Source organism: Oncorhynchus clarkii, chromosome 31 (assembly GCF_045791955.1).
Source record: "Oncorhynchus clarkii lewisi isolate Uvic-CL-2024 chromosome 31, UVic_Ocla_1.0, whole genome shotgun sequence".
Classification (NCBI taxonomy): Eukaryota; Metazoa; Chordata; class Actinopteri; order Salmoniformes; family Salmonidae; genus Oncorhynchus; species Oncorhynchus clarkii.
The window spans coordinates 32,225,921-32,365,724 of record NC_092177.1 but is presented as its reverse complement, the minus strand read 5'-3'; the positions used below and the strand labels follow the sequence as shown (position 1 = coordinate 32,365,724).

Genomic DNA, 139,804 nt, shown 5'->3' with positions numbered 1-139,804 from the left:
CATCATGTTGCTCCCGTGGACACCGTGTTCCTCCCAGAACTAGCTGAACGTGTCAGGACCTAAAAGAGTCAACACCATTTTCCACTACAGAAGAGACTTCCTAACGTCATCACTTTCCACATATTACTCCTGAACACGCCTTCACACCTTTCATCTGAATGAATTGAACAGTTACAGCGAAAAACATGTCGACTCCTTTCAATCACAAAACCTCAACACCTGACACACCTTAATATTTCGAACTAAACTCAGCAGCTCACCAACTCTCCCTTGGAACTTGGACAGACCCAGTACAGACACAGGTAAAAACAACACTTCTAAAAACACCTCAACTCCTTCGTTTTTACTCTCAACTGTGTTTTACTCTGGACACCGAAACCAACTCTGAGACTACCCTTTCTACAGAAATGACCAAATCTAGGTAACTTCCAAACACACAACTGGTACACTTGACTTTGCATGTGTTTTAATGCTAAATGCAATGCAGTCTGGCCGAATGCCATTTTGATGCACAGGCATCTTCTGTAGAATGAGAATTTCACTGTGGATGATAAAGGTTATGATCACCTACAGCCAAAGCCCTCAGTCTTCTGTAGAATGAGAATTTTACTGTGGATGATAAAGGTTATGATCACCTACAGCCAAAGCCCTCAGTCTTCTGTTCAGGGAGCAGGGAGCAGTACCTGGCAGTAAGAACACTAGGAACACACTAGTGTGTAAGCCAGAACATTCTCACAGAGGAAATTATATTACATTAACACAGGATTCCTCATGATCTCTCTCTGTGTGTGTGTGTGTGTGTGTGTGTGTGTGTGTGTGTGTGTGTGTGTGTGTGTGTGTGTGTGTGTGTGTGTGTGTGTGCCTACACAGTTCTCCATTCTCTAAATCATGTTAGATTGATCTATCTTGATCTATCGTTTGATCGCGGATCTACATTTTAAACGTTGCACAATCTTATGACTGCCAGCTGTAAGACAATGTTTATGGGACTTGATATGAAGTTAAGGGTTGAGGTTTCGCTCATGGTTTCAAGTCTGGGGTCGGTTGGGATTGAAGATTGGGGTTACGGTTCAAAGTTTAAAGTCAGGGCACAGGGGCCAGTCTTCGTGGACTAGCAATCAGCTATATGTATGATGACTTTAGATCACATAGGACTGGATGGAAGGCTGTCCTGCGCTGGCTGGTTAGCATATTTACTGTCATCTGGCTAACATATACCAGACGGGCAGGGACCGAGGCACGGCGAAGCATAGGTCCATGCTATAATGGATTATACACATCTCAGACATATTCAACAGGATTTTCTATATTCTGTTCTGTTCTATTCTGTTATTTTCTATTCTGTTCTATTCTGTTAAATTATATTCTGTTTTATTCTGTTCAATTCTGTTCTATTCTGTTCAATTCTATTCTGTTCTATTCTGTTAAATTCTATTCTGTTCTATTCTGTTCAATTATTTTCTATTCTGTTCTGTTGTATTCTGTTCAATTCTGTTCTATTCTGTTCTATTCTGTTAAATTCTATTCTGTTGTATTCTGTTCAATTCTGTTCTATTCTGTTCAATTATTTTCTATTCTGTTCTGTTGTATTCTGTTCAATTCTGTTCTATTCTGTTCTATTCTGTTAAATTCTATTCTGTTGTATTCTGTTCAATTCTGTTCTATTCTGTTCAATTCTATTCTGTTCTATTCTGTTAAATTCTTTTCTATTCTGTTCTGTTGTATTCTGTTCCATTCTGTTCTATTCTGTTCTTTTCTGTTAAATTATATTCTGTTCTATTCTGTTTAATTATTTTCTATTCTGTTCTATTCTGTTCTATTCTGTTCTATTCTGTTCAATTCTATTCTGTTCTATTTTGTTCTGTTCTATTATATTCTGTTCAATTCTGTTCTATTCTGTTCTGTTCTATTCGGTTCTATTTGTTAAATTATATTCTGTTAATTCTGTTCTGTTCTATTATGTTCTATTCTGTTCTATTCTGTTCTATTCTGTTCTATCAGTCCTGAAATCCAAATTTAGTACCTGAGGAAAAGTCTATTTCATCATAAAATAAGGCAGGTTTTGTGCACGCACACACTCACACTCACGCACACAATGGTACCCTGGCTGGCTGGACAGTAACATGCGTATAGGCCGCAGGGAGGGAGGGGGAGGGGTAGCCAGGGTCAGGGTCGATGTTGTGTGCCTGCGTACAGTTAAGAGCACAGATTTATGTGCAGTCTGTACTTAATCAAACGTGCATTCCTTTGCTAACTCAACACACACACACACACATCACATATGCACACACATGGACACACGAACACACACACAAGGACCAATGCACCCATCTTTTGAAACCCATGTGCAGGGCCTTCAGAAAGTAATCATACCATTTGACTTATTCCACAGTTAGTTGTGTTACAGCCTGAATTCAAAATGGATTCAGCTGATTTGTGTCTCTCTCTCATCTACACACAGTACCCCATAATTGACACGGTGAAAACATGTTTTTAGAAATGTCAGCAAATTTATTGAAAATGAAATACAGAAATATCTCATTTACATAAGTATTCCCACCCCTTAGTCACTACATGTTCGAATTTTTGGCAGTGATTACAGCTGTGAGCCTTTTGGGGTAAGTCTCTAAGAGCTTTGCACACCTGGATTGTACAATATTTGCCTATTATTCTTTAAAATAATTATTTAAGCTCTGTCAAGTTGGTTGTTGATCATTGTTGGACAGCCATTTTCAAGTCTTGCCATAGATTTGAAATCAGATTTAAGTCAAAATTGTAACTCGGTCACTCAGGAACATTCACTGTCTTCTTGGTAAGCAACTACAGTGTAGATTTGGCCTTGTGTTTTAGTTATTGTCCTTAGTGTCTGGTGGAAAGCAGTCTGAACCAGGTATTCCTCTAGGATTTTGCATGTGCTTAGCTCCATTCCATTTCTATTTTATTTTTGGTCCTTAACAATTACAAGCATATCCATAACATGATGCAGCCACCACTATGCTTAAAAATATAAGGAGCAGTACTCCTTAATGTGGTGTATTGGATTTTCCACAAACATAACACTTTGCAATCAGGACAAAAAGTGACTTGCTTTGCCACATTTTTTGCAGTTTTACTTCAGTGCCTTACTGCAAACAGGATGCATGTTTGAAATATTTGCATTCTGTACAGGCTTCCTTCTTCTCACTTTGTCAATTAGGTTATTATTGTGGAGTAACTACAATGTTGGTGACCCATCCTCAGTTTTCTCCTGTCACAGCCATTAAACTCTGTCACTGCTTGAAAGTCACCATTGGCCTCATGGTGAAATCCCTGAACGGTTTCCTTCCTCTCCGGTGACTGAGTTAGGAAGGACTCCTGTATCTTTGTAGTGACTGGGTGTATTGATACACCATCCAAAGTGTAATTAATAACTTCACCGTGCTCAGAGCGATATTCAATGTCTGCCTTTTTTTTTTTTTTACCCATCAGCCAATAGGTGCTCTTCTTTGCGAGGCATTGGAAAACCTCCCTGGTCTTTGTGGTTGAATCTCTGTTTGAAATTCTCTGCTCGACTGAGGGGCCTTACCGATAATTGTGTGTGTGGCGTACAGAGATGAGGTAGTCATTCAAAAGTCATATTAAACACTATTATGCTAAGCAACTTATTATGGGATTTGCTAAGCACATGTTTACTCCTGAACTTATTTAAGCTTGCCATAGAAAACGGGTTGAATAATTATTGACTCGAGAGATTTCAGCATTTAATTTTGTATTAATTTGTAAAAGAAAAATTAAAACTTCATGAGGTATTGTGTGTAGCCCAGTGACAAAACACATCTACATGTAATCCATTTTAAATTCAGGCTGTAATACAACAAAATGTGGAAAAAGTCAAGGGATGTGGGGATTTTCTGAAGGCACTGTACATGTGCGTGGGCATGTGCACACACTCACACACATATGTTGACGCACACACACACACACACACACACACACACACACACTCTCCCCATCTCTTATCCCTGGAGATATCTTCTTGGGGTTCATATTGAAATTCTACTTGATCTACTTGGCATGGAATGCTCCCTAGATTGACAAAGAACATCAATGACAGAAAAACAAAGGGGAAATAAAGAGAGGAAGAAAATATACAATACTATTATTAGGTTTACAACAAAACCCTCACAATTTATTGCTTCCAACAAATATGTATTTCTCTCTTTTTCTCTCCATTTGTTTAGCAGGTTGACGTTTATTGTCATGAATCTTGCCCTGGAGGCAGACCTAAGCGATTTCTGATAGATGGGCCAGCTGCAAAGTCAAAATTGAAAACTCAAATTAGCTAGTTAGTCATAATTTAAGGTTAGGGTTAGCCATTATGGACTCTGCAGAAATATGTATTTCATATTTATGTATTCTTATTGGATTGTTGAATTTACAAATCAATTAGGTTGTTGCTGCCATGTTATGTGTTTGTCTTAGGTCGCTCTTTATGTAGTGTTGTGGTGTCTCTCTTGTCGTGATGTGTGTTTTGTCCTACATTTTTACTTTATTTATATATATATATATATATATATATATTTAATTCTTCCCAGTCTGATATTGATAAGCAAGCGGTAGGTGGCGTTCTGAAACACTATATTATATTTTCATATTTATAACATGTCCGAGTTGACTATGTACAGTACATGTCCTGATGTGCATATATAGGTGTACGCTACCTGTTAGATATTTGGGGCATCCTTTGATGTGCTTTTGACCGCTGGCTGGGTATTCCTTTATTTAAAAACTAGGCAATAGATTTACGAAGTATGATCACATCTGTTACACCAGCTTGCGACAGATTTCTCTGGCAAGATGCATGACAATAAAAGCCAACCTGCATGTGTTTATTCCCTCTCTTATTCTCCTTCCCAGAGAAATCTGCCTTTAATTGTTCTTACTGTTGCTTTTATTACACTCTGTTCGTTCTCAGTTTTACATCCACCATTAACGATCAATATTAGCTTCCTCTATTTCTCTTTCTTTCCTTCCATGCTCACTTATTGGTCCCTCTCGTTCTTTCCTTCTTTGAACCCTCAAACCTCCCTCTTCTATTTCAGCTCTCCTTTCTTCTATACCTAATTGCCTTCCTCTCTTTCTTTCTCTAATTTGCTTCCCTCATCCCTTCCATCTACCTCTTTGCATTCTTCCTTCCTTTTTTCAGAGTTTCAGACGTTCAGACTTCGGTTTCTAATTTACCTCCCCCTGCTCCGCCTAACTCCCCACCCCCGGCTTACTCTTAAAAAATAAATAAGCAAAAAAAAAAAAACATACAAGAGCCTTCCATTCAATTTATCCGGTCTGTCTCTGCTTTAGAAAATCAGAGAAGGGGAGAGGAGAGGAAGGAGGAGGGATGGGGGGTCCTGAAGGAGACAGTGAGAGACAGACAGACATAAAGAGAGGGAGGTAGAGAGAAACAGAGAGGAAGAGAGGGAGCAAAGGGACTTGGATAAGAGAGAGTATGGGAAAGGCAGAGAGAGAGAGAGAGAGAGAGAGAGAGAGAGAAAGAAAGAAAGAAAGAAAGAAAGAAAGAAAGAAAGAAAGAAAGAAAGAAAGAAAGAAAGAAAGAAAGAGAGAGAGAGAGAGAGAGAGAGAGAGAGAGAGAGAGAGAGAGAGAGATGGTAGGGGCGTTTGGTGAAGTGAGGGGCCATGTTAATTTGGGAAAAATGTAAACAGCATGTGTAACTGTTCAAAGCGTGACCAACTCATTTTATATCATTCCCCCTCTCCCTCGCTCTTTCCCTCTCTCTCTTTCCCTCTGGGTGCTGCTAACTCCTGTCAATAGGGAATCTGTACTGCATTAACCCTGCAACACCACTTTCTCCTTCTCTTACTCAATCTCTTTCTTTCTCTCGCTCTCTATTTTTATCTCTCCCTCTCTCTCACACAAAGAGTCAAGGATGGGGTTGAGTAAAGGATGTTAAGGGTCAATCTCTCTCTCTTTCATCCCTCTTTCCTTCTCTCTTTCTCTCTGCTTTCTCTTATATTCCTCTGTCTCGCTGCTCTAGATCCAGGCGTGGGTTTGAGCCATTGAAAAGAGTGGATATGCTCTGGTGTCACAGCGCACGGACACAAACACTGTTATCTAAAGCCCCGACACTAATTGACCCTTACAGCCATAATATGAAGTGTGTGTGTGTCAGAGAGGGAAAAAGGGAGGGAGAGAAAGAGAGAAAGAGAGAGAGCGAGAGATTATCTATTTCACTGGCTTTGGCAATATGTTTCCCATGCCAATAAAGACCCTTAAATTGGAATTGAAAGAGAGAGAGAGAGAGCAAGAGAGAGAGGGAAGGAAAGAGAGAGAGAGAGAGAGAAGGAAAGAGAGATGAAAGAGAGAGAGAGAGAAAGGTCAAAGGCAATATGTTTTGTTTTTTGAAGTTGTGGTTTATATTCTTTGTTTGCTCAAAGTATCTGAGACAACTTGAGTTTGTTTCAAGTGCAATAGTTATATAAGTGATATTGAATGAGTTGTATTTTAGTTATTTTAACCACTCTTTATTGAAGACCACCTGAAAGTGTGGGAGGGAGGGAGGGAGGGAGGGAGGGACAGAGAGAGAGAGAGAGAGAGAGAGAGAGAGAGAGAGAGAGAGAAAGAGAGAGAGAAAGAGAGAGGGGGGGTCTTCTTCAGCCTACTATTCTTTTGTTTTAATGCTTATAGCATCATTTCGGCACACAATGTTTCACCTCCCTTTCCATTTCCCCCTTTCACAGACATGGAACAGCAGCCGCACAAGCTGTCCCAAGAGGCAGGTGTGTGTGTGTGTGTGTTCTCACACCCTGACTAACGTGAATCATGTACTTTCTCATATCAGTGACAGCTAACTAGACAAGGGCTTTAGCTGCTCCTGACCCCTCTCAACCCAAGCCATTTTTTACAATGAAGGAAACTTTCCATTCACTCATGTACACACACACACACACACATACACACACTGAAACTCATTTCTACAAGCTTGTAAAAACGTACATTCAGATCAAATTGCCTCCTTAATGTCCTACACTGTAACTTCCATTTTAAATAGTACAAGGATGTTTTCTAAGCGAAAATTGTATATGTTTTGATAAAGATATGTCACGTATATAAAAGGGGCCTTTTTTATCACATTTTATCTCAGTATTTGTTCCAATTTTTTCTATCAAAATGTACAATGTGCCATTATAGCATTTCTTTGGAGGTCATTGTATTTTGTTTGTGATTTTCTGCAGACAAAAGTTAATATAATATACTACAATGATTCTGTATTCTCATGTAAATGTGTTATAAGTATTTGTTGTCGTGTGAATATGCGTGTTATTACACATTTCTATATTAGAGGAGGGATTTCTACACTTATCTAAAAATATTCACGATTCATATCTATTGAAATTGAATTAGAAGTTTGAGAAAAGTGGTGCAGGAAACGAAGTGCAAATTCCCATTGGTCATCGTGTTATTATTATCCAAAATATACAACTAACTGGGAACCTCAACTGTGAACAATCAAAAAATGATCAAATAACAGAAATGCCACTGGTATGCTTTGTAAAATATTAATTTGTGAAAGCCATCGGTTCAGGATATTCAAATATTAAATGTGCAATAATAATAACCATTACTATAATAATCATCATTATAATAAATGAATACACATTTTTATAAGAATGTTATTGTGGAAGATAATTTACACGTGATAATTTTTACTTGGACTTACCTTCAAAATGCATTTTAAATTTTCCCAATATCCTTTATTTCCTTTCGGCGCGCACTGATTAAATCAGCAAGACTTTCTCCAAAGGCTACTGGAGTAATTGCGTAATGATGAATTCGTATATCTTTTGTTGATTTAACCTTTTCAAAACTTTTCTCCATAAACTAACATTTTTCCTTGATTAGTCTAACTTGAAGTGCCTTCTCTTGAAAAGAAACATATTCTGAATCCTATGTCCATGAAAGGTCCATGGAACGTTACACCTTCTCTAATTAAACGTTTGTGAATTGATCAAAAACATCGCTAACGCCGAATTCTACCGGTGGGTCGCTGTTTATAAAAGCCGAGGTGTGCGCACCAAATCCGCCTGGCTGACTTTGACGGTCCGCAGACTTGACGGGTGTGTGGTCTGTGTGACAGACTGACTGACGGCGGAGGGTTTTTGTAAGGAGGGCGAAAGTTTTTCTGTCCCCCTCCTTTCCCCCTCCCATCCTTTTCCTCCTTTCTTTAGTTATTCTCCTGGTGATTCACCAAGTTGACGCATCGGCTAAATTTGAAGGAGTCGTTGGAAGCAAGAGACTCGAACTTGTCACAACTAATTTCTATCTCTGTGATTCTTTCTTTTCATCAACATATTGTTATTTCATTCGTTCCATGCTTCATCAGGATATTTGTACACGTTAGCCTATGTCAATGGCATATAGGCTTACCTCAGCGAATTAAAACAGTCTATTTGAATTGAAGTTGAGTGAATGGGCTCTATGAATAGAGCCTGATGCGTTTGTATGTGTGTGGTCATTGTGTATTTAGGTGTGCGTGTGTTAGCCTATGTGAATGTTTGCCTGCTCCACTCCTAACTTTCTCCTTTGTGTTACATTCATTCAATTGGCATTAGCTTTATTGACAGTTAGATTAGTCTGATCTCCTTCTCTCACCTCCACCTGTCAGTCAACATGTGCCATTGTGTACCCATAGTGTGGTTTGCGTTTGATGTGTGTGTGTGTGTGTGTGTGTGTGTGTGTGTGTGTGTGTGTGTGTGTGTGTGTGTGTGTGTGTGTGTGTGTGTGTGTGTGTGTGTGTGTGTGTGTGTGTGTGTGTGAGAGAGAGAGAGAGAGAGAGAGAGAGAGAGAGAGAGAGAGAGAGAGAGAGAGAGAAAGAGAGACAGGCTATGTGCACACTGCCCACAACTTGAGGTGGAAACTGAGCTGCACTTCCTGACCTCATGCCAATTGTATGACCATATTAGAGACACATATATCCCTCAAATTACACAGACACACAAATAATTAGAAAACAAATCAATTTTTGATATACTCCCATATCTATTGGGTGTATTACCACAGTGTGCAAACACAGCATCAATATGTGTGACCTGTTGCCACAAGAAAAGGGAAACTAGGGATTTTTTTAAACATTTGATTTAGATTGTACTTTAACTAGGCAAGTCAGTTCTCTCTCTTGAACAAATTATATTTTACAATGACGGCCTACGCCGGTCAATGCTGGGCCAATTGTGCCCTACCCTATGGAACTCCCAAGCACAGCCAGTTGTGATACAGCCTGGAATCAAACCAGGGTGTCTGTTGTGACACCTCTAGCACCAAGATGCAGTGCCTTACACCACTGCGCCACTCAAGAGCCCAGGAACAATGAACAAACCCCATTGTAAATACAACCTATATTTATGTTGATTTATTTTCCCTTTGGTACATAATCTGACATTTGAAATGTGAGTGTAAAGTTTACTGTTAATTTTATATTGTTAATTTAACTTTTGTTTATGATCTATTTCACTTGCTTTGGCAATGTACACATATGTTGCCCATGCGAATAAAGTCCTTAAATTGAAATTGAATCGAGAGAGAGACAGAGAGAGAAGGATATGTTAAATCTAACAATTTCAAAACTAATATTGAATTATTGTCAAAACATTGATGAGGGTCTGCTCATAGTAGTAGTCATGGTATGTTGATATTGGAACAAGGCAACAGGATTTTACAAAGCTTTGACAGGATTTCAGTAACCTATTAGCGTAATTCCTGTGCCAAAGTGGTACAGTAGGCTATATTGGACAGGACCGGTGGGGAGTCTTGCAGTTTCATCACCATCCATCGTCACAAATCAGCAATTCAATTGGAGAACCTCTCACGCATCTTAAAACAACAGGCTGCTGCGTGCACCCCTTAGTGGAGGTGAGCAGTTACTGCATGCAGTTCTGACAACCATGAGAGGTTTATTTGAATTTCCTAACAGGAGACAAGTAAGGCCAAGCTTCATGACTAAAATCATTCGCATGAAACAATTCTCATCTATTTGTTGGCCAAGTTGTTAATGTGAGTGTCAGACGAAAGACCTACACGAGTCGGCAGAACACCTTTGAAAAGTGTTACTTTCTGGAAAGTAGAACGAAACGGAAGTAAATTCTAAGGTAGTAGGGATTATTTCCGGTGACGTCGGCTCTTGGGCTGATGCTTCACGCGGGAAACAGCGAGGTCTCCTCATCACGTTGACAGTAAGACATCAAGTTTGTTCGTTTTTATTCAGGGACGAATGTAGCGGATTCTAAGTAGCTGGGTAGACAACCAAACAGATGAGACCAGTAACATTGGCCTAGCTACTATTGACCCATTGGAGTCAAATAGTTAGCGAAGAAACGCCACATAATCACTAGCCGGCTAACGTTAACATGCTAGCCACACTGGCATCCATTTACTAGCCACATCGCTACGAATGGCCAGCCAACTATGGTAGCTAAATAGCTAGTATCGGCATGTTCTTGCCACAAAGAAAGCGGCTAGCTACAATTAGCATATTGTTGTAAATTCAATACTAAGCTTTTATACCCGTATTGAGTTGTCACTTGAAGCTAAACTTAGCTAGCTAAATATTTGCATGGTTGTTGTTATTAGCTAGCTAGCCTAAACTACATGTTTTGGTTTAACGCCAAGTTAGCTCTATAGTAAATGAAATGTCAACAGACTCACATGTTCACTCTCAAAGGAATTAGCTTGCTACCTAGCTAGTTAGCTGTTACAACTTGGGGTCCTCTGCAAACATTGCTAACTAGTTGTTTGACATTGTTTTATTCTGTGTACTCAGTTGAACACCACTTCTCGTGGAGGCAGAGATGGGAGACACGCTTGAGTTCAACGAGATCTACCAGGAATCCAAGGGGTCCTGGGTCAGTAGCTAGTTTACCTTATCATGCCATCTACCATCAGTGTCTTAACTAACCAGGTCCCGAGAGCCCCATGCCGTGTAGGCTTTTGTTGTAGCCCAGTACTTAGATGAATCAGGTGTTAGTCCTGTCTAGGATGAAAGTAGAACACATGCCTGTGGGTTTCCAGGATCAGAATTGAAGTACACATGGGTAGCGTGTATATTAAGGTTGTCATGATACCGGTATCAGATACTAGGAACGAAGCAAACAAAACATGAAGCAGACTTAATTTCTTATTTTGGCACCCAGTCACATTTAGTTTATTTGCAAGCTATAGCACACAATATTTGACAAAGGTAGAAGGACCATAGAGTGAAGTCTTTGCTTTGTGGTGCTTGGAAAATCTGGTAGTGTAAATCAGTGGTTCCCAAAAGGCGGGGTGCTTGGGGGTCATCCTCCCGCCTAATTCGGTTGTGCATCGTCAGTTCCTCTGGTCCTGTTAGTCATTGCACACCATATATATATATATATCTCTATCTCTTGTTATAAATGTCCAGATCAACTAGCCCATGTCAGCTAATGTTAGTTTTTTTTAATCCCTAATGCTGGAAGGAACCGTGTTGTTGTAATTGGTGTACAAATAAATGACCACAAACTGGAACCAACTGTAACTCAACATCTAGCTACTATCAAGTTTGGCTATAACAATAGCCTAAGTGTATTTATGTGTGAGCGGTGACTCCCCGCAGAACGACGGTCGTCTGAGGTTCAGTAAGCAGAATGTGGTGTATAAGAGCAGTAAGACGGGGAAGGTGGATAACATCCCGGCAGCAGAGCTGTCCCAGGCCACGTGGAGGCGTGTGTGCCTGGGACACGGCATCAAGCTGGCCACCAGCACCGGACATGTCTACAAATATGACGGCTTCAGAGACACGGTGAGGCGGTGGTGTGTGTGTGTGTGTGTGTGTGTGTGTGTGTGTGTGTGTGTGTGTGTGTGTGTGTGTGTGTGTGTGTGAATGACTGAGAGAATTTGTTTGAAAAATGTTTGTGAATGTCTGTGTGCTGTGATGGTGTGTTTCTTCGTGAGAGTTCTGTGGGCAGTTGTCGGGTGAACCTTTAGATACATTTCTTAATCTGTTCCTTAGGTTGTGTGCCTGGTCGAGTGAGTGCAAGAGTGGATGTGTGTCTCTGTGTGTGAGTGCAAGAGTGGATGTGTGTGAGTGCGCGTGTATGTGTGTATAATCTAGCCTTACCAGTGCTGCTGGAAAGGGAGAGAAGGAAGGCTGGTCTCCTGAGGTTAATCAGTGTGTATTTGAAAATGGTTTCTTCTGACTGTGGCGGTTCAGACAATGATGTCATTGTTTATTATCCTGCACACTGTCACTGGTGAGGAATTCAAACATAGGCTGGCTGCTCCACTAACCTGTCAGTTTGATGTGTTCACCTTCTATATCATGTTCCACTGGTTAAACCCCCCTCAGCCCCACTCCCCATGCATTCTCAATGCTTTGAATGTCTGTTTTCAAAAAGTAATGATCATTTATTTGATTTAGGAGTGGTGAAGTGCCCTGGCGAGTTTTGAAATCCACGTATCACGAGCCATCTGTTTGCTAACTTGGTACTACTTGTGAAGCGCGCCGCTCTGCAACGGCGTTTGCTTTGTGTTGATCAGGACTCGACTGTGTTAGCCATAACTGGGTTGTATTCACTAGGCACAACGCGGAAACAAAGCCGGGGCCAACACGGGGAGGGACGATCTTGTCCAATGAGAAGGGCTTGTTTTCCTTTTCTGTTGCAAAATACTTTTCTACGGTGTCTGCTGATGCATAGCACCCTGGTGATCCTATGGCAGCATCATATTAGTTTTTTCTTATTTAACTAGGCAAGTCAGTTAAGAACAAATTCTCATTTACAATAACTGAGTTCCCCGGGCCTAACCCGAACAACGCCGGGACAATTGTGAGCCTCCCTAGTTAGGGGGAGAGGAAGAGGGGTGGTGGAATGGAACAACTATGGGGTGGAGGATTGGGACTGTTTGGTGTTTTGTGCATATGCATATATTGATTGTGTGGATAGTGGATGGGAAGGCTGAGATGAGTGTTACTATGGTTGTGTGAGTGTGAGGTAAGCAACCGGACTCTGCCAAAATTGTAATGAGAGACTGCGCTCTTAATACAGGGGCTGATGAGGACAGCAGGAAAACACACACACACTGATATGTTTGTCTTTACACAGTTACAGGCCAGTCATTATATACACACACACACACACACACAGATTTATATCCAGTATATAGTCTGAAATGGAAACACACTTAGATCTGTATACATGTCCTGTCACATACAAACACAATGCCTTCATACATCTTCACAAACACATGCACAGATGCTGTCAACACACTGATCTGATATTCTATACACACACACACAGCTTGGCGTATAGTCTCTCTTTCGCTGTCCAACGCGCACACACACACACACACACAGACTGTGGGCTCTCACACACTCTAATAACCCAACAGACAAGCTGATACCCAGGTGCATAAACTCTCTTTCCCACACACTCTTTTTCCTCTCTCACGCACACACACACACACACACACACTGTCCTTCACACACATGTGGAAGTGATTGAGGTGTGTGTGTGCCCCAGCTCTAATCGGGCCTGCAGGATAAATAAACAGGCTGATTGTAAGCGGCGGAGAGGGAGGGAGCGGACGGATTACATTCACCTCCAGCATCCCAGGGGGCCAAGGGGCCATAATTGAGCTTTGATGAATTAGACCCCTCATCAAGGGGGAGGAAGGGAGAGGGAGGAAAGGGGGTGTGCTTTTTAGTTTTTCAGACTGGTGGGGCATTAAGGATTTAACTGAGAACATCTTTCTCCTCAATTTTTCCTCTTTCACGTTCTCTCTTCCTCCTCCCTCTCTTCCCCCGCCACACATCTCCTCTCCCCCCGCCACACATCTCCTCTCCCCCCGCCACACATCTCCTCTCCCCCCGCCACACATCTCCTCTCCCCCCGCCACACATCTCCTCTCCCCCCGCCACACATCTCCTCTCCCCCCGCCACACATCTCCTCTCCCCCCGCCACACATCTCCTCTCCCCCGCCACACATCTCCTCCTCTCCCCCGCCACACATCTCCTCCTCTCCCCCGCCACACATCTCCTCCTCTCCCCCGCCACACATCTCCTCCTCTCCCCCGCCACACATCTCCTCCTCTCCCCCCCGCCACACATCTCCTCCTCTCCCCCCCGCCACACATCTCCTCCTCTCCCCCCCGCCACACATCTCCTCCTCTCCCCCCCGCCACACATCTCCTCCTCTCCCCCCCGCCACACATCTCCTCCTCTCCCCCCCCGCCACACATCTCCTCCTCTCCCCCCCCGCCACACATCTCCTCCTCTCCCCCCCCGCCACACATCTCCTCCTCTCCCCCCCCCGCCACACATCTCCTCCTCTCCCCCCCGCCACACATCTCCTCCTCTCCCCCCCGCCACACATCTCCTCCTCTCCCCCCCGCCACACATCTCCTCCTCTCCCCCCCGCCACACATCTCCTCCTCTCCCCCCCGCCACACATCTCCTCCTCTCCCCCCCGCCACACATCTCCTCCTCTCCCCCCCGCCACACATCTCCTCCTCTCCCCCCCGCCACACATCTCCTCCTCTCCCCCCCGCCACACATCTCCTCCTCTCCCCCCCGCCACACATCTCCTCCTCTCCCCCCCGCCACACATCTCCTCCTCTCCCCCCGCCACACATCATCTCCTCCTCCTCTCCCCCCTACACACATCATCTCCTCCTCCTCTCCCCCCTCCACACATCTCCTCCTCCTCTCCCCCCTCCACACATCTCCTCCTCCTCTCCCCCCTCCACACATCTCCTCCTCCTCTCCCCCCTCCACACATCTCCTCCTCCTCTCCCCCCTCCACACATCTCCCTCTCCAGGATTATGAGAGGATCTCGGAGTTCTTCAAGGCCAACTACAAGGTGGAGCTGACAGAGAAGGACATGTGTGTGAAGGGCTGGAACTGGGGCACTGCTAAATTTTCTGGTAAACAACACCCTCTTAAACTCTAAAAGCCCGTCACACAACACCAACAGAGGATCTAATATAGTTTCCTCTTGGATGTTTTCACAACCAGATTTTTAATCTCTCTTGAAGCGTTCATTGTAGCATTTCTCCAGCTATGTTGAGGTGCATTGTGGGAGCTGTAGTCTTTAACACCCCCCCGCCCTCCGCAGGTCCATTGTTGTCGTTTGACGTGAATGACAGCTCCGTGTTTGAGATCCCCCTGGCCAGCGTGTCCCAGTGTGCCACCGGGAAGAACGAGGTGACGCTGGAGTTCCACCAGAACGATGACGCTGAGGTCTCTCTCATGGAGGTCCGTTTCTACGTCCCCCCCGGCCCCGCAGACGAGGGGGCAGACCCCGTGGAGGTAAACCACGCTCTACTGCCGGACCTGTACCAGGGAGGAGCACTAACTGGTTGAATGGTGGTCATCAGTGCCTTACTGGCTTTACCCCAGCAGATGGCGCTGCCACTACAGCTGTTCTGTACTCAGAAACAGTTGTTTTCACAGCAACATCAATGATGCAGTGATTGATGTTATTCCTGCTTAAACCCTCCCTTCCTTCCTGTCAGGCGTTTGCCGCGAATGTGCTGTCTAAGGCCGATGTGATCCAGGCTACAGGAGATGCTGTGTGTGTCTTCAAAGAGCTGCAGTGCCTCACACCCAGGGGCAGGTACTGTGACATCAGCACCATGAACCACTATTCATCAGTATTAGCAGTCATTACTTTATATAACGTTACTCTACGTTTATCAGATTGATCCGCAAATTGTTCACCTGGCTTGATACGTTCCCCCTTCCAAATAATAACGACCACGGACAAGTAGAGCTGAGCGATTTAATGCTTTTTGAAGTCTGTTTGTTTGATTATAAACAATAATCACGGTTTTGTTTTTTTATTTAAGAAAACATTATTTTTTTAAATGCATTATGAATTAAGGACACTACAATGATTTTAATGGAAATTCCAAAGCCAAAAATAGTGAACATTCAATTGCCAAAACTAAAATTTCACCTTGCCTCTGATCAGATCCACATTGCATAGACATCAATAGAAAAATAGGAAATTACTATGAAATACAATATTTCAGTTGTGTTTATTACTTCGTTTTTATTCGATGACTTTATCATTTCTCATTCCTTGAAGTCCTCCTCTCTTCTCTGCTCAGCCAGGAGCAGTCAGCCAGCCAGGCCATCTAACATTGTTCTCCCCCATACTGTACTGTCTTTAGTCATGCTACTAGTTGGTCAAAGTAGATAAGATATAACTTCCTCAACCGTCTCTGTCTCTCTTCATTGTGTTGTGTACATTCCTCTCTCATATGGCCTGTGTATATGGAACATATCGTAGCAGGTATCGTAACGTGTATCTGTCCAGAGATCTGAATCTAATGAAGAAATGCTCATGTCTCCGCCCTCACAATGGGAGTCGTTGTCCCAAAGGCGACAAGGCAGGCGACAAGCTTAGGTCCAAAACGCATTGGGATTATTTTAGGACCGATTCTGGTGAGAGTGAAACCAATCGCTTCACCTCTTCCTCTCTCATCTGTCTCTGTCCGAGACCGAAAAAACGGGCGCTATGGGTTATGGTCTTTGTAGTGTATTACCACATTTCTGTGCCGAACTAGATTAAATATTTGCTTAAGGAAAATGAAACCTCCTTCAGCCCAGAGTCCCATACAGTTCTTGAATTGATTTCTCTCGTGAATGATTTGATTTCTCTAGAGAAACGGCGAGTTGGACCCCCCCCCCCCAAAAAAAAAAACTTAATGGAATTCAAGCAAATTAACCAACGTCGGTCAATTAGTTGTTTAATAACCGCCCAAAAAACAAAATATCACTTGGTCACTCAGCACTACCACTACAAGACAAACACCTACTTTGATCAAAGGTCTTTCTCTCTTTCTTGCCCTCGTTCACCGACTTTCTTCTCTCTCTCTCTTTGTGTGTCAGGTATGATATCCTCATCTACCCCGCCTTCCTCCACCTCCATGGTAAGACGTTTGACTACAAGATCCCCTACACCACCGTGCTGCGTCTCTTCCTGCTTCCACACAAGGATCAGAGACAGATGTTCTTTGTGGTAAGTGTTGTGTGTGTTTGATTGAGGTGAGTGCTTGACAGTCGACTGTGGACTGTGTTCAGTTGTGTTGGGCACCAAACACACGCGGACAATGCAGTGTGAATGCCGTCGTGCTCACGTCAAACGCCGTGTCAGCCTCTTCAATTCATAACCATTCCCTCCCTCCGTCTACAGATCAGTCTGGACCCGCCCATCAAGCAGGGGCAGACCCGTTACCACTTCCTCATCCTGCTCTTCTCTAAGGAGGAGGAGCTCCGCCTCACCCTCAACATGAGCGAGTGAGTGGGAGAAATAAACGACAGCAGCTCGACAGCACATGGAAGAGGAACAATTAACTTGCTTTGTCGGGTGGTGAGAATCCCTTAATCCGATTTCTGTTTCTCTCCCCCTCTCTCTTTTGTGCCCCTCCCCCTTCCCTTCTTTCTCCCTCTACCATCCCTCCTCTCCCCCTCTCTCTCCCTCTTTTCCCGTAGGGAGGAGGTGGAGAAGCGTTATGAAGGGAAGCTCAGTAAGAACATGTCAGGTTCTCTCTATGAGATGGTCAGCAGGGTGATGAAGGCTCTGGTCAACAGGAAGATCACCGTGCCCGGAAACTTCCAGGGGTAAAAAACAACACACAAAAAACGCTCGCTTGCGGAATCACTCGTAAAACACACACCAATGTTCCTCCTCTCCCTAGAGCTCAAACTCAAACCCCGCGGTGCTTCCAACGGTTCCTCTTTTCTACGGACCTCATTATAGACCCATGTTATCATAAAGCACTTTGTCGTGCGTTTTGGTAATTGAGTCTCCCTCCCCTGTAGGAACACCCCAGGGGCCCAGTGTATAACGTGTTCCTACAAGGCACAGTCCGGTTTGCTCTACCCGCTGGAGAGGGGTTTCATCTACGTGCATAAGCCGCCCGTCCACCTGCGCTTCGAGGAGATCTCCTGTGTCAACTTCGCCAGAGGCACCACCACCACGCGCTCCTTCGACTTCGAGGTGGAGACCAAGCAGGGGAACCAGTTCACCTTCAGCAGCATCGAGAGGTACGGCGGGGGACTTGGGAACGGACACACGACCGCGTGTAGACTCTTTGCCTGACGAATGGTTTCTGTTTTTGTTTTTTTGTTTCCCTCTGTCCATCATAGGGAGGAGTACGGGAAGCTGTTTGACTTTGTCAACGCCAAGAAACTCAACATCAAGAATAGAGGATTCAAGGAGGTAACCTTTAGGAGATGTTTACTGTGGTGGAAGTACATTCGACTCTCGTCCGAGATGCGTTTGAGAAATATTGACGGATTTTGCTCTTTTCTTGTGTGTCTGTTGTGTACTCCTGAAGAAGAAGGTTGGTATGGTTACGGGGTTTCGGGAGGGTTGTCTTGGTTTTTTTGGTTTGTAGTGGTTACTGCTCGCATGGTGGGCAGGGGGGCGTGTCTGTGTTGGATGGGGGAAGAGGAGGGTGCTACCATTCTAATCATGGTGATTGGTTGCTGTGAATGGCCATAAATGATTTACTAATCGGTTTATGATTATGCTGAGACGCCGAGAGATGTGTGTGTGTGAAAAGGAGTGTGTGTGTGTGTGGTTGGTTGCCTGCGTTGTCTTGACTAATGTATTGCCTGAGGTGTTGCAGTGTGTTAACTGAAAGACGAAACACGTCCTCTAAACCAAATACAGGAAATCCTGATTTTTCACCCATAATGTTCTCTGGTAATATAAACAGAGCCAGCTCTGTCCGTCAACGGGCCACTTCGTTCCCCTGGGTGGGAGTTGCCATGGTAACAAAGCGACTACCCTGGGGTCACCCGAATGGTCAAGAACTACAAATGATTCTGTCCTCCACTTCCTCTTGTTTGTCTAGCTTCTAAACTTTTCACCTAGGGAGAATCTCAATTGCGCTTCCTTGATTCTTTGCGTCCTCTCTCTTCGCCTCCTCAAAAACTCTTGGATTTCGAGGTCTGCGCGGAGGGACCTCTGACCTCATCCAGGGGAGAATGACTGCCCCCTCCCTCATTGAAGCCGTGGAGTTCAAGGCTGACCGTGGTACTGCAGGCATTGTTTGCAGAAAACACGATCCCCCATGACATCTTCGTGGTCAATCTTCTTCACCAATCATGGTGCCAAATACATCAGATGTATGTCCTTGAGTCATTATTTTAAAATCCCACACAGAAGAAGTTAAAATGATAATTGAGTAGATAATGGCAGACTGCAGTACCCTGGTTGGCCTTCAACTGGAGTAACTCAGTGAGAGGGGGCAGCACTGAGCTAGCCTGCAATGTCACTTCCTGGAGTAGCTCAAACTGCGCATGTTATGTCTCCATGAGACGCCCATCTTAACCCACTTCAGTTGGCTTCAGTGCGCTATTGAGTCTTCCCATAAGAATGAATGGTGTCACGTAATCGATGGCTTTTTAAATTCATATATACAGTCATTGTTCTCATCCAATGGGATTTGAGAGGGAGGCGAAGAGAGAGGATGCGAGGAATCAACGAAATGCAATTGAGAACCTTCCCTGGTCTCACTTTATCCTAGGAGTAGTCCTAAAGGTAAGGAGGTAAGAAAAGGAAGCCATTTTAAAGTGTTGGAACACAGCCCCTGTAACTTAACCTGCAGTCCATAGGAAGAGATAGAGATGCAGGGCCTTGCTGGGGCAGCATGGGTAGTGTAGTCTGACTCTGCTACCCCCCCAACAGGGCATGAAGAGTAAGAACAACGAGTACAGTGACTCCGATGAAGACCAGCACGATGCCTACCTGGAGAGGATGAAGGCTGAGGGCAAGATCAGAGAGGAGGGAGACGGCAGCAACGACTCCGATGAAGACACCGGTGAGTGACGACTCCCACAGCCAATCAGGTCCTTGGTACTAAGAGATCTTAGGAATGTATTGCTGTTGGCTGTTGTATGGCTGTTGTGAGAGATTTCAATTTCCAACAGAGCAACCATGTTAGTGATCTTTTTTCTCTCCTCTTTACTAGATGAGTCTTTCAACCCTGGGGAGGAGAGTGATGTTGCTGAGGAGTGAGTTTTTACCCCTTCATCCATTGCCCACTTCAGTTCCTCTCTCTCTCTCTCTCTCTCTAACAGTTTTTCTCTCTCTCTCTCTCTCTCTCACAGTATTTCTCTCTCTCACAGTATTTCTCTCTCTCACAGTATTTCTCTCTCTAACAGTATTTTTCTCTCTCACAGTATTTCTCTCTCTCTCACACAGTATTTCTCTCTCTCTCTAACAGTATTTCTCTCTCTCTCTCTCTCTCTCTCTCAGGTATGACAGTAACGCCTCAGAGAGTGAAAGTGGCAGCGGAGGTGATGGCAGCGATGACGAGGGAAAGAAGAAGACTGCAAAGAAGGCCAAAGTAGTGAAGGAGAGGAAGCCACGCAAAGAGGTGAGAGGGAGGAAGAAAGAAAGGGGAGGAGCAAGGGGAATGGGGGCGGAGTGAGTCGTGAACAGTGAAATGTATGTTTATTGTATCGGAGATAAATATACTTTCGTATTGGCTCCTGGAGGCACCTAAATAGTTTGTATTTATGCACATGTGATATGTGTGTGTGCTCATGTTTCTCTCTCCCCCCCTCTCTCTGTCTTTTAGAAGAAGCAGAAGGACACCAACGCCCCCAAGAGGCCGATGAGTTCCTACATGCTGTGGCTCAACTCCAGCCGCGAGCACATCAAGTCGGAAAACCCCGGAATCTCAATCACAGAGATCTCCAAGAAGGCCGGAGAGATGTGGAAACAGATAGGGAAGGACGACAAAGAGGTGAGGGGGGGGGGGGGGGGGGCTTTATCTGCTCTCCTCATGTCTTTTTGTTCCTCTGTTCTGCTCTTCTCTCTTCATCCCTCTCTTTCTCCTGTTTGGGGGGGGGGGTAATTTAAATGTCCTCCACTTAAAGACATTTTATTAAGGAACTATTTATTGCATTTTAAATGTAGTAGCTGCTTGAATAAAACAATGTTTTTAATGGTGAGTGAGCGTTGCGCCTGGTCAAGTTTTTTTGGTTGCATCTCATCTCAGCTGTTGGTTGGGTGCCCTCCACTGGGCTCCATGGGCATTTTGAATAAAATAATTGTCACCCTAGCTAACTGTATTTAAACCGTTGTTTAGGAAAACAGATTGGTAACAAAGGGTCTCTCTCTGCTAGGGGTGGGACAGGAAAGCAGAGGAGGCTAAGAAGAACTATGAGAAAGCCATGAAGGAATACAGAGAGAACGGTGGAGGCTCCTCTACACCCTCCAAGAAGTACGAGACCACACACACACACACACCAGGGGAGGCTGGTGGGAGGAGCTGTAGGAGGACGGACTCCTTGTCATAACTGGAATGGAATAAATGGAACGGTTTGAAACATACGGAAACCACCTGTTTTACGCCATTCCGTTGACTCCATTCCAGCCGTGACAATGAGTCCGTCCTCCTATAGCTCCTCCCACCAGCCTCTGACACACAATCACCCATGAACATCAGATACGCACGCGACCAGGTACACTTACAAGCGCTCAAAACACACACTGGGAAACTTGCTTTTAACATGCGCACAAACGTCCGCCCATCTTTGACCATACATGTCCCTTTTCCGTTTCTCCACCAGGGAGAGCAAGAAGGCAGGAGGCAAGAAGGAGGACAAGGCAGGAGGCAAGAAGAGGAAGTCCGACGGAGGAGAGGAAGAAAAGGAGCAAGGAGGGAACGACAGTTTTAAGAGCCGAGAGTTTATCTCCAGCGAGGAGAGTTCGTCTGAGGGCGAACGGAAGGCCAAGAAAGCCAAAGGCAAACCCAAGGGCAAGGTACTGCACCATCACCATGGCAGCAATGGGAATAACTTTATTTGTGTAGCCATTTCCATGGATTATGATCAAAGCGTTAATTAAAATGAAATTGCGGAATTATCATAGTGACGACTCTTTCTCTCTCTCGCTCTCTCAGGAGTCTGAGGAAGAGGAGGAAGTGGTGACCACGCCCCCCAGCTCTGAGGAGGATTCTGACTAAGGAGAGGGAGAGGGGCCTCGCTGGAGCTTCTGATGACATCAGAACGAACAGGGAACATTTGGACAAGTTTACACAGTGACAGGTGCACAAAGACATGCAGATTGATTCAACGCTCTCACACACACACACACTAAGCGTTACATGGACCAATAACTTGTACTCTGTCTGTATGTCCAACACATTCTTAGAAAGTGAATTATTATGTACTACATTACCCATGATTCTACTGGGTTCTATTCTATTCGCCCCATGGGGATGGTTGTAGTTTAAAAGCACTGAGACATGCAGGGGTCTTCAGTCTTGAGTTTGTTTCTTGTTGCTTGTCCTTTTGACCTGTTTAGAGAAATGACGAACAGCAATTCTGTACTTTTCTTACATTTTCATTTCCATGTCATGTTTGTTTCTTTGTTTTCAGACAGAATTAATAAATCTTTTGTAATAAAATCTTTGATTGTTTGTAGGAGCTTGAGGAAAGGAAGTCCTCAAGGAAATTAAATTATTTAGGAGGCGATAGGACAAAGCACAGGAAGCCATTTAGGAGTACTGGAATGGGGCCATGAATATCTTTAATGGGTAGAGGAGATGTCGGTTTAACCCCCTTGAGACAGGTCTCCTGTTCATATTATAAACCGTGAAAAGACCCTCAGGAACACAAACTCACACACACCTAGAATATGTAGTTGAACTAAAATATAAAGTAAAGTGTTGGTTTCATGAGCTGAAATATAAGATCCAAGAAATGTTCCATATGCACAAAAAGCTTTTCTCAATGTTTTGCACAAGTTTGTTTGTTTGCCCAGACTAATTGATTTATCTTACAGGTGTAGCATATCGAGAAGCTGATTAAGCAGCATGGTCATTACACAGGTGCACCTTGTGCTGGGGACAATAAAAGGGCACACTAAAATGTGCAGTTCTGACACACAACACAATGCACACAGATGGCTCAAGTTTTGAGGGAGTGTGCCATTGTCATGCAGACTGCAGGAATGTCCACCAGAGCTGTTGCCAGAAAATGTCACGTTAATTTATCCACCATAAACCACCTACAACGTCGATTTAGAGAACTTGTAAGTACATCCAACAGGCTTCACAACAGCAGACCACGTATAACCACGTCAGCCCAGGACCTCCACATCCGGCTTCTTCACCTGTGGGATCGTCTGAGACCAGCCACCAGGACAGTTGATGAAACTGAGGAGATTTTCTGTCTGCAATAAAGCCCTTTTGTTGGGGGAAAACTAATTCTGATTGGCTGGGCCTGCTCCCCAGTGGGTGGGCCTATGCCCTCCCATACCCATCCATGCCTGCAGCCCTGCCAATTCATGTGAAATCCATAGATTAAGGCCTACAAGTTTATTTAAATTGACTGATTTCCTTTATATGAACTGTAACTCAGTAAAATTGTTGCATGATGGAACACTACACAGGGGCAGATAAGGATAGCATCAACACTTATTTTGTACCCAAGTATGCACTCTTCCTTTCTAACACAGTTTTTGTGTTTTCAAAAATGTAGAAGCGTTTTCAGACCATGAATGCGTTCATCAAAACTATTCTACCGTCAAATTTGAGCCCGACTGCTTGCAAAAAGACGAACGCAACCGTACTTATCGCTCGAATCCAAGCAGACAACTGGGTTGGTCTGTCTTTTAAAAAAATCCTAGTAGATCAATACATTTTCTTTGCAGTCATTAAATCATGTTGATCAAAATTGGAAGTATAGCTTTTCAAAGGTGCATAATTATGGGCAATTACTCTCCTTTAATGCATAATTCACCAAACAATGTCAAATCAAGTACATTGTATATACAAATGTATGTGAACACCCCTTCAACTTAGTGGATTCGGTTATTTCATCCTCACCCGTTGCGGACAGTTGTATAAAATCGAGCACACAGCCATGCAATCTCCATAGACAAATATTGGCATCAGAATGGCCCTTACTGAAGAGCTCAGTGACTTTCAACATGGCACCGTCATAGGATGCCACCTTTCCCAACAAGTCAGTTTGTCAAATTTCTGCCCTGTTATTATGTTAAGTGGAAACGTCTAAGAGCAACAACGGCTCAGCCGCAAACGGGTAGGCCACACAAGCTCACAGAACAGGACCACTGAAGTGCGTCAAAATCGTCTGTCCTCAGTTGCAACACTCACTACCGAGTTTCAAACTGCCTCTGGAAGCAACGTCAACACAAGAACTGTTTGCCGGGAGCTTCATGAAATGGGTTTCCAGCCACAAAAAGCCTAAGATCACCATGCGCAATGCCAAGCATCGGTTGGAGTGTTGTAAAGCTCGCCGCCATTGGACTCCGGGGCAGTGGAAACATGTTATCTGGAGTGATAAATCAAGCTTCACAATCTGGCAGTCCGACGGACAAATTTGGGTTTCACGGATGCCAGGTGAACGCCACCTGACCAATGCACAGTGGCAACTGTAAAGTTTGGTGGAGGAGGAATAATGGTCCGGGGCTGTTTTTCATGGTTCGGGCTAGGCCCCTTCGTTCCAGTGAAGGGAAATCTTAACGCTACAGCACACAATGACAATCTAGACGATTCTGTGCTTCCAACTTTGAGGCAACATTTTGGGGAAGACCCTTTCCTGTTTCAGCATGACAATGCCCCCGTGCAAAAAGTGAGGCCCATACAGAAATGGTTTGTCGAGATCGGTGAAGAAGAACTTGACTGGCCTGCACAGAGCCCTGACCTCAACCCCATCGAACACCTTTGGGATGAATTGGAACGCTGACTGTGAGCCAGGCCTTATTGCCCAACATTAGTGCCCAATCTCACTAATGCTCTTGTGGCTGAATGGAAGCAAGTCCCTGCAGCATTGTTCCAACATCTAGTGGAAAGCCTTCCCAGAAGAGTGGAGGTTGTTAAAGAAGCAAAGGAAAGGGAAAGTGGGATACTTACTTAGTCAGTTATACAACTGAATGCATTCAACTGAAACGTGTCTGAATCAGAGAGGTGTGGAGGGCTGCCTTCATCGACGTGCAGGTGTCCACATACTTTTGGTCATGCAGTGTATTATTCCTGGTAAAAAATATACAAAATAAGCACGTGCAGAATTGAATTCCATCACAATCCAATTCCATGTATTCAATACAAAGGCTGGTTTGCTCATAGTTTTCTAGACCATTGCACAGAAACACGATCCACAATAGAAATAAGGAAAGGTGTACACAATGGAGGAACACAACTGATATGAATTTATAGGCCTCAATCAAATCACATTTTATGCACCGAATACAACAGGTGTAGACATTACCGTGAAATGTTTACTTATAAGCCCTTAACTAACAATGCAGGTTTTTTTTAACGAGTTTAAGAAAATATTTACTAAATAAACTCAAGTTAAAAAAAGTAACACAATAAAATAATAACAATGCTATATTAACAGGAGGTACCGGTATCGAGTCAATGTGCATGGGTACAAGTTAGACGAGGTAATTTGAGGTAATATGTACATGTAGGTAGGGGTGAAGTGACTGTGCATAGATAATAAACAGCGAGTAGCAGCAGCAGCGTAAAAAAAAATCCACATCGAATCAATGCTCTATAGAGGAAGGTCACAATGTCGAAGATGATGATTTAGGAGTAACGCATTTTCTGCATCTGCATGTCCACAATATTGTAAAAATGATATATCGTACACGGTATGACACTAACGGGGTGATTTAGAATTCCGTGCAGTAGTATTTACCGATTGCTGGAAACGTTGAACACAATTGCACACATTTCTCTTCTGTTGAGGACAATGCAGGGGCACAACTTTCACTGGGGATGAGGCTGACATGCCCCCCCCCACATTCTGAAATTGCGATTTTGTCCCCCCCCCCCACAGTTTTATCATTGGAATGTGATATAAAACCTGGTAACGGTGTGCTTTAGGACCATTTTTTTTAATGTATTTTTTTACCTTTATTTATACAGTTTTTTTTCTCATTGAGATAATATCTCTTTTCCAATAGAGACCTGGTCCAATAGCAGCAAAACCATGCGGACGCCTCTGGGCGGTCGGGTAGGCTGTTGGAGTGTTAATACAATTGGATAAAAAATATATATATACACTACCGGTCAAAAGTTTAAGAACACCTACTCATTATTTTTACTATTTTCTACATTGTAGAATAATAGTGAAGACATGAAAACTATGAAATTACCCTTTGCCTTGATGACAGCTTTGCACACTTGGCATTCTCTCAACCAGCTTCATGAGGTAGTCACCTGGAATGCATTTCAATTAACAGGTGTGCCTTCATTAAAGTTAATTTGTTGAATTTCTTTCTTAATGCGTTTAGGCCAATCAGTTGTGTTGTGACATGGTATGGGGGGGGGGGGTATATATAGAATAGAGCCCTATTTGGTAAAATACCAAGTCCTTATTATGGCAAGAACAGCTCAAATAAGCAAAGAGAAACGACATGAAGGTCAGTCAATACAGAGCATTTCTATAACTTTTAAAGTTTCTTCAAGTGCAGTCTCAAAAACCATCAAGCGCTATGATGAAAATTGGCTCTCATGAGGACCTCCACAGGATGGAAAATCCAGAGTTACCTCTGCTGCAGAGTGTAAGTTCATTAGAGTTACCAGCCTCAGAAATTGCAGCCCAAATAAATGCTTCCCAGAGTTCAAGTAACAGACATCTCAACATCTGTTCAGAGGAGACTGCGTGATTCAGGCCTCCATGGTCGAATTGCTGCAAAGAAGCCACGACTAAAGGACACCAATAAGAAGAAGAGACTTGCTTGGGCCAAGAAATACGAGCAATGGACAATAGACCGGTGGAAATTTGGTCTGGAGTCCAAATTTGAGATTTTTGGTTCCAACCGCCATGTCTTTGTGAGATGAGTTGTGGGTGAAAGGATGATCTCTGCATGTGTATTTCCCACCGTAAAGCATGGAGGAGGAGGTGTTATGGTGTGAGGGTGCTTTGCTGGTGACACTGTCTGTAATTTATTTAGAATTCAAGGCACACTTAACCAGCATGCCTACCACAGCATTCTGCAGCAATACGCCATCCCATCAGGTTTGGGTTTAGTGGGGCTATCATTTGTTTTTCAACAGGACAATGACCCAACACACCTTCAGGCTGTGTAAGGGCTATTTTACCAAGAAGGAGAGTGATGGAGTGCTGCATCAGATGACCTGGCCTCCACAATCCCCTGACCTCAACCAAATTGAGATGGTTTGGGATGAGTCGGAATGCAGAGTGAAGGAAAAGCAGCCAACAAGTGGTCAGCATATATGGTAACTCCTTCAAGACTGGAAAGCATTCCAGGTGAAGCTGGTTGAGAGAATGCCAAGAGTGTACAAGCTGTCATCAAGGCAAATGGTGACTATTTGAAGAATCTAAAATCTTAGATATTTTTCGACACTTTTTTACTACATGATTCCATATGTGTTATTTCATAGTTTTGATGTCTTCACTATTATTCTACAATGTAGAAAATAGTAAAAATAAAGAAAAACCCTTGAATGAGTAGGTGTTCTAAAAATGTTGACCGGTAGTGTATATATACAGTATAAATATATATTATGTCCCCCCCACTTCTAAAACCAAAGTTGCGCCCCTGATACACTGTGTTATACTCTGTGAACAGAATACGTAACACTGAGTTTTGTATTCACTGATGACATTTGTATTTCAAGTTTTGTAAAAGGTGGTCCAAGACACGTAAGTCAGGGACTTAGCCAAAACAAAAATGATCAGAAGTTCGGTAATTTGATCCTTGCCGTTCTGCTATTGATACGTTTTAACACAGATCATAAGATTGCTTCTCTTAATTGAGTTTGTTATAGAAAGTGTGGCATTAGTGGCTGTACTGAGAGAGATAATAGATATTACAGGAAGGGCTACAATGTTGTTCGGGTTGATGTGCCACGTAGATGAACATTTCCAGATGTATCATAATATTCAACGTTACTATAACATTATTATGTGGTCATCATAGTGGGAGGTAATAGTCTTCGCCTTCAGAACTAGAGAGAGAGACAGACCGGTCAGACGGCTGACTGAGCATGAGTGTGGGGTCAGAAGGTGAACACACTTATCGGAACCTCATCCTGGATGCAGAAAGTTGTTCAAACAAAGAGAGTAACCTTTAATGCTTTTCCTGCAGCTTCTACGTATGCATTGATCCAGTTTAACCAAGCAGGGGTCGTTTGTTTCAGAGTGAATTCTAATGTGAGTTGATGGCAGGGCAGGGTAGAGACAGTGGTTGTAGAGTGGGGTCAGAATAGTAAGGGTGGTTATTAAAATGGGCTGGGTGGGGTGGGCAAGGTGAGGGGGGTGGTTTTTAAAAGCGAGGGGTACCAGGATGATAGTGTGCGGTGCCGACCCAGAGGGATTCCCCTGTAAGACAGTGTCTCCTCTCCAAAATACCATGTTCATCAGAGATCCCGAAAATGACTACTCCTCCTTCCCTCAGGTCACGTATATATCTATAATTTCACTAATGTGAAGACATACTTTTGTGTCCGCGCGTGTACGTGCGTGTTTATCTGTCTACGCTGAGTCATTTCCTGTATGATGATCACTTGTGGTTTTCCCTTTCACAAAAATGTCATTAATGAGAGAGACCTCAGTCAATCCTATGTCATCGCTCTCTATTTCTGTCTCTCTGTCTCTCTCTCTCTCGTTCTGTCTCTCTCTTTCTGTCTCTCTCTGTCTCTCTCTCTGTCTCACTCTCTTTCTGTCTCTGTCTCTGTCTCTCTCTTGCTCTCTCTCGCTCTGTCTCTCTCTCTTTCTGTCTCTCTCTGTCTCTCTGTCTCTGTCTCACTTCTCTTTCTGTCTCTCTTTTTCTGTCTTTCTCTCTCTCTTGCTGTTGCTCTCTCGGTCTCTCTCTCTCTCTTGTTGTTGCTCTCTCGGTCTCTCTCTGTCTTACTCATATCACGAGCACACCCCTTACTAAGTCTCTGCTTTATCATGTATGTCTGGGATGTACTGTATATAGATTTCACAGAACCATGCCATTTCCTGAAACGTGATAACATTGCCTTGGCATGTGCACTCAGAGCTCATATAATCGTATTGTTAATGTATTAATTGTGTTTGTTACTTGCATTGTACTACTGTAATTGGCCACAGACGTAATGGAACCACTTAAGAAGTGAAGACATGACATCTTCCAGCTCGGTCTCTAGATATTATACACATGTACACAACACACACACACACACACACAGGCACACGTGCCGCAAACACTCTTACAACTGTTGAAATGCTTACATTAGCACACTTCGTGTGTATGCCACTAAGCGGGATTATAATAGCCATTATCATTACACCCTTAATAGTATGAGAGACCTAGTTTGTATTGATCTCTCAAATGCATCTTACTGTGTGTTTACCGCTCTGCGGAGCACTGTTCACATGTCGTGGGGTTCCGTTGGAATTTCAACGTGTGTGTAGGTCGAAGGCGATTTGAGGTAAGCGTTTTGTGTTCACATGTAGTGAGACACTCGTGTCAGAAGTAAGAGGGGAGAACAGTTTTGATGGGAAAGGGAGGGACTCAAGGGGCGGTCGGGAGATAGGGATTTGTGGTGAGGAGAGAGAGAGAGAGAGAGAGAGAGAGAGAGGACGCGATGGAGGAATAGAGAGATAAAGAGTTTTTTTTATTTCCGCTTCTTCTTTTTTTTCATTTGCAGGAGAAAAGGGGAGGTCCAGCATGATTACCCAGCGAACCAGAGAGAGAGAGAGGGACAGGGTGTTACAGAGAGAGGTACTAAAGAGGGTGAGAAGCAGAAGGATCGACGACACACAGAGGGACATTTTTGTGAGACGTCTTCTCAGCAGCATTGTGTGGCAACTGAAGCAGTATTTACACACTTGTTGGGCTCTCACTCACCCACCTGGAGAAACTCTGATGCAAAATAGACTTGCAGCTGTTTCGCACGTAGACACACGCACGCACACACAACCCATCTCTCAGGATGTCTTTGCTGTGGGGCTTTATTACGGACTTCTTCACCTACGAGACAACCAAGTCTGTGGTGGTGAAGAGCTGGTCTGTTGGAATCATCAACCGCGTCGTACAACTGCTCATCATCATCTACTTCGTTTGGTCGGTACAACTTGTTTGTGTGCGTGTGTGTGTGTGTGTGTGTGTACGTGCGTGTGTGTGTATGATAATGTCGACCTCTCTTTGTCATCTTTCTTTCCCCCTTAATTCTTTCCTCTCCCAATGTATTGCTCCTGATTATTCTAGAACTATTGTTACTAATCGTCTTTCCTTACCCGCCCCCCTCCCTGTCATTCTCCATAACCTTTGCCTCCATCTGTCTTTCTTTCCTGTTTTGTCATTTAGGTGGGTCTTTGTACACGAAAAGGCATACCAGGTGAAAGACTCTGGCATCGAGTCTTCTGTCATGACTAAGGTGAAGGGCTTCGGTTACCATAACAACCGTGTGATGGATGTGGCGGACTATGTCGCCCCTACGCAGGTCTGTGACACCCAGACGCCTAACCGTGACCTCTTACCTTTGACCCTAAACTAAAACAACACAGAAGTTATACTGCAGTGCTAACATAGTTACTGTACACAACTTGTATATTATAACTGTACACTGTGTAATATACACTGAGTATACCTAACACTAGGACCGTCTTCCTAATATTGAGTTGCACCCCAGAACAGCCTCAATTCGTCGCAGGCATGGACTCTACAAGGTGTCAACCTTCCACAAGGATTGCTGGCCCATGTTGACTCCGATGCTTCCCACAGTTGTGTCAGGTTGACTGGATGGATGTCCTTCGGGTGGCGAACCAGTCTTGAAACACGCAAGAAACTGTTAAGGGTGAAAAACCCAGCAGCATTGCAGTTCTTGACACACTCAAACCGGTGTGCCTGGCAACTACTACCATATCCCGAGAGAAGGAAATTACTTATTTTGTCTTGCCCATTCACCCTCTGAATGGCGCACATACACAATCCATGTCTCACTTGTCTCAAGGCCTTAAAATCCTTTAACCGTTCTCCTCCCCTTCATCTACACTGATTGAAGTGGATTTAACAAGTGACATCAATAAGGGATCATAGCTTCCACCTGGATTTACCTGGTCAGTCTGTCTCCAGCCACCCAAGTCATAGACTGTGTTCTCTGCTACCGCACGGCAAGCGGTATCGGACCGCCAAGTCTAGGTCCTAGAGGCCTCTAAACAGTTTCTACCCCAAGGCCATAAGACTCCTGAACAGCTAATCAAAGGGCTACCCAGACCCCTCTTTTACACTGCCGCTACTCTCTGTTTATAATCTATGCATCGTCACTTTAACTCTACTTACATGTACATTTTACCTCAGTTACCTCGACTAACCGGTGCCCCCACATATTGACTCTGTACCGGTACCCCCTGTGTGTAGCCTCGCTTGTTATTTTACTGCTGCTGTTAAATTATTTGCTACTTTTATTTTCTATTTTCTGTTTTTTACTTAACACTTTATTATTATTTTTTACTTCTTAAAGCACTGTTGGTTAAGGGCTTGTAAGTAAGCATTTATGGGGCGGCAGGGTAGCCTAGTGGTTAGAGCGTTGGGCTAATAAGGCAAGTTCAAATCCCCGAGCTGACAAGGTACAAATCTGTTGTTCAGAACAACAGATTTGTACCTCTTTGGGATCTGTTTGTGTTTGTGAACAGAGCCCCAGGACCAGCTTGCTCTTCTTCAGGTTCATCTTTCTGTAGGTGATGGCTTTGTTATGGAAGGTTTGGGAATCACTTCCTTTTAGGTGGTTGTAGAATTGGTTAACTGCCTCCCTTTCCCCTGAGGGGCGGTCGGGAGAAATGGATTTGTACGTTAACTGCCTATTCAGTTAACTGCCTATTCAGGGGCAGAACAACAGATTTGTACCTTGTCAGCTCGGGGATTTGAACTTGCAACCTTCCGGTTATTAGCCCAACGCTCTAACCACTAGGCTGTTCCTAGGCCGTCATTGAAAATAAGAATTTGTTATTAAATGACTTGCCTAGTTAAATAAAGGTCAAATAAATACGATTTCACTGTAAGGTTGTTGTATTTGGCGCATGTGACAAATTCAATTTGATTTGTCATGGGAGGAGCATATGTTGATTAAACTTTATTAAAATGATTGCAATACACACACAAAAACTCTCCCAGACAGCCGAAGTGTGGTACAAGAAGTCTATAGATACTTGATATAATGTCATTGAGCATTTCACTGTGGTAATGTTAAACACTTAAAGGGAAGTGCTTGGTGTGAGGTGATGATGGGAAACTAAATGAAGTCCTTTGGTTGTGTAGAATAAGTGTCTGAGTGGTTCATCAGAGTACATTAGTTAGCATTAGCCCAAGAAACTGGTTAAGTAACATGGCAACAAAAAAAAACGAGTTGCTAATGATAGCAAGAACAACAAAAAAGATGGCGTTGGTTGAGGCTTTTAGATGGTAGGCCTGATAGGTTGACTTGATGACGTTTAGGCTAAAGTGCTGGTTTGTATATGTGCTGACAGGGTGCCGCAGTGTTCTGCATCATCACCAAGCTCATCGTCACGGAGGAACAATTCCAAGGCTTCTGCCCTGAGGTGAGTCCATTTCAGTCCAGTACACATGTACCGTGTTACCTACCTGCTCCAGTTCTCTATACCATGGTTTTAACAATACAACGTACTCTACTCTGCAAAGCCCTCGCCCGTACCATTAACAAGAGCTGAGGCATTTAATATTGGGTGGTGACAGAGCTGCTGGTCGAGGGCCAATGCTATTAACCCCTGTGTATCTGTTCTTTGTGTGTTCAGAGTGACGTGAAGTACGAGTGTGAAACAGATGAAGACTGTGACAAGCATTTAGGGAGCTTCCTTGGAAACGGCGAGTTTCAACTATTTCCTCTTCTTGTTTTCTCCACCATTCCCTTCCTGGGACTCTGTTGATCCTTCCTCCTCTCTCTCTCTCTCTCTCTCTCTCTCTCTCTCTCTCTCTCTCTCTCTCTCTCTCTCTCTCTCTCTCTCTCTCTCTCTCTCTCTCTCTCTCTCTCTCTCTCTCTCTCTCTCTCTCTCTCTCTCTCTCTCTCTCTCTCTCTCTCCTTTCTCTCTCTCTCTCACTCTCTCTCTCTCTCTCTTTTTCTCTCTCCTTCTCACTCTCTCTCTCTCCCTCAATTCAATTCAATTAAAGGGGCTTCATTGGCATGGGAAACATATGTTTACATTGCCACGGCAAGTGAAATATATAATAAACAAAAGTGAAATAAACAATAGAAATGAACAGTAAATATTACACTCACAGAAGTTCCAAAAGAATAAAGACTTTACAAAGGTTGTATTATGCATATATACAGTGTTGTAACGATGTGCAAATATTTAAATTACAAAAGGGAAAATAAATAAACAGAAATATAGGTTGTATTTACAATGGTGTTTGTTCTTCACTGGTTGCCCTTTTCTTGTAGCAACAGGTCACAAATATTGATGCTGTGATGGCACACTGTGGTATTTCACCCAGTAGATATGGGAGTTTATCAAAATCGGGTTTGTTTTCTAATTCTTTGTGGATCTGTGTAATCTGAGGGAAATATGTGTCTCTAATATGGTCATACATTTTGCAGGAGGTTAGGAAGTGAGGGCAGTTTACATCTCATTTTGTGGGCAGAGTGCACAGTGTCTTCTCTTGAGAGCCAGGTCTGCCTACGGCAGCCTTTCTCAATAGCAAGGCTATGCTCACTGAGTCTGTACATAGCCAAAGCTTTCCTTAAGTTTGGGTCAGTCACAGTGGTCAGGTATTCTGACACTGTGTACTCTCTGTTTAGTTCTAGTTTGCTCTGTTTTTTGTAAATTCTTTCCAATGTGTCAAGTAATTATCTTTTTGTTTTATCATGATTTGGTTGGGTCTAATTGTGTTGCTGTCCTGGGGCTCTGTGGGATCTGTTTGTGTTTGTGAACAGAGCCCCAGGACCAGCTTGCTTAGGGGACTCTTCTTCAGGTTCATCTTTCTGTAGGTGATGGCTTTGTTATGGAAGGTTTGGGAATCACTTCCTTTTAGGTGGTTGTAGAATTTAACGGCTTTATGCTGGATTTTGATAATTAGCGGGTTTCGGCCTTATTCTGCTCTGCATGCATTATTCTGTGTTTTACGTTGTACACAGAGGACGTTTTTGAAGAATTCTGTATGCAGAGTCTCAATTTGGTGTTTGTCCCATTTTGTGAATTCTTGGTTGATGAGCAGACCCCAGACCTCACAACCATAAAGGGCAATGGGCTCTATGACTGATTCAAGTATTTTTAGCCAGATCCTATTTGGTATATCGAATTTTATGTTCCTTTTGATGGCATAGAGGTCCTTCTTGCCTTATCTCTCAGATCGTTCACAGCTTTGTGGAAGTTACCTGTGGCGCTGATGTTTAGGCCAAGGTATGTATCGTTTTTGTGTGCTCTAGGGCAATGGTGTCTAGGTGGAATTTGTATTTGTGGTCCTGGCAACTGGACCTTTTTTGGAACACCATTATTTTTATCTTAATGAAATGTACTGTCAGGGCCAGCAAACAGTAGACATTTGACTTCAGATTCTAGTAGGGTTTTGCCGGGTGCTGCAGACTGTTCTAGTGTCCACGCCAATTCATTGATATATATGTTGAAGCGGGTGGGGCTTAAGCCGCATCCCTGTCTCAACCCACAGCCCCGTGGGAATAAATGTGTGCCTATTTTAACCCCACACTTGTTGTTTGTGTACATGGATTTCAGGGTGGCTGACAATTGAAGGGTGCTCAGTGGGCGTGAGATCCTCTGGGCTTGGGATTCTTCATTTGTCTGTCCCGCTGTGATGTCGACGTGGTCAGGGTCTGGGGTGGACTGTTCTGCTGTGGAGTCAAGACTTTTGTTGGGAGCTGAGTTGGGCTGTTCTGCTGGCTTCTCTGCAGGTGTGGCCACCTCTCTAGTGGGTTGTTCTCTGTCACATGCCACCCCCCTCACCCTCTCCTCCAGCAGTCTGATCCTCTCCTCTAGTGCTCTGTTCTTCTCCTGCTCCTGATTTTTCTCCTGTGGAAGTTGTCTCACCACAGTCCAGAGTGCAGATTTGTCTCTCTCCACCTCCAGCTCTCCGGGTCTGGTTGAGGGGGTGTGGTTTAGCTGGACAATTTTTTTGTGCTGACTAGAGTGTGTTCACCTGCTGTTCCAGCTTCACTTGCCTTACCTCCAGCTGGGTGAATGTATCCTTCATTTCAATGAGGGAGTAGTACTCTGTGCTGGGAGGTTGACTTTCCGCTTGGGGTTGCTCATCTGTGGGGTTGTATAACGAAGAGGTCTGGTCTGACCTGCTCAGGATGGGCGTATCTTTCTTGAGGGAGAGCTTCTCCTCCTGAGCTAATTCTTTGATTAGGTGAAAGTCCAGCTGAAACTGTTTGGGTTTTCCCTATACCAGTACTGTTCCAGACTTAGAGATTTATATTAGCTGACTCAGTCATCGTTGTCTAGTATGCCATGCCAGGGGATGGTCTGTGTGGGAGATTGCTGATGTTCTCATTGTTATAATAGTATAATAGTCAGTAAAAAGTGTCTCTTGATTTTCCGTAAGGAGCTTAATTTTGTTTGCCCTCGGTGTTGCGTGGTGCAGAACGCACCAACCTCTGGAGAGCCTTGCGGTTGTGGGCGGTGCTGTTGCCGTACCAGGCGGTGATACATCCCAACAGGATGCTCTCAACTGTGCATCTGTAAAAGTTTGTGAGGGTTTTAGGTGACAAGCCAAATGTATTCAGCCTCTTGAGGTTGAAGAGGCGCTGTAGCGCCTTCTTCATCACACTGTCTGTGTGGGTGGACCATTTCAGTTCGTCTGTAATGTGTAAGCCGAGGAACTTAAAACTTTCAACCTTTTCCACTGCTGTCCCATTGACGTGGATAGGGGAGTGCTCCCTCTGCTGTTTCTTGAAGTCCACGATCATCTCCTTTGTTTTGTTGACATTGCGTGAGAGGTTGTTTTGCTGACACTACACTCCGAGTGCCCTCACCTCCTCCCTGTAGGCTGTCTCGTTGTTGTTGGTAATCAAGCCTACTACTGTTGTGTCATCTGCAAACTTGATGATTGAGTTGGATGCGTGCATGGCCATGCAGTCATGGGTGAATAGGGAGTACAGGAGGGGGCTGAGCACGCACCCTTGTGGGGCCCCAGTGTTGAGGCGAAGTGTAGATGTTGTTACCTACCTTCACCACCCGGGTGCGGCCCATCAGGAAGTCCAGGACCCAATTGCACAGGGCGGGGTTGAGACCCAGGGCCTCAAGCTTAATGATGAGCTTTGGAGGGTACTCTAGCCTTTAGCTCGGTGCAGATGTTGCCTGTAATCCATGGCTTCTGGTTGGGATATGTACGTACGGTCACTGTGGGGACGACATCGTCAATGCACTTATTGATGAAGCCGGTGACTGAGGTGGTATACTCCTCAATGCCATTGGATGAATCCCAGAACATATTCCAGTCTGTGCTAGTAAAACAGTCCTGTAGCTCTCTCTCACTCACTCACTCAATCATGCTCTCTCTCTCTTTCTTTCTCTCTCTCTCTCTCTCTCTCTCCCTCTTTATCTCTCTCTCCTCCATAGGAATAATAACTGGTGCCTGTGTGAACTCCTCTGAAGGAGGCCGCTGTGAGATGGAGGGTTGGTGCCCTGCTGAGAATGACAAAGTCATAATGTAAGACCTCTCTTTCATTTTCTCTTTCTCTCTTTCTCTCTCTCGCTCTGTCTCATAAAGAAAGCTGCTTCATATAGACCACAATATTATGAACATATGATATGTCATGTTTACAACTTGTGCATCCCACCTACCTAAGTCCTTCTTCTCTGTCTCTTTTTTCTCCCTTACCCTTTCTCAGGCAACCAATGATGGAGGTCGAAAACTTCACCATCTTCATCAAGAACAGTATCCGCTTCCCTATGTTCAACGTCACCAGGTGAGTCCGACACACCTCTCATTCCTGGGGCTGTATTGGGGAATCAAATCAAATCAAATCAAATTGATTTATATAGCCCTTCATACATCAGCTGATATCTCAAAGTGCTGTACAGAAACCCAGCCTAAAACCCCAAACAGCAAGCAATGCAGGTGTAGAAGCACCTATCACTCAAATTTGTACCTTCTCTCTCCCACAGAGGGAACTTCCCGTCATCGCTGAATACAACTTATATCAGGAGCTGTACATATGACCCGGAGCACAACCGTCACTGTCCCATCTTCAAGGTGGGAGATGTGCTGCGCTATACTGGACAGAACTTCTCCACCATCGCTCAGACAGTGAGACTCATCTCCTCCCCTCTTCATCATCATCTCCTCTATCTCCATCTCTCTCCCCCGAAGGTCTCCCATCTTTCTTTTCTCTCCTCTCCCTCTCTCTTATATTCTGCTTTCTCAACCTCTCTCTTTCCCACTTCTCCCTCTCCATTTTATATATCTCCAGTCCCACCTGCTTGTCCCTACCTTTCCTCTTCCCCCTCCTCACCTATCTGTCCTTCTCTTCTTTTCCCTCCCTCTGTCTCCCTCTATCAGGGTGGAGAGATCGGGATCAATATTGAATGGGAGTGTAATCTGGATGAGTCAGAAGAAAGATGTGAACCACATTACTCCTTTACGCGACTTGATGGTGTGTTTCAGAAGAACGCCATCTCTCAGGGATACAACTTCAGGTACTGTAACCCCTTTCAGTTTAGTACTGTTCAAGAGACTCCCCGTCTTTCTTCCTCCTTCTCCCCGTCCTCTTTCTTTTCCCCTCTCCATCCTTCTTACCCCCCTCCTCCTCTCGTTTTATTTCTCTGTTCATTGACACGGTCTCCCCCTCTCTCACCATCCACAGATTTGCCAAATATTACAAAACGGAGAACAGTATAGAGAATCGGACGGACTTCCGCACTCTCCACAAGGCCTACGCCATTCGCTTTGACATCCTGGTCACTGGGCTTGTGAGTGTGGATTAGGGTGTGTGTGCGTGTACCTGTTATCTGTGTATTATAGGGGATTCATCTGTCTTTGTCCTTTCAGGCAGGGAAGTTCAACACAGTTCCTACTCTGATCAACCTGGTGGCAGCCTTTACCTCTGTGGGACTGGTAAGGCTTCTGTACTCAGACTGTATGCTTTAAAAGGAGGTCATGCAATACGTTTTGAATGTTACCTCCATCAACCCTAGAATCGAGGCAAGTATTTCAGGATTTGTTTAGGTCAACTTGTGTAACTGTCTTTGTTCTGATATGCTGCAGGGTACGGTCCTCTGTGATATCATCCTCCTGAACTTCCTGAAGGGGGCGGACCAATACAAGGCCAAGAAATTTGAAGAGGTTTTTTTTAAATTACTCAGATAAAAGCAATTTTTTTTTGTGTTATACTGTAAGTAATTTGTGTGTGGGAGAGAGAGGTGAAGAGCATCTCGAGACAGTCTTATTCTCTCTCTCTCTCTCTCTCCCTCTCTTCCTCTCCCTAGGTTTCTGAGTCACAGATACAGATATTACTCTCCCGAGAAAGTTGCAGCCAGCTGTCAAACAAAGCAGAGGAGAAGATTTCAGATGACTCGGGAGCTGTCTCCCTTTACCTGGACCAGCAGCTTTGAGTGACAGTCCACTTCAACCAATCGGCAGAGAGGATCCTCCACCACTTCCTTATTTTATTAGCAGCTGTTGATAAGTCCTATGTTGATGTGAGGGAAGGTAACGATTTAACGTCTGAGGAACTTTTAAAATGTTGTTTTGGGGCAAACTATTTCTGAACTCTACTGTAGCTTAAAATAACTTTATTAACAGTTACATCAATATACATAAAAGCTCTGCCCTGGTCCCATTGCTTTTGTACATATACTATGTAGTTCATATGTTACATTTACCTGACCTCATCCCTTTCTTCATCTCTGTCTTGCTCTCATAACCTCCATTTGTGATGTTCTATAACGATGGGGGGGGGGGGGGGGGGGGGGGGGGTTAAGGGGTATGAGAAGAGATGATGTGGTTCTATAATCATCTTGGACCCTCAAAAAACAACAGTAACCAGTAAATACATTTGTCGGAATTGACTGAGTCGCGCCTGCGGTATTTTGTGTGTGTCTGTATCTGATTCTATTGCAATACACACCCGATATACACACACACATGCACACATAAAAACACACCTCCCACCACGGACCCATCACAGCACCAATAGATCAGCTTAAGAGCGTCTTAAATAGGACACTTCAGGATTTTGGCCTTTATCTACGTACTTGTGTGTCAGATGAACTACTGGATACCATTTTAATGTCTCTGTGTCCAGTATGAAGGAAGTTAGAGGTCATTTTGTGAACCAATGCTAACTAGCGGTAGTGCAATGACTGGAACTAGCGGTAGTGCAATGACTGGAAGTCTAGGTGGACCAGGTGGACAGGGCTGGTCTGCCAGTTACATGGACGACAACCCAGGTTTCAGCGGGTGGAATAGTGGAAAACAATATCAAATATCATGGTACAGCTATATGGACACTCAATCATCATGGTACTTTTAATGGTAAGTTTACAAACATATATTATGATAAATTGAATTTAAAAACTTGTCTCATTATGGTAAATGGGGAAATAAGTATAGCCAGTTATATATAATTGTAATGGCTTAGCAGATAATAAGAAAAGACGATCAGTATTTACCTAGCTAAAAGAAAAGGAATAGAATATCTATTGTTTACAGGAAACTCATTCAACAATATTAGATGAAGTTATACTTCTCCTATGGGAAAAGAAACTCAAAATGGGTGACGATATTAATGAACAATAATTTTGATCCGAATGTGCCAATTGTCTGTTTGGCACAATTTGCACATTCGATCAAAAATATTGTTAATTAATATCGTTATTAGTGACCTAAGACAGGGAATTTTATTAGGATTAAATGTCAGGAATTGTGAAAAACTGAGTTTAAATGTATTTGGCTAAGGTGTATGTAAACTTCCGACATCAACTGTAATAATTAATTTAACCTACAAGCAAAACAAGACTCTATTATTATTATTGTGGGAGATTATAATAAGGTTTTAAACACCTCAATGAGATACAGTGAATTATAAGTGAAATAATCTGTCTGTAAACAATTGTTGGAAAAATTACTTGTGTCATGCACAAAGTAGATGTCCGAACTGACTTGCCAAAACTATAGTTTGTTAACAAAAAATTTGTGGAGTGGTTGAAAAACAGGTTTTAATGACTCCAACCTAAGTGTGTGTAAACTTCCGACTTCAACTGTATATATTTTAAATAATATCATATACATTTGAAGTCGGAAGTTTACATACACCTTAGTCAAATACATTTAAACTCAGTTTTTCACAATTCCTGACATTAAATCCTAGTAAAAAGTCCCCGTCTTGGGTCAGTTAGGATCACCACTTTATTTTAAGAATATGAAATGTCAGAATAATAGTAGAGAAAATTATTTATTTCAGCTTTTATTTCTTTCATCGTATTCCCAGTGGGTCAGAAGTTTACCTACACTCAATTAGTACTTAGTAGCATTGCTTTTAAATTGTTTAACTTGGGTCAAACGCTTTGGGTAGCCTTCCACAAGCTTCCCACAATAAGTTGAGTACATTTTGGGCCATTCCTCCTGACAGAGCTGGTGTAACTGAGTCAGGTTTGTAGGCCTCCTTGCTCGCACATGCTTTTTCACTTCTGCCCACAAATTTTCTATAGGATTGAGGTCAGGGCTTTGTGATTGCCACTCCAATACCTTGACTTTGTTGTCCTTAAGCCATTTTGCCACAACTTTGGAAGTATGCTTGGGGTCATTATCCATTTGGAAGACCCATTTGCAACCAAGCTTTAACTTCCTGACTGATGTCTTGAGATGTTGCTTCAATATATCTGCATAATTTTCCTACCTCATGATGCCATCTATTTTGTGAAGTGCAACAGTCCCTCTTGCAGCAAAGCACCCCCACAACATGATGCTGCCACCCCCGTGCTTCACGGTTGGGATGGTGTTCTTCGGCTTGCAAGCATTCCCTTTTTTCCTCCAAACATAACGATGGTCATTATGGCCAAACAGTTCTATTTTTGTTTCATCAGACCAGAGGACATTTCTCCAAAAAGTATGATCTTTGCCCCCATGTGCAGATGCAAACCGTAGTCTGGCTTTTTTTGTGGTGGTTTTGGAGCAGTGGATTCTTCCTTACTAAGTGGCCATTCAGGTTATGTCGATATAGGACTCGTTTTACTGTGGATATAGATACTTTGTACCTGTTTCCTTCAGCATCTTCACAGGGTCCTTTTCTGTTGTTCTGGGATTGATTTGCACTTTTTGCAACAAAGTACGTTCATCGCTAGGGGACAGAATGCGTCTCCTTCCTGAGCGGTATGACGGCAGCGTGGTCCCATGGTGATATTTATTTGGGCTGCAATCTGAGGTACAGTTAACGCTAATGAACTTATCCTCTTTAGTAAAGGTATCTCTGGGTCTTCCATTGCTGTGGCGGTCCTCATGAGAGCCAGTTTCATCATTGCGCTTGATGGTTTTTGTGACTGCACTTGAAGAAACTTTCAAAGTTCTTGAAATGTTTCGGATTAACTGACCTTCATGTCTTAAAGTAATGATGGACTGTTGTTTCTCTTTGCTTATTTGAGCTGTTCCTGCCCTAATATGGACTTGGTCTTTTACCAAATAGTGCTCTCTAGCTATATACAAAAATATAAACACGCAACAAGTGTTGGTCCCATGTTTCATGAGCTGAAATAAAAGATCCCAGAACTTTTCCATACGCACAAAAAGCTTATTTATCTCAAATGTTTTGCTATAATTTGTTACACAGGTTCATCTTGTGCTGGGGACAATTAAAGGTCACTCTAAAATGTGCAGTTTTGTCACACAACACAATGCCACAGATGTCTCAAGTTTTGACGGGATGTGCAATTGGAATGCTGACTGCAGGAATATCCACCAGAGCTGTTACCAGAAAATTGAATGTTAACTTCTCTGCCATAAGCCAACGTAGTTTTAGAGAATTTGTTAGTACGTCCAACCGGCCTCACAAAAGCAGACCATGTGTAACCACGCCAGACCAGGACCTCCAGATCCAGCTTCTTAACCTGTGGGATCGTCTGAGAACAGTCACCCGGACAGCTGACGAAATAGTGTAATAATGTAATAAAGCCCTTTTGTGGGGAAAAACTCATTTTGATTGGCCGTCCATGGCTGAGCCGCTGCCCAGTCATGTGAAATCCATAGATTAGGGAGTAATGAATTTATTTCAATTGACTGATTTCCTCATATGAACTGTAACTCAGTAAAATCTTTGACATTATAGCATGTTGCCTTAATATTTTTGTTCAGTAGACTTGTTACAACTTAGCATGTTACCTAACCCTTCCCCTAACCTAAAACGTAACCCTTTAACCTTACTCCTAACATTAACTCTAACCTTAACCCTAACCTAGCTAACATTAGCATTAGCCACTTAGCCACCATTAGAAACAACAATGGATGCCAGCAAAGCCACTACACAACAGAACACTAAACAATACATTGTTTGCACTGTAATGGTGACAAACGGTGCCCACAAACTGTTAGAGCCTATATAAAGCTGTCCCAACGGCAGAGTCCCAACACCTTACCTCTGCTACATCTGGCTCTCAGTGGAGCCTTGTCTGGCAGCGAAACAGTTCATTCAGCCTCATTTACCGCCTTTAAAAAAAACATAGCTGATATGGCTGACTTGCTTTAACTTGCTTGTGGTTTCTACTGACAATTGAGATGTACAAACTATGGCAAAAAGAGGACGACATGACTGCACGGCCAGGCACAGCTCCAACACCATCATTAAGTTTGCCGATGACACAACAGTGTGATCACCGACAACGACGAGACAGCCTAAAGGGAGGTCAGAGATCTGGCCATCTGGCCATTGCAAGGACAACAACCTCTCCCTCAACATAATCAAGACAAAGGAGATGATTGTGGACTACAGGAAAAGGAGGACCGAGCACGCCCCCATTCTCATCGACAGGGCTGAGGTGGAGCAGGTTGAGAGCATTGGTTGAGTTCCTTGGTGTCCACATCAACAACAAACTGGAATGGTCCAAACAGACCAATACAGTCGTGAAGAGGGCACGACAAAACCTAATCCCCCCTAGGAGACTGAAAAGATTTGGCATGGGTCGTCAGATCCTCAAAAGGTTCTACAGCTGCACCATCGAGAGCATCACTGCCTGGTATGGCAACTGCGTCAATGTGGAGGCTATGTACGGGGGGTACCAGTACAGAGTCAATGTGGAGGCTATGTACGGGGGGTACCAGTACAGAGTCAATGTGGAGGCTATGTACGGGGGGTACCAGTACAGAGTCAATGTGGAGGCTACCAGTACAGAGTCAATGTGGAGGCTATGTACGGGGGGTACCAGTACAGAGTCAATGTGGAGGCTATTTACGGGGGGTACCAGTACAGAGTCAATGTGGAGGCTATGTACGGGGGGTACCAGTACAGAGTCAATGTGGAGGCTATGTACGGGGGGTACCAGTACAGAGTCAATGTGGAGGCTATGTACGTACGGGGGGTACCAGTACAGAGTCAATGTGGAGGCTATATACAGGGGGTACCAGTACAGAGTCAATGTGGAGGCTATATACAGGGGGTACCAGTACAGAGTCAATGTGGAGGCTATATACAGGGTGTTACGGTACAGAGTCAATGTGGAGGCTATATACAGGGGGTACCAGTACAGAGTCAATGTGGAGGCTATATACGGGGGGTACCAGTACAGAGTCGATGTGGAGGCTATGAGGTTACAGAGTCAATGTGGAGGCTATGTACGGGGGGGGGGTACCAGTACAGAGTCAATGTGGAGACTATGTACGGGGGGTACCAGTACAGAGTCAATGTGGAGGCTATGTACGGGGTGAAACGGGAAAAGAGTCAATGTGGAGGCTATGTACGGGGGGTACCCGTACAGAGTCAATGTGGAGGCTATGTACGGGGGGGGGGGTACCAGTACAGAGTCAATGTGGAGACTATGTACGGGGGGTACCAGTACAGAGTCAATGTGGAGGCTATGTACGGGGGGTACCAGTACAGAGTCAATGTGGAGGCTATATACAGGGTGTTACGGTACAGAGTCAATGTGGAGGTTATATACAGGGGGTACCAGTACAGAGTCAATGTGGAGGCTATATACAGGGGCTACCAGTACAGAGTCAATGTGGAGGCTATATACAGGGTGTTACGGTACAGAGTCAATGTGGAGGCTATATACAGGGGGTACCAGTACAGAGTCAATGTGGAGGCTATATACGGGGGGTACCAGTACAGAGTCAATGTGGAGGCTATATACGAGGGGTACCAGTACAGAGTCAATGTGGAGGCTATATACAGGGGGTACCAGTACAGAGTCAATGTGGAGGCTATATACAGGGGGTACCAGTACAGAGTCAATGTGGAGGCTAAATACAGGGGGTACCAGTACAGAGTCAATGTGGAGGCTATATACAGGGGGTACCAGTACAGAGTCAATGTGGAGGCTATATACAGGGGGTACCAGTACAGAGTCAATGTGGAGGCTATATACAGGGGGTACCAGTACAGAGTCAATGTGGAGGCTATATACAGGGGGTACCAGTACAGAGTCAATGTGGAGGCTATATACAGGGGGTACCAGTACAGAGTCAATGAGGAGGCTATATACAGGGGGTACCAGTACAGAGTCAATGTGGAGGCTATATACAGGGGGTACCAGTACAGAGTCAATGTGGAGGCTATATACAGGGGGTACCAGTACAGAGTCAATGTGGAGGCTATTTACAGGGGGTACCAGTACAGAGTCAATGTGGAGGCTATGTACGGGGGGTACCAGTACAGAGTCAATGTGGAGGCTATATACAGGGGGTACCAGTACAGAGTCAATGTGGAGGCTATTTACAGGGGGTACCAGTACAGAGTCAATGTGGAGGCTATATACAGGGTGTACCTGTACAGAGTCAATGTGCGGGGGCACCGGTTAGTCGAGGTAATACGTACATGTAGGTAGAGGTAAAGTGACTATGCATAGGTAAAAAACAGAGAGCGTAAAAATGGGGGAGGGTGGGGACAATGGACACATATGAATATTAAGTTATTAGGATATTTTGTGTTTCCTGTGTATGACTAATTTGTGTGTGTATCTGTTTTTGTCTGCCTCGTGGTGTTAAGTGTAACAGACAGTGTTCTGGAGGTGAACTTCGTGCTCGCCACTCTCTGGCAACTCCAACCTCCGTCACCATAACATCAACAACACAAAACGGTAAATGAACATTAACTGTGAAACATTCAGAGCAGTCATACCTCTTTGTACAGGACCCTGCTCTTTACCCAGAATCCCCTCCTCTCTCCCCAGAGCTCGCTTGCCGCCAGCTCCTGACGACTCGACGAGTGACAACATCGACTCCTACCCCATCGCCATGGAGACCAGTGAATTAGCGGCTCCCTCCGGTACACCCGCAGCTCGGTCGGACCCCCTCGCCCAATCACAACCCAGCCACATGTAGCTTATCACAGTGCAAGGAAGAGGAGGAAGAGACAGAGGACACTGAAAGACCTCCCAGTAAAGTGGTGAGCTTTGTTGTTGAAGGGCTGAGTGGCACAACTGCTGGGTTCAAAATGTAAGACCAACCCCTCTCTCGCTCTCCCACTCAAATCGAATCAAATCTCTCCCTCTCTATCCCTGCTCTGTTCCGCTCCCTGTTTTTCGGGTCAGTCTGTCCCACTGATTCTCAACTGACCAATCAAAGGATCAAGAGCCAGGAAGTGCTGGCCAGCGACAGCGAGGATGATACCCCAGCAGCATCTCTGTGACATTGGGGTGTTGGAACAGGAGCACTGTGTGTTTGTGAGACTGTGTGTAAATCCATTTCACACCACTTATGGAATCCCTTTGAGGACAAATATTTAAAGAGATTCAGCCTTTTTATTGGACCATGATGATGACATCACCCCGGGGACTCCGGAGTTATGAGGAATTGAACAACTAGCACTTCCTGTTTATGTTGGCATGTCAATGATCAATGTACACAAGCCCTAGAATAAAACAAACACTATTTTCCTGAGTTAGAAAAAATAATTGCTTTATTTACATTCCAGAAAAGTCTACAATTGAAGGAAATGTTTTATGGGTCATTTTTGTGGTTTGTAAAATATTTTTAGATGTCGATTTCTTTCCTAGCTTTTTAAAAGTATGTCTCCATAGACGGAGTAGAGTTTCTTTTGGAACCAAATGTCTGTGAGCCGCTGTTTCCAGGGAGGGGGACATTGCTGTGTTGCACCTGAAAACTCTTCCCTCTCGTCTGAGGCTTCCTCCTCTCCCTCTTTCTCTCTTTCTCCTCTTTTTCCATCTCCTTCTCCCTCTTCTTCCGTAACTTCTCCTCCTCTTTCTCCCTCCTCTCCTGTTCCCTCCGTCTCCTCCTCCTCTCTCTGGAGCTCAGCTCCTCCTCTTCCTCCCCCCTGACCGTGCGCCCCTCACCTGTCCCGTCACTAAAGTCCTGGATCAGGATTTTGGGGACAGGGACTTTAGGTTCCCCTTTCTCCCTGCCCTGTTTGGGCTGCTCCCCTTTGAGCCTGCGGAAGAGACCAAATCGCCTGGGGGTGTCGGTTGGTCCTCTGCCTGGTTTGGACACAGTCTGAGGTGGGACAGTGCCTGGGATGCTCCCTGTGACATGTCGTGGTGATTCTGGGTGTTTTGGTACCTGAATTGGAGCTGTGGTGTTAGGTTGTGGTTGGTCGAACTGAATGAGGCCTGCATTTGATTGGCTAGAGTGTGTGAATGTGGGTTGTGATTGGTTGGGGTCGGTGAAGAGATCCTCAGAAAGCCTCCGAGTGAGCTTCCGTGAGCTGGAGGACTTGCAGTGCCGGAAGTCTCCGGAAGTGGTTGCCAAAGGTCCATCACGGGCCTGAGTCCTTTGGGAGGAGACGTCCGCGTGTGTGGATACTGGGTTGCCAGATCCAGCCTTTGAGTCTGCAGGAGGTGGAGACTCTCTCTTTTCACTCTTACTTTTGGACTTTGGGTTGCCAGGCATGAGAGGGAGGTCAGCTTTCAGTGATTCCCCCTGATGTGATGGTGGAAGGATGTCAGTTGAGGCTTCCTGAGAGGGAAATGTTAATGCTTCCTCTTCTTTCTCTCCTTCACTCTCTCTGACGTTCTGGGTCTCCTGATTTTCCTCTGGATGGATGGTGACTGGATCCTGGGGTTCTTCAGGAATCTTCTGGTCTTGGCCTGTTTGGTCTTGGCCTGTTTGGTCTTGGCCTGAGGTCAACTCTGGAGAAACCTGGCTCTGATTGTTTGGTGTTATCCTAGAGGGCTCTGTGTATTGTACCTCTATCTTTGATGCTGTCTCTGTGTGTGTCCGAATTTCATTTGGGGACGCTATGACCGCCTCTATCCCTGTGCTTGTGTCAGTGGTTTCCTCTATCCCTGTGTTTGTGTCAGTGGTTTTTTCTATCCCTGTGTCAGTGGCTTCCTCTGTCCCTGTGCTTGTGTCAGTGGCTTCCTCTGTCCCTGTGTTTGTGTCAGTGGTTTCCTCTGTCCCTGTGTTTGTGTCAGTGGTTTCCTCTGTCCCTGTGTTTGTGCCAGTGGTTTCCTCTGTCCCTGTGTTTGTGTCAGTGGTTTCCTCTGTCCCTGTGTTTGTGTCAGTGGTTTCCTCTGTCCCTGTGTTTGTGTCAGTGGCTTCCTCTATCCCTGCGTTTGTCCCAGTGGTTTCCTCTATCCCTGCGTTTATGCCAGTGGTTTCCTCTGTCCCTGTGTTTGTGCCAGTGGTTTCCTCTATCCCGGTGTCAGTGGTTTCATCTGTCCCTGTGTCAGTGGCTTCCTCTATCCCTGTGTCAGTGGCTTCCTCTGTCCCTGTGTCAGTGGCTTCCTCTATCCCTGTGTCAGTGGCTTCCTCTATCCCTGTGTCAGTAGTTTCCTCTGTGCGCGTCTCTGTCCCTGTCTCTGTCCCTACCTCTATCTCTGACTCTTTCTCTGTCTCTATGTGTGTATCAGCCTCCATCTGTGACCCCAAGTCTGCCTCTACTCTTATGTCTGCCTCTATGTGCATCGCTGACTCATTTTCTCCCTGTGTCTCTGTTTCTGTATGTGCCTCTTCCTCAGTTTCTACCTCTGTTTGTCTCTCTGCCTCAGATTCTTTGTCCGTGTGTGTCTCCATTGCTGCCCCTTTGTGTGACTGTGTCTCTGTACGTGCCTCTATCTCCTTGTTGGTATCAGTCTCTGTGTTCGTCTCTTTGTCTCTCTCTCTCAGTGACCCAATGTCTGTTTCTGCCTCTAAGTTTGTATCTGCCTCTTGTTGCGTGTCGGTCTCAGTGTCTGTCTCAGTGTCTGCATTAACATATGTTTGAGTCTCTGTTTTTGACCCCATATCTGTCTTTGTTCCTACACTTTTATCTGTGTGTTGTCCTTTCTGTACCTCAGCCTCCATTTCCTCCTCTGTCTTGGCTTCTGTGTGAATCTGGATCTCTGTCACTGTTTCCTCCTCTGTCTTGGCTTCTGTGTGAATCTGGATCTCTGTCACTGTTTCCTCCTCTGTCTTGGCTTCTGTGTGAATCTGGATCTCTGTAACTGTTTCCTCCTCTGTCTTGGCTTCTGTGTGAATCTGGATCTCTGTCACTGTTTCCTCCTCTGTCTTGGCTTCTGTGTGAATCTGGATCTCTGTCACTGTTTCCTCCTCTGTCTTGGCTTCTGTGTGAATCTGGATCTCTGTCACTGTTTCTTCCTCTGTCTTGGCTTCTGTGTGAATCTGGATCTCTGTCACTGTTTCCTCCTCTGTCTTGGCTTCTGCATGTGTCTCTGTCTCCTTGCGTTCCTCTGCCTCACCCTTTGTCTCTGTCACTATGTGCTCTGTGACGACACGTGCACTCTCTGTTGACTGTTTGCTCAGTACTTCCTGTGTTTCCATGGAGCCTTTACTGTGGTTAGTTTCCTGTGACTGGCTGTTGCTGTGCTGCTCAGAGGCCTGTGTCTCGCTGAAACCACCCTGCTCCTCCTCCTGGCCCTGTGAGGTGACGTGAGGGTCAGCCGTGAGCTCACGCTGCTGGGACGCTACTCCGGCTGAATCTGGGGTCATCTGGGTCTTTTGGGTTCTTTCCTGTTCTGATGGTTCTTTGTGTTCTAACGGTTCTCTCAGTTCCACTGGTTCCCTGTCCTCTGTAGCAGGAGGTGGAACACCCTGGGCCCTCACTGGACTACCATCCTTCTCACTTCCTCCCCCCAGATCCCCTCCCTCGCTTCTCTCCTCCCACACCTCCTTTGAAACCTTCCTCACCTCTCTGCCTCCCCCCTCCCACTCCCCTGTGTCTGTTTTGCTCCCTCTCTTCCACCTCTTGCGGAGGAGCGAGGGAGACAGAGAGAGGAGGGAGGGCGAGCGAATCGGTGGGATGGACAGGTTTCCTTTCGCCCTCTCCTTCCTGTTCCTCTCCTCCTCCCTCTCTCGAGCCCTCGCCCACGCCATCCGATATCCGTGGCAACGACCCCGGGGATCAAAAGTGGAGGCAGGCCGTTCCTTCCTCCACTTCTCCAGCTCTTTCTCCGTCTGCCTCGCCAGATCCTTACCCGAAAGAGGGACAGAACACACCTGGGTGGGGGTGAAAGGGCGATGGAAAGTTGGTAAAAGTGGGGTAACACAGGTGTGTATTGTACATGCATGGTAGGATAGTTCAAGTATAACCGGTGTACATGAGGCCAGGTGTCTGACCTCTCCGATGAAGGTATCGTCCTCCTGCTGCACCTGCTCCCTCACACCCCTCAGCCTCTCCAGAGTCTCCATTTGGCCCTCGCACTCCTCCCTCTGCTCCACCCGGCCCAGAGCCCTGCGCACCAACACAACCGCCACCTGGAACAACACACGCACTCCTGATGGAGAGGGATGGAGAGGGTGAGAACGACACACAGGATATGTGGGGAGTGAGAGGTGAGACTAACCAAACCCTTTGTTAGAAAGATACTTTCTTTAGGGTTCACGACAGACAGACAGACGGACGGACGGACGGACGGACGGACGGACGGACGGACGGACGGACGGACGGACGGACGGACGGACGGACGGACGAACGAAGAGGGGTCTCTGTATGTACTCTGTCATTCAGACAGACAAGATAGGGACAGAAGAGCAGGTGAATGGCCATAATATAAGTATAGATATACTGGATAACATATATGAATGAATAGATAGATGGATAGATTAATTCATTCATTCCCTCCTTCATTGACAGACCGTAGCAGAAGAACAGGTCCCAGACTCGGAGGAGGGTGTTGAATGGCAGGTGGCGTGTGAACAGGCACATCAGCCAATCGGTGGCGAACATCAGAGGCTCCACGCCGTGTCTCTGCAGATGCTTGTGGGTTGCGGGACATGTCTTCTTCAGCACCCAGGTCAGCATGGCCGCATCAAAGAGAACCCCCTCCTACAGACAACATTAGAGAGACAAGTGTCTGGAGAACTGCTATTCAGCTATGTTACAACAACCAAACCCTTTACTGATGAAAAACGTATTGATGTACAGTAACAGTCATAGGTTTGGACACACACTTATTTATACTATTTTCTACATAGAAGAATAATAGTGAAGACATAAAAATGATGAAATAACACATATGAAATCATGTAGTAACCAAAAAAAGCATTAAACAAATCAAAATATGTTTTAGATTTTAGATTCTTCAAAGTAGCCACCCTTTTTCTTGATGACAGATTTGCACACTCTTGGCATTCTCTCAACCATCTTTATCTGGAATGCTTTTGAGGTCAGGTGACTGTGGAGGCCAGGTCATCTGATGCAGCACTCCATCACTCTCCTTTATGGTCAAATAGCCCTTACACAGCCTGGAGGTGTGTTGGGTCATTGTCCTGTTGAAAAACAAATGATAGTCCCACCAGGTGCAAACCATGCTGGTTACGTGTGCCTTGAATTCTAAATAAATCAGAGACAGTGTCACCAGCAAAGCACCCCCACACCATCACACCTCCTCCATGCTTCACGGTGGGAACCACAAACGCGGAGATCATCCATTCACCTACTCTGTGTCTCACAAAGACACTTCGGTTGGAACAAAAAATCTCAAATTTCTCATCAGACCAAAGGACAGATTTCCACCGGTCTAATGTCCATTGCTCATATTTCTTGGCCCAAGCAAGTCTCTTCTTCTTATTGGGGTCCTTTAGAAGGTGTTTCTTTGCAGCAATTCAACCATGAAGGTCTGATTCACACAGTCTCCTCTGAACAATTGATGTTTAGATGTGTCTATTACTTGAACTCTGTGAAGCATTTATTTGGGCTACAATTTCTGAGGCTGGTAACTCTAATGAACTTATCCTTTGCAGCAGAGGTAACTCTGAGTCTTTCATTCTTGTGGCGGTCCTCATGAGAGGCAGCTTCATCATAGCACTTGAAGGTTTTTGCGACTGCACTTGAAGAAACTTTCAAAGTTCTTGAAATTTTCAGGATTGACTGACCTTCATGTCTTAAAGTAATGATGGACTGCCGTTTCTCTTTCCTTATTTGAGCTTTTCTTGCCATAATATGGACTTGGTATTTTACCAAATAGGACTATCTTCTGTATACCACCCCTACCTTGTCACAACACAACTGATTGGCTCAAACGCATTAACAAGGAAAGACATTTCACAGATGAACTTTTAACAAGGCACACCTGTTCATTGAAATGCATTCCAGGTGACTACCTCATGAAGCTGGTTGAGAGAATGTCAAGAGTGTGCAAAGCTGTCATCAAGGCGAATGGTGGCTACTTTGAAGAATCTCAAATATCAAATATATTTTGATTTGCTTAACACTTTTTTGGTTATTTCATAGTTTGGATGTCTTCACTATTATTCTACAATGTAGAAAATAGTAAAAAATAAATGAAATCCCTGGAATGAGTAGGTGTGTCCAAACGTTTGACTGGCACTGTACATATGCAGTTTTCACTCTGTGAGTACTCTTTGGATCACTAATTGACCATGAGCAGTAAGTAACATTATCTTACCAGAAGGGGGCTGTAGTAGTCAGGGAGGTACTGTTCACTAATCTGTACCAGGCACCAGAATGCCTCCTATAGGAGGGGAAAGCAAAGGTAGAGACGGAAGGTTATTACAGGCTGTGACAGAGAGAAAGCTCAAGCTTGCCACCTATCCAGTCCTTTCATGTTGTTCAGGTGGATGGATGGTGATCGTAACCAGGGGCGCAATTTCACTGGGGACTGCAGGGCGAGGGGGGGACATGTCCTACATTCTGAAATGGCATTTTTATCCCCCCTAATTTTATCATTGGAATGTGATACAAAACGAGGCAACGTGTGCTTTAGGACCATGGGACGCCTTCGAGCGTCCCCCCCCCCCCACTTCTAATACCAAAGTTGCGCCCCTGATTGTAACAGTACCTCAGTAGGCATGTTCATCAGCAGTACAGCTGCTACAGGTCCCTGGGCCTGACAGTATCCCTCGTCAGGCTTCAGCTGAGTAAAGGCCTTCAGCACGCGGAACAGACCACGCTGCCTACCCACACACACACACAACACAACACTCAGATCAACCAGAACACTGACGGGATAACACCAGACAATATTTATACAACACTACAAAAAAGAACGAGAGATGGAGAAAGATGTGTTGTATGTCATCATCGTTCCATAAATTGTACGGAGTATCATGAGGCTGTTTAACCCATGGCCATCTCTGGAGAGGAACATCTCATGGAAGGGGAACTGGCGGTCTAAGTCTCTCTCGATAACGTCCACACAGCTCTGTAGGGCAGGCCTGGAGTCCAGAGTCTGACAGAGGGAGAGAGATTTACCTGATAACTTTACTCTGCAATATTTGTATATTTACGGTAAGAATACCATAAAGGCCCAGTAAGAATTGTTTATTAGAACCTATCTATATAGTTGAGTTGTTTACTCTATCTTACCTGGTAGAGGTCCTTGTTGCGGTGCATTCTGTCTGTGGCGCCACACAGCAGTGGCCAACATTTAGCCCTGAGGGATGCTGGGATGCCTTTCTGACACTGCTCTTTGACCTGAGAGACCGGTGGAGAGTAAATGCCTGGGTCTGGTGTCCCAGGTTATATCAAAAATGCCAAGTACACACCTTGCTGGACTTCTTTAGTAAGACACGATCCCATTGGCTGATGATGTTGATCCACTTAGTCTCTCTCTGTCTAACGAGCTCAGGAGCAGGGCCTTCACTCCTGACACCAACATATCATAAGCAAAATAAGGTGATCACTTTAAGCATAGCTGTCATAATAACATTTTCAAGTCCATATCTTTCTAGGGCAGGTAACTAACTCCTCACTTTGACTCTCCTGTTTCTGAGGACCAAAGTCCTCTCTAAGGCAGCCAATTTACCAAAATGTACTGAGTTGAGTCAACTGCACCTTCATGTCTCGTCACAGAGAAAGAGAACACCGTAAAGATACACAGGAAACAGGAAAACCGCATGGTGGCGGTATGACTATCTCCATAGCAACGGGTCAGGATGTTCAAGGACACAGAGTGAGAGAGTGTAGGAGATGACTGTTAAGAGGATGTCTGTTATATTTGTGTTCGGTTATTAGCTGGGTTTATTCTATGAACTAAATAAAGAATGACTTACTTTTGTATCTATATATAAAAATAAAAAAAGTACTGTGACGCTGAACTGTGATCTTTCGTGCTACAACTGTTTCTTTGCATGAAGTTGCAAGTTATAGGATGAGTCTTTAGTGTCTTCTGTTCACCAGAAATGCATTATAGCTCAGTTTGTTTCTCTTATCATAACTAATCAATCCTTTAAAGGGCAGTGCAGTTAAAAAGGTGATTTTCCTGCTGTTGTTTTTTAGGATATTTCCACACAGATCAAAATAACACTGAAATTGTGTAAAAGCAACAAGTTGAAGTCGGAAGTTTACATACACCTTAGCCAAAGACATTTAAACTCAGTTTTTCACAATTCCTGACATTTAATCCTCACAAAAATGCCCTGTCTTAGGTCAGTTAGGATCACCACTTTATTTTGAGAATGTGAAATGTCAGAAGAATAGTAGAGAGAATGATTGATTTCAGATTGCATTTCTTTCATCACATTCCCAGTGGGTCAGAAGTTTACATACACTCAATTATATTTGGTAGCACTGCCTTTAAATTGTTTAACTTGCGTCAAACATTTTGGGAGCCTTCCACAAGCTTCCCCCAATAAGTTGGGTGAATTTTGGCCTATTCCTCTTGACAGAGCTGGTGTAACTGAGTCAGGCTTGTAAGGCCTCCTTGCTCGCACAAGCCTTTTCAGTTCTGCCCACAAATTTTCTATAGGATTGAGGTCAGGGCTTTGTGATGGCCACTCCAAGACCTTGACTTTGTTGTCCTTAAGCCAGTATGCTTGGGGTCATTGTCCATTTTAAAGACCCATTTGCAACCAAGCTTTAACTTCCTGACTGATGTCTTCAGATGTTGCTTCAATCGATCCACATAATTTTTCTTCCTCATGATGCCTTCTATTTTGTGAAGTTCACCAGTCCCTCTTGCAGCAAAGCACCCCCTCTTATTTGTATAAGAGCTTTTTGAAAAAAACACCTATAATTTCAGCCCGTTCAGGTGGGATGGAACTTTTGGCCATATCGTGATGTCACAATGTGATCTGATTATAATAGACCAATGACTGTTCATCTGGGTAAGGGGGTGGGCTCTAGACCATCCTATCCGCCAAGCATGGCTGTGTATGTAAATATCTTCAAATTTGTTTCCTAAAGCCTACATCTGTGGTCACCAACCGGTCGATCGCGTTCAACTGGTCAATCTTCAAGGCATTCCTAGTCGATCACCAAACATTTCTGTAGAAAAGCCCACAATAAAGTCTTGCACTCCTTTTATTATTATTTTGTACGGGTTGCACTGTTGATGGTAGGTACACTTGATTCAGAAGCCCTGGCAAAGGTAAATTGTTCCCATTTTAAACTATTTAATTTGCCCGAGGACCGGGAGATCTGTGGCTAAATAGAGTGTGCCTACTGCGCTGGCCAATCGGATAGCTCCAATCACAGTTACTACAGCTTCCACGACCCCCGGCCACAGTAAAGTTTGATACTAGCCTACATGAGATTTCACTACTTTTAAAACCGTGACCAGAGAGAGACAGTCAAAAAAATACAGCAAAGAGCTGCTTTTTAATGAGTGAGTTCATGCCTAAGTTTTTATTCAGCACTCTCAACACTGTTTTATTCAACACTATTACAAAACAGAAAACGTGCTTCTCCCTACTTCCACTTGAGCTGCAGCGGCAATGAATGAGTAACCAAGTGTCTTGATAGCCCTGCGTTTTTATTATTATCTGCAGCTCGTCGTGTCTTTTTTAATATCGAGGAATGTTTCACTTTCTCTGGTCATAGGAACAACATGAATTTGTGCATGAGGCAGTGCCACTCGAGTTTCGCCATCAGGTGGAAGACGGTGGGCCCTCTCTCTGGTCAGTCTCACCAGAGGAAAGGAAGGAGAGAGCAGGGACTGTGAGAGGTGGACTATTTGCTGCTCTCTCCATCCTTCCCTGAGCTGTGACTAATGCCGTGCTTAAAACATCTGGGAACTTGGAAATCTCCGACTTCTAACTTCAGTGTGTTCAAGACAACTGGGAAGTCGGAAACTCGGGCATCTTTCTTGAGCACTGACTTTCTGACCTGAAGATCACTGACGTCATGATTTGACCTAGTTTCTTTCCGAGTTCCCAGTTGTCCTGAAAGCACCATGACCATCAGATGCAGGTACCATCAGTCCATTATAATAAAAAAGCTAATTATTTAAATGTGTTTACATTTACTGCACAAACCTCATTCCTACACGACTGTCTTTGTTAGGTTAATGTTACATTTTTTAAGTCAAGGGAAATATTTTTTAGTTATTTTCGCTAAATAAACACACAGTGATTTATTAGACATACAGTGGTGATTTAAAAATAAAATTAGAAAGACTGTACATGGGCTTTGAGAGAGAGAGAGAGAGAGAGAGAGAGAGAGAGAGAGAGAGAGAGAGAGAGAGAGAGAAAATGTAAACCTTTACAGTGAAGAGTGAGAGAGAGAACAGAAACTGGTATTCAGTGCTGCTAAGCCAGAGACTGCTTCGTACTGACCCGGCAGTGGATCCATTCACCAGGATGAAGCCGAAGCGGTCTGTCTCTGTGGCTGGAGTTGGAACACTGACCTCTGACCCCCTGTCAGAACCAGAAATGTCCACTCCGCTGGGGGGCATCTGAGTCGGAGTGGACGCACTCAGCATCTTACTCTACTGAGAGAGGAGAGGTCCCAGTTTAAAAAATACTCATCACTTCTGTATTGATGGACCAGAGTGTGTCCGTTGTGTGTGTCTGTACTTTATGTGTGTTAGAGCTAAAGCAAGTATACTTATAAGAATACTTATCCTGTATATTAAAAAACTTAGATCAAACCTACAGCCTATTGTTACATAAATAAAGCAATTTAACACAATCTAGGCTTCATACATACAGTGTGGTGCTACAGAATCTATCCACAGCATCAACAGATTAAGTTGTTCAATTTGAAGCAGAGGTGAAGCCAAATCTGCTTCCTGCCTCGACACTAACTGTGACTGTTACCATATTCGGTAGTTATAAAGTAGCAATGGTGTAAAATCAAATACCTTTGAGTTCTCTCTCTCCTCTTTGATCACTGGGTGGAATGCTTGCTAGAGGGAAGTGTTTGGTTAGAACGAGATTGGAAAGAGAGAAACTTCCGCTATTCAGTCTTGCGCTCTCACAAACTCATATTGGGAAGTCATTATTGTGTGTGTGTATGTATATATATATATATATATATATATGTGTGTGTGTGTCAGTGGTGGCTGGTGGGAGGAGCTATAGGAGGAAGGGCTCATGGTAAAGGCTGGAATGGAATAAATGGAATGGTATCAAACAGATCAAACATATAGAAACCACACATTAATTCCTTTCAAGCCATTACAATGAGCCCTTCCTCCTATAGCTGCTCCCACCAGTCTCCACTGGTGTGTATGTCTGTGTCTAAATGACTGTGTATAATAGCATTGTAAAATAGGAGGGTGGTGTGATGAATAATACCATATTTTGATATGCACTGGATAGTAAGTGCATCGAACTTTGCCACATTCAAAATGGCGACTATGTCTACCCAGGTCTACAGTACACTGCTGTTTCACAAGCCTCGTCTGAGTTCCCCTCCTCTCGGAGCAACAGTGCAAGTGCATAGACCGTTGTCCCTTGCGTCTGTTATCACAGGTTGTGGGAGCAGGTATGTTTCACAATGTTTGATGCTGTTTTTTTAAACAAATATGTAATTTGACATGTTTATTTTGATTTTGAATCGGTATTCCTGCATTTTCAATTACAGTGCTTAGAATACTTGCGAAGTAAACGGTCCGGTCTGGACAGCGGTATTTAAGTGCGCAGCATGTAATTATTGTTGCCTGAACAGCTTCACCATCATATGGTCCAGACAGCTCGGATAGCCTACTGTCGATAGTGAGTTATTATTCAGAGTTTTAAATATAACCGTTTTTCCTCAAGGTTTATTTATCAAAACAGCCTAGTTAAAGTTATAAACTATTCGGGATTTACGAGAAACTGCACGCTTTGTCTTTCAACTTTCTTTGCTAGTGACAACGTCTTCCTACAGTTGTAGCCTATACATTGTACATGTTGGGGGGCTACAATTGTACGGTAGCCTGCAGTATTTATTTGTAAGGTCAGTGTGATTGGCTGTGAAAGTGCTTATGCATGGCGCCTTTGTGTGACCTGTGACGTCGCCGAAAAGCCAGATTGGGGATGGGAGATTAGGAAAGTGCAGGGTAAAGCAGCTGCCTGACAATCTGTTCACCACCTTACATACACTCTCGAAGAGGTTTGTGTTTAGGATGTGCTCACTGGAGGTCACGTAGGGGCAGAGAGAAAGGTTGTTTCTGCTGTTGGACATGTGGGATCAGGAATCCACAATTTTGCCTATTTGCCTCATTGACCAACTATTCAACAAATGGTCCATATCTCTCTCTCTCCAGTTTCTTCTTGCTTCGATGTCTACTGCAGTGCGTTTGCTTTACTGCCCCAGGCCAGGTAAGACTAGACACCTGTAAATCAAATTGCTATCATTGGGGGGGGGGGCTTACATGTGTCACTGTCTATTCTGTTTATTTGGTAGGCACCTTTGGAGTTATCAGCCCCGGTTTGGTTCGACACTTCAGCCTCAGTGTGCAGAGAGGGATGTACAGTAAGTAACACAAATGTTGATATTCAGTAGTACCCATAACAATGAATTTGATTTGGCTTCATAGCTGCCTCTCTCATCTCTTGTTCTCTTCTTTGTCCTCTCTTGTTCTCCTCTCGCTCTCATCTTGTTCTCCTTTCTCTGTGTGTGTGTGTGTGTGTGTATAGAGTATGTGAATGCCAAGGAACTTCCTCTTGATATGAGGTCCATCACAGACCGAGCTGCTCAGACTCTCCTGTGGACCGAGCTCTTCAGAGGTGACACACACCACTTGAATAACACAGTTTCTCTGGAGTCCCCCCCTCTAAAATAAAAATACAAATCAAAGTACAGACTCTACCGACCACTGTCCATGGTGCTGAAATTGTGACATGTCTATGCGGCTGCAAACATTGATAGGTTTTCTGGGGTGCCAGGGTTTAGCTTAGCTTTAGCTAATGGATTAATGTGTATTGGTAGGCCTATTTGGTCGGCATTTTCTCATGTTAAGCCTAACATTTCACAAAGCTATACACAGTGTCGCAATGCTGCTATTTTTAGACTGCTGGTTGGCAGCAATAATGCAATTAAAGTTGGACATTCAAACATTGCAGATTGTAAAATAAATGTTTGATGCAACAGCATACTAATCAGCTACCAATTAATTTTGGGGGGGAATATACAACTGTCCTGTATAGGTTACCAGAGCCTGCATGAGATGAGCCATCCTCACTCTCTCACCCAGCTTGGGTAAAAAGTTGTGCGTATAACAAGTCTATTAATACCAAATAATAGTCAGTCCACTCTCAAAACACTAGCTTATTAGGGTTTGTTTCATTATGCAGTGTACTATCTATAGCTATATACCGTATTTAGCTTTTTATAAAAATTCACATCAAATAGCCTAACAATGAGGAAAAAGTAGTTGTCTTGAGGATAAATTCAGCCACTATTTATTGTTGAACTGGGCAGATTTTGTCTGGCTAGTAGCCTACACGAATGGACTGCAATATTCAAGGTGAATTAAGAGACTCCCCTGGTGTCCTGAAGGCTTCCTTTTTTGTGTGCAAATGTTTTCGCCACGGGCTGTAGGTCCAGGTTGGGAGCCTGACTGTTTTCTATAGTGAGTATTACCAACCCAGACAGTCTTTCCTGAGACATTGTGCGTTATATGTCCATTGTGCTGCACACAATTTAAACGCAGTCTTGAATGATGCATGCCAAGATAGACCAGAGATAAGAGACAGTTGATATTGCAACCACACAACTCAAACGCTGGTTCACCATGTATGAACAAAAACGTAAACCGCTATCTTTTGTTCAAGCCCTCAAGAAGTGTTGTCTGTTAAAGACGATAATCTGTTTGCATCTGGCAATTTATCGTCTGTCCAGTATCCAAATGACCTGTCCCCAGGGCTTCCTGTAGGCGACAGTTAATCTCTTTCCTTAACGCGTTGAGGCTGGCAATTAAGAATGAGAGGCTCAATTGAAGATGTTACAAACTTGCTCATTTTGAAGCACAACTCCCTTCACAGTTTTCCTGACGTTGCTACATAAATATAGCTGTTTTTACCATCCCTGTAACTGTCGCTTCTGCAGAGATTTTTGTTTTCTAAACTAAAAACCACAAAGAACTACCTGAGTAAGCTCCCCCTCATTCACTTTTTTCAGCCACATTCCTGAAGCCCAAGAAACAAACGCTTAGCTTCCTAGTATATATGGAAAAGGTTTATGAATGACTTTTTGGAGGGTTACTGTCAAAATGATTTATTAAGTCAAATAAAATAGACATCGATGACAGACGAATGGGACCCCAGAGCTCGTGGGCCTTGCGGTACTCCAGTGATGCGCACACACACACACCTTAAGTAACATTTCTTTACCTGTCTTTCCCACACACTCCTCCAGGATTGGGGATGACTATGAGTTACCTATTCCGCGAGCCCGCTACCATCAACTACCCGTTTGAGAAGGGTCCCCTGTCTCCTCGTTTCCGTGGTGAACACGCTCTGCGCCGGTACCCCAATGGAGAGGAGCGCTGTATCGCCTGCAAGCTGTGTGAGGCTGTCTGCCCTGCCCAGGTGACCCATATACACCCACATAAACACACTGGTAAAGCACTACACTGCCCTCAATGCCCTGGCCACTATACTCACTAGTACTACAAACTACTGTATGTAGGCATATGCATCATTAATACCTGCTTGCCTTCGTAAAGTATTCAGACCCCTTGACTTTTTCCACATTGCAATAGGTTACAGCCTTATTCTAAAATTGATTACATAGTTTTTTTCCATCCATCAATTGACACACAATACCCCATAATGACAAAGCAAAAACAGATTTTTACTCATTTATAAAAATTAACTTAAATATCACATTTGCATAAGTATTAAGTATTAAGACCCTTTACTCAGTACTTTGTTGAAGCACCTTTGGCAGCGATTACAGCCTCAAGTCTTCTTGGGTATGATGCTACAAGTTTGGCACACCTGTATTTGGGGAGTTTCTCCCATTCCTCTCTGCAGATCCTCTCAAGCTCTGTCTGGTTGGATGGGGAGCGTCGCTGCACAGCTATTTTCAGTTCCCTCCAGAGATGTTTGATCGGGTTCAAGTCCGGGCTCTGGCTGGGCCACTCAAGGAAATTCAGAGACTTGTCCCGAAGCTACTCCTGTGTTGTTTTGGCTGTGTGCTTAGGGTTGTTGTCCTGTTGGAAAGTGAAACTTCGCCCCAATCTGAACTCCCGAGTGCTCTGGAGCAGGTTTTCATCGATCTTTCTGTACTTAGCTCCGTTCATCTGTGCCTCGAACCTGACTAGTCTCCCAGTCCCCGCCGCTCAAAAACATCCCCACAGCATGATGCTGCCACCACCATGCTTCACTGTAGGGATGGTGCCAGGGTTCCTCCAGACGTGACGCTTGGCATTCAGGCCAAATAGTTCAATCTTGGTTTCATCAGACCAGAGAATCTTGTTTCTCATGGTCTGAAAGTCTTTAGGTTCCTTTTGGCAAACTCCAAGCGGGCTGTCATCTGCCTTTTACTGAGAAGTGGCTTCAGTCTGGCAACTCTACCATAAAGGCCTGATTGGTGGAGTGTTGCAGAGATGGTTGTCCTTCTGGAAGGTTCTCCCATGTCCACAGAGGAACGCTAGAGTTCTGTCAGAGTGACCATCGGGTTCTTGGTCACCTCCCTGACCAAGGCTCTTCTACCCCAATTGCTCAGTTTGGCCGGGTGGCCAGCTCTAGGAATAGTCTTGGTGGTTCCAAACTTCTTCCATTTAAGAATGATGGAGGCCACTGTGTTCTTGGGACTCTTCAATGCTGCAGACATTTTTTAGTAACCTTCCTCAACGCAATCCTGTCTCGGAGTTCTACGGACAATTCCTTTGACCTCATGGCTTGGGTTTTGCTCTGACATGCACTGTCAACTGTGGGACCTTATGAAATCAATTGAATTTACCACAGGTGGACAGCAATCAAGTTGTAGAAACATCTTAAGGATGATCAATGGGAATAGGATGCACCTGAGCTTAATTTCGAGTGGCATATGTAAATAAGGTATTTATGTCTAAAAACCTGTTTTTACTTTGTCATTATGGGGTATTATGTGTAGATTGAGGATTTTCTATTTTTGTTCATCCATTTTAGAACAAGGCTGTAATGTAACAGAATGTGGAAAAAGTCAAGGGGTCTGAATACTTTCCGAAGTCACTGTATATACAAAAGTATGCGGACAACCCTTCAAATTAGTGTATTTGGCTATTTCAGCCACACCCGTTTCTGACAGGTGTAGAAAATCGAGCACACATGCATTCTCCATAGACAAACATTGGCAATAGAGCGGCATTACTGATGAGCTCAGTGACTTTCAATGTGGCACCGTCATAGGATGCCACCTTTCCAACAAGTCAGTTCGTCAAATTTCTGCCCTACTAGAGCTGCCCCGGTCAACTGTAAGTCCTGTTATTGTAACATGTGGAAACGTCAAGGAGCAACAATGGCTTAGCCGCGAAGTGGTAGACCTCACAGAACAGGATCGCTGAAGCGGGTAAAAATTGTCTGTCCTCGGTTGCAACACTCACTACCGAGTTCCAAACTGACTCTGGAAGCAACATCAGCACAAGAATTGTTCTTCTTATTCGATGGGGTTTAACAGCGGTTGGCATCCAATGTTAATGGTGCATTACCTCCACCAGCTGGACAGGGTATTGAATAAGAAACAAACAAAAAACATTCCTGGAAAGTGGAATACAACGACATACAAAAAACATCATACTTCTTCATTCACAGTCCACTTCAAAATACATCCCTACACAGCCTCAGGGGCCTGTGATGGGGTTACATTCACCGACGGGATTTCTTGCACTGCCTCGGCTATGAAATCGTGAAGACCCAAAAAACATTCAGCGGCATTCACAATGATTCCAATTTTCTTCGATTTCTCTGCTTGTGCTGTACAGTTTATGATCCTTGCAATAAATTCCACCAAGTCCACCTTTTTTTAACATGTGGCATTTCACTATCTCTCGGGTTGATGAGAAACATTCACTGGTCTTGGTGGCTCTTACTGCCATTGCTTCTTCCCTGCCACTTGTTCCTTCCAATATTCTCACCGCCGCCAGATAGGAGACATGCTGGACACGCCTTTCCCGTGCCACCTCATTCTCCTTCACCCTAACAGGGCATTCCAAGAATTCAGGCACACGTTCACCTCCACAGTTGCAGCATTTCCCTTCATCTGGCATACAATATTTTTTCCCTTCTGCACACACTTGACACATGACCAAATCTTTTATGTGTATGACACTGAAGGGGCTTGTGCACAGAAGCTCTTACAGGGTATACCATGAATCCTAACTTTAGATGTGAAGGGAGGGACTCTTCCTCAAAGAACAGTAGCATGGATGAAGTGAACTTCTTTTCTCCGTCCACCTCACCTCAATCGACGAGCACCAACCACTCCATCGATGTCTTCAGTTATATCCTCTGCATTTTTTTCTTGAGCCACCGCAGAAATATCCCCCTTGATAGGCTCCCTGCAACGAAAATCCATACAGGAAACATTCCAGTCCGATATCATTATGAGTCTTAAAACACGCTTGTTCTGCTCCGCAGACACACAAAAAATCAAAATAAGACCACGTCTTGTGACTCTCACTGACTCCACACTTTCTTCCAACACATTCCAGATGTTCCTGGGGATGTTACACGGATTTCCCAAGTATCATTGATCCAAAACCCTGACTCCGACCAAAGAAAATGTTTTCCTATTTTCCAACAGCTTTACTTCTTTTGTTTCCCTTTTTTTCTTTGTCACCGTAGCCCACTCATTCTCACTTTCTGTACTATTAGCTTCACTCGACTCACTAGCCATTTCAAACAAAACCTCAGTGTCCGCCATCTCCGTTCCACCGTTTCCCAAACTCAGTTCTGGGTGCACGTTTTGGTTCTTCCGGCCATATCTTTCTTTAGCTATCTATCTACATGTATGAACTTGGTTTATCGTTGATAAAACCACACAATAATTGTTTATCGGTAGCTCGATGAAATGGGTTTCCATGACCGAGCAGCTGCACACAAGCCTAAGATCACCATGTGCAATGCCAAGCATTGGCTAGAGTGGTGTTAAGCTTGCCGCCATTGGATTCTGGATCAGTGGAAACGCGTTCTCAGGAGTAATGAATCACGCTTCACCATCTGGCAGTCCGACAGACAAATCTGGGTTTGGTGGATGCCAGGAGAACGCCACCTGCATCAATGCATAGTGCCAACTGTAAAGTTTGGTGGAGGAGGAATAATGGTCTGGGCTTTTTTTCATGGTTCGGGCTAGGCCCCTTAGTTCCAGTGAAGGGAAATCTTAACACTACAGCATGCAATGACATTCAAGATGATCCTGTACTTCCAACTTTGTGGCAACAGTTTTGGGAAGGCTCTTCCCTGTTTCAGCATGACAATACCCCAGTGCAAAAAGTGAGGTCCATACAGAAATGGTTTGTCGAGATTGGTGTGGAAGAACTTGACTGGCCTGCACAGAGCCCTGACCTCAATCCCATCGAACACCTTTGGGAGGAATTGGAACGCCGACTGTGAGCCAGGCGTAATCACCCAATATCAATGCCCGACTTCACTAATGCACTTGTGGCTGAATAGAAGCAAGTCCCCGCAGCAATGTTCCATCAGCTAGTGGAAAGCCTTCCCAGAAGAGTGGAGGATGTTAAAGCAGCTAAGGGGGGACCAACTCCATATTTAATGCCCAGGATTTTGTAATGAGATGTTTGACGAGCAGGTGTCCACATACTTTTAGTCATGTAGTGTACCTGCAGTCCATAACACTATCCAGGGTATCGGTAACTTCATATACTTTACTATGCAATGGTACACCAACCAGGTAACCCCTACAGTTACCTCCCCCGGTAAGGTAATTGAATACCCACTGCACAGCTCATAGGGTACACACTGGTTGTGTCCGAATACCCATAGCAGCTTACTACATACTTAAACTGAATACTCATTTTCACGTTCGATCTAGTAGAATTCACTTGTCTTTTCCGACGCACGTGTTTGACAACAGCTGATAATCAGATAAATTGACGCGCTGTTCTACAATGAACAAATGGCGGGAGTCAACGTAATCGCGCATTAGATGACGCAATCTTGAGTACTGTTTTGGATATTTCACATATTATTACACTTTCTGTTTTTATATTATTTAGTACGACGGTATTGGTATTCGGACACTGACATAGTTTATTTCCCTCTGCCTGCTCATTCTGTCCTCTCTCTGCTGCCCCCTGTCTGCCCCAGGCCATTACCATTGAGGCTGAGACTCGTGCAGACGGCAGCAGAAGAACCACTCGCTACGACATTGACATGACCAAGTGCATCTACTGTGGCTTCTGCCAGGAGGCCTGCCCTGTTGATGCTATTGTGGAGGTGAACAGCTGGAAATCTCACACACTCACCGCTTGTCAAATTCTAGTGGCTTTGGTCATAAGAGAACAGAACTTTCATTTGCATATTCTCCAACTTCTGGTGTATTCTAGGGTTAAGGGTTTCTGGACTTATTTCACTTTTTCATGTCCTTCAGGGTCCAAACTTTGAGTTTGCTACGGAGACCCACGAGGAGTTGCTGTACAACAAAGAGAAGCTGCTGAACAATGGAGATCAGTGGGAGTCGGAGATTGCTGCCAACATACAGGCAGACTACCTCTATAGATAGACCATCATACTGGCACACCAACCACCATCATACTGGCTAACTACCTATACTATGCATGATGTAAACACTAAGACAATCCTATGTCAATTAATAATACACCAACTACGCAATAGATCATACTTTTAACATAGAGCCAGTCAAAGTCAAATAAACACGCACAAGTGTAAAAGCAAAAGCGCACACATTTGCATTAATCACTATTTGATTTAAGTGTATACCTCATGCAAATGTTGTCATATGAGATTTTGAATAAGCATTATAATAACTGTAGCTTATTTGTAAGAAGAAAATAAATTGTGTTCTGAAGGCCTCCTGTTTGTACTTTTTCATACTGATTTGGGCATGAAGTACATGTGTGATTGAATGAAGATTAGAAAGAGATGGGTTGGCATAGTTTGAATACAAATATTATAGCTTGCACTCTTCCATTGTCTAGAAATCATATGGCCAAATTGCAGAAGAAATTACTGGGGGGAAAAAGCAACCATGGCAACAACAAAAAAACATGCATGTTACATTTTACAAAACGTTCATAATTTGTTTTTAAACCACCATAACGCTTTACTACCTACGTGTATATCACTGAGAGTCGCAACGTTTTTAATATCTCAATTGTTGCAACAAAAACAGTTTTATCGCTGGCGTTGATCACGTGATATGAGCGGAAACGGACTCAGGTCGTAGCTGAATCTCCCGCGGACGCAGCCATTTACTCTTTTCCGCTTCGTTTCAACGCCGGGTGAGTCTGAACATTTTTCCTGATGTGATGCTAGTCTTAATTCAATTTGTAATCATTGTGAATCAAAATTGGGACAATCAGAGACACCAAAGTGCGTTATTGGTGTATTTATACCTTCAGTTAAGTAATTATTTTGGCAATAAGCGAAGTTGTTAGACAGTTTTATTGATTTCTAAGACCACGTTAGCTTTGTGAGTAGCTCCAGTAGCGAAATGCTAGCTAGCGTTAGATGGCAACTTTAATTTATTGTTTCGTTTATAGATTTGATTGAGGATGTTTCGTTATATTGTTATTGTCCATATTAAAGATCAGATTGTAGCAGTTTTGTGCAGGGTTAATTTGTTACATAACAGAACCATTACTTAGACTGTGAACTAGCCAGAGAACAGATTGTGCTGCACAGACATTGTTCCAGCCGAAACTAGAAAAGTGCGGCAGCCTGCTGAATGGCGCACTCAAACGCTAACTAGCTAACGTACGCGCTAGCTAGCCGTCCTCGGCGTTTAGACTGCATGCTGTGCTAGCTAGCCATCCTCGGCGTTTAGACTGCATGCTGTGCTAGCTAGCCATCCTCGGCGTTTAGACTGCATGCTGTGCTAACTAGCCATCCTCGGCGTTTAGACTGCATGCTGTGCTAGCTAGCCATCCTCGGCGTTTAGACTGCATGCTGTGCTAGCTAGCCATCCTCGGCGTTTAGACTGCATGCTGTGCTGGCTAGCTAACTAACGTGACATCACCCGAACTGATTAATATTATATTTAGAAGTCATAACTACAGGCCTGAATTTAGGTTATCGATCGGATTGTTTACACGTTGTAATGTCCTGATTTGTCAGATGTCCGGAAATATGCAAAGGTTTAGGAATAAGTTGCTAGTTGAATAAAACGCGCAGCTAGTTACCAAGGTTTCTTGTTGGTTAGCTTGGACGCGTGCTGCTATGTCGAATGGTTGTTTGGTTGTTGTAGTTCAGTGGTTCACAAACCGCTGTGGGGCGGGGGACCTAAATAAGAAAACATTTGTATAAAGGAACTCTGTCAGGCTTTAAAAATGCTTTTGAAAGTTGTAATAGTGCCGATTCGAAATTGGTTAGTGCATTGTCAGTTAATCTTGTCATTTTCGTCATTGCACACTTTAGAGCGCTATTTATAACTGTCCAGATCAAATAGCCCATGTCAGCTAAGGTTTCTTTATTTCGTTTTTTTAGCCCATGTATATTATAATTTGTCACTCAATGTCACATTAAACACGAGCAAATGTGTAGAATTGCAGAAAACAAAATTTAAACCAGCAAAATTCTCTCCAATAAGGGGTGTCAAAAGAAATGGACAGTGCGGAAAAAGTTTGGGAACCCCCTTTGCAAAACTACAATCTCAATAGCCACTACTAGTTAGTTAGTTGATCCAGCTAGCCAGCTAACTATACTAGCAGCTAACCATACCATCCGGTCTATGTTTTAGGAGAACATAAAAAACCCACGACACATTCCACAATGGCAGAGGGAGAGCCGCAGGTCCAGTTCAAGGTGAGGGTTTTTCCTTCTATCTCACACATGTACTGTTTATTTTGTTTTAGAACATGAAGCATGTCATGGATAACTAGCCCCTCCCCCCATGTGTTCCAACTTCTAACCTCTTACCCTCTCAGCTTGTGTTGGTTGGCGATGGAGGAACGGGAAAGACCACTTTCGTCAAAAGACATTTGACGGGAGAGTTTGAGAAGAAATATGTTGGTAAGTCACTCCCCATCAGCATGTAATTACTTACACCAACACACCCATTTATAGCGCGAACCCACCAACACATCCACATGTTTTAGGCCTTTGCACTCAGTCTGTAGTGGTAGAATGGTTTGTTGGAGTTTTAGTCATAAGAAAGAGGGGATACATGGAGGCACCAGATAAGTGTGCAGCAAGGGATTGACTCGGAATGAAACCAACAGCCACCGTTCCAGCACCAGCCTTGTAAACACCTGTTTCTAAACTCTCTTTCTCTTCTGCCCACTTCCTATTTTCTCTTCCTTATTTCTCGCTACCCCTCCTTGTCTCCCTCTCATCTGTCCCTTCTTTCGCCTGTCCTGATGGGTTTCTGTTCTTCTCTCCCCTTTCCCTTTTTCCAGCCACGCTGGGAGTGGAGGTGCACCCGCTGGTATTCCACACCAACAGAGGGGCCATCAAATATAATGTGTGGGACACAGCCGGGCAGGAGAAGTTTGGAGGGCTCCGAGATGGCTACTACATCCAAGGTATTGTATAAAAGTGCTTGTTTGCTTGGCCTGGAAGTTTTGCCAAGAGGAAAAACTCTGGGCCCTAGTTACTAAAAAGTAACTCCCTGCTCTACTGACATACTTGCCGACAGAGCTTTGCGGGGGGGCTGTCTAGTAGAGAATGACAAAGCTATTCTGGGTAAACTCTGCCCCCTCCAGTAAGGATGCTATGTTGACTAGATTCATGTTGTGACACTCCCTCTACATCCTTCTCTTGCTTTCTTTGCCTCTTCACTCTCTGAATCCCCTTCTGTACTTTCTTCCTCTGCTCTCTCTTTCCTCTCCTCCTTTCTGCTCTCCAGCCCAGTGCGCAATCATCATGTTTGACGTCACGTCCCGAGTCACCTACAAGAACGTACCCAACTGGCATCGTGATCTGGTGCGAGTCTGTGAGAACATTCCCATAGTCCTCTGTGGCAACAAGGTAGACATCAAAGACAGGAAAGTCAAAGCCAAGAGCATCGTATTCCATCGCAAGAAGAACCTCCAGGTACTAATTACACACTTTTTAATATTGTTGACTGGTGGTGTTGTACCAAGCCACCCCCTGTACCCGGGCTTTGAAATACTCCCCTCTGGGCACAGGTATAGGGCACCCCTCAGCAAGAAAAACAGAACTAGACAATAATTTGTGCCAGGCGTGATATCCCTCCTAAATAGTGTGGGCTAATGTTCCTATCTACTCAGTTAGGGCAGCAAGCCAGTCTTACCAATAAAACAATTTTTTAAATAGATTTATGCATGTATATTATGAGCGTTGTATTGAATGAATGCACTTATGAACGTTGTATTGTCAATTTTGTTTTGTATTTAAACACCACTTTAAACATGTGCATGACACTGCAACAAAACTTCCCCATGGGGACAATAAAGTCAGTAAGTATAGCAGTGTATCTGGGTTTCTGTGCAAACTGAGACTAGCCCTGATGAAAGAATGGGTAAATAAACATTTTACACCTTGTTCTCCACAGTTATGTTATAACCCTCTTCTCCCTCAGTACTACGACATCTCTGCCAAGAGTAATTACAACTTTGAGAAGCCCTTCCTGTGGCTAGCACGGAAGCTGATTGGAGACCCCAACCTGGAGTTCGTGGCCATGCCCGCTCTCGCCCCACCAGAGATCCTCATGGACCCCTCCCTCGCAGCGCAGTACGAGCATGACCTCAAAGTGAGTAGAACCGCACAGTGGCTCAGCATGGGTAGATGGACTGCGTCGAGACAGTCAAGTGTTATCGGTTTAAATTGGATCGGAAGGATCTGATCTTATCAGTGTCTTACCGTAGGAAATTAAATCAGAATGGCTAGATAATAACATGCATCAATGTTGCTGATTTGTAAATGGTGTATTGTCGTAACACTAACCGTTATTCACTTCTGGCTCCCCCTCTCCAGGTTGCATCAGAAACGGCGCTCCCAGATGAAGATGATGACCTTTAACCTGTTATGTATGTATGTATGCCCCCCCCCCCCCCCGTGTGTCAGGAAGTTGTTGGAGTTTGGCCCCTTTAAATGTAAAATCCCGTTGCAGATTTATTTTTATTTTGGAACTTTTTTCTGTTTCTGTTTTAAAACAGATAAAAATACAAACTTGGTAAAGTCGTGTGGTTCTCTAGTTTCATTGTAAGACACCCGCCCTAGTGTTGGCATGGTAATGTGCAACTCACCATCATCAAGCACCACCCTCTGCCCTTACCCGGCACACGCTTGGCTAAGGCCGACTGACCGGAAGCACTTGGGGGAATTAACTTTGAATAAAAACATTCTCAATACAACATGCATGTCTTTGATTCGTTGTTCTGACATGTCGTTGGGGGTAGAAGTTGAGCATTGTAGACTCAAATCTTTCCAGTAGCTGATTTATTACGCAGGGTTGGGGTGAATTTCAATTCAGGAAGTAAAACTGGAATTCAAATTTCCCTATGAGGAAAAGTTATTTTATTGTATTTTCTATAATTGAGTGGAAATGAAATGGGCTCTGACCCTGATACTCTGTATTGTGTGGTGTAACTTCTGAAGAAAACACCACCTACCCAGGTTCCTTTTTGATATGACTTAACAATATATTTCAATTATATATCTCCCAATGTCCTGGTGGGAATAACATGCATTTTTGCTTATCCAGTATGTGAGGGCATGTAGCTCACTGCAGATGTATTCCATTCTGTTTACTCAGGAGGACTTCATTGCAGACTCCTGGTGAGTCTTTAAACACCATGGTTTAATTAAGAGGTGCAACTACTTATTAAATATGGTCACAGATTTGAGGCTAATGTTATGTACTGAACAAAAATATAAACGCAACATGTAAATGTGTTGGTTTCATGCGCTGAAATTAAAGGTCGCATTTTCCATATGCTCAAAAAGCCTATTTCTCAAATTTTGTGAACAAATTTGTTTATGTACCTGTTACTGAGCGTTTCCCATTTGCCAAGATAATCCAGCCACCTGACCGGTGTGGCATGTAAAGAAGCTAATTAAACAGTGCTGTGGACAAAAGGCCACTAAAATGTGCAGTTATGATACAACACAATGCCACCGATGTCTCAAGTTTTGAGTGTGCAATTGAAATGTTAACTGCAGGAATGTCCACCAGAGCTGTTGCCAGATTATTGAATGTTCATTTCTCTACCATGAGCTGCCTCCGTCATTTTAGAGAACTTCGCAAAAGTCCAACCGCGTTTAACCACGCCAGCCCAGGACCTCCACATCCGGCTTCTTCACCTGGGGGATCGTCTGAGAGCAGCCAGTCGTACTGCTGACGAGACTGGAGTATTTCTATCTGTAATAAAGCCTTTTGTGGGGATAAACTCACTTGCCAAGTGGGTGGGCTTATGCTCTCCCAGGCCCACCTATGGCTGCGTCCCTGCCAAGTCATGTGAAATCCATAGATTAGTACCTAAAATATATTAGCCCTGGATTTCAGTACTCTACCCTGCACTTTAGAGACTACTGCCCGATGTACATAGTCACTTTAATAACGTTTACCTGCTGTCCTATATAACTAATGCTCCACACTTTTTGTGTTCATATACTGTCTATTCACACCATTATATTTATATTCTGGACTCAAACATTGCTTTTGTATTTTTTTTGTTAGGTATAACTGCAATGTTGGGGCAAAAAACAAGCATTTTGCTGCACCTGCGATAACATCTGCAAAATATGTGGTGACCAATAACATTTTATTTTAATTGCTGATGCTATGGGCTTTGAAGCCACCGGTAGGACATATTGGCGCTCACATATCATATAAAAGTATGTATTACATGCATTTCAAAAGCTTCAAAAATATTTTTTACAACGGTGTAGGAGTGCCAAGATGGTGGCTTCAACAAGGCGCCCCCAATCAGTACTCTAATGTCTATATAAATAATTTGTTGTGGCCTATTCCCCGCACTACGCTCTATTAGGTTGCAGTTTTGTCGGAAAAACCACCGGGTGTCAGCCTTGTTGCGTCTTAGAGAAATCAACATTCCCCGTACTGCAAGGCTCTGATTGTAGCCTCACTGATTGTGGACTCGTAACAGCCAGTGGTCCAATCAGAATGACGCGATACAGGATTTCAACAATTCTCAGCATTCACGAACGTTCCAGTCCTCAAATTCACTTTAATATGATTTGTGTTGATTATTGATTGGTTATGTCTGTGAATTGTTTAGTGTGTGTATTTTGAGGGAGAGAGTATGGTATTGTGCGCGAGGCTAGACGGCTACTTGCCCACTCTCATTCGTGGTGGTGCCATAATAAAACAATATAAAAGCTATCAAACTATCACTCACGGGCCACCCATAATAAACCCTTTCCTTATCCGCGCCACCCGCTCAAAAGCGATCTACCTAACGTATCACCCGGGGCAAACTACCTGCCCTCCAGGACACCTACAGCACCTGATGTCACAGGAAGACCAAACATATCATCAAGGACATCAACCACCTGAGTCACCGCCTGTTCACCCCGCTATCATCCAGCGGCGATGTCAGTACAGGTTAATCAAAGCTGAGACCGAGAGACTGAAAAATAGCTTCTATCTCAAGGCCATTAGACTGTTAAACAGCCGTCACTAGCCGGCTTCCACCCGCTAACGCACCTTCGTGGTTGCTGCCCTATATACATAGACTTGGAATCACTGGCCACTTTAATAATGTTTACATACTGCTTTACTCATCTCATATGCATATACAGTAGTATATTCTACAATATTTTAGTCAATATCACTCCGACATTGCTCAATCTAATATTTATATTTTTCTTAATTCCATTATTTTACTTTTCGATTAGTGTGTATTGTTGTGAACTGTTAGATACCACTGCGATTTTAACAGAGATAGATTACACATCTGTGTGACTGTAAATGAGTGAATGTAAGGTCCCACTAGAGGTGGGGCAGAATAGGCTATAAACATCGACCCTGTGTAGGCCTATTTACCAAACAAATGCATGCACATACCGGTGAGTAAATACGCAAAGACGTGGTGCACATTCCGATGCGTACAGGCTTTTTTCTACGAGAATATCCTAATGAACATCATATTGTCAATGTGGGTGTTTTCACTCTTGGTCCCTTTCAGACAATGTTTGTGAACTCAGTGAGGCTCCTTATATATATTTTTGGTCCAGTGTGAACACTCAAGCATTTCTAACTCCTCAAAAGAGTCCCCGAAGCAAACCGAACTGAAACCATCTCAAAAGGTGATCTGAGTTAGTTTCGCTTGGATTCCGTGATCTGGATCATTTTTAAGGTCAATGTGTACACAAAGCTCCCCAGGTTCAGTTGTCATTATTCCCGCACCACACACTAGACTACTGCAACACTGTTTTTTTTTTTTTTACCCCAGAATTCACTATTTTATTTTTTACTTAACCTTTATTTAACTAGGCAAGTCAGTTAAGAACAAATTCTTATTTACAGTGACGACCTACCAAAAGGCCTCCTGCGGGGACAGGGGCCTGGGATTAAAATAAATAAACACAACATAAATATAGGGCAAAACACACATCACAACAAGAGGGACAACACTAAATAAAGAGAGACCCAAGACAACAACATAGCAAGGCAGCGACACAACATGGTACAAATATTATTATTATTACTTTAAAGATGACTATATGTGAAAACACACTAAAGTTACATGAATTCCACTGAGAAGATACCTCCCCTTTATAGGACATGGTTGGCCAACACGCACAGGTAGGTATCACGCTGGTCTGGGCGTGGCCCCATACACGACAACTGGACAAGCAAGGAGCCTTTCGCGCATGCGTGAGCTCGAAAGTGCGTTTTATAACAATTACTTGTGGCGAGCGAGAGAAATTATGCAGGGTGTACACAATTTGTTTTAATCCCCAGACCGAAGAGGAAGAGATTTAGTTTCTCCCCTAGCGGCCATATTGTATGGACTATTGGTGGAAAAAGCAGTATTTCAGCAGCAAAAGTCATTTTAAGAAGAACCTTGCCATACTTTGGTTGGCGGTGGGATTCAGTTCAACAGCTAGCTGTCCAGCTGGTTGAGGGATTTCACAGATTGGGGATTGTGTTTTTAAGATATAGATTACTGTATTTATTTTTTAGCTTGTTTATTAACAGTCGTCAAGATGAAGGACCGATTGGAACAACTTAAAGCAGTAAGTGAGGTCTGGGAAGTGTGACAGGGGCACCTTTTCACTGAGCGAGACAAATGTTAGAACCTCCTGTGTGGGCCAGCATGCAAATTACAAGTGGTCTATGCAAGGAAGTGAATCATTCGACAAAATTATTTAACTTATTATTAGTGTTATTAGGCAGTTTACAAGCTATTCATCAGCCTATTTGAAACCCTATTTGGACTGCCGCTATTTGATTTCATTACATGGCTACATAATGAATTACTTTAATTACGATTGAAAAGATGCATGAGAGATGGAAAAGAGAATCGTTTCTGTTATGGTTTTATTTTTCATCAATTTGGATATTTATATTGAACTAAAATATAAACGCAAACGTGCAACAATTTCAAAGATTTTTACTGAGTTACAGTTAATATAAGGAAATCAGTTGATTTAAAATAAATAAATTAGTCCCTAATCTATGGATTTCACATGACTGGGCAGGGGTGCAGGGTGGGTGGGCCTGGAAGGGCATAGGTCCACCTACTTGGCAGCCAGGACCAGCCAATCAGAATACGTTTCCCCCCACAAAATTGCTTTATTAGACAGAAATACTCTGCAGTTGTGAGGCCGGTTGGACATACTGCCAAATTCTGTAAAACAATTTGAGGCTTATGGTAGAGAAGTGAACATTCAATTATCTGGCAACAGCTCTGGTGGACATTCCTGCCATCAGCATGCCAATTGCACGCTTCCTCAACTTGAGACATCTGTGGTGTTGTGAGACAACTGCACATTTTAGAGTGACCTTTTATTGTCCACAGCACAAGGTACGCCTTTGTGATCATGCTGCTTAATCAGCTTCTTGATATGCCACACCTGTCAGTTGAATGGATTATCTTGTCTAAGGGGAAATGGTCACTAACAGGGAAGTGTATGGAACATTTCTGGGATTTTTTATTTCAGCTCATGAAACAAACACAACATGTAAAGTATTGATGTTCTTGTTCAGTGTCATTGCCTGTGTCTCTCTTGGGGACATGTTGGTGTTTTGTGTGGCAGTCAGCGAGTGGGGGGTTGAGGTAACGGGATCACGGGTGTGTCAAGTGTGCACTGTGTCCTGGCGTGCTTCGGGTATTGGAGAATGTGGCATCACGTGGTCAATTGATTTCCAATTTGGGCTGACAGTTGTAGGCTTTCATTCCCACCATTTGTTTATAATCTCCTGTAATTAAGCTGCAGTTGTAATTGACACCTATACTAATTAACAATCAGTAGTGTAATGCAAGGCCTATAGTGGTGAGATTGGTGATTGTTCAACATCTCAGATCCCTTTCCACACTCTATTAGCCTAGAACTTGTATTGGTTATTTAGACATTAACCCACTCAATGTGAAAGTCTGTAGCCTAGTTTCTAACACAAAACAACCAGGATGTAAATTTGAAGTTGAAGAATGTCCGGTTAGCCTTTGGGTGAGGCGCTGCTGATCCACTCCAGCCGTGTCAGATTCTGTTACCATGGTCTTATTGGTGGACAAATATGTGCCATGTTTAGTTTGTCAAATGGTGCCCTGAGTCGTAATCTCCCAGGTACAATGGATTTCTACTGGAAGGGTAAGTAAAGTCAAAATGGTGTGGCAGTTTGTTTAGGGACGGCCATTTACATAAAACAAGACTGACGGGAGGCCTTGAACATCTGTAGGGTTCTCTCATCTGTTTTCCTTTTAATGTTTAACTTGGTGTGGCTGTATTGTTGTGCTCGGAGCATGAAAACGTCAGCTGACAGGTGCAGTAGACAGAACAGACTACAACAGGAAATGAGGGTGACAGTTTCCCTGGACACATATTATATTCAGTCTGGTCTTTGTAGTAACTCTACAGCTAGATCTCCATATAGATTGCCTTCTCTGTACAGCAGTCTGACTGTACTCTAAAGACATGTTCAGACATGCATCCCTCAGGTACACAGTGACACTCAAAGTGGTTGTCTTGTCTCCCGTAGTGTGGCCTTTATGCACTAGTCTCACTCCAGTGCAGTGTCGCCCTCAATCAGTCACAATATCCAGAGACTTATCTCTCGGGCTTCAGTCACAGTAGCCTTTGACAGCAAGGGTGCCTCTCTTACTTCAATCTCTTTCCAGACTATCCCTCTCTCTCCACAACCTGTCATTCTCTCTCTGTGGTGTAGTAAAATTCACATTGGGAATGGTTCAGCTCTCAGAGAGGAAATGCTGATCCCAAAACAGTTATTAGGGATAGTGTAATCTAATTGGAGCCCCTGTCCAACATAAGCATGATCTGTTTGTCTGTAAAGTCTTTCACGGCATTAATGTACTAGACTAGATCCAGGAAGAATATATGGTTGAGTTTAAGCATCGTAGCGGAAATACAATGTGAGGACCAATGAAACGGCTCCATTATGATGACCCTATAGATCAAGGACCAATCGAACGTATGTCTATAGACGAATGATCAGTGATGCAGTGCCGTTGTAAAGACTGTCTGTCTAGTTATTTACCCTGTTACAGGGGAAATATGCAACTAGGTGTACCTCGAGCTACATATGCAGAATCTGAAGCCTCTAATCACAAAGGCAGGTGGAGTTGTAAATCACAAGACCGGTTTGCTGTTTATGAGTCTGGTTGTGGAAGTTTCTTATAACCGATGACTAACGGGAGAAAGAGAGACACTCCCTCTTAACCTTGTGGTCTCGGTGTTAAACTGATGCACACGATACTCATCACAACCCTCTCTCTCTTTCTCACATTTTATTCCCTCTCTTCCTTGTTTATGCTGAATGAGAGCGACTAAGTGAGAAGACAGGAAGGAAACGAGTGCTTAGTCTTATCTCACTGCCGCAGCACTACCACTGTGTGAAAGAGAGAGAGAGACTGTTTGTGTGTGTTTTGACAAGGCATGCGAGTGTGGCAGTGTATAGTGCCAGTGTAAATCACAAGTGTGTCGATATACAGCTCTCTCTTGTTGTAAAAAAAATATATAAAAATAAAAAAAAGATCCTGGTGAACCTTTCCTTTCCAGTTTTATGATTTTAAAAACAGACTGTATTTGTTTTGTGTCCAACTTGTATGGGATGTGATTGACAGGGAAATTAACTGACTCTGAGACTTGTGAGAACTTAAGTGGCCCTGTCTTGTCTTGACTTAGACCAGGTCCCGGCTTCCCGATAGCGATTGAACTTACAGGCTGACTACACCGCTCGCGTGTGCGAGCATTGCAAAATACATTTAGAAATCTATGTTATTCAATTATTGCACCCACACTGCTCGTGTGCGCCAATGAGCGTCTGCGTTGCCAAGGGCTAAAATAGAAGTCAGTTCTATTTCTGACGCAGATCGCACTGCAAGTCCTGCCTCTCATATCTCCTCATTGGTTTATAGAAGCAGCTACCCACGTGCCATCTCCTCATTGGTTATACCCATGTGGGTGACTGAAAGACGAACGAGGTCAGTGGCAGTAATGCACCTAATTTATGAAAGTTGCCAATCGCCATATAAAGTGAAGAGGAGAAAAGGTCTGGAAGGAGGAGAGATGACTAGAAAAGATTTGGTTGACCGTTTTGTGTGGATTAATTGGCGGATTAGAGGACCTAGTTAGCTAAATGTTAGCTAAATTGCCATAAATATTTAATGCTTTTCGACCTGTCCCCAAATTTAATATAATTGGTTCAGAGTTTGTTTTGGTATTTTAACCTGCGTGTCGTGATCGCGTTTGATGTGGGGGGACAAAATACATTTATGCACAATGGCGCACGCACGCAGCTGGTTTGGGTTCCGTGTTAGGCTTACGAGTGTTTTTAAGGATGTATCTTTCTACAACGGCCGAAGATGTAACGTTTGTTTTTTTTCTCTCAACACAGCGCAGAGAGAATGGTTGCGAAGTGCGTTGTTGGAGAATGTGTCGATATTGATGGGATTGAAAGGGCGCTGTTCTCGGATCAGCTTTCTCCAGCTCAGATGGTTATAAACTGATTGCGTCTTAACTTTCTGGATTGTGCGGATCTCTTTTTCAAGTTTTCTATTGCACCTCGCCTGAACAGGTGTGCGTTTTTCTTTCGCCTCCATCCATATCTTAACATCAAAATTATGTTACAAGACTGAAGATGGATCAGTTCCTAGAGCGATATTACCACCTACAGTAGCAAATATTGAGGTGGCTTATTCAAACGCTTAACCAATAAAACTGAACTAAATCCCCTATTTGGCGCATTTTATGCTACACATGAAGTATATTGAGACCAATTGCAGACAGTAGCCTACAAGTAGCAAAACTGAACTCAACTACTTTTTATATTTTAATGGACCAGAAGGGTCTAATAATAATAATAATAATCACAGAGGTTGTCGAGGGTGCAACAGGTCAGCACCTCAGGAGTAAATTGGCTTTTCATAGCTGAGCATTCAGAGGTCGCGACACCAGGTGTGGTAGAGAGAGAGTGGGGGAGAGTCTAAAAAAGAGAAGGTCCGGGTCAAGGTAGCACGTCCGGTGAACAGGTCAGGGCTCCATAGCCGCAGGAAGAACAGTTGGAACTGGAGTAGCACCACAACCAGGTGGACTGGGGACAGCCAGGAGTCATCAGGCCAGGTAGTCCTGAGTCATTGTCCTAGGGAGGGAGCATACTTAAATTCATACAGGACACCAGATAAGGCCGGAGAATTACACCAAATATAATACTGACCCTAGCTCCCCCGGTATATAGACCAGGGGTTCTTGAACTTTTTAAGCCTGGGACCCAAATTAGAAAGTCTGTTTTCCTGGGACCCAAGTTTATGAAAACATGCAACTATATGTAAATATCGGAACATTTAATTGCTCTTATGCAAGCCTAAAACAAATGCAATATAGACATAACAAATATAATAATATAAATAGCTATTCATGTTTATTTTTGATCACACAAATGTAGAGCAGAAAACACATGCGCGCGCACACACAAACCTATTGAGGTGTGTGTGTGTGTGGTTGATGCTTCAACCAGCATGTCTATTCTGGGCCCAGTTTTTGATTGTGCAACCCTGAGGTCTTGCTCAGCATGGAGTCTGTTTCTGTATGCCAGAGTTGAGAGCCCTGACTCGCATAGGTATGTGGTGCCAAACTGGATCAGAACATCTACTGCTTTCTCAGCCAGGCAGAAGACCACTTCCTGCTGTAGATGAGCAACCCAGAACTGTGAGTGGGTTTGCCTCAAAAAGCATCTCGTTCCAATTAGTTTATTCTAGTTCAGATCATTTCTACAGTAAGATGTACTAATCTTTTTCATCTTCATATGTACTGTTACTTAGGGTTGTACACAACCAAAGCAAGCTAGCAAGCTACTGATAAACGTTAGCCATCTAGTTACAGTGGGGCAAAAAAGTATATAGTCAGCCACCAATTGTGAAAGGTCTCCCACTTAAAAAGATGAGGCCTGTAATTTTCATCATAGGTACACTTCAACTATGACAGACAAAATGAGAAAAAAAAAAATCCAGAAAATCACATGTATTTGCAAATTATGGTGGAAAATAAGTATTTGGTCAATAACAAAAGTTATATACCCTTTGTTGGCAATGACAGAGGTCAAACGTTTTCTGTAAGTCTTCACAAGGTTTTCACACACTGTTGCTGGTATTTTGGCCCATTCCTCCATGCAGATCTCCTCTAGAGCAGTGATGTTTTGGGGCTGTTGCTGGGCAACACAGACTTTCAACTCCCTCCAAAGATTTTCTATGGGGTTGAGATCTGGAGACTGGCTAGGCCACTCCAGGACCTTGAAATGCTTCTTACGAAGCCACTCCTTCGTTGCCCGGGCGGTGTGTTTGGGATCATTGTCATGCTGAAAGACCCAGCCATGTTTCATCTTCAATGCCCTTGCTGATGGAAGGAGGTTTTCAATCAATCTCACGATACATGGCCCCATTCATTCTTTCCTTTACACTGATCAGTCGTCCTGGTCCCTTTGCATAAAAAACAGCCCCAAAGCATGATGTTTCCACCCCCATGCCTCACAGTAGGTATGGTGTTCTTTGGATGCAACTCGGCATTCTTTGTCCTCCAAACACGACGAGTTGAGTTTTTACAAAAAAGTTATATTTTGGTTTCATCTGACCATATGACATTCTCCCAATCTTCTTCTGGATCATCCAAATGCTCTCTAGCAAACTTCAGACGGGCCTGGACATGTACTGGCTTAAGCAGGGGGACACGTCTGGCACTGCAGGATTTGAGTCCCTGGTGGCGTAGTGTGTTACTGATGGTAGGCTTTGTTACTTTGGTCCCAGCTCTCTGCAGGTCATTCACTAGGTCCCCCCGTGTGGTTCTGGGGTTTTTGCTCACCGTTCTTGTGATCATTTTGACCCGACATGGTGAGATCTTGCGTGGAGCCCCAGATCGAAGGAGATTATCAGTGGTCTTGTATATCTTCCATTTCCTAATAATTGCTCCCTCAGTTGATTTATTCAAACCAAGCTGCTTACCTATTGCAGATTCAGTCTTCCCAGCCTGGTGCAGGTCTACAATTTTGTTTCTGGTGTCCTTTGACAGCTCTTTGGTCTTGGCCATAGTGGAGTTTGGAGTGTGACTGTTTGAGGTTGTGGACAGGTGTCTTTTATACTGATAACAAGTTCAAACAGGTGCCATTTAATACAGGTAACGAGTGGAGGACAGAGGAGCCTCTTAAAGAAGAAGTTACAGGTCTGTGAGAGCCAGAAATCTTGCTTGTTTGTAGGTGACCAAATACTTATTTTCCACCATAATTTGCAAATAAATTCATAAAAAATCCTACAATGTGATTTTCTGGATTTTTTTTCTTCTCATTTTGTCTGTCATCGTTGAAGTGTACCTATGATGAAAATTACAGGCCTCATCTTTTTAAATGGGAGAACTTGCACAATTGGTGGCTGACTAAATACATTTTTGCCCCACTGTATATTAGCTGTGTACAAGGGAATTGTTTGAAAGAGAAGCTCACATCTACTACTATTTCTGCATATCATCTGTTATAAAACGACAACAATGTTAGCTGATTTACTTTTCCAGTGTTGAAGCACTGTTTCCTGAAGCATTCTTCCCTGTTCTGAAAGAACTCCCTGGGTTTACCGTCATGCTGTGGATGTTTGGTCAGGACGTGTCTTTTTTTAATTTGTTAGTTTTGAGACTCGTTACTAAGCACTTCCCCGCAAAAAAAGACATTGTGGGCGCTCCTTATTTCTCAAAGTTTGTATGAAACCAAGAGACGAGAAGAAACGCAATCGTGTTTCACCGTATTCGCGTTTCATGACAATTGTGCTCAGCCAGAACTTGTGGCTGGCTTGACTTATTTGATGGCGAGTGGGAATGACAAGTCATTGGCAGACAGCGCATCATCTACCGCTGAACAACAGCGTTGCAGCGTGTGGGTCGCGGAGTGATCTTCAAGAAAACTGCAGAAAAAAGATCTGGTGAACCGGCGAAGCACACGGGTATCTCCCTCCCACTCGTGCAGCTGCCAAACTGACACCACTGCTCAGCAGAGAGCGCAATGAGAGCACAGTTGCACTTGGCCAAATCAATTCCAGTAATGAATGAAATAATGATACATTTACTCTAACGCATCGCAACCCACCATTAACAGGTCTGCGACCCATACTTTAAGAAAGGCTGACATCGACTATTGCAGCATAGATACCGGAAGCTGAGACGGGGTGTTGGGGGACACTGCCCGTCTGACGATACCCCCAGGACAGGGCCAACCAGGCAGGATATAACCACAGTCCCCACACCACTAAAGGGATATCAACAGACCACCAACTTACTTCACTGAGACAAGGCTGAGTATAGCCCTCCCACCGCATGAGTCTGAGGGGGCGCAAAACCGGACATGAAAATCACGGCAGTGACTCAACCTACTTAAGTGACGCACCCCTCCTAGGGACGGTGTGGAAGAGCACTAGTAAGCCTGTGACTCAGAGGCAGAGAAATCCCAGTGGAGAGATGGGAGCCGGCCAGGCAGACAGCAAGGACAGTTCGTCGCTCCAGTGCCTTGTCATTCACCTTCGCACCTCTGGGCCAGACTACACTCAATCATAGGACCAACTGAAGAGATGAGTCTTCAATAAAGACTTAAAGGTCGAGACCGAGTCTGCATCTCTCACATGGATAGGCAGACCATTCCATAAAAATAGAGCTCTATAGGAGAAAGCCCTGCCTCCAGCTGTTTGCTTAGAAATTCTAGGGACAATAAGGAGGCCTGCGTCTTGTGACCGTAGCATACGTGTAGGTATGTACGGCAGGACCAAATTGAAAAGATGGATAGGAGCAGGCCCATGTAATGTTTGTAGGTTAGCAGTAAAACCTTGAAATCATCCCTAGCCTTAACAGGAAGCCTGTGTAGAGAGGCTAGCACTGGAGTAATATGATCAAATGTTTTTGGTTCTAGTAAAAGATTCTAACATCCGTGTTTAGCGCTAACTGAAGATAACTTTGTTTCTTTGGGACCTAGAACTAGCATCTCTGTTTTGTCTGAGTTTAAAAGTCAAACATTTTCCACCATCCACTTATGTCTGGCTTCCAGGCTAGGCAATTGTGGGGCTTCAGCATGTTTCATTGAAATTTACAGCTTTGTGTCATCCCATAGCAGTGAAAGTTAACATTGTGTTTCTGAATGATATATATATATATATATATAGTGAAAACAATAGTGGTCCTAAAACGGAACCTTGACGAACACCGACACTTACAATTGATTTCTCAAAGCACAAACCATCCACAGAGACGAACTGATATCTTTCTGACAGATATCTAAACCAGGCAAGAACTAGTCCGTGTAGACCAATTAGGGTTCCAATCTCTCCAAAATAATGTGGTGATCGATGGTGTCAAAAGCGGCACTATGGTCTAGGAGCACGAGGACCGATGCAGAGCCTTGGTCTGACGTCATTTACCACCTTCGAGTGCAGTCTCAGTACTATGATGGGGCCTAAAACAAGACTGAAGCGTTTTGTATTCATTTTTTTGTCATCGGGAAGGCAGTGAGTTGATGTGCAACAGCTTTTACATTTTCCTTTTGAGAGGAATGGGAGATTTGATATAGGCCAATTGTTTAGTTTTTTAAAACATTTTCCAGGTCGAGGTTTGGCTTTTTCAGGAGAGGCTTTATTGCTGCCACTTTTTTAGTGAGTTTGGTACACAGCCAGAGGATAGGGAGCCGTTTTATTATGTTCAGCATAGGTAGGCCAGGACGTAGCTCTTCCAGTAGTTTAGTTGGAGTTCAGCTGGAATGCTTAGAGGCCATGACTATTTTCGTGAATGTATCAAGATATAGGATTTAAAAACTTGAGTGTCTCCATTGGTCCTGGCAGTTCTGTGCACACTCGAAAATTGAGCTTTGGAGAAATACGCAGATTCAAAGAGGAGTCTGTAATTTTGCTTTCTAATGATCATAATCTTTTCATCTAAGGATTTCATGAATTCATCACTGATGAAGTAAAAGCCTTCCTGTCTTGGGGAATGCTGATTTTTAGTTAGCTTTACGACAGTATCAAAAATGCATTTTGTATTGTTCTTATTCTCATCAATTAGGTTGGAAAAATAGACTGAATGAGCAGCAGTGAGGGCTCTTTCGATATTGCACGCTACTGTCTCCAAGGTAGTCAGAAGACTTCCAGTTTGGTGGAGTGTAATTTCCATTCCAATTTTCTTGAAGCTTGCTTCAGCGCTCAGGTTTTTTTCTGTATACTGGAAGCTCATTTCTTGTGACAAATGTTTTTTTTTTGTTTTTAAGTGGTGCGACTGCATCTAGGATGTTACGCAAGGTTAAATGTAGACGCTCAGTCATATCGGCAGTCACAGAGAGACGGCTAAACCATGTGATTCTATGTTTAGCGGAGCTCTTCTGTGTATATAAATTGATGGCAAGAAAGCATAATGACACACTTAGCTATTCTACGAGTGATCTGAGGCAGGTGTTAGGTTACGAGTGTTTTTGAAGTGCAACATTAATCATGATGTTTTTGGGAAACAGCTCAGAGATTTAACAATGCCCCAAATATGGTTCTAACGATTAACTTAGACTTAATTTATTTTCTTGTTGTTTAGCAGATGCTCCTAGCCAGAGCGATTTACAGGAGAAATTAGGATTAAGTCCCTTGCTCAACTCGCGGTCATAAAGTACTACTGTGTGACATAACTGACGTTCACTCTACTAGTACAACAGTTAGTTGTAAAAGCAATAGCAAAGTTGACTCTAAAGGTAAAACTTAAGTCAAAGGATCTGGTCGAAGTAAAAGTTTTAATGAAGTGCTTCCTTCATGACAGGGTAGTCATGTCAAAATGCAAAGGCTAATAGCGCTAGAGGCTTAAATGGATGTTAGCCTTAGTGGCTAAGCCTTAGTGGCTAAAGAGCAAATGGCAACAAAAAAGCCTTGTGGCTAAAAGGCAAAAGTCTGTAGAGCCAAGGCCAATGGCAAGTGATGCGTCCTGAATCACAAGATTATATAGTCAAATTACGTTCATCATTAGACGTTAGTTGATATGAAACTGATGCAACTTTAAATTGAACAATAAAAACAGACTTCTTGTTCTGCTACTTTTACAATGGGGTAAATACATTTGAATGGAATCACTTTTTGACAGCACCCCTTTTTGAATTGAACGAAACCTTCTATACACATTTGCCCATTGTTGAAGTGCTCAGAAAGTTACGTTTTGACCTGAATGCCAAAATATTCAAGAGATAAAGGTGCTCGAAGTTGACCCATTTTGCAAACCCCAACTGACCATGACTGAGACATCCATGTTTTAATCACTGGAAAAGACAAACGGTTGATGTACACTACCATTCAAAAGTTCAGGGTCACTAAGAAATGTCCTTTTTTGAAAGAAAATCACTTTTTTTTTTTGTCCATTTAAAATAACATTGAATTGATCAGAAAATAGTGTTGACGTTGTAAATGACTGTTGTAGCTGGAAACGGCAAATTTTTTATGGAATATCTACATAGGCATACAGAGGCCCATTATCAGCGACCATCACTCCTGTGCTCCAATGGCACATTGTGTTAGCCTTTAAAATGATAAACTTGGATTAGCTAATTGATCATTAGAAAACCCTTTTGCAATTATGTTAGCACAGCTGAAAACTGTTGTGCTGATTAAAGAAGCAATGAAACTGGCCACCTTTCAGACTAGTTGAGTATCTGGAAATCAGCATTTGTGGGTTAGATTACAGGCTCAAAATGGCCAGAAACAAAGAACTTTCTTCTGAAACTTGTCAGTATATTCTTGTTCTGAGAAATGAAGGCTATTCCATGCAAGAAATTGCAAAGAAACTGAAGATCTCATACAACGCTGTGTACTACTCCCTTCACAGAACAGCACAAACTGTCTCTAATCAGAATAGAAAGAGTGGGAGGCCCCGGTGCACAACTAAGCAAGAGAACAAGTACATTAGAGTGTCTGTTTCTCAAACTAGACGCCTCACAAGTCCTCAACTGGCAGCTTCATTAAATAGTTACCCGCAAAACACCAGTCTCAATGTCAACAGTGAGGAGGTGACTCCGGGATTATGGCCTTCTAGGCAGAGTTCCTCTGTCCACTGTCTGTGTTCTTTTGCCAATCTGAATCTTTTCCTTTTTATTGGCCAGTCTGAGATATGGCTTTTTCTTTGCAACTCTACCTAGAAGGCCAGCATCCTGGAGTATAATAATAATAAAATAGTTTTATTGTTTTAAATGATATCTAACTCAATATTTTATATTTCCCAGTGATTAAGAAATGGATGTCTAATGGTATGGTGGGAGTATGCAAAATGGGTCAACTTTGAGCACTGTTGTGTCCTGAATGTTTTGGCATTTGGGTCAAAAAAAGTAACTTCCTGACCACTTCCATTGGCAAACATGAATGGAAAGTTTTTTTGTTTTAAATCAAAAAGGATGATGTCAAAAAGTGGAGGCTCCTCAGAGGAGGAAGGGGAAGACCATCCTACGCAGTGAATTTCAGGCTTTTTTTTTTCATTCAGTATTGTTGTAAATGTCATTATTTCAAATAAATTTTAAAAATCGGCCGATTAATCGGTATCTGATTTTTTTTGGTCCTCCCAATAATCGTTATCGGTGTTGAAAATCATAATCGGTCGACCTCAACTCTATACTCAATATATTCACGACACCAAATAACTGATTAAAACGCATTGTTTTGCAATGGTCTACAGTAACCTCAACAGCACCCTCTGGTGTATCACTTTGGTGTAGCCGGAGGACAGTTACTTTCTGTCCTCTGGGTACATTGACTTCAATACAAAAGCTTGGAGGCTCATGGTTCTTACCCCCTTCCATAGATTTACATAGTAATTATGACGACTTCCGGAGGACATCCTCCAATCTAATATCCTGTCCATCCAATCAAAGGATTAGAGAAGTAATCTAGTACTGAAAGCATACGTTACAGCCAGCTAGCACAGCAGTGCATAAAGTGTGGTAAGTAGTTGACTCAAAGAGAGAAAGAGAAAATAGTTGAAAAGTTTTGAACTAATTTGTTAATTTAAAAAAATGAAGGAGAAGCAGCAGAGAGGTAGGAAGGGGGGGCTTTTAGTTTACCTTTCGCTTACTTAACTAATGCAGCTAATTTTGTATACTCAACAACCAGAGAGGAATGCTAGCTAGCTGGCTATGGCTATCCAACACCGCAAGCACAGATACATTTTATTTTTGGCCACATACACACATTTATTGCGGGTGTAGTGAAATGCTTGTGTTCCTAGCTCCAACAGTGCAGTAGTATCTAAAAATCCACAACAATACATACATCTAAAAGAATGGAATTACGAAATATCTAAATATTAGGGAAAATAATTCTGGGCAAATGTAAGGAATGACACACAAAAAAACAAAATACTGGCAAATTGTTTAGGAGCTAGAAGCAGAGCTGCCATGTCTGTCGGCGCCATCTTTTTTTTGTTTTGAATTTTTACCCCTTTCTCCCCAATTTCGTGGTATACAATTGTTGTAGTAGCTACTATCTTGTCTCATCGCTGCACCTCCCGTACGGGCTCGGGAGAGATGAAGGTTGAAAGTCATGCGTCCTCCGATACACAACCCAACCAGCCGCACTGCTTCTTAACACAGCGCGCATCCAACCAGGAAGCCAGCCGCACCAATGTGTCGGAGGCTACACGTGCACCTGGCAACCTTGGTTAGCGCGCACTGCGCCCGGCCCGCCACAGGAGTCGCTGGTGCGCGATGAGACAAGGACATCCCTACCGACCAAGCCCTCCCTAACCCGGACGACGCTAGGCCAATTGTGCGTCGCCCCACGGACCTCCCGGTCGCGGCCGGTTAAGACAGAGCCTGGGCGCGAACCCAGGGACTCTGATGGCACAGCTGGCGCTGCAGTACAGCGCCCTTAACCCCTGCGCCACCCGGGAGGCCTGTCGGCGCCATCTTTACTGATAGAACAATGAGACCGATATTTCACTGGCTGTATAAATGTGAAGTATCCGTTTGGTGTTTCCACTTACTACCATATATGGTAGTGCGAGGAAGCCCATTGGCCGGCAGTGGGAGAAGATGAAAGGAGACATATTTTAGCTGACATTCTGCTAATTTTCTCATCGATGAAACATTTGATCTCAATACGATCTCTTGCGAACAAAGTGGACTAAGTTTTGTGGACTTTACCCTTTGCCAAAGTTTTTTAAAATGTAGTTGTTTAGAAGGAATGCAAAGGCGAATTGAGTTACTGCTCACGTGCACTTCAGAGTAGGCGTTCCCTAACGGAAATATGCAAATATTTACTAGAATGTGCCAATAGGATCTCGCTAGCTCGTGCGTGGCTTTGCCCGCCACCTTGCTTGTTCTACCCACTATGACTCATTATTTCCCATTTGAAATGATGTGCTGTGGTCTATATCTTTGAAAATCTTTGCTGCCGCTTTTCCAAGTCTAGGGAAGCTTTCAGTTTTATTAATTTATTAACTGCTAAACTGCTTGCTGTATACTGTACTACGTGATTGTACAAATGGATTGGTTTGTGGGTTTACTAACGCGTTAGTTCTAATTTGTTGACTATAGCGTTAATATGGTGACAACTGTCGGCTGTGAAGGTTATGGTGTGAAGGTTTGGCTTGGAGAGGTGTTTGCACCTGGTCACAGACAGCTGTTGTGTTGTGCATTCAAGTCCACAAGCAAATACAAAAGGTGAGAGGAGGAGAGCTTGTAGATGCAAGATGGAATTATACAACAAGCAAAGTGATGAGCCTAAACCTATCAATGTTACATTGAACTGGGTGAATGGAATGTGAATGACAGTCATCCAATATGCTGTAATAGAAATAAATCCATGCTCATAAAAAAAATCTTGACCAACACTGCCACTGAATTCAAATGTTTTTTTATAGTACAGAGATTGACATTCAGCAGTTAAGAAAGTTCAAGGTTGGATTGTCACAAGTTCCTGAGGCCTATAACTCTGTGTTCGGTCCGAACTTAAGTTGTTGGAGCGCTTACGCATGTTATAATTGTAAGCAGAGAAATGACATCTGGGTTGTCGTCTTTGGCCTTCGGATCGGCCCCCACGGAGAGGAAGGAAGAGGGGGGCGAATCTCTGCTCGCGCTCTCCTTTCCTGTAAAAGGATGGGGAAGCATTTGTTCTTATTTTATTCTCCCAAAACCCAGTTATATAATGCCCCAACTATTTTAGAGTGCTTGCTCTCTCTTTTCCTCCCCATCTCCCACTCGCCATCTATCTCTATTAGTCTATCCACCTACCTACCCACCCACCCTGGGATCCATAATTATTGGCACCCTTGATAAATATGAGCAAGAAAGACTGTATAAAATAAATAATAGAAAAACTGAGCTATATTGTATGCTTCATTTTTTGGGGAAATTCTATTATACTAACACAGTTGCTCAGAGAATGACATTGTACACATACAGTTGAAGTCGCAAGTTTACATAGTTAGGTTGGAGTCATTAACTCGTTTTTCAACCACTCCACAAATTATAGTTTTTCAAGTCGGTTAGGACATCTACTTTGTGTGTGACACAAGTTATGTTTCCAACAATTGTTTACATATTATTTCACTTATAATTCACTGTATCACAATTCCATTGGGTCAGAAGTTTACATGCACTAAGTAGACTGCCTTTAAACAGCTTGAAAAATTCCAGAAAATGATATTACTGCTTTAGAAGCTTCTGAGGCTAATTGAGTTGAGTCAATTGGAGGTGTACCTGTGGATGTATTTCAAGGCCTACCTTCAAACTCAGTACCTCCTTAGGCTTGACATAATGGGAAAATCAAAAGAAATCAGCCAAGACCTCAGGAAAAACAATTATATACCTCCACAAGTCCTCCACAAATGCCTGAAGGTACCACGTTCATCTGTACAAACAATAGTACGCAAGTATAAACACCATGGGACCACGCAGCCGCCATACCGCTCAGGAAGGAGACGCGTTCTGTCTCCTAGAGATGAACGTACTTTGGTGCGAAAAGTGCAAATCAATCCCAGATCAACAGCAAAGGACCTTGTGGAGATGCTGGAGGAAACAGGTACAAAAGCATCTATTAAACGAGTCCTATATCGACATAACCTGAAAGGCCACTCAGCAAGGAAGAAGCCACTGTTCCAAAACCGCCATAAAAAAGCCAGACTATGGTTTGCAACTGCACATGGGGACAAAGATCGTACTTTTTGGAGAAATGTCCTCTGGTCTGATGAAACAACAATAGATCTGTTTGGCCATAATGACCATCATATTGTTTGGAGGAAAAACAGGGAGGATTGCAAGCCGAAGAACAACATCCCAACCGTGAAGCACGGGGGTCATCATGTTGTGGGGGTGCTTTGCTGCAGGGAGGGACTTGTGCACTCAACAAAATAGATGGCATCATGAGGAAAGAAAATTGTGGATATACAGTGCCTTGCGAAAGTATTCGGCCCCCTTGAACTTTGCGACCTTTTGCCACATTTCAGGCTTCAAACATAAAGATATAAAACTGTATTTTTTTGTGAAGAATCAACAACAAGTGGGACACAATCATGAAGTGGAACGACATTTATTGGATATTTCAAACTTTTTTAACAAATCAAAAACTGAAAAATTGGGCGTGCAAAATTATTCAGCCCCCTTAAGTTAATACTTTGTAGCGCCACCTTTTGCTGCGATTACAGCTGTAAGTCGCTTGGGGTATGTCTCTATCAGTTTTGCACATCGAGAGACTGACATTTTTTCCCATTCCTCCTTGCAAAACAGCTCGAGCTCAGTGAGGTTGGATGGAGAGCATTTGTGAACAGCAGTTTTCAGTTCTTTCCACAGATTCTCGATTGGATTCAGGTCTGGACTTTGACTTGGCCATTCTAACACCTGGATATGTTTATTTTTGAACCATTCCATTGTAGATTTTGCTTTATGTTTTGGGTCATTGTCTTGTTGGAAGACAAATCTCCGTCCCAGTCTCAGGTCTTTTGCAGACTCCATCAGGTTTTCTTCCAGAATGGTCCTGTATTTGGCTCCATCCATCTTCCCATCAATTTTAACCATCTTCCCTGTCCCTGCTGAAGAAAAGCAGGCCCAAACCATGATGCTGCCACCACCATGTTTGACAGTGGGGATGGTGTGTTCAGCTGTGTTGCTTTTACGCCAAACATAATGTTTTGCATTGTTGCCAAAAAGTTCCATTTTGGTTTCATCTGACCAGAGCACCTTCCACATGTTTGGTGTGTCTCCCAGGTGGCTTGTGGCAAACTTTAAACAACACTTTTTATGGATATCTTTAAGAAATGGCTTTCTTCTTGCCACTCTTCCATTAAGGCCAGATTTGTGCAATATACGACTGATTGTTGTCCTATGGACAGAGTCTCCCACCTCAGCTGTAGATCGCTGCTGTTCATCCAGAGTGATCATGGGCCTCTTGGCTGCATCTCTGATCAGTCTTCTCCTTGTATGAGCTGAAAGTTTAGAGGGACGGCCAGGTCTTGGTAGATTTGCAGTGGTCTGATACTCCTTCCATTTCAATATTATCGCTTGCACAGTGCTCCTTGGGATGTTTAAAGCTTGGGAAATCTTTTTGTATCCAAATCCGGCTTTAAACTTCTTCACAACAGTATCTCGGACCTGCCTGGTGTGTTCCTTGTTCTTCATGATGCTCTCTGCGCTTTTAACGGACCTCTGAGACTATCACAGTGCAGGTGCATTTATACGGAGACTTGATTACACACAGGTGGATTGTATTTATCATCATTAGTCATTTAGGTCAACATTGGATCATTCAGAGATCCTCACTGAACTTCTGGAGAGAGTTTGCTGCACTGAAAGTAAAGGGGCTGAATAATTTTGCACGCCCAATTTTTCAGTTTTTGATTTGTTAAAAAAGTTTGAAATATCCAATAAATGTCGTTCCACTTCATGATTGTGTCCCACTTGTTGTTGATTCTTCACAAAAAAATACAGTTTTATATCTTTATGTTTGAAGCCTGAAATGTGGCAAAAGGTCGCAAAGTTCAAGGGGGGCGAATACTTTCGCAAGGCACTGTATTGAAGCAACATCTCAAGACATCAGTCAGGAAGTCAAAGCTTCGTTGCAAATGGGTCTTTAAAATGGACAATGACCCCAAGCATACTTCCAAAGTTGTGGCAAAATGGTTTAAGGACAACAAAGCCCTGACCTCCATCCTATAAAAAAAATTGTGGGCAGAACTGAAAAAGCGTGTGCGAGCAAGGAGGCCTTACAAACCTGACTCAGTTACACCAGCTCTGTCAGGGGAAATGGGCCAAAATTCACTCAACTTATTGTGGGAAGCTTGTGGAAGGCTACCTGAAGCGTTTGACCCAAGTTAAACAATTTAAAGGCAATGCTACCAAATACTAATTGACTGTATGTAAACTTCTGACCCACTGGGAATGTGATGAAAGAAATAAAAGCTGAAATGAATTATTCTCTACTATTATTCTGACATTTTACATTCTTAAAATAAAGTGGTGATCCTAATTGATTTAAGACAGTGCATTTTTACTTTGATTAAATGTCAGGAATTGTGAAACTGAGTTTAAATGTATTTTGCTAAGGTGTTTGTAAACTTCTGACTTCAACTGTTCCTAAGAGCCAGGTTTTTAATACTTGACACACTCCCCTTGCGACACTGAGCCTTTTAATAAAATGTTTTCTGAGATTGGAGACCACTTTCGGCGGAATCTTAGACCAGTGTTTCCCTATCCTGGTCCTTCAGTACCTCCAACAGTACATCATTTTTTAAAATTGTAACCCTGGACAAGCCCACCTGCTTAAGCTTGTCAACCAATCATAAAGCCCTCAATGAGCTGAATGAAGTGTGTTTGTCCAGGGCTTCAACAAAAATGTGTACTGTTGGAGGTACTCGAGGACCAGGGTTGGGAAATACTGTCTTAGACCATTCCTCCATACAGAATATTTCCAGGTCCTATCTTATCATTTTGTCTGAGCTTATGGACTGCTGCCTTCAATACAAACCATGTTTTTTTTCAATGAGGTTCAAGTCCAGAGACTGAGATGGACATTGCAAAATGTAGATTTTTTTGTTGTTGTTGTGGTCAACTAACCATTTCTTTGGATTTGTATTAGTGCTAAGGGTTATTGTCTTACTGGAAGGCTAAGTGTCAGCCTCCTGGCAGAGGCAACCAGGTTTTTGGCTATAATGTCCTGGTACGTGGTAGTTCATGATGCCGTTGACCTTAAGGCCTCAGGACCAGTGTAAATCAAAATTGGCCATTCCTGGTCTAGACTATCCTATCCGCCAATCAGGGCTGTGTATGTAAATATTTTTATATTTGTATCAATGCACCCACACAATCAGAATGAGCAGTTCAATGGCAAAAGGAAGCTCAAGAAAGAAATGATCAAATATATGGATTTGGAGTTAAATTGATAGCATTTAAAAATAAAAGATGGGGGCTTTAACCCTGTTCTGTGCCCAGCTGATGATATAGCCTTGTAGTAAGTCTGTTTACGTGTTTATTTAAGCAGGAGAGGTCAGCTAAGAACTGGTTCTGTTCACTCCTCAGCCCTGTCCTCGCCCTTCACAGTGTCAATATCTCCAAGCCTTGTGGTCTCTGTACTCATGACGTCAGTGTGTAGTGTGCATATACTGTGGATCCACTGTTTGAATACAGTACATACAGTACTGATATTGCCTTCTGCTTCTCCTCTTAGACATGTGACAATGACGATGAGGAAGTGGAAATTGCTATCGACAATGCAGCTTTTATGGATGACTTTTTCTCTCAGGTGAGTTCATTTTTCCCAAGTGTGTGTGTGTGTGTGTGTGTGTTTGACTGTGTGTGTGACTGTGTTTTTCTCTCTGTTTCAGATTGACGACATCAGGATCAGCATTGATAAGATTGATGAGAATGTGTCTGAAGTCAAGAAGCTCTACTCGGTCATCCTGTCTGCCCCCACATCAGACCAGAGTAAAACATACTGCCTCGGCTCCCTCCCTTCCCTCTGTCTTTGTTGCCTGTTACTGTCAGTGTGTTTTTTAAAATTTGTATTATTTGCGTTTTTTACTTCAGAAACACAGGATGACTTGGAGGCTGTCACCAACAACATCAAGAAGATGGCTAACAACGCCCGGAACAAACTCAAAAGTGAGTCCCTCACACATGATACGGCACAAACAGACTAAATGCTGATTGGTTAATACGGGTATGGGTGAGTACTGATGTTGATTGATTCTCAGCCATCGAGAGGGATCTGGCGTCTGAGGAAGAGGAGAGGATTTCAGCCGACATGCGGATACGCAAATCACAGGTCAGCCTCCGAAAGTTCTCATCGAACCCTTTACCTGACCCTGTGCCGAACCATCAATGTGACCATAGAAATGAATACCGAACCATTGGATTGTTACGGCTTGTGACCCTGTCCTGTCCTCCCAGCATGCAGTGCTGTCCAGGAAGTTTGTGGAAGTGATGACCAAGTACAATGAGGCCCAGGTGGACTTCAGGGAGAGGAGTAAAGGACGCATCCGGAGACAGCTAGAGATCAGTGAGTTACATTCTTAGTTTTATATACTCACAAATGGACCAAAATGTGTGTTATAATACTGAAATGATCCTCGTGTTTCTCAGCTGGAAAAGCCACGACAGATGAGGAGCTGGAAGAGATGTTAGAGGGGGGAAACTCTGCTGTCTTCACTTCAGGGGTAAGAAAGTGTGTGTGTGTGTGTGTGTGTGTGCGCGCGCGCGCGCGTGCGTGCATGCATGCCAACTAACCACCTCCTCTCTTTAGATCATGGACTCTGGGATCTCGAAGCAAGCTCTCAGTGAGATCGAGGCGCGACACAAAGACATTGTGCGTCTGGAGAGCAGCATCAAAGAGCTGCATGACATGTTCGTAGACATCGCCATGCTGGTGGAGAGCCAGGTACACGTCTCGTCCTCCGATCCGTCTATTCAGTCATTAATTGATTCCTCCATCCACTATTTCATATCTGCATTTTTAAACCCTACTGTCCTACTGTCTTTGTTTCTGTCTCGTTTGCTTCCTCGTTCCCTGTCTGTCATCTGTTTTTCCTTTCTCTTTTCCAGTACCCTCTTCCCTTTCTCCTTCCGCAGTGCTTTTTTCCTCTCTCCATGCTTTGGGACAGAAGTTCCCTGTGTGTGTGTCTATCCAACCATCCATCTGTCTCCCTCCCATCACTCATTCATCTTCAGTAGGAGTCTACATTCTCAGTAAGGGTCACATTTGATTCAACATCTTAGTAGCCTACAGTGGTCTGTGAATCACTAAAGTTGGAATCCACCCAACCCCATACGGTAGTCACCACACCACTACATATAATCTCTGTAACCACCTGTATCTCATTGGTTGTCCTATGCTTTCCGAGGGAAAGCCGTGCGCGAGGTAAGCGTCGTCTTTCTTTCTAATATAACCCTCTTTGTGACGTTTTTGTCTCTGATGTATTGTTAGCGTGCAAAGTTTTATTTGTTCTATATCTGTATACTCACTGTGTGTGTTTCAGGGTGACATAGTGAACAACATAGAGGTGCAAGTGTCTAAAGCTGTGGACCACATAGTGGTGGCCAAGACTGAGACCAAGAAAGCCATCCAGTACCAGAGCAAAGCACGCAAGGTACTGCACCCCGTCCATCAGCTAGAACCGCTATCTGCCTGAACCTAATCAACTGTGCTACTGTCCCTGTTTCTAATAAGCTTCTATGCGGTTAGCCCGAGCTGTGCTCTTAAGGAGCCTACCGTTATTCCTTATGGTCCAAGTACCTTACAGGTTATTTGCCGGGGTAGACTGGCTCTGGCAGCCAAAACAGCCAAATACTCCATCTAAAGAGGTATCGTTTCTTTATTGCGCCACAGTTCTAGAAACATAAACCCCTTTCATATCACACCAAAAATAATTTCACAGATGCAAAATATACACTACTGTTTTAACCTGCTTTAACACAGTTGCAGCCAACGGTATTTTTGCAGTCTTCCTCCGTTACAGGTTTTCAGAGCATGCCAGATAGCTAATTAGGACAGGTAGTCCCTCTGTCTTCTGTCCGTCTCTCTCTCCCTCTTCTCTTTCCATTCCTCTGCACGTCTCTTTCCTGCAATGTCCTGCCCTCTGCCAGGGTGTAATAATTGACAGAATTGAGAGCAACATGGACCAATCGGTGTGCTTCGTAGAGCGGGCGGTAGCTAACCCTAAGAAAGCCGCCAAGTTTCAGCAGGATGCCCGTCGTGTGAGTGGCTATAGAAACGCCCTTGTCCCGCCCCCTGGCCCCTGCTCCGTTGACCATTCTCTTTTGGCCTGACATCCTGGTTCCCAACGATCCCCATACTAAACCTTGAATCATCCTCCTCCAGATCTGGACCAATAGGAAAGAGGAGATGGATATATATATATATATATATATATACACTGTACACTTCTCTGGTCGTTCTCCATCTCGCTCTTTTGTATTTTCCACTTCCTTTCTAGCTGTATATAATCTCCTTCTTTCAACAGTAACTACAGTTTTATGTATTTCGTCCAGTTATTTATGATCACTTTATGTAACATTTAGCTCTGAGTCATGCATGTGTTTTTAGGCTGTTTGAAAAGAGATGTTGTCGCTTTGTCCAGGAATACGTGGTGAAAAGTAGACATGACCCTTTCTCTACATAGTGTTGATTGTAGTCAGGGCTTGATAATCATCTTTTCCACCCTACAGGGGAAAAAATGTGTTAATACTGGTTACTGCTGTTCGGGAGTGGTCACGATAGTGAACACCGATTTTTCTCAACAGAGAACATTTTGTAAAAGTGGTTAAACAGACACTTAATTGTTTCCCACAGAAAAGGGTGATCATATTGGTGATTCTGATTATCGTGCTCGCCATAGTGGCTCTGATTATTGGGTTGTCGGTGGGATTGAGTAAGAAGAATTGATGGAAGGTGTCTGAATAAGAGTTGTGTAAAGGGTGAGTAAAGCAGGGGGGGGGACTCTGGGGTGTCACAATGGGGTGCGGTGCGGTGCGGGTGGATCTGGAACTTTGGCTGTTTCCATTTTCCTTCGACTGTCTCTGGGTGCGTGGTGTGAAGGTATTTAAATGTTTAGGCGTTCATGCTCCTTGGCCTATTTATGAGGTGTGTTGGCGCTATCTCTGGGTGTACTGCATGTCTTATCTGAACTTCCTTCGAAGCATTTCACAAGTGCACTCGTTGCTTATGGTAAGGGTTATGGTCCATAGAAATAGCATTATGTATCTCTATGGCTGGGTCACTGGTTGGCACTGTGTGTGTCAGTCTCCCAATGGTGTCTTTGGGCTCTGTGTGAATGTGTGGGGTAGTATATGTGGGTCTATGTTTCTCATTGGGGTCTTTGGGCTGTGTAGTGTGGCCTGTTTGACTGTAAGTGATGACTCACTGTGTTATGATGGGCGGGAATGTCACTTGCTGTCAATCGCTGACTCGTATCAGCCAATAGAAGCTCTGCATCAAAGAGCCCCCGGTTGATCAGAATTGCCTGATGATTGACAGTGCATGATATTCCCGTCCATGTTCAGAGCTTCATTTCCCTTGGTAATTCTGTCTGTGTATCACCGCCACATTTATTACCGTAAGTACTGATGTATTTGTTCTCCCATGTTTGTTTTTTTCTCCCTCTCTGTAGAAGACAATCATTATAGCAGTGGTCTGTACTGTGGTTGCTGTCGTCATCCTCGCCGTCATCCTATCACAGACAGTAGGGTAATAGAGGGACCACGGCCCCCACCCACCCAACCATCTTCATAATCACTCCATTTTGCCCTCCTCCAGCTGTAATGGCAAAGAGGGGGATGTAGACTCAACCGATCACTTCCATTGCCCTGGGATCCTCCCCCTCTCTTACTGTATGTCTGACCAATAGAAAAAGGCCCAGCTGATGGGACTGGCTGGTGTCTTCCCTGAGGTGGCTGAGAGGATGAGCATCAGCTGGAAGAGAAACAAGAGGACCAAAACTGAGACTGTTTATGAGCCTCTGATAATGCCAATAAAAAGGGAATCTTAAGTAATGTATATCCTTACCCTCACACAACTAAATGGACACCATGCAACACTTCAATGACATTCTCTGAACTGCTTTCTATGTATCCAGTAATGTGATTGATCTTGATCCACACTGAAGGGAATCCATGACATGTCTCTCTCATTACAAAAAACCATTGACTTAATGTATCCCTGCCACCACCCGTGCCTTATTGTCTTGCCATGATGACCCTCCAAGCTGAAAGGTAGCCAGCCAGCCACAGCCTCCTCCAGCTCACAGAGGAACGTTGACCTCACCATATCACATGATATGTACTGAGGATGGAAACCAGTGGATTTCACTTCAATCTATGTTGAGCAATGTGCATGTGTTTGATGCCGCTTGAATAGTGTTTTTAAAACTCCTAAAGCACACGTAACCTCTAAGCATTTGGGTGAGATATGAGTCTAACATCTGATTTGCGCCTAAGCCTTTTTTTTTGTTGCTGTCTGTCCAATTTTAAATTAATTTCCATACCACAGACACGGTGGCCAATGGCAAGGCTTTAAATGAGACAAGATCTCAGTTACGTACTCATGTCCCCTCTCCTTCTCAAAACCCATTGGAGGAGAAGGTCCGTGGGAAGGGACCTCTGGCTTTCTCATCCAATGGGTTTTGAGGAGGGAGAGAGGACACGTGGAGTATGTAATTGAGGTCATCGCTGAGGGTCTGGATATTTCAAGACCGTTTTAAATGTAATAGAACTTCACTGTAGTATTATTGTGGATGCCAGAGATTTTAATGATGGAATAAAATGTTAAAAACAGATATTTTGGTTAAGACTGCTGGTGTTGTGGTTCATGCTGCGTTGTGCAATACTGAGTTGACAGACTTGGCACATCTGAATGATGGGTTACACAGTCAAACTATCCCACATTCAGTGTGAGTGAATCATTGACTGTAGGTGCACATTTTTCTCTGAACACCTATCACCATGAATAAATGTATCTGCTGTATTGGAATACAGTAGTTAACGAGTGGCAATGACAGCAGCACCTAGAGTCTGGTTTAAGGTACTGAAGTCAAGAGAATGTAAGTCTCTCACACACCCTCATTCTTTAATTCACTCAAACAGGCCTGTACTGACACGCACACACTCCCCGCTGACCCTGCTCTCTCCTGTTCACTTGGTTCTTCATTCCCTTTAACTGTCTTACGGGATGGTGGAGAAATAGGTTGTCTGTGCTTCCATTGGAGTTTGGATGAGACTCTTACAGTCCTTCGGTTTGAAGGGAAAATGTCTGATGATTTGCAAAATGATCTACGGATAGTATTCAGACCCCTTGACGTTTACGTTACAGCCACATTAAAATAAAATCCCCCATCAACACACAATACCCCAAAATGACAAAGCAAAAGTAGGTTTTTAGAAATTTTAGCAAATGTATTAATTTGTCACATTTACATATGTGTTGAAGCACCTTTGGCAGTGATTACAGCCTCGGGTCTTCTTGGGTATGACGCTACAAGCTTGGCACACCTGTATTTGGGGAGTTTCTCCCATTCTTCTATACAGATCTTCAAGCTCTGTCAGGTTGGTTGTGGAGTGTCACTGCACAGCAATGTTCAGATGTCACCAGAGATGTTTGATTGGGCTCTGGCTGGGCCACTCAAGGACATTCAGAGACTTGTCCCGAAGCCATTCCTGCGTTCTCTTGGCTGTGTGCTTTGGGTTAGTTGTCCTGTTGGAAGGTGAACCTTCGCCCTAGTCTGAGGTCCTGAGTCCTCTGGAGCGGTTTTTCATCAAGGATGGCTGTACTTTGCTCTGTTAATCTTTGCCTCCATCCAAACTAGTCTCTGCCGCTGAAAAACATTCCTACAGCATGATACTGCCGCCATCATGCTCCACCATAAGGATGGTGCCAGGCTTCTTCCAGACGTGACACTTGGCATTCAGGCCATAGAGTTCAATCTTGGTTTCATCAGACCAGAGAATCTTGTTTCTCATGATCTGAGAGTCTTTAGGTTCCTTTTGGCAAACTCCAAGCAGGCTGTTGGGCCTTTTACTGAGGAGTGGCTTCCGTCTGGCCACTCTACCATAAAGGCCTGATTGGTGGAGTGTTGCAGAGATGGTTGTCCTTCTGGAAGTGTTTCCCATCTCCACAGAGCTTTGTTAGAGTGACCATCGGGTTCTTAGTCACCTCCCTGACCAAGGCCCTTCTCCCCCGATTGCTCAGTTTGGCCAGGCAGCCAGCTCTAGGAAGAGCCTGGCTGGTTCCAAACATCTTCCATTTAAGAATGGAGGCCACTGGGTTCTTGGAGAGCTTCAATGCTGCAGAAATGTTTTGGTACCCTTCCCCAGATCTGTGCCTCGACACAATCCTGTCTCGGCACTCTACGGACAATCCCTTCATCCTCATGACTTGGTTTTTGCTCTGACATGCACTGTCAACTGTGGGATCTTTTTATATATTTTTTTTTTTTTTTTTTTTTTTTTGTTTTTGTTTTTTTTTACCTTTATTTAGCCAGGCAAGTCAGTTAAGAACAAATTCTTATTTTCAATGACGGCCTGGGAACAGTGGGTTAACTGCCTGTTCAGGGGCAGAACGACAGATTTGTACCTTGTCAGCTCGGGGGTTTGAACTCGCAACCTTCCGGTTACTAGTCCAACGCTCTAACCACTAGGCTACCCTGCCGCCCCATATAGACGGGGGTGTGCCTTTCCAAATCATGTCCAATCAATTGAATTTACCACAGGTAGACTCCAAGTTGTAGAGACATCTCAAGGATGATCAATGTAAACAGGATGCACCTGAGCTCAATTTCAAGTCTCATAGCAAAGGGTCTGAATACTTATGTAAATAAGGTATTTATGTCTAAACTGGTTTTGCTCTGTCATTATGGGGTTATTTTATTTGTATTATTTTTATTTTTATTTTTTTTAACTTTTATTTTCTTTTATTATTATTATTATTATTTATTTGTTTGAATTTTACCCCTTTTTCTCCCCAATTTCGTGGTATCCAATTGTTGTAGTAGCTACTATCTTGTCTTATTGCTACAACTCCCGTTCGGGCTCGGGAGAGACGAAGGCTGAATGTCATGCGTCCTCCGATACACAACCCAACCAGCAATGAGACAAGATAGTAGCTACTACAACAATTGGATACCACGAAATTGGGGAGAAAAAGGGGTCAAATTCAAAAAATATATAATAATAAAAAATATGAAAAAAGTACAAAAAAAAAAAAATAATAATAATAATACCCCATACCCCAGTTTAGACATAAATAGAGTGCCGAGACAGGATTCTTAACACAGCGCGCATCCAACCAGCCGCACCACCTGGCAACCTTGGCTAGCGCGCACTGCGCCCGGCCCGCCACAGGAGTCGCTGGTGCGCGATGAGACAAGGAGATCCCTATCCCTCCCTAACCCAGACGACGCTAGGCCAATTGTGCGTCGCCCCACGGACCTCCCGGTCGCGGCCGGTTACGACTCTGATGGCACAGCTGGCGCTGCAGTACAGCACCCTTAACCACTGCGCCACCCGGGAGGCCTATTATTTGTATTTTATATCGCCTTTCTTTAACCAGGTAGGCTAGTTGAGAACAAGTTCTCATTTACAACTGCGACCGGGCCAAGAAAAAGCAAAGCAGTGCGACACAAACAACACAGTTACACATGGAATAACCTAACACAGAGTCAATACAACAGAAAAGTCTATATACAATATACTACAAATGTAGTAAGATTAGGGAGGTAAGGCAGAAAATAGGCCACAGTGGAGAAATAATTACAATTTAGCAAATAAACATGAGTGATAGATGTGCAGAAGATGAATTTGCAAGTAGAGATACTGAGGTGCAAAGGAGTAAATAAAATGAATAACAGCATGGGGATGAGGTAGTTGGATGGGCTATTTGCAGATGGGCTATGTGCAGTGATCTGTGAGCTGCTCTGACAGCTGATGCTTCAAGTTAGTGAGGGAGATATGAGTCTCCAGCTAAAGTGATTTTTGCAGTTCGTTCTAGTCATTGGCCGCAGAGAACTGGAAGAAAAGGCGGCCAAAGGAGGAATTGGCTTTGGGGGTGACCAGTGAAATATACCTGCTGGAGCATGTGGGTGCTGCTTTAGTGACCAGTGAGCTGAGAAGGCGGGATTCTACCTAGCAAAGACATAGATGGCCTGGAGCCAGTGGGTTTGGCGACAACTATGAAGCGAGGGCCAGCCAACGAGAGCATACAAGTTGCAGTGGTGGGTAGTTTATGGGGCTTTGGTGACAAAACGGATGGCACTGTGATAGACTGCATCCAATTTGCTGAGTAGAGTGTTGGAGGCTATTTTGTAAATGACATTGCCGAAGTCAAGGATCGGTAGGAGAGTCAGTTTTACGAGGGTATGTTTGGCAGCATGAGTGAAGGATGCTTTGTGTCCCAGAACTAAGGTATTGTATGTCGATTGCTGAGGATTTTTATTTAATCCATTTTAGAATAAGGCTGTAACGTAACAAATGTGGAAAAAGTCTTAATTTTCCTCACTGCTTCTAATTTCTCATTCAGATGACAGTGTGGTAACCTAGGACTAAGGTTTTGAAGATCCCATGCACAATGAGATTGGTGCCCCCTGCCAATGACAGTAGGACATTGTGGTACCATATGTAGGTGAAAACATTTGGTGAATATTTGGATTAATGATTCAATGACTTATGTGCATAAGAAAATATGTATGAAATGATATATACTTGAGCACAACATTCAACAAATATAGTTACAGCTCTGACTCATGGTCAAAATCCTTAATTTACCCAGTCATGTATTTTATTGCACATGGATTTTTTTCTTTGTGTGTGTGTGTGTGTGTGGTCGTTCATACAATGTTGTTTCTCGGTATGTTAGTGAAGGTATTTTCAGTGATGAGTGGTTGTCAGTTATCCAGTGTGGTTGTTCTGTAATAGAATGTTGTATGTGTGCTATTAGTGCGCCTCTTGTCTTTAATTCTCTCTTTTTCCTCATCTGTTTAAGAAACGTTTTATTATTTCGTTGACAGGTGGCATTCAAATACTTTTTGAATGGGAAGGAACAACTATTGTCCCTCTTACTATATGTTCCCTTGTCCTTATGACAATGGTCTTTACTGGAAATCTTCAGCCTCACTATGTTCCGATATGATTGGTTTATGTACATAAATTGTTCCCCATAGTAGTCTTATGATAGGCTCTCTTGTTGACCCCATTTTGACACCCCAGCGAATAATGTTTCGCACACGTCGGTGGTCTCTACTGCCATAGGCTGTCACTCCACGTGGGGCGCAGTTTAAACAGCTCTACAAACCATCTCTCGGAAAGACATAACTTTTACCCAATCACAACCTTCCTGTGTTGATTTATTCATGTTCTATTGGATGGCAGTGTTAATCCTGGGGCGGGTCCTTCTCTTTGGGGGTAGTGGGGGTGTGTGTGTGTGTGTGTTTTATGCTCAGCTGAAAATGGCGGATCGAAGCAGATCGCTTTAACTTTATCGCACAATAACCAGGATAACAAACTACAAAGCTACGATGGATACAAAGTTCAGCGATAACTTCTAGACGCCGCGCTACGGGATAGCATACAGACCACAACAACCCAATGAGTTATTTCAGTGGGAAACTTATCCAAAAAATAATACGTTAGCCATTTTCCGATTAGGAAGCTAACGTTAGCGCAATGATGGCTAACTAGCTAACGTTCCGTGAATGAAGACGCTAACGTAAGTTAGATCATTTGATCTACATAAAGATAACCATAACTGTAACTAACATTATACCATCATATTGTGCTGGGTATGTTGACTAGGTAACGGTAGGTTATTAACTGAAATTAAGTCCGAACAGAGCAGGACCACTAGACACTCAAATGTATTCGGGGAAGTTAGCTAGCTAACAACAGTCTCTTGTAGCTAACGCGTTAGTATATGTAGATAGCACTCGCTAACAGCCTCTGCTGCAACTTGGTCAGTTCTGTAACATTATCCAAGGATAACAATATGGTTACATTACACTTTTTTTGCAAGAAAATATGTTATTTGCATGTTCCCGTTTTTGTCAACAATAATAATTAGTTAACGGTGGCTAGTTGACGTTTAGACAACTAACGTTATTTGATTGTTATTTGTTAGCTAACTAACGTTACTGTAGCTAAATACATTTGTTACCGTGTAGCCAGTTATTTAGTACTTAGCAGTTTATATATTATAACGTTAGCCAAAACTTAGCTAACCTTTATCCTTGTCCCGATACTGAAGCTGGCAAACTGTCAATCCAAGCGCCAGAAGTTTAGAGTATTTTATACTCATATGTAAACAATTGGCCTATAGTTTGGCTCTCAAAAGCTGCTGTTAAATTAGTTAACTGCTCAATTAACTTAGGCTGTTCATGGCATTGTGATTTCTCAACGGTCTCATTCCTGTCTTAGGTCATGGAAGACCAAAACCCCCGTTACAGCAAGCGCTTGGTAAGTACAGTCTAATTTATAGCTACGTGTTGGTGTGTTAGCTAAAATTGTTTTGCAAGTTGTATTTAGCTAGTTTCCCTAAAGAAAACGACTGTTGCATCGGTAACAAGCTAAATCAACGAGAGAGTGTTGTGGATCTGTTGGCCTGACGATAGACTGGATGCGTGTCAGTGGGTTCAATGTAGGGTCAGGTTCAAGTTCACTGTTGTCTGACCTGATAATGCTTGCTCATGTCGCTTTACATTAGGTGGGGCTTTTTGTTACCATGCCGTGACTTAGACCCATTTAGGCTTTTCTAAAGGGTGTATTAAAAAAATATATAATAATAATAAAATTGGCCATTAAAAATAATCCACAGAAATATAGATAATAGTGGAATGTTTGTGTGGATCTTAGAATGTATTAGTCAATGTAGTCATGATATAAGAATAGTTGCAGAACAATAGGAAACAGCATGCGGGGTGTTTTGAGTAAAGATAATACCAGGCATAGCCCGGGTTTGGTGGAACAGGATGGGGGTGGGGTGTTGTGCTGGACCCATCTGTCTAGCCAAGATATGAGAGCAGGGGGTGAATGGAAGTAAGTGGGGTGGGGATAAGGCCCTCCTTCTGTGATGCCCACGCAGACCATTGCGTAACTGAATGACTGATCTGCACAATCTTTCTGTTATGAGTCTTTGTGCCTTTGAACAGGGTTTGGTAGTAGGTGCCAGATGCACCGGTTTTTGCAAAGCTGCTGGGTTTTTCCACACTCAATAGTTACCTATGTGTATCTAGAATGGTCCACCACCCAAAGGACATCTAGCCAACTTGACACAACTGTGGAGTCAACATGGGCCAGCGTCCCTGTGGAACGCTTTCGACACCTTATAGAGTCCATGCCCAGACGAATTGAGGCTGTTCGTTAAACTCTATTAGGAAGGTGCTCCTAATATTTGGTATACTCAGTGTACATTGGTGTGTTTCCCGATGTGAAATGGCTAGCTTGTTAGCAATGCATGCTAGTAGCGGTCAATCGGTGACGTCCCTCGCTCAAAGACCTTAAAGGCAGTTGTTTCCATTGCTCTTCAAGGCCCACTGCTTTTGTTGAGCGATAGTTAACGATGCTTCTTGTGTGGCGGCAGTTGATATATTCAGAGGGTCCCTGGTTCAAGCCAGTGTTGTGGCAAAGAGGGACAAAGGCAATACTGTTACATGTGCATGGTCTTAGCAGAAATCTCATTCAAAGTGATAAAAGTAGGGCTGTGACGGTCTTGGAATTTGAGGTTACAGTAATTGGCCAGGCGAATACATGGATATGCTAATTAATAAAACCTATTTGAAACAAGCCATTACACTTCATTATTATCATGGCATTTCATTATTATTATTCAGGTTATTACTTATTATCCTTAATCAACAAATCTGTAGCAGTTTGTAGAGTCAAAATAAAGATGCATACTTTCCTTGTCTGTTGGCTTTTCTGCATATATATATATATATATATATATATATATACACACAGATCCTATTTCGATGCAGAATACAATTCAATCGGAGTCCGATGGGTTTTTCCCAAAACATTCACATAACGTTACAAACCCTGTTGCTGTGGTCATTCGATGGCAGTGGCATATGTTCTTCAAAGAGAGGATGCCGTAATGACAGAAATAATGTAGCCGGAGCTACTGAAAACAGGCCTTTTACCAGATTCAATAATGACATGAGCATTTGATTCTTATGAAATAGATGCAGTCCAGACGGTAGTTTCCTAAAAGTAGCCCATCGGCCTATAGAGAGAACCGGCAAACTCGCGCACAACCCCATAAAAGCACCTGTCAATCAAAGCCACCAGCATATGTCAACACAAGCAAATATTTCTCCTTTCCTTAAAACGTATTAAAAAACCTAGGCCTGCCTTAGGCTTTCGGGAAGTACGCTATAAGATAATGTATTGACAAGGAAGGTATGAAGTGGACAGCTGAGCTATATTATGAAGATGAAATTGACAATCATTAAAATAGAAACAAATACACGCAAAATGTCCATAGCCTATTTATCACAACGATGATTATCAAGGCAGAACGCATTGGAAAGATTTTTCAAATACTGTGAGGTACTGTTTTGATTTGAATGACTTAATGTGTGAGGTGAAGAAAAGCTGGGCACTTTTCTACATTTGACATTTGCCAGGTACCCCCACTCATCTAGTGAATTTGCTGCCTGAGCATCAAAGGCGAGTTGGAAAGAGGACGAGATAGAGACCGTTTAATAGACAGACTAGGCTAGCAAAACAATTTCTTATAATCATTAGTAAACACTCACTTAGTAAACTATATATATATATATATTTTGTTTTTTATATCCTAAAATAAATGTAGGACTATTTAAATGGGTTTGACAGTTATTTTATTTTCATGGCGGTCTTCGTCCACAACCGTCAGTTACACGGTTATTCAATTACCATCACAGCCCTGGATACGAGTTGAGTTTCTGCTTTGTGTCACTAGCGTACGGGGACGCGGCGGCGCTACCTCGATGACGGGATCTCGGACGATGAGATTGAGGGGAAGAGGACCTTTGACCTGGATGAGAAGCTGCAGAGTGACCGGTTCAACTCCAACCTGGTTAAACACATGGAGGGAAAAGGTCAGGGATCAAACCAAGCTATGATACCCCTTAAAGGCGTTAACCCAGTTTCTCCTATGTTATGATCTTGACCTGGAAAAGCTTGTTGGTTTTGTAATCTGGCAAAAAAATCTTGGCCCTAATTATGGTTCTACTTCTTTGATTACTTTTGGTGTGCCTGCCCTGCATTGTTGAGGGTAACGTCTGTTTCTCTGCAGACTTCACGTTCGAGTACATCCAGAGGGAGGGGCTGAGAGACCCTCTGATCTTTGAGAAAAAAGACGGCCTCGGCTTAGAGTAGGTTACTCTTCGTCTTCTAATTATCTAGCCCACCTCCTTCTCTGCAGATCTGCGGGAGATGGAAATATAACTGCTGGCTCACTCTGATTCTCCAGATTTATTTAACAACCCCCCTCTCACTCTCTCTCCCTTCCTCTGTCTTATTCTGTCAGGATGCCAGACTCTGATTTCAGTGTGAGTGACGTCAAGCTGTTTGTAGGTAAGGCCCAAACTATGAACACTCTTCAGATTTCATCTGAATTTTGAAACAGTGCTGCAGGGCCTGTAAGTAATTCTCCCTGACCTTTGCCTGACTCCTTCTGTCATAGGCAGTCGGAGGATGGTCGACGTTATGGATGTGACCACTCAGAAGGGCATCGAGATGTCCATGGCCCAATGGCGGCGGTACTACGAGACCCCGCCTTCGGAGCGAGATAAGCTCTATAACGTCATCAGCCTGGAGTTCAGTCACACCAAGCTGGAGAACCTGGTGAAACGACCCGCCTCGGTAAGACAAGTGCAGGCGCGCGCACGCACACACATACCAGTAGTGCTGAGTGAGGAACCATCATTATATACACTACCGTTTAAAAGTTTGGGGTCACTTAGAAATGTCATTGTTTTTGAAAGAAAAACACTTTTTTTGTCCATTAAAATAACATCATATGTTGTAAATGACTATTGTAGCTGTAAATGGCAGATTTTTTATGAAATATCTTCATAGGAGTGCAGAGGCCCATTATCAGCAACCATCATTCCTGTGTTCCAATGTCACATTGTGTTGGCTAATCCAAGTTTATCATTTTAAAAGGCTAATTGATCATTAGAAAACCCTTTTGCAATTATGTTAGCACAGCTGAAAACTGTTGTGCTGATTAAAGAAGCAATAAAACTGTCCTTCTTTAGACTAGTTGAGTATCTGGAGCATCAGTATTTGTGGGATCAAACCCATAATGCTTATGCTCCATATGTGTAAATTCCATAAAAGATCTGCTGTTTCCAGCTACAATAGTCATTTACAACATTAACAATGTCTACACTGTGTTTCTGATCAATTTGATGTAATTTTAATGGACAAAAAATGAGCTTTTCTTTCAAAAACAAGGACATTTCTAATTACCAGAAATGTACTGAACGTTAGTGTATATTTTTTCAGTTATTAAATATCTAAATTACCAACGTCTGTTCAATTACTTTAATTCCATTTTGTTTTTTTGTAAGCCCAACTCGCTGTTTAATTAACGAAAGAAATCAAGTCCAGAACTATGTGGGATGCTGGACTGAAGGGAGTTGGGGTTTTCATTAAGCAAATATTACATTTAATTCAGCACAGAACCCTGGAAAATGACTAGTGTCCATAATCCATTTCACTTGTTTTTTCCTGGCTCGAACAGAGAGGAAGAGGCGAACGGTTTCCCTCTCGCCAAAACCTGTCCAAAATAATCCCAATGCGTTTTGGACCTAAGCTTGTCGCCTGCCTTGTCGCCTTTGGGACAACGACTCCCATTGTGAGGGCGGAGCCATGAGCATTTCTTCATTAGATTCAGATCTCTGGACAGATACACGTTACGATACCTGCTACGATATGTTCCATATACACAGGCCATATGAGAGAGGAATGTACACAACACAATGAAGAGAGACAGAGACGGTTGAGGAAGTTATATCTTATCTACTTTGACCAACTAGTAGCATGCCTAAAGACAGTACAGTATGGGGGAGAACAATGTTAGATGGCCTGGCTGGCTGACTGCTCCTGGCTGAGCAGAGAAGAGAGGAGGACTTCAAGGAATGAGAAATGATAAAGTCATCGAATAAAAACGAAGTAATAAACACAACTGAAATATTGTATTTCATAGTAATTTCCTATTTTTCTATTGATGTCTATGCAATGTGGATCTGATCAGAGGCAAGGTGAAATTTTAGTTTTGGCAATTGAATGTTCACTATTTTTGGCTTTGGAATTTCCATTAAAAAGCTCAAATCACTGTAGTGTCATTATTTCATAATGCATTTAATGTTTAAAAAAAATAATCAAAGTCGAAAAATTGTGATCTTTAAATAGTCGAACCAAAACCGAACTGACCTCGAAGCACTAATCACTCAGTACTACAAACCAGAAAACCTTGTCAAACACCAAACAATCACATAGCAAGTTCAGGTGTCTGACCATTGTAAACACTGGACTATCACTTCCACAGAGCCTTGGACAGTCAGTGGTGCGTGTCCCTGCTGACCTTCCCTCCCTCTCCCCAGGTGGATTTGATCGACTGGGTGGACAACATGTGGCCAAGGCACCTGAAGGAGCGACAGAGAGACTCAACCAACTCCATCATAGACATGCAGTATCCCAAAGTGCAGAAGTGAGTCCCGAACCTGCACCTTTTTATGGCTTTCATTCCACGAGTACTCAACCACTTCATTTTAAAATGTTTACCCTTCCGTAACAATGCGGTGTTGGCCTCCCGGGTGGCGCAGTGGTTAAGGGCTCTACTGCAGCGCCAGCTGTGCCACCAGAGACTCTGGGTTCGCGCCCAGGCTCTGTCGTAACTGGCCGCGACCGGGAGGTCCGTGGGGCGACGCACAATTGGCCTAGCGTTGTCCGGGTTAGGGAGGGTTTGGCCGGTAGGGATATCCTTGTCTCATCGCGCACCAGCGACTCCTGTGGCGGGCCGGGCGCAGTGCACGCTAACCAAGGTTGCCAGGTGCACAGTGTTTCCTCCGACACATTGGTGAGGCTGGCTTCCGGGTTGGATGCGCGCTGTGTTAAGAAGCAGTACGGCTTGGTTGGGTTGTGTATTGGAGGACGCATGACTTTCAACCTTCGTCTCTCCCGAGCCCGTACAGGAGTTGTTGCGATGAGACAAGATAGTAGCTAAAATATTTTTTTAAAATAACAATGCGGTGTTTGTGCGTGGAGCGGAGCGTGAGTTCATTTAACACATGTCTTTGTTTTTAATGATGGTTGATGTACGGTGTAAAGATGTATATTCCTTCAGGTACTGTCTGATGAGTGTCCAGGGCTGCTTCACAGACTTCCACGTTGACTTTGGTGGTACGTCGGTCTGGTACCACATCCTGCGGGGGGGCAAGGTGAGACGACACCCAGGAGAACTTGAGCCTTGGATGTGTCACGTTTTGAATCGCCGCAGACTTCAATAGAACACAATTTATCCCTGACCAAGATGGCTGCCATTTGTCAGCACATTCTAGAGTTACGAACGTTTAGGACTTAGCCATAGAGATGCAATAAAATACTAGAATGGCCTATCTCAACCTCTGACCTCCTCCTGTAGGTGTTCTGGCTGATCCCACCCACACCCCAGAACCTGGAGCTGTATGAGGACTGGGTATTGTCAGGGAAACAAGGGGACATCTTCCTGGGAGACAAGGCTCGGGACTGTCAGAGGATTGAGCTGAAGCAGGGCTATACCTTCATGATCCCCTCTGGTACGTACACACACTGATACACACGGTACATTTTTGTTCCCCCATCTAACCTCCTCCACTGTTGATGTCTAGGTTGGATCCATGCTGTGTACACCCCTGAGGACACGCTGGTGTTTGGGGGAAACTTCCTCCACAGCTTCAACATCCCCATGCAGCTCAACATCTACAACATCGAGGACCGCACACGAGTGAGTACACTACCACACGTGTCACGCTGAACTCCACTGCACATGCACGAGTACTACTCAATTGGGGGGGGGGGGACTGACTGACTGACTATTACATGTTGACAACAGGTGAGAGTAGTCACTTCCCTTCAATATCTCATGTGTTCTGCTGTCCAGGTCCCGGCCAAGTTCCGATACCCCTTCTACTATGAGATGTGCTGGTACGTGCTGGAGAGATACCTCTACTGTCTGACTAACACCTCTCACCTCACCCCTGAGTTCCAGAAGCACTCGCTTGGTGTTGGTGAGTGTACACACAACGATTTATATTTTTCTGTCTCTCGTTTGCTCTGTCTTCTCGTTTTAATCTGTTTTTGTCCCTCCCTCTCAGGTCTGACTCGAGACTCCTCGGAGAACAAACTCAACGGCCACGTGAAAAACGGCACGTCGGAGGAGAATAAAGACAGAGACGATGATGAGGAAGGAAAGGAGGAGGAAAGGGAGAGCAAGGTCAAAATGGAAGAGAGCGACGAGGATGTCTCCCCCGCTCTGGGTGCCACTAAGCTGGGGGTGAGGGTAAACCTGACCCCCCTGGAGCTGGAGGGGCTGTGGAACCTGCTGGGGAAGCTGGAGGCGCTGCCAGCCCACAAGAAGTGTGTCCCCGCAGGCATCCGCAACGCCCCCGCCCTGCTCCACGACATACGGGTGGGTACTGGGCACCAGTCTCGAATATAATAATATCATGTATCCCTTTTAGCAGATGCTTTCACCTCAAGTCATTTACAGTAGTGTGCACACACAGGAAACTGCCAAAATAAAGGAAACGTCAACATGGTCTTAGGCCAATTCCCACAAGCGTAAAGGGTTATGTGGAAGGGGCTAAATTTGAAATGTTTCTTAGAGAAGAAATATGAAATGCATAACCATGGTAACCATAACCATTTATTTGACCAAAGTTGAGGCCACAACAGTTTATCAGACAGAAGACTGAATCCAAACATTTTGTGCATTTTACATTTACTGTACTTTTCAAAGCATTTTGTTGATAACAAAATCTGAAAATATTCTGGATACATTCAGTAACATAAGAATATTCCTAGAAAATGTGGGGTAGGTGCAAACATAAGACAAAACAATGACAAGGGTCTGAGTGAGGGGACTAACTGGTGTCTCCAAGTGGCCACACCCTCTCCAGAGTGTGCAGTTCCTGAGTCATTTCAATGCCCTTTTATGACTCAAAGAAGAGTCTTCAACTATAAGGTTATTTTTTTTAGTTTTCCTAGATGTTCCTAGTACACTTGTAGTTGTTTTGTTTGGAACACAACCCTGCATCCCCGCCAATGAATATTTACGCAATCCAAAAAGTTGCCTATTTGTATCAATCCCAATCTGGATCAGGTGGGCATCATTTGAAAGCTTGTTCTATTGCCAACGTGACTAGCCTTATTATGAAGTACAACCTTAGTGTTTTCACAAGACAGTTCTGAGAAACGGGTCATAGTGTTGCTGCGCATAGAAAGGAGCTATGGGTGCGTTCTGGTGCGTGTTCCGCTGCAAATTCTCTTCACAATAGACGGTCTCATTCTGTTCAGAATAACCCTGGATATGACGCCATTTAATTGTCCATCAAACACAGTGATCATAACCGTTTTACACGAGCTTTCTGATATGGAAATGTGAAGTGCATGTTTGGACTCGCAGGTGTTTGGCTTGCTACTATTATTAATAAAATCCTCAACGTCTCATCTTTCAAATGACATAGAGCCCTTTTTAATTTACAGCGTTTCCCTCGCACAATTTGCGATACCCAAGTTCAGAACGGCTGTCAGTCAAAACCCATACAGCGCTGTGAAGCACAGAGCCTGAGCTCTGACGTCATTTAGAGCACGTTACTGTAGAGCCTCTGCACTGCACAGCCTCTGCGTGCCAATTTAGCCATTTATCAGTGCCAAAATCTGCCATTTTCAACCCTTATACGGGTACGAGTGTAAAGGGTTTTAATAGGGTGTTGGGCCACCACGATCCTACAAAGGTGGCTTGAAATATCTGATTACATGTGCTTTTTGGCTGTTCACAGCAGGTAAAATTACAGATTGGAATCGGATATGCAGATAAAAAGGATTTGAGTCACTTCACACTGCCAGTGTGAACACTGCTTTAGAGACTGACCCAGAAAGACTCACAGCTGTAATCGCTGCCAAAGGTGCTTCTACAAAGTATTGACTGGGTTTAATCTAATCCAAATTAAATGTACCTTTTTTATTTTTATGTTCAAATTTTTCTTCCACTTCGACATTGGTATTTTCTATAGATCGTTGACAATTTTATCAAATTTAATCCCACTTTGTAACGCAACGAAATGCGGAAAAATTCCAGCACTGGACTTGGTATGGGTGGTCCCAGCAGGAATCAAACCCAAGATCCTGCCGCTGCAAAGGGCGCTATGCTCTGCTAACTGATCTACACAGGAGCCGTTTCTGTCTGCAGGCGTCTGAGGACAGCGGGTTTCTACGGGTTACGTTTTAATATCCACGCAGTGTGCAACTTCTAGTGCCTGACCAGTACATTGCTTCATTCTCAGTGGATGTTGGAACAGTGTCTCAGTGTCTGTCTGTCTTTCAATCAATAGTCTTGACTTGACCTTTTTACGTGTCTTGTGTCCTGTTTAGGCTCTCCTGGAAGACCACCGCAACGACGACCCCAAGCTATCTTACACTGGGAAGCCCATCGTCAAGTGGCCCAAGAGGGTGAGCCAAGAGGGCACGTGCCTCTCGTACACACGCGTTCAAACACTCACCCGACATGCACGCGGCCGTACATGCTTTTAGTCACCACAGTCAAGCCCTCAACAACACGGGGCAGACGTCTCAACTTTCCTCCCTTCTGCTCCCACCTTCCCCGGCCAGCCGTCGTGGTACCGGCCCCCTTCCCCCTCGCCGGTGGACCGCCAGCGCCCGGCCACGCCCCACAAGCCTGCGGTCCCGCGCCCGGCTCGGGCCGCCACCTCACTCTCGGCCCTGAGGCGGCGGCGCGTGCGCTGCAAACGCTGTGCGGCCTGCCAGAGGGAGGAGTGCGGCGAATGCAACTTCTGCAGAGACATGAGGAGGTTCGGAGGACCCGGGCGCATGAAGAAGGGCTGCATGATGCGGCAGTGTCTGGCTGTAAGTATCCAGTGCACCGCCTTCACGCCCTGTGTGTGTATAGCATGTTGACTGTTGTCTTTCCTCGTCTCCAGCCTGGCCTGCCCAACTCGGCGGTGTGTGTTCTCTGTGGAGAGGGCCAGGGGAAGCAGGAGCTGGCGGACGCTAGCCCGTCCTCCACAACCCTGATGGAATGCTCCAACTGTGCTCAGATCGCCCACCCCGACTGCATCAAGGTGACCAGGCCTCGCACCAGCAGATACGTGGATATACCTGTACTACAATGTACACTGCAAAATCCCTCTTGTGCAGCATGTACTTCCAATACATATTTTCTTTCGTATCCCACACGAGGGGGTCCTGAACTCAAATGGCCCTTGAGGATGATGGCGGTGTTATAGGTGCTTATAACGGTCCTCTGTGTGTGTCTCAGGTGTTTATAGCTGTTCATTCTCCTCTCTCAGGTGCCAGGGGAGGGCAGGATCAACAAGGACCTGCCCAGCTGCTGGGAGTGTCCCAAATGTTACCAGGACAAAGATGGCTCCTCATCAGAGGTATCCCATCATTTCTTTATTGGCATGGGGAACATATGTTCATTAACCAAAGTGAAACGAACAGTCAACTTTCAACTCATAAAAGTTTCAAAGGAATAGAGACGTTTCAAATGTCATATTACAGAGTGTGAGGCGCGCGTGTCTCTCTCACTCTGTGCGTGTCTCTCTCGCTCTGTGCGTGTCTCTCTCGCTCTGTGCGTGTCTCTCTCGCTCTGTGCGCGTCTCTCTCGCTCTGTGCGCGTCTCTCTCGCTCTGTGCGCGTCTCTCTCGCTCTGTGCGCGTCTCTCTCGCTCTGTGCGCGTCTCTCTCGCTCTGTGCGCGTCTCTTCTTCTGTCCCTGTAAGATGATACCCACCAACTCTATTAATACCTGTTTTGTGATGTTGCCTCTCTCTCTTACTCTCGGTCTCAGTCGTCCAGCAGTGATGAGGACAGCATGGCGTCTACAGGTTCTCTCACTATGTCAAAGCATGCCCACTGGGAAGGGATAGGAGTAGAGGAGGCAGGAGGTGGGGTGAGGAAGGGGCGACGTGGCAGACCCCCCCTGACGTCCTCTCTGTCCCAGCGGAGGGCGCCCCCTCCCTCTCAGCGGCTGCTACTGCAGCAACAACAGAACAGGAAGAGAGCCGGCGCACTGGAGCTACGACTTCGGAAGAGTGTGAGAGAGGGAGAATGAGAAGGGGGGCGGCGTAAGGGTTTTTTGATTCGTACAATAATAAGTCATCTAATTTTAAATGTCTGTCTTTGTGTTGCAGATCAAACTGGAGCGCAGCAAAATCTTACAGTCGGTATGCACATGCAGCCTATTTTAAAGCACCGTGTATGATTATTTTTTTAAAAAGCATTGTTTTACCTATTCTACTCCTCACCTCCTCTCTACAGAAGCAGACGTCATCTCTGGAGCGTTCTCACAAGCTCCTGGGCTCCCAGCGTCTGGCCCACCTCCAGAGAGAGGTGTCCTCTCGCCTTCACTCCCCCGTCGGCAGACTGTCCCGGGGCCGTGGGTCCTTCAGAGGCTCCCCTACAGGGGCACGACTCCAGCCCCCCCAACCCTCCCTCAGCCTGGACCCCGCAGGCAGGGGAGATGGGCGCAGGGGTCAAGGGCGAGGAGTAAGGCTCAGAGGAGGAGCAGCAGGAAGAGGACAGAGACACGGTGGAGCAGAGGAAGAGAGTGATAGCAGTACCAGCAGCAGCAGCAGCAGTAGTTGTAGTAGTGATGAGGAGGAGGACAGGGAGAACGGCGTGCGGAGTGGCAGAGGGGACAAAGAAAACCGGCCGCAGAGACGAGTAACAGCCAAAGAAGATGAGGGGAGTGGGGAGTTACACCAAAACGAAGAAGAAGAAGAAGCAGAGGAGGCGGCGATGGATGAAGACTGGAGAGAAGGAGGACAGGCAAAGGCGGAGCCACTGGTCCTCGTAGTTTCTGACATTAGCGACGACCTCATGAAGGGCTCGTATCTCACTGTGACCCTTCAGCCGTCGAGGGCCAAACATGATCCAGGGGCCATCGTCCCCAAACTGGAGGCTGCAGTCACCCCCCGCCCTGCCCCTCCCGGACAGATTTACACACAACGCAAGAATCTTGCCCGACCACCCCTCAGGAACCACGCCCCAGACCCTGCACGCTCAGATAGACACACACACATCCGGGAAAGCAACATACACACTGGCGGCTCCCATGAAGACGAGAGGAGAACGAGGCCGGGCAGACCAGAGAGGACAAACAACAGTGCTTCCTCCTCCCGGGTTCCTCCTCTACACCTCCCTCTGTCGGCTTTACACGATGGGGAGAGGGAGGTGGCGAATGGAGGGAGCGAACCGGGCTGTGAGAGGGAGGTGTGGGTATCAGTCTTCCGTTACCTGACTCGAGCTGAGCTCTGTGTCTGCATGGCCGTCTGCAAGAACTGGTACAAATGGTAAGAGACAAACATTTTAGAATGCATTTTATACACACACACACACACACACGCAGTGATAACCGCCTTTGTTTCCGTAAGAGCTGTGGTAACTATTTGTGTCTGCATGTGCAAGAGTGTATGGGTGCTTGATAAAAAAAAAATTGAAATGTGTTCTGGTGCAGGAGCCTGGATAAGAGGCTGTGGATGAGGATCAATCTGACCGTGTCTAAAGCAATCAGTCCTCAGGCCCTGTCGGGCATCATCAAACGCCAGCCAGTCGCTCTGGACCTCTCCTGGACCTCCATCTCCAAGAAACAACTCACGTGGCTCGTCAACCGCCTGCCAGGTACAGACAGACAGACAGACAGACCCACCTGAACTATTACTCACATTGGAGATGTTATTCTCTCGCTCTCTCTCTCTCCGGCTCAGGGCTGAAGGATCTCATGTTGTCTGGGTGCTCCTGGTCTTCTATTTCGGCTCTGAGCTCGACCAGTTGCCCCCTCCTGCGCACGCTGGACCTGCGCTGGGCCGACGGGGTGAAAGATGGACAGATCCGAGACCTGCTCAACCCCCCAGGTGAGAGCCGCCCCCCCCCCAACACAGTTTTCTGTTTTGAATTAAGTACTGTTTGGATAAATCCCTTGTCATACCACGTTAATTAGCTATGTCCCTCTGGAGTCAGCAGCGGACACAGATATTCTCAGTCCTCCTTTCCCTCTTCTTTCTTCTCTCCCGCTGTCACCCTCCTGTCACCTCTTTCTGCCCTAATCCCGTCCCCCTCTCTGTCTCTCTCTAGGGTGTGATAACCGCAGTCAGCTGAGGAACATGCAGTCTTTCCGTCTGGCAGGGCTGGAGATCAGTGACTCCACTCTGAGGCTGGTGATCAGACACATGCCCCTGTTGACCCGTCTGGACCTGTCCCACTGCGGAGGCCTCACGGACCAGTCCATCAACCTGCTCACTGCCGTGGGCTCCTCCACACGCAACACACTCACTGAGCTCAACCTGGGGGGTAAGCCCACACACACAGGATTGCTATTGAGTTGTCTTTCATATTGAGCACCGCTGTGTCTCTATCTCCCAGGCTGCAGTAAGCTGACGGATGCGTGTTTGCGGTACCTCCGCCGGCTCTCCTGCCTCTCCCTGCTGGACCTGCGGGAATGCAAGGGTGTCTCCCGCAAAGCCTGCGAGGCCTTCATCTCGGAGCTGTCCGTCAACACCCTCTACTGCCTATCAGAGGACAAGCTGATCCAGAGGATATCCTAGAGGCCCGCCGCCTCTGTCTGGGACAGGGGGGTTACAGGGAGAGGTCGGGTACAGAGAAAAGACTGTAGAAGAAGGACAAGGGAGGCATAAAATCCCCCACACTCTCAAAGGGAGCAGGAGAGTGATTAGTTACTACACACTTAGTGGGAGAAGGGTTTCTTTCCATGTTGTATATTTTTTTTTGTGACTAAACCAGACACGAGACTCAGGTGTTTGCATTCAGGCGCCAACGCTACGTGATTAAAGTGGGGAGGTCGGGGGTTCCCGTGAAGGTGGCTGGGGGTGCTAGGTGTCATGCCCGACAGGGTTCCCTCCTTACCCTAGTGGTTCTAAGTGCTTTATGACAGGCCGTCTCTAACCCAAAAGGTGTTGGTTGTGGACTAACTCTTCCAGGAGTACTTTGGTCAGGTTGCCCCATCCTGAGACAGAGGGGTGCGCCTATGAGGGATTCAGGGACGGCGCGAGAGGGCAATCGACGTGATGACGAGACCAAAACAAGGGCGGGGTATGAATGAAAGGGGGGGTGACAGGGTAAATGGTGCGCTCTCAAACAACAGTTAGAATTCAGGTGCTATCACTCCCAAAACTCTCCCTGTTTTGTACAAATATGAATCTAGGACAACTGTCTCTATTTTAGGAAATGCCCCTCACCCCACTTTGATGCATTTTCTGTTTCCCATGGATAAAATGTGAGTTCCTTTCTGTTTCACCTGATAAGATTCAGTGTATAAATGTATGATTTGCGGTCATTATTCTGCCCTGTTACCATTCAGCCTAGTGCTTCTAATGGATACTTATTTCTTACCCACCTCACTGCCAAATCTAAAAAGAATATAAATATGTACTTTTGTTTAAATGTTTCCCTATTTTAGAAGATGAAGAGAAAATCCTGTAGCATTGTAATTATTTTCAGAAATCTTTTTCACTTATGTTATTATTATTTTTTTTTAGAAAATTAAAAATAAAAGATCAACTGTGCCAGATGTAAGTGATTATTTTGGGGGGGCTGATATTAGAGAACAGGTCCACATGTGTGCAGACTCTCATTTAACATTGGGTTAATTGATGAGCACATGAGTAATATGGTCCTGGGGGTTCTACAGGGTTTGCCAACTTTTGTTCCAATGTCAGGTGATTTGGTGAATTCGGTGTGCTGGGCTGGAACAAGAGTCTGGGTCCCCCAGGACCAGAATTGAAGCCTGCATACATGCATACATACACTACTAAGCAGCTGGTGTAAAAGTGGGATAGTGCAGTTGTGTACCCCTTCGATTGTATGGCAATATGCATCCCGCCCTTCCCTCCAACTGCAAGCCATAACCTGGAGCTGAAGCGACGCTAAAAATAAATTAATAATACAAACTGGGGTGCATTTTGTCGCAGATGCCGCGGTCTGTTTTTATTAAGAATACTAGACTGTTTTTGTAATAGGGTTTTGTTCCCTGGAATATTGTGATTGGAATGAACACCGAAAATACGCATTGATATCATCGGATGTATCATCGACTCGAGTGACCTGGATGTGAAATCCAAATAGGCCGTATATTGGTCTTATTTTGACAGCACAGGATAAAAAAAAAACATTGCGAGAGGGTGATGATAGGAGTTGCTACTAACACATCGTCAGAACTTGAGTCCCTCGTTTGTTACAACCGGCATTGCGAGACTAATGGTTGACATGGTCAGGCGTGCGATGTCAGCCAGCTAGCTGGAATGGAAAATAAGAACTGTCATGATTTTAGCCAAGTAGTGTCATGATTTTAGCCAGTTAGCAAGCTTACCTGACTAACGGGTAGAAGAGAGCTAGCTAGCCATGTATTTCAAACGGTAATACTCATAGCTTCTCGATAATTGCGTTAGCTACGTTGCTAGTTACCCGTTTTATCCCGTAGAATATCGCTAGCTTGCGTTTTTTTTCTTTAGTGCACGTGTACTTCCACGTTTCTTCCCGCAGTAAATCACAAGTTTGCTCTAACGGGAAACACTGACAGCTGACCAGCAAGTTGCTAGGTAACATCATTAGCTTGCTAGCAGTTAGCTATAGAAAAACAATGGCTCAAGAGGCGTTTCCTTTACATTTTCTGGTTTGGAACAACCAATACATTGAGCTTGAACGGGAACTACAGCAAAACGAGGTAGGTCAACGGGGCGGGAGGTAGCAACATCAGTTTCTTTTCTTTTTCAGCCATTAATGTTTTGATTTTAACAGCTGCCGCACCGCTGAGAGGCGTGCCCGGCTTTCATGACCCACCAGGGCTGTTTTTCCACAGGAGAATGTGGAGCGTTTAGATGCTCGGGGGCGCACCCCGCTAGAGCTGGCGGTGTGTCTGGGCCACCTTGAATCAACCCGTGTGCTGCTCCGACACTGCGCAGACCCGACGCACTGCAACTCGCAGAGTTGGACTAGTGAGTGTATAAACTGGGGAATGACTGGGAAGAATAGTGTTCTCCATAAACAAAGCAGAGTCATTTATATTGCAGTCTGTTTGTTTTGAAGGATAGCTATCTGGGTTAATATCGTGTGTCTGTGGGGTCGTTCCATTTCAGTTCAATTACGTTTTGACCGCACACCTTTTGGTTTGAACAAAACTTTCCATATTTATATTTGCCCTTGGTAGAAGTGGGCATTCAGGTCCAAAAAGTCCCTTTCTGACAAAACATTCAGGAGATCAAGGTTCTCAAAGGGCGTTTAGCTGCCCTACTCTCCTTGAAGTCTATGGTACCACAAAGATCGTTGGAGGTCCACACATCAGATAATGTTGACTCAAATTAGAATATCAGTTTTAAATAGTCGGCCTTCCATAGGAAACCTATTGAAATATAGATAATAGAACAGATATTCCGATTTAAGATGACATACGACTGTAGGTGGACCAGCATCCATCTTTGTGTAAGTAATTGGCGCTTAAAACGTAGATTCAATTAACATTTGAATGGTGTACCAGCTACATTGCAGTGGTCTGAAGGGATACTGTAAGTCCATTCTATGAAATATACTTCTATGAGTTAAAATGGGCTGTTTTAACTGAGGGCGGGCACAACACAAACACCACAGATTATGTAGATAAGATTCTTAATAGCCTCATCGAAAACCAAGCTTCCCTAAATGTGAAGCCTGGTGAAGTCCATGGTAGAAAATTTGCTAAATAGGGGTTGGAGCCCGCTGTAAATCAGTGACACCTCGCAACACGTCAAACCAATCAAATGCCTTGCTTGGATGGAGCTGGTGTAATGAGCTAAAGGAGGACGGACTCATTAATGGCTGGAATGGAATTAATGGAACAGAGTCAAACATGGTTTCCATGTGTTTGATACTGTTCCATTCCATACCATTCCAGCCATTACGATGAGCCTGTCCTCCTATAGCTCCTCCACTGGGGACAGTGCACGAGAGTGGCTGGGAAATCGCTTATTTTAAAACCTATTCAAAATATGTCGATGTATGCCGATTTTGTGCATAGGGCACACTTCTGGCAAAACATAATTCATTTTTTCCTCCAGGTTTTCTTATGTTTTCTGGTTGCAAACTAGCATACGGAACAACTCTGCAAAATGTGTCCTACCGGGGCTGAAAAAAGGAATGAACACGTAGCAACAACAAGCATGTTGGGGAGGGTTGTTGAAATGTAACGTCCAATAAATTAGCGGTCCATTCAAACCATTTTGGCCAATACAAAATTCTAAAATTCAATAATTCTACAACGAACTGATTTTGAAGGTATGGCTACTTGAATCTAGGGTCTAAGCTACAACGTATATGAAAATGAAAAAAATCTGAGTTCACCCATTAAAGGTTACATTTTTATATTTTTTAAATGCTTTAAAATAAATTCTAAAATAGTTTGATAACCTTGTTTGTATCCTTTTTTAAATGATTTCAAACTCAACCGTTAATGTTTTCCAGCGATGAAGACTTGGATGTCTCATGGTGTTGTGGGGTATGCAAAATGGGTCAATTTTGAACTCCTCTTGCTCCTGAATGTTTTGGCATTTAGGTACAAACAGTTACTTTCCGACCACTTCTACCATGCCTAAGTGTGTATGGATAATGTTGTTCAAATCAAAAGGGTCAAAAAGTGATTGAAATCAAATGGAATGACCCTATGTCCAGTTTTGCAGGAGGCAGTGAGCACAGGGGACCCCGAGCTTTGTCAGCTGGTGCTGCAGTACAGGGACTTCAAGCGAGCCACAGAGAGACTGGCTGGCATCCCAGAACTGCTCAACAAGCTAAGACAGGTAAGACCGGTAGCGGTTAAGCGCGTTGGGGCCAGTAACTGAAAGGTTGCTGGTTTGAATACCCGAGCCGACTAAGGGAAAAATCTGTCGGTGCCCTTATTGCTCCTGTAAGTCACTCTGGATAAAAGTGTCTGCTAAATGACTAAAATGTAAATGTAACACACCGAAAGGTTGCTAGATCGAATCCCCAAGCTGAAAATATAAAAATCTGTCGTTCTGACCCTGAACAAGGCCGTCATTCCTAGGCTGTCATTGTAAATAAGAATTTGTTCTTAACTGACTTGCCTTGGTAAATAAAGGTTTACATAACTAAAGAAAAACTATTTGCAGTCTTCAGTTCATCCACAAAAAACACACAAAGGTAACACACCTGTCAATCAGATACACCATTGCACAGATACCTGAAACACACTCCCGTCTTTCAGGCCCGGGATTTTTACGTGGAGATGAAATGGGAGTTCACCAGTTGGGGTGAGTTTCCGATGTTCTCCCAGTGGTCGGTTTCAGCACCCCACAAAGGATTAGCTCCCAATTCTACTGTCACTGTGATGCACGGAAATGTTTGCAGTGGTATTAAAGCCACAAATTCTCTGTCCCCCTCTCCCCATCCATCTCCCCCTCCTTTCCTTGCTCAGTACCCCTGGTCTCCAAGGTGTGTCCCAGTGATGTGTACCGTGTGTGGAAGAGTGGCTCGTGTCTGCGGGTTGACACCACTCTGCTGGGCTTCGAGCACATGACCTGGCTCAAGGGCCGTCGCAGCTACATCTTTAAGGGCGAAGGTATGACACACTGGTGATATGGCTAGTTATTCCACACTGCGTTTCATCTGTTGCATTTCTGTTTTGGAATGCAGAGTAGCCTCATGGTGGTTTGTGTTGTTTCCATAGCTACCTGTTGAATGGTGATGTGTGTTTTGTCTCCATGGGAACGTGTTGTTTCCATAGAGAATGGTGCCATGGTGATGGAGGTGGACCATGACAAGCAGGTAGTGTACACCGAGCCTCTGTCTCTCTCCCCGCGGGATGCCCCATCTCTCCTGGCTGCCATGCTGCCCACCCAGGAGAACACTGCCCAGAGACTCACCTCTCCCATCGTCTCCACACACCTCAACACACGCAACATCGCCTTCGAGAGGTAACACACACACACATCGCCTTCAAGAGGTAGCTACTTCACACACAAACACACACAGCCAACATACTCACCTACCTGGTCTCTCTACTTATGCTTTTCTCCTGCTCTTTACTGCACAGGAACAAGTCTGGCATTTGGGGCTGGCGCTCTGAGAAGAGTGAGGCAGTCAGCGGCTACGAAGCAAAGGTGAGCCCAGAGACTCTATTGGACTTTAAAAATGCTTTTCATAAAAAAATTAGAGTTTGTTGGCATTTAAAATACTTTTTTCTTTGGTTTGTTTCAGGTATACAGCGCCACTAATGTGGAGTTGGTGACTCGGTCAAGAACAGAGCACCTGTCGGACCAGGACAAGTCCAAGAGCAAAGGTACACAGAACACTCTTATGTTTAATTTGTTCATAGTATACATACACCCACAGTGTGGTTCTAACCCTCCTGTCCTCCCAGGCACCAAGACTCCTCTTCAGTCCTTCCTGGGGATAGCTGAGCAGCATACTGCTCATAATGGGGTGAGTTTCTCAAAGACACACCATCACCTCAAGTTGTATGTGGTGGATAGGTGCTTTGATGGACTGACAGATGGACGTGCTCATTGGTGTGTCTGTCTCTCCCCATGTCTCTCAGAGTAATGTGTGTCAGTATGCCAGCCCCCATAACCCCACAGCCATCACAGCTGAGGAATACTTTGACCCAGAGTTCCAACTCAACGAACGAGACATTGGACGCCCTGTGGAGCTCACCAGCAAGGTCCAGAGGTACCGCTGTTGCTGTGGCAACAGAGAACTGGGATAACCATAGCAAACGCACAGTCAAGCACAATATCACCACCATGTTTAATGCAAGTGTCTCTCTCGCGCTCTGTCTCTAGGTTTAAGGCCCATCTGTGGTTGAGTGAGGCTCACCCTCTGTCATTGGCTGAGCAGGTCACGCCCATCATTGACCTAATGGCCATCTCTAATGCCCACTTTGCCAAACTACGTGATTTCATCACCCTGAGCCTGCCCCCCGGCTTCCCTGTCAAAATAGGTGAGGTTTAATATCTAAACTGCCCCCTAGGCCATACCTCCTAGGCTGGGGTCAGGAACAGACAGTCCCAGAGAGAGGACATTGAGAGGAGGAGGTGCTTCTTTCAGAAGAAAAAGGAAGCGCTTTACAATTTAGGCTGAAACAAAGTGACGAGAGTTTGAAGATTTCCGTTCTCTTCACCCTTGCCACCTCACATCTCTCTCTCTACAATTCAATTCAATGGGCTTTATTGGCATGGGAAACGTGTTAACACTGCCAAAGCAAGTGAGGTAGATAATAAATAATACAAATTAACATTAAACATTCCACATTCAGAAGTTTCAAAACAATAAAGACATTACAAATGTAATGAGGATACAGTGTTTTAACGATGTACAAATGGTTAAGGGTCACAAGGGTTAATAAATAAGCATACATATGGGTTGTATTTACAATGGTGTTTGTTCTTCACTGGTTGCCCTTTTCTTGTGGTAACAGGTCACAAATCTTGCTGCTGTGATGGCACACTGTGGAATTTCACCCAGTAGATATGGGAGTTTATCAAAATTGGGTTTGTTTTTAAATTCTTTGTGGTTCTGTGTAATCTGAGGGAAATATGTTTCTAATATGGTCATACATTGGACAGGAGGTTAGGAAGTGCAGCTCAGTTTCCACCTCATTTTGTGGGCAGTGTGCACATAGTCTGTCCTCTCTTGAGAGCCATGTCTGCCTACGACGGCCTTTCTCAATAGCAAGGCAATGCTCACTGAGTCTGTACATAGCCAAAGCTTTCCTTAAGTTTGGGTCAGTCACAGTGGTCAGATATTCTGACACTGTGTACTCTCTGTTTAGGGCCAAATAGCATTCTAGTTTGTTCTGTTTCTTTGTTAATTCTTTCCAATGTTTCAAGTAATTATCTTTTTGTTTTCTCATGATTTTGATTGGGTCTAATTGTGCTGCTGTCCTGGGGCTCTGTGGGGTGTTTTTGTGTTTGTGAACAGAGCCCCGGGACCAGCTTGCTTAGGGGACTCTTCTCCAGGTTCATCTCTCTGTTGGTGATGGCTTTGTTATGGAAGGTTTGGGAATCGCTTCCTTTTAGGTGGTTGTAGAATTGAATTACTTTTTTCTGGATTTTGATAATTAGTGGGCATCGGCCTAATTCTGCTCTGCATGCATTATTTGGTGTTCTACGTTGTACACAGAGGATATTTTTGCAGAATTCTGCGTGCAGAGTCTCAATTTGGTGTTTGTCCCATTTTGTGAATTCTTGGTTGGTGAGCAGACCCCAGACCTCACAACCATAAAGGGCAATGGGCTCTATGACTCATTCAAGTATTTTTAGCCAGATCCTAATTGGTATGTTGAATTTTATGTTCCTTTTGATGGCATAGAATTCCCTTCTTGCCTTGTCTCTCAGATCGTTCACAGCTTTGTGGAAGTTACCTGTGGCGCTGATGTTTAGGCCAAGGTATGTATAGTTTTTTGTGTGCTCTAGGACAATGGTGTCTCGATGGAATTTGTATTTGTGGTCCTGGCGACTGGACCTTTTTTGGATAACCATTATTTTGGTCTTACTGAGATTTACTGTCAGGGCCCAGGTCTGGCAGAATCTGTGCAGAATATCTAGGTGCAACTGTAGGCCCTCCTTGGTTGGTGACAGAAGCACCAGATCATCAGCAAACAGTAGACATTTGACTTCAGATTCTAGTAGGGTGAGGCCGGATGCTGCAGACTTTTCTAGTGCCTGCGCCAATTCGTTGATATATATATATATATATATATATATATATATATATATGTTGAAGAGGGTGGGGCTTAAGATGCATCCCTGTCTCACCCCACGGCCCTGTGGGAAGAAATGTGTGTGTTTTGCCAATTTTAACCGCACACTTGTTTGTGTACATGGATTTTATAATGTCGTATGTTTTACCCCCCAACACCACTTTCCATCGATTTGTATAGCAGACCCTCAAGCCAAATTGAGTCTAAGGCTTTTTTGAAATCAACAAAGCATGAGAAGACTTTGCCTTTGTTTTGGTTTGTTTGGTTGTCAATTAGGGTGTGCAGGGTGAATACATGGTCTGTTTTACAGTAATTTGCTTAAAAAGCCAATTTGACATTTGCTCAGTACATTGTTTTCATTGAGGAAATGTACGAGTCTGCTGTTAATGATAATGCAGAGGATTTTCCCAAGGTTACTGTTGATGCATATCCCACTGTAGTTATTGGGGTCAAATTTGTCTCCACTTTTGTAGATTGGGGTGATCAGTCCTTGGTTCCAAATATTGGGGAAGATGCCAGAGCTAAGGCTGATATTAAAGAGTTTTAGTATAGCCAATAGGAATTTGTTGTCTGTATATTTGACCATTTCATTAAGGATACCATCAACACCACATGCCTTTTTGGGTTGGAGGGTTTTTATTTTGTCCTGAAGCTCATTCAAGGTAATTGGAGAATCCAGTGGGTTCTGGGAGTCTTTAATAGTTGATTCTAAGATTTGTATTTGATCCTGTATATGTTTTTGCTCTTTATTATTTGTTATAGAGCCAAAAAGATTGGAGAAGTGGTTTACCCATACATCTTTCTTTCTCTCTTAGAGATCCCTCTGTTCCATGTGTTGAATGCTAGAGTGACCTTCAGTAACCTGTGTGGCTGTGATGAGCCTGTCAGCTCTGTCACTGTACACACACCAGAGGAGGCCCCCGAGGCTGGTAACCACGCACGCACATACACACACACACATATATATATATATATATACACACATACATACATACATACATACATACAGTGCCTTGCGAAAGTATTCGGCCCCCTTGAACTTTGCGACCTTTTGCCACATTTCAGGCTTCAAACATAAAGATATAAAACAGTATTTTTTTGTGAAGAATCAACAACACAATCATGAAGTGGAACGACATTTATTGGATATTTCAAACTTTAACAAATCAAAAACTGAAAAATTGGGCGTGCAAAATTATTCAGCCCCTTTACTTTCAGTGCAGCAAACTCTCTCCAGAAGTTCAGTGAGGATCTCTGAATGATCCAATGTTGACCTAAATGACTAATGATGATAAATACAATCCACCTGTGTGTAATCAAGTCTCCGTATAAATGCACCTGCACTGTGATAGTCTCAGAGGTCCGTTAAAAGCGCAGAGAGCATCATGAAGAACAAGGAACACACCAGGCAGGTCCGAGATACTGTTGTGAAGAAGTTTAAAGCCGGATTTGGATACAAAAAGATTTCCCAAGCTTTAAACATCCCAAGGAGCACTGTGCAAGCGATAATATTGAAATGGAAGGAGTATCAGACCACTGCAAATCTACCAAGACCTGGCCGTCCCGCTAAACTTTCAGCTCATACAAGGAGAAGACTGATCAGAGATGCAGCCAAGAGGCCCATGATCACTCTGGATGAACTGCGGAGATCTACAGCTGAGGTGGGAGACTCTGTCCATAGGACAACAATCAGTCGTATATTGCACAAATCTGGCCTTTATGGAAGAGTGGCAAGAAGAAAGCCATTTCTTAAAGATATCCATAAAAAGTGTTGTTTAAAGTTTGCCACAAGCCACCTGGGAGACACACCAAACATGTGGAAGAAGGTGCTCTGGTCAGATGAAACCAAAATTAAACTTTTTGGCAACAATGCAAAACGTTATGTTTGGCTTAAAAGCAACACAGCTGAACACACCATCCCCACTGTCAAACATGGTGGTGGCAGCATCATGGTTTGGGCCTGCTTTTCTTCAGCAGGGACAGGGAAGATGGTTAAAATTGATGGGAAGATGGATGGAGCCAAATACAGGACCATTCTGGAAGAAAACCTGATGGAGTCTGCAAAAGACCTGAGACTGGGACGGAGATTTGTCTTCCAACAAGACAATGATCCAAAACATAAAGCAAAATCTACAATGGAATGGTTCAAAAATAAACATATCCAGGTGTTAGAATGGCCAAGTCAAAGTCTAGACCTGAATCCAATCGAGAATCTGTGGAAAGAACTGAAAACTGCTGTTCACAAATGCTCTCCATCCAACCTCACTGAGCTCGAGCTGTTTTGCAAGGAGGAATGGGAAAGAATTTCAGTCTCTCGATGTGCAAAACTGATAGAGACATACCCCAAGCGACTTACAGCTGTAATCGCAGCAAAAGGTGGTGCTACAAAGTATTAACTTAAGGGGGCTGAATAATTTTGCACGCCCAATTTTTCAGTTTTTGATTTGTTAAAAAAGTTTGAAATATCCAATAAATGTCGTTCCACTTCATGATTGTGTCCCACTTGTTGTTGATTCTTCACAAAAAAATCCAGTTTTATATCTTTATGTTTGAAGCCTGAAATGTGGCAAAAGGTCACAAAGTTCAAGGGGGTCCGAATACTTTCGCAAGGCACTGTATATACACACACACACGCTAACTCCACGTCCATCTGCTTGCAGGGCAGGCCCCCCCTCCCTTTCACTGCGAGGTGGACCCCTCCGTTTTTCAACCACCCCCGGACTACACCACTCTTGGTCCGGGCCGCAGCGAGCCAATGAGAGATGAGGATGATAACTTGCTGCAGTTTGCCATCCAGCAGAGCCTATTGGATGCAGGGACAGAAAGCGACCAGGTGAGACAGGAAATAAGTGTGTTTTTAGAGCTGGCAAATCCATTGTTTAATATAAGTCATTGATCCATATCTTAGATATTTATCAGCTTCAGATTTTCATGATGATTGCCATGGAAGTTCAGTAAGTACAAGACATGCATAATAATGCCTCTCTCTGTAGGTGACTATATGGGAAGCTCTGACTAACAGTCGTCCTGTTTCTGGGCACATACAGTCACCACTGTATGAGGACGACTCTCAGCTTGAGAGGTGAGAAATCCTACCTCCATTTCCCCTTCCCCTTGTCCATGTCAGATCATGTATTACAAGGCTTTCCCTCTTTAGCGTTACCTTTTTAAACTGTCCTCCCGCTACCTCTCTGATAGGGCGATCCAGGAGTCCATGTCGATCTCATTGGCTGGTGGTGAGGAAGGAGATCCCGCATCTCCCCTGTCAGTCTCTCCGTCGGACCCCGGAGCCAACTCCCCTCCCTCCTACAGCTCAGTGGCTGAGCCCCGGATGCCGGGAGCGTTTTCCGCGGTGAACAGCTTTGACGAGCAGCTACGCATCGCCATGGACCTCTCGTGCAGGGAGCAGGAAAAAATGGACAGGTGAGAGAGAGAGGGGTTTTCTTGCTTTGTTCATCCATTGTTCTCTGACAAGAGGATGAGGAGAGGAACCCATCCTAGAAATGTTGAACATAGTCATGGAGAGGGGCATTAATAGGATGGAAGGAAAAGGATTTTAGGTGATTGACTTCCAGTTTCTATGCCAATTGACTTATGTTTCCTGTTACAGGGTGAGGCAGCAGGAAGCGGAGGAGCTGGAGAGGATCCTTCAGCTTTCGCTCTTAGAGAAGTAGCCACGGCGACGGCAGAGGATTGAGGAACAAACGTGTTAATTTATAGTTTTTTTTATCCTGCAATGTTAAATTATTATTATTTTATTTTTCATTTGTTTATTTGAGGTCTTAATGGGGCACTGAAAGAGTACGGGTACAGTATTCAGGGATGGAGGGAGTTAGACATGGTACTGGCCGCAAGGTGGGTAAAAGCAATAGGGTGGAAACTGCTTTGTGGGCAATTGCCATATTTGCTGTCGCCTGTCCAGTGGGAATGAAGGGGGAGATGAGAGGGGGAGAGGTTGTCAAACTAGCACTGAGGCTCTGAGAGCAGATACTTTTGGATGGATGAAGAGGGAAACGTTAACATCACTTTGCATTTTGCTTTCTTTTTCACAACCCTGCTGTCATTATTTTGAGTGATAAAAATCCTTTAACCTTTGACCTATGATACAAACAAATGCTTATATTAGATAATTATTGAAAAAAATGATGTTGTAGTGTTTGAAACAGAATTATGTTGGTTGACTCTTGCGCGTGACTTGGAAAATACATTTACCCAATGTCCCTGAAGCATTGGTGTGGTAGTCCATTTCTGAATGTGTGTGTAAAGATGAACCATTCACAGACATCTAGGCCAGTGTTCATTTTTATGCAAAATTATATTACACAGAATCTATATAACATTGTGTTATTTTCAACTTGAGAGAAGCATGAGCTGTAAAAAAAATAAAAAGCCAGCATGATTTCAACAATACAAACAAGACCATATTTACATATCACTACAGTTTAAACTTGATTAGTTTCTCTTTTTGTGAGGCTTATTTGAAAAAGTAGTTTGAATTAGATGTCATTCACTGAAGCCCGTTCTTCACGCGTTGGCACACGGAGGATTTTCAGGATGTTGCCTTGCCATTGGGACTTGATGGTACAAAGTCCCCTGCTTGTATAGTGCCTCACCTATTTATGTCAGACATAAAACCATGCTAGATACAGTAGATGACGTAGCTACGTGGGGATTTAGACAAGATTACACTGGAGGGCGTTTTCCTCTGTGACATTTTGACGGTACTGCTGTTGGGCGTGTTATTTTTGTATAGTGCGTAAAAACGGTGACCCAGTGTAGATCTGTTCCTTCCTCCTCTGTACTGCTATGCGAAGCTCCTGATGCAGATCTTTAGGTTCGGGGCCTGGAGAGTAGAGACAGACAGAAGAGAAGTTTAAAGTACAAGTCTGGGACTTCACCCACATCGATTGTAAACACACTGAGACACACCTGATATGTCATCTGCGTCCTGATATTCATTCCCTGCCTCCGTGGCTTTGGTTGGAATTAGGGGTATGGGATAGGAGGGAGGGATGTCCCCCGCCGGGGACTGTGTGTGGATCATCGGTGCCACTCTTGCCCTCGGGACTGTTTTGGATGGCAAAGTGGGCTTTTCGGGTGGCAGCTCTGATGGGCACAAGTTACACTGTATGATACAGGAGAAATGATATGATCATTACGGGGATAGGTTTATCCTTAAGTGGTGAACAATGTTCCCTTTAAGCTGCATGTGTGTCCCGGGGGAGCTGCACAGAAGAAATATCAGTCTGTGCAGGGAAGCACGAGATTGAACTTTACTCAACTTTCTAGATTTCCCCCTTATTTAATCAACATTGCCCTGTACTGTGATCGAATCAATGCAGTAATAGCCACTTTCAATGCAACATACCAAAACAAAATGAACAATGCTAAACTTACTATACAAAACTAACTATGCAAAAGATTTTGTTGTAGGCAGAACGCACCGGAGTTGGATTCTATTGCAATGACAGGCACAACTCAGCTGGTACTCTACACAGACTGGTGCGCTATAACCAATCAGAGATGCAGTAGGCCTGTATTCAAATAGGCCATTGCCATATATGGATCTGTGCCATTCACTTTGAACTGGACTGTGTTTACAGCATGAGCGCTTCTGAGTAGATTTGCTTGTTTTGAGATCAAAGTGAGAGCTGCATGTAACCACGTGCACATTTGTTCATATCCCTTGCTAGTTAGTGAGTTCTTAGCCCAGTTATAGATCATTTGTAGTCAGCAATAGGAGAGTGATTGCTTCCTACAAGAACACAAAATATGTACATTTCTAGACATCTTTGAAAAGCAAGTCAGGTAAAGAGTTTTTTTGTCTTAAAGAGGCAGTGTTGTATTTTGACACAGGCTTGAATAAGATAAATATCCAATAGCCTGAGGGTAGCATAATTTGTCAGATTTTCTGTAATAATGGTATTGGAATAATAATGCATTGTATTTTGTAAAGTGTGTTGTTTGCATCAAACAACACAACATTTGCAGTCACCTTGTCTGAAGTAAAAGTGGATTAACAGGTTAATGTTAAACCCTACATATTGTTTTCAAAAGTCTCATGGAATGTAGGCCTACATTGAACACCACACATTGGCTGCTACTGTAGGCTGAATGATAGAACAGCTATTTCCATGGCAAAATGTTATGGGATCCATTTTCTCCATTGTTTTTGATGGTAGGCCATTCTGGTAGGCCTACATTTTGATCAAATAGCCACAGTAGCCTAGTTGACCACTGTCTAAAACTGTAAATTCAAGTGGGTACAGCCTCGGTGTTCACAGTGAACGCACCCTGGAAGTTGCACAGAATTTTCACAACATTCAAGTTTGCGCTCAGCAGACCTGAAATTTGCTCGGTGCTGAAATGTTTTTGAGGGAGCATTGGTGGTGAATCAAGTTATTTGCGGAGTTATGATGCTCTCTTACCAATGCAGGTGTCGTAGGTCTGCGGAACCAGGTATGGTTGCAGACGGAACTCTGTCTCCATCAGGAAGTGGTCTAGCACCGCCGCCAGGGAAGGGACAGTCACCTGATGAAACAGATGCATTAGGAAGTTACCTCATATTGGAGGCAGGCATACGACAAACATGTCATTTCACAAAAACAACTTGACAGACTGTCAAGGCACTGAGTTTATATGGAGTGTCGTCTTTCATTTCAGTGCTATGTTTTTAGCCCATCCTGATAGGATGAGAGTCCGGCTGGAGGAGCAGGACTCACCGGGGAATTTAGTTCTATGACGAAGCCTGTGTCTATGGAAAGCACTTTGTAGCTCTTCATCACCGGGCCACTGAAAGATAGAAAGAGTCCGGTAAGTCTTAAGAGTACTCACAATGTCTCCTCTCTACTCCCTCAACCACAGACACTGTTTTCTTATAGGGTACGGCTGCTGTTGTCAATACAGGTTTGTTTAGTGGATGGTGAAATACTTGAGGTCTGTAAGTAACAGGAGTTACAGGGTGTAGGTGTCTGCGGTTAAAGGTCAGGCTTCGGGGGTAAGGTGTTAAAGCTCAAGACCTGGGGTTGTCCTGTCTCAAGGTGATGGCGTAGTTAGTGTTGTCGGTCGAGGGACGGAGGATGATGTTGCCGTACTCTGTGTTCTCTTTCAACATCTTCTCTGCCTTCTGACGAGACACGGGGAAGAAACAGCTGGAGGGAGGAGGAGAAAAGAGAAAAGAGGCTGAGAGGAGACGGGGAGAGAACAATATATTTTAATATAAAAAAAGGAACCGAAACACGACAATCCTCACAGGGGGATTCCATTGAGGGTGTTGTCATATGTGTTGCCTGGGGAGGAGGAGGGATGGATAGGGTAGGTGGTGGTAAGCAGAGGAGAACAGGCGGCCTGTCTCTTCTGCTCCTCAGACAGAACCTCTTCCAGCCTCAGTATCTGACCTGGGAGCAGCTGCAGCTTACTGGGGATCTCCCTCTGCAGGGCACATCATCATCATCATCAGTATCATCATCCACAAAAGATGCATAATACTAAGGTTTACACATTTTTTTCTCTCTGTCTGTAATCACTCACCAGTGAAACAAATTGCAAGCTTGCTTTGCTCTTTAGTTTAATCTGGAAATTCTCTCTTGATACTTACCTCCAAGGAGTGTGGGTCAAAATAAGTATTTAACGGTGACAGTGTGTGTGTGTGTGTGTGTGTGTTATACTTACAGTGGCCACAGTCATGATGAAACCTCTCCACTCCTCTCCTGTGTTGGGGTTATCCACCTACATCAGATATCAACAGTTATTACTCCTGCCCCAGGTGCCTGTTATGGCTGCACTATTGCGCAACACATTTTTATATGACTATTTGCCAGTAAGACATTATGTATAGGAGTGGCAGCAATATGACTGAATGTAACATAAATGACCTTAAGCTGCACTTCCTCATTGGACAGGGTGAGAGTGTAGATGGTCGACCTGTTCTTTTGATAGGGAGCATCCATCACCATCGACTTCAACATCTGAAGGTCCAGTTTCTCTGAGTACTGACAGGGAATTGCATATCCGATTAGTCAAGCCATAGATCGATTCCAATACTTGATTCAAGTACAATAAAGCTGAGAGATTAGATGAATGCAGCTATTCTCTTACTGTGTCGTGCATCTGGTCTGTGTACAGAAAGATTGTAGATCCACGGAGCTCTCCATAACATTTCTTGAAGTCCTGGAAATTGACAAACCAGAGTCAAAAGGAAGTCCACTACTCTATACGAGCAGAGACATGCCCAACAGCTTTACTTGATACAGTAAACATACCTAATTCTAAATCTAACTTTGATAAGTTCAATATCCTTTTCAGTCTCTCCTCTCTCCCTTGTGCTTACAGTCTGTCATTCTCTCTCTACGATTCCTTATTCCCACTCCACCATTCTCTACCTCCTTACTTTCTCTCCAGTGTATTTCTTCAGCAGGTGTCCTGAATAGTACAGAGGTAGAGCTGTGATGGTGTCCCTCCTCTTGTACACCCCTACAGGAGATTCTGCCATGATCCTACTTATTCCCTGGTTCAAGTCAGGTCGGTTCGTTCTAGTTCAGTTCACTATAACCCAGACCAATTGGGTCCCTGAGATAGCCCTCTGTGACCCAGTCCACCACTGGAACGATTCACTCAGAACTTTTACTCCTGCAGAATCATTTTGTGTTATTCATTGATTTAGCTTATCGTCTCCTCTCTCCCTCAGTCCTCGGGCAGTATAGGGACTTAGAGAATGAGGAAGCAGTGTAGTGGCTTACTGAGGGAAATGTACCACCACTAGGTAGGGCGCCCTTTAGCACTTTGACCCGGGACTGACACGCGCAAGCGCCTGCACGCGCACACACACATACACACAAGCACAGGCACCCGCATAATCACTTTCCTTTTGCTTTATTTTTTTAGAAGTGTGCTTTATGTTGGACTGTTTCCCAAAATTGACTTTGTTTTTCCGGATGTGTCGCCTAACGACCACTGCCCTCAATGAGTATACAAACCAGTTCTTCCCATTAACAATGAAGAATTGTATTTAAACCGTTGGGAGGAAACACACAACTGGACTGTGTTCTTCAAACTGCGCTCTTCCCAGAAGTCATGTCCACCTTTGGGAGATTGCAGACAAAGAACATCCTGAATCTCTGACACGTCTGGAAATGTATCACCCATCAGACCAACCAAACCAGCTTTGCTCCCCTCTCCAACTCCTCCCAAACTGCGGCCAGATCCATTTTATAAACCAATATTAAAAGTGTTATCGAACTAGATTTAAAAGTGTTATGTTCTATAATCCTGGCCTTATTTCCCATATCTCTTTAATATTGCCCAGCACGATGGTCTCTCTCTGCCTGGACTTATCTGGACACTAGTATCTATACAATCTGGTAAGACGAAGGGTGGGGGTGTGTGTCTTTTTGTCAACAACAGCTGGTGCGTGATGTCTAATATTAAAAAAGTCTTGAGGTATTGCTTGCCTGAGGTAGAGTACCTTATGATAAGCTGTAGACCACACTGTCTACCAAGAGAGTTCTCATCTATATTATTATACTAAGACCTCACTCAACCAACTCTATAAGGCCATTAGCAAACAAGAAAATGTTCATCCAGAAGTGGCGCTCCTAGTGGCCGGAGACTTTAATGCAGGCAAACTTAAATCAGTTTTACAACATTTTCACCAGCATGTCACGTGTGCAACCAGAGGTAAAAAACTATAGACAACCTTTACTCCACACACAGAGATGCATACAAAGCTCTCCCTCTCCCTCCATTTGACAAACCTGACCATAATTATTTCTTCCTGATTCCTGCTTACAAGCGGTCAGATGACGCAGATGCTACGCTACAGGGCTGTTTTGTTAGCACAGACTGGAATATATTCCGGGATTCATCCAATGGTATTGAGGAGTATACCACCTTAGTCATTGGCTTCATCAATAAGACCGTATGTACATATCCCAACCAGAAGCCATAGATTACAGGCAACATCCACATCGAGCTAAAGGCCAGAGCTGTCGCATTCAAGGAGCGGGAAACTAATCTGGACACTTAGAATAAATCCCGCTATGCCCTCAGACACACCATCAAACAAGCAAAGCATCAATACAGGATTAAGATTGAATCCTACTACGCCGGCTCCGACGCTTGTCGGATATGTCAGGGCTTGAAAACTATTACAGGCTACAAAGGGAAACCCAGACGCGAGCTTCCCAGTGACGTGAGCCTACCAGACGAGCTAAATGCCTTTTATGCTCGCTTCGAAGCAAGCAACATTGAAGCATGCACGAGAGCACCAGCTGTTCTGAATGACTGTGTGATAACGCTCTCAGTAGCTGATGGGAGCCACGGGGCCAGATGGATTACCAGGACGTGTACTTAGTTTAAAGCATGCGCCGACCAACTGGCAAGTGTCTTCACTGACATTTTCAACCTCTCCCCGACTGAGTCTGTAATACCTACATGTTTCAAGCCACTAGAGTCTCTGTGCCCACGGAAGTGAAGGTAACCTGCCTAAATTATTACCGCCCCGTAGCACTCACGTCGGTAGCCATGAAGTGCTTTGAAAGGCTGGTCATGGCTCACATCAACAGCATCCCCCAGGATACCCTATACCCACTCCAATTCTCATACCGCTTCAACAGATGAAGCAATCTCTTTTGCACTCCACACTGCCCTTTCCCACCTGGACAAAAGGAACACCTATGTGAGAATGCTGTTCATTGACTACAGCTCAGCGTTCAACACCATAGTGCCCATGAAGCTCATCTCTAAGCTAAGGACCCTGGGACTAAACACCTCCCTCTGCAACTGGATCCTGGACTTCATGACGGGCCGCCCACCAGGTGGTAACAACAACACGTCTCCCACGCTGATCCTCAACACTGGGGCCCCTCAGGGGTGTGTACTTAGTCCCCTCCGGTACTCCCTGTTCACCCACGACTGCGTGGCCAAACATGACTCCAACACCATTACGTTTGCTGACGACACAACAGTGGTAGGCCTGATCACCGACAACGATGAGACAGCCTATAGGGAGGAGATCAGAGAACTGGCAGTGTGGTGCCAGGACAACAAGCTCTCTCTCAATCTGAGCAAGACAAATGAGCTGATCGTGGATTACAGGACAAGGCGGGACGATCAGGCCCCCATTAACATCAATGGGGCTGTAGTGGAGCGGGTCGAGACTTTCAAGTTCCTTGGTGTCCACATCACCAACAAACTATCATGGTCCAAACACACCAAGACAGTCGTGAAGAGGGCACGACAAAACCTTTTCCCCCTCAAGAGACCGAAAAGATGTGGCATGGGTCCCCAGATCCTCAAAAAGTTATACAGCTGCACCATTGAGAGCATCCTGACTGGTTGCATCCCCGCCTGGTATGGCAACTGCTCGGCATCTGACCGTAAGGTGCTACAGAGGGTAGTGCGTACGGCCCAGTACATCACTGGGGAACAGCTTCCTGCCATCCAGGACCTATATACTAGGTGGTGTCAGAGGAAAGCCCATAAAATTGTCAGAGAGAACCAGTCACCCAAGTCATAGACTGTTTTCTCTGCTACCGTGTACCGGAGCGCCAAGTCTAGGACCAAAAGGCTCCTTAACAGCTTCTACACCCAAGCCATAAGACTGGCCACCGGACTATTACATTGACCCCCCCCCCCCCCCCCTCAATTTGTTTTGTACACTGCTGCTACTCATGGTTTATTATCTATGCATAGTCACTTCACCCCTACCCACATGTACAAATGACCTCAACTAACCTGTACCCCCGCACACTGACCCTGTATATAGCCTCGTTATTGTTATGTCATTGTGTTATAATTTTGTAGTTGTATTTATTGATGAAAAACGTAGTAGTTCAAAAAAGAACTAATAATTTTATTTTCACTTTAGTTTCTTTGTTAAATATTTTCTTAACTCTCCTTAAACTGCGTTATTGGTTAAGGTGCTTGTAAGTAAACATTTCACGGTAAAGTCTACACTTGTTTTATTCAGTGGATGTGACAAATAAAGTTAGATTTGATTTGAATCCCTGCTCCTCCAGATCCTTTGGCTCCTCCTGTGAGTGTTGTGATGACCTACACCCTATTGTCCCTGGTCTATTTGAGCGTGGGGTTTAACACGTCGTGTCACTTCCAGGTTATTGGTCTGTTGTGCAGTGTTACATACATTACAATCAACACCATTGTGTGTGCTTGTGGTTTTTCCTTGAATTCTGTATAAGATTTCAGACATCAGGCATGATATGGTGGCAGTGTGAAGTAGCCTTAGTGCTTAACATATGATGTACAGAATGTTGCCCTGGTTGTTTCTGTACCGTTAAGGGCCGGCCATGGATGCTAGGGAACCCCATGTGTTCCTTTTTTTGGGGGGGAACTCAGTCGGGGCCTCAACTTACTTTTGAGAGAAAGAATAGTAGAATACACCAGGTGTAATTAAGAAAAATGTGGTTGTGCATCAGCAGTTTCTCTTATGTCATTCCATTAGCCATCGATGTCAGCTAACAATTTTTAGATCGGTAACTAGTCTAGCCAGCTATGTAAACTTGTAGTAATCATGCCCGAATACAGACCGGGCACGTGCCCTGGGGCCCTGACCTCTAGGGATTTTGTTAGTTATTGTCACTCAGATAAAGGAACATGTCGTAAGTCATGGCAAAATGGGTACAGCTGCAGGAAACTGCAGATTTTCTATTCTTTCTGCCCCATGGCAAAATGTGTATAATTGCAGGAAATGTACTAAAATGTTTCTCTGCCGTCAAGAGGGGGGCCACCTAAATGTTTTTCTGTGAGGTGTGGGGCCCCCCAACTAAATCTTTCTTACCATGGCCTGGTACCATGGACTTGTTTCTTTTAGACACTCAATCATGTTATTTGAGGTCCAGTGGAGGCCCTTGACTTTTTCCACGTTACATTACAGCCTTATTCTAAAATGTATTAAATTGCCCATCCCCCCTAATCAATCTACACAGAATACCCCATAATGACAAAGCAAAAACAGGTTTAGAAATGTGTGCAAATTTATTACAAATAAAAAATACATGTAATTTATATAAGCATTCAGACCCTTTACTCAGTACATTGTTAAAGTGCCTGGGGCAGCGATTACACCCTCAGGTCTTCTTGGGTATGACACTACAAGCTTGGCACACCTGTATTTGAGGAGTTTCTCCTATTCATCTCTGGAGATCCTCTCAAGCTCTGTCAGGTTTGATGGCGAGCGTCCCTGCACAGCTATTTTCAGGTCTCTCAAGAGACGTTCAATCGGGGTCAAGTCTGGGCTCTGGCTGTGCCATTCAAGGAAATTCCGAGATTTGTCCCAAAGCCACACCTGCGTTGTCTTGGCTGTGTGCTTAGGGTTGTTGTCCTGTTGGAAGGTGAACCAGGATCTCTCTGTAGAAAGAAAATTAGGAAGGGAAGCGCTGCTAAGGTAAACAATAGTCGATTTTGGTAGACAGAAGGTGCTCTTTGGTAAAAGGGGTAAATTGGTCATCAAAAATAAATATTGAACATGCCATACAAATTAAGGCATTTCAATTACTGTATATGAAGAGTGCCTTGGTCCTCTCCTTTCTTTTTAAAGCTCTCCCAACTTTGCTCCGTTCATCTTTCCCTCGATCCTGACTAGTCAACCAGTCCCTGCTGCTGAAAAACATTCCCACAGCATGATGCTGCCACCACCATGCTTCACCATAGGGATGGTGCAAGGTTTCCTCCAGACATGACACTTGGCATTCAGGCCATAGAGTTCAATATTGGTTTCATCAGACCAGAAAATCTTGTTTCTTATGGTCAGAGTCCTTCGGGTGCCTCTTGGCAAGCTCCAAGCGAGCTGTCATGCCTTTTACAGAGGAGTGGCTTCCATCTGGCCACTCTACCATAAAGGCCTGATTGGTGGAGTGCTGCAGAAATGGTTGTCCTTCTGGAAGATTCTCCCATCTCCACAGAGGTACTCTGGAGCTCTGTCAGAGTTACCATCAGGGTCTTGGTCACCTCCCCGACCAAGGCCCTTCTCCACCCATTGCTCAGTTTAGCCAGGCAGCCAGCTCTAGGAAGTGTCTTGGTGGTTCCAAACATCTTCCATTTAGGAATGATGGAGGCCACTGTGTTCTTGGGGATCTTCAATGCTATAGAAATGTTTTGGTCAACTTCGCCGAGATCTGTGCCTCGACACAATTTAATCAACTTTTGAATAAGGTTGTAATGTCACAAAATGTGGAAAAAGTCAAGGGGTCTGAATACTTTCCGAATGCACTGTACTTCCACACTATGAGGTTGGAATAATACTGTGAAATTGTGAAAATGATGATAAGGCCCTTTTAGTCTAAAAGCTGTTTGAAAAGACTGTCTGAAATGTTCACCTTTTTTGGTAGGATGGAGTTTTGGCCTGCCAGACAGTCCTAACAAAATTCTTGCTTGAGAAGCAGTTTTTGTTTCTTTTTGACCATTTTAA

At 44.1% G+C, this 139,804-nt stretch overlaps 10 protein-coding genes across 16 annotated transcripts in view; 7 read left to right on the top strand and 3 right to left on the bottom strand.

Annotated features, from left to right (window-relative positions):
- The window catches only part of LOC139390900 (cardiotrophin-like cytokine factor 1), a 14,179-nt gene extending 6,454 nt beyond the window's left edge, over positions 1-7,725 (bottom strand). The window contains exon 1 of the mRNA XM_071138286.1: positions 7,713-7,725. Coding sequence (XP_070994387.1) covers positions 7,713-7,725 — 13 coding nt within the window. The remainder of the gene's footprint in view (positions 1-7,712) is intronic.
- A 2,438-nt stretch (positions 7,726-10,163) lies between these two features.
- Positions 10,164-22,438, top strand: LOC139390808 (FACT complex subunit SSRP1-like). Of its 2 annotated transcripts, none has more exons than XM_071138208.1 (18): positions 10,164-10,221; positions 10,809-10,890; positions 11,619-11,804; positions 14,821-14,926; positions 15,118-15,311; positions 15,518-15,618; positions 16,899-17,028; positions 17,203-17,306; positions 17,502-17,630; positions 17,832-18,056; positions 18,159-18,231; positions 19,708-19,840; positions 19,991-20,033; positions 20,278-20,398; positions 20,603-20,770; positions 21,153-21,250; positions 21,600-21,792; positions 21,932-22,438. In XM_071138208.1, exons 2-18 carry the CDS (start codon positions 10,837-10,839, stop codon positions 21,992-21,994), a joined length of 2,121 nt encoding a protein of 706 aa, XP_070994309.1. In that variant the 5' UTR covers positions 10,164-10,221; positions 10,809-10,836; the 3' UTR covers positions 21,995-22,438. The 2 variants fall into 2 exon arrangements, with proteins under 2 accessions (XP_070994309.1, XP_070994310.1); XM_071138209.1 differs by having other exon boundaries at positions 10,200-10,456.
- Positions 22,439-29,932: 7,494 nt separating this feature from the next.
- Positions 29,933-38,657, top strand: LOC139390961 (P2X purinoceptor 3-like). The gene is made up of 12 exons (XM_071138391.1): positions 29,933-30,063; positions 30,307-30,442; positions 32,466-32,537; positions 32,751-32,820; positions 36,531-36,621; positions 36,803-36,880; positions 37,080-37,221; positions 37,474-37,610; positions 37,778-37,883; positions 37,963-38,028; positions 38,179-38,256; positions 38,400-38,657. Exons 1-12 carry the CDS (start codon positions 29,933-29,935, stop codon positions 38,523-38,525), a joined length of 1,233 nt encoding a protein of 410 aa, XP_070994492.1. The 3' UTR covers positions 38,526-38,657.
- A 7,339-nt stretch (positions 38,658-45,996) lies between these two features.
- On the bottom strand, positions 45,997-56,706 carry LOC139391111 (uncharacterized). Its single transcript, XM_071138638.1, has 10 exons — positions 56,559-56,706; positions 56,032-56,186; positions 53,023-53,122; positions 52,844-52,951; positions 52,600-52,706; positions 52,317-52,431; positions 51,924-51,989; positions 50,152-50,341; positions 49,633-49,790; positions 45,997-49,512 (listed from the first exon to the last, which is right to left on the bottom strand). The coding sequence occupies exons 2-10, from the start codon at positions 56,175-56,177 to the stop codon at positions 46,120-46,122; spliced, it is 4,383 nt and encodes a 1,460-aa protein (XP_070994739.1). The 5' UTR covers positions 56,178-56,186; positions 56,559-56,706; the 3' UTR covers positions 45,997-46,119.
- A 397-nt stretch (positions 56,707-57,103) lies between these two features.
- LOC139390671 (NADH-ubiquinone oxidoreductase subunit 8-like) lies at positions 57,104-65,661 on the top strand. Of its 2 annotated transcripts, none has more exons than XM_071137945.1 (7): positions 57,104-57,184; positions 57,948-58,002; positions 58,088-58,156; positions 58,321-58,410; positions 60,041-60,213; positions 64,936-65,064; positions 65,219-65,661. In XM_071137945.1, the coding sequence occupies exons 2-7, from the start codon at positions 57,963-57,965 to the stop codon at positions 65,348-65,350; spliced, it is 633 nt and encodes a 210-aa protein (XP_070994046.1). In that variant the 5' UTR covers positions 57,104-57,184; positions 57,948-57,962; the 3' UTR covers positions 65,351-65,661. The 2 variants fall into 2 exon arrangements, with proteins under 2 accessions (XP_070994046.1, XP_070994047.1); XM_071137946.1 differs by lacking the exon at positions 57,104-57,184 and adding an exon at positions 57,374-57,414 and having other exon boundaries at positions 65,219-65,482.
- Positions 65,662-66,050: 389 nt separating this feature from the next.
- On the top strand, positions 66,051-70,124 carry LOC139391092 (GTP-binding nuclear protein Ran). Of its 3 annotated transcripts, none has more exons than XM_071138607.1 (7): positions 66,051-66,089; positions 67,547-67,611; positions 67,734-67,818; positions 68,205-68,330; positions 68,654-68,841; positions 69,350-69,520; positions 69,745-70,124. In XM_071138607.1, exons 2-7 carry the CDS (start codon positions 67,579-67,581, stop codon positions 69,787-69,789), a joined length of 648 nt encoding a protein of 215 aa, XP_070994708.1. In that variant the 5' UTR covers positions 66,051-66,089; positions 67,547-67,578; the 3' UTR covers positions 69,790-70,124. The 3 variants fall into 3 exon arrangements, with proteins under 3 accessions (XP_070994708.1, XP_070994707.1, XP_070994709.1); XM_071138606.1 differs by having other exon boundaries at positions 66,089-66,180; XM_071138608.1 differs by lacking the exon at positions 66,051-66,089.
- Positions 70,125-73,599: 3,475 nt separating this feature from the next.
- LOC139390732 (syntaxin-3-like) lies at positions 73,600-98,199 on the top strand. Of its 3 annotated transcripts, XM_071138062.1 has the most exons (11): positions 73,624-73,974; positions 93,099-93,173; positions 93,256-93,355; positions 93,458-93,532; positions 93,625-93,695; positions 93,821-93,929; positions 94,013-94,086; positions 94,173-94,307; positions 94,906-95,016; positions 96,219-96,343; positions 97,036-98,195. In XM_071138062.1, the coding sequence occupies exons 1-10, from the start codon at positions 73,945-73,947 to the stop codon at positions 96,309-96,311; spliced, it is 873 nt and encodes a 290-aa protein (XP_070994163.1). In that variant the 5' UTR covers positions 73,624-73,944; the 3' UTR covers positions 96,312-96,343; positions 97,036-98,195. The 3 variants fall into 3 exon arrangements, with proteins under 3 accessions (XP_070994164.1, XP_070994163.1, XP_070994162.1); XM_071138063.1 differs by lacking the exon at positions 96,219-96,343 and having other exon boundaries at positions 73,600-73,974; positions 97,036-98,199; XM_071138061.1 differs by lacking the exons at positions 94,906-95,016; positions 96,219-96,343; positions 97,036-98,195 and having other exon boundaries at positions 94,173-94,848.
- Positions 98,200-102,816: 4,617 nt separating this feature from the next.
- LOC139390430 (lysine-specific demethylase 2A-like) lies at positions 102,817-118,196 on the top strand. Its single transcript, XM_071137550.1, has 23 exons — positions 102,817-103,118; positions 103,823-103,861; positions 106,350-106,488; positions 106,686-106,764; positions 106,920-106,966; positions 107,076-107,254; positions 109,003-109,109; positions 109,746-109,839; positions 110,043-110,196; positions 110,269-110,384; positions 110,541-110,667; positions 110,755-111,068; positions 113,033-113,110; positions 113,270-113,524; positions 113,599-113,739; positions 113,968-114,057; positions 114,469-114,714; positions 114,812-114,844; positions 114,939-115,972; positions 116,137-116,300; positions 116,387-116,533; positions 116,754-116,969; positions 117,042-118,196. The coding sequence occupies exons 2-23, from the start codon at positions 103,826-103,828 to the stop codon at positions 117,221-117,223; spliced, it is 3,978 nt and encodes a 1,325-aa protein (XP_070993651.1). The 5' UTR covers positions 102,817-103,118; positions 103,823-103,825; the 3' UTR covers positions 117,224-118,196.
- A 411-nt stretch (positions 118,197-118,607) lies between these two features.
- LOC139390431 (ankyrin repeat domain-containing protein 13D-like) lies at positions 118,608-129,784 on the top strand. The gene is made up of 16 exons (XM_071137551.1): positions 118,608-119,358; positions 119,494-119,629; positions 121,335-121,459; positions 121,885-121,930; positions 122,095-122,238; positions 122,404-122,593; positions 122,713-122,779; positions 122,877-122,958; positions 123,040-123,101; positions 123,217-123,347; positions 123,461-123,618; positions 126,195-126,308; positions 128,040-128,212; positions 128,373-128,461; positions 128,578-128,802; positions 128,990-129,784. Exons 1-16 carry the CDS (start codon positions 119,275-119,277, stop codon positions 129,051-129,053), a joined length of 1,890 nt encoding a protein of 629 aa, XP_070993652.1. The 5' UTR covers positions 118,608-119,274; the 3' UTR covers positions 129,054-129,784.
- Positions 129,785-130,086: 302 nt separating this feature from the next.
- Positions 130,087-134,054, bottom strand: LOC139390432 (signal-transducing adaptor protein 1-like). Its single transcript, XM_071137552.1, has 10 exons — positions 133,769-134,054; positions 133,477-133,548; positions 133,254-133,370; positions 133,051-133,107; positions 132,632-132,810; positions 132,399-132,530; positions 132,102-132,171; positions 131,808-131,910; positions 130,309-130,485; positions 130,087-130,222 (listed from the first exon to the last, which is right to left on the bottom strand). The coding sequence occupies exons 1-10, from the start codon at positions 133,868-133,870 to the stop codon at positions 130,119-130,121; spliced, it is 1,113 nt and encodes a 370-aa protein (XP_070993653.1). The 5' UTR covers positions 133,871-134,054; the 3' UTR covers positions 130,087-130,118.
- Between the last annotated feature and the right edge of the window lie 5,750 nt (positions 134,055-139,804).

Bases quoted from the DNA above. Each gene is read 5' to 3' on its own strand.
- LOC139390961 (XM_071138391.1), top strand. From the start codon at position 29,933: ATGTCTTTGCTGTGGGGCTTTATTACGGACTTCTTCACCTACGAGACA. The intron at 30,064-30,306 runs GTCGGTACAACT...TTTGTCATTTAG, and splicing joins ATCATCATCTACTTCGTTTG to GTGGGTCTTTGTACACGAAA. The intron at 36,622-36,802 runs GTAAGACCTCTC...ACCCTTTCTCAG, and splicing joins GAGAATGACAAAGTCATAAT to GCAACCAATGATGGAGGTCG.
- LOC139390808 (XM_071138208.1), top strand. From the start codon at position 10,837: ATGGGAGACACGCTTGAGTTCAACGAGATCTACCAGGAATCCAAGGGG. The intron at 14,927-15,117 runs GTAAACAACACC...CGCCCTCCGCAG, and splicing joins GGGCACTGCTAAATTTTCTG to GTCCATTGTTGTCGTTTGAC. The intron at 15,619-16,898 runs GTACTGTGACAT...TTTGTGTGTCAG, and splicing joins TGCCTCACACCCAGGGGCAG to GTATGATATCCTCATCTACC.
- LOC139390430 (XM_071137550.1), top strand. From the start codon at position 103,826: ATGGAAGACCAAAACCCCCGTTACAGCAAGCGCTTG. The intron at 103,862-106,349 runs GTAAGTACAGTC...TTGTGTCACTAG, and splicing joins CCCGTTACAGCAAGCGCTTG to CGTACGGGGACGCGGCGGCG. The intron at 111,069-113,032 runs GTGGGTACTGGG...TGTCCTGTTTAG, and splicing joins CCCTGCTCCACGACATACGG to GCTCTCCTGGAAGACCACCG.
- LOC139390671 (XM_071137945.1), top strand. From the start codon at position 57,963: ATGTCTACTGCAGTGCGTTTGCTTTACTGCCCCAGGCCAG. The intron at 58,411-60,040 runs GTGACACACACC...ACACTCCTCCAG, and splicing joins GTGGACCGAGCTCTTCAGAG to GATTGGGGATGACTATGAGT. The intron at 65,065-65,218 runs GTGAACAGCTGG...CATGTCCTTCAG, and splicing joins CTGTTGATGCTATTGTGGAG to GGTCCAAACTTTGAGTTTGC.
- LOC139390432 (XM_071137552.1), bottom strand. From the start codon at position 133,870: ATGGCAGAATCTCCTGTAGGGGTGTACAAGAGGAGGGACACCATCACA. The intron at 131,911-132,101 runs GTGAGTCCTGCT...CTGTTTCATCAG, and splicing joins TCATAGAACTAAATTCCCCG to GTGACTGTCCCTTCCCTGGC. The intron at 130,486-131,807 runs GTAAGAGAGCAT...TGTGCCCATCAG, and splicing joins GACCTACGACACCTGCATTG to AGCTGCCACCCGAAAAGCCC.
- LOC139391092 (XM_071138606.1), top strand. From the start codon at position 66,117: ATGCTAGTCTTAATTCAATTTGTAATCATTGTGAATCAAAATTGGGAC. The intron at 67,819-68,204 runs GTAAGTCACTCC...CCCTTTTTCCAG, and splicing joins GTTTGAGAAGAAATATGTTG to CCACGCTGGGAGTGGAGGTG. The intron at 68,331-68,653 runs GTATTGTATAAA...TCTGCTCTCCAG, and splicing joins AGATGGCTACTACATCCAAG to CCCAGTGCGCAATCATCATG.
- LOC139390732 (XM_071138061.1), top strand. From the start codon at position 73,945: ATGAAGGACCGATTGGAACAACTTAAAGCA. The intron at 93,930-94,012 runs GTGAGTTACATT...CGTGTTTCTCAG, and splicing joins CCGGAGACAGCTAGAGATCA to CTGGAAAAGCCACGACAGAT. The intron at 94,087-94,172 runs GTAAGAAAGTGT...TCCTCTCTTTAG, and splicing joins CTGCTGTCTTCACTTCAGGG to ATCATGGACTCTGGGATCTC.
- LOC139390431 (XM_071137551.1), top strand. From the start codon at position 119,275: ATGGCTCAAGAGGCGTTTCCTTTACATTTTCTGGTTTGGAACAACCAA. The intron at 122,780-122,876 runs GTGAGCCCAGAG...GGTTTGTTTCAG, and splicing joins TCAGCGGCTACGAAGCAAAG to GTATACAGCGCCACTAATGT. The intron at 128,213-128,372 runs GTGAGACAGGAA...CTCTCTCTGTAG, and splicing joins CAGGGACAGAAAGCGACCAG to GTGACTATATGGGAAGCTCT.
- LOC139391111 (XM_071138638.1), bottom strand. From the start codon at position 56,177: ATGCTGAGTGCGTCCACTCCGACTCAGATGCCCCCCAGCGGAGTGGAC. The intron at 52,707-52,843 runs GTAAGATAGAGT...TCCCTCTGTCAG, and splicing joins GCAACAAGGACCTCTACCAG to ACTCTGGACTCCAGGCCTGC. The intron at 50,342-51,923 runs GTAAGATAATGT...TGTTGTCTGTAG, and splicing joins ACTACTACAGCCCCCTTCTG to GAGGGGGTTCTCTTTGATGC.